Genomic DNA, 140,341 nt, shown 5'->3' with positions numbered 1-140,341 from the left:
AAAATGGATTGGTCTCTCAGGAACCGTCCTCTCGTGGTTCAGATCCTACCTCTCAGATAGGAAGCACTGTGTTAAATATGGTGAAATGACATCTGAGCCCTTTAATGTTACCTGCGGTGTTCCGCAGGGTTCAGTGCTTGGCCCCCTTCTTTTCAGCATTTACATGCTTCCATTAGGTGATATTATTTGCAAGTACAATATCAGCTTCCACTGCTACGCAGACGACACTCAACTATATCTTCCTTTGGAGGAATCTCCCACACTAAACTGTGGAAATTTGGAGGCCTGCCTCATTGAGATAAAAGAGTGGATGTCACTCAATTTCTTGCGTCTTAACTCTGAAAAGACCGAAATGTTAGTCATTGGTCCATCTAAATGCCGTGATATATTCTCAAAAACTGCTGTGAACATTGACAAATGTCACATCACACAGAGTGACTCAGTTAAAAATTTAGGTGTCATATATCAGCTTCCACTGCTACGCAGACGACACTCAACTATATATTCCGTTGGAGGAATCTCCCACACTAAACTGTGGAAATTTGGAGGCCTGCCTCATTGAGATAAAAGAGTGGATGTCACTCAATTTCTTGCGTCTTAACTCTGAAAAGACCGAAATGTTAGTCATTGGTCCATCTAAATGCCGTGATATATTCTCAAAAACTGCTGTGAACATTGACAAATGTCACATCACACAGAGTGACTCAGTTAAAAATTTAGGTGTCATATTTGACCCTGATCTATCCTTTGAAATGCATGTAAAGAAAATTACTAGAACCGCTTTCTTCCATCTTCGTAACATTGCTAAAATCCGTTCAATACTGTCTCAGTCGGATGCGGAAATTATAATTCATGCATTTGTTACCTCCCGTCTCGAGTACTGTAATGCACTACTCTCTGGTCTCCCGAAGTCTAGAATCAAGTCTCTTCAGCTGGTACAAAATGCCGCATCGAGGCTTTTAACTAGGACAAAAAAGTACGATCACATAACACCGATTTTGGCTAACCTGCATTGGCTCCCAGTTAGCCATGGATGTGATTTCAAGGTTCTCTTAGTATTGTACAAAATCATACATGGACTTGCTCCCTCTTATCTTTCAGATCTGATTTGCCCCTACGTCCCGGTCCGAAGCCTACGATCTGAGAGTGCCGGTCTTCTGGTGATCCCAAGAGCAAAGAAGTGTTCTGCTGGTTCGAGAGCGTTCTCCATCCGGGCACCGGTGCTGTGGAATGCTCTTCCCCCTGAGATCCGATCTGCAACCTCAGTGGAAATGTTTAAATCTAAACTTAAAACTCACTTCTACTCCATAGCATATGAATAACCTACTCTTCTCGTCGGCTGAAAAATAGTCTGTGTAATATAGTGTAATAATCTGTGAAGCCCTTTGAGACTCTTCGTGATTTAGGGCTATACAAATAAAAATGACTTGACTTGACTTGACTAGCTATGTAAGCATAGGGGATATTAAAAGAAAGCTTCAACCCTGAGCTTTCATTTATGTTTCTTGCTTTTACCATTGTTGAGTAAACAAGAGTTGAACATGGTTAAGTCTCTTGAAAATACTCGTTTCCAAGAAAACATTTGATAAAGACGGCTGATTGTGCAAGAATGCATTTTTAGCAGAACTTTCACATGCTTTTTTTGTATTTGTGACACCTCCAATATTTAAACACAAGGGGACTTTACTTGCAAAACAAAATTTTATTGCAAGAACACTGAACTTATGCATTAACAATGTGTAACCCACTTCAGGGTATATGCGCCTCTTTAGGTTCGTAGGCACTTTGAGAAACAAATAACCAATCGACACGGTTGGAAAATAAAAGTAGTAATAATAACCTTTGAACATTTACAACAACACAATATTTACAACATAGTGGACCCAAAATAAATAAAGACAAAATTGGATGATCATTTCGGTTGAATTTGTTTTAAAGAGGAAAAAAATCAGTCTGTCAGGGGGATCCAAAAAGCGAAAATACTACCACCAGACGGCTGATGGTGAAGGGTGTCAGGGTTCAATCCTTTAGAATAGGCGGCTCGCCTCCCTCAGGTCTCTTTAGTCTGTGCCTTGCCATATTAATATCTTGTCTCTATCACTATTTGTTTTGTTTTCATTTATTTTAACTATTGCGTATGTCTGTGTATGATGTGTAATGGTTTGTCGGGGTGAGGGGCCATTTTACTGTCTTCTTGTACGTTAAATGCTGTTATACAGGACTTTAAGGACCTGGTTAATGAGGACCAAAAAAGTGCTTTACAATAAATTTTATTTGAATTTGATCAAATCTAAGGATTTAAAGATGACTGGAGCTCCTAAGTCTACCTTGTAAACAACTTGGGCTGGTTATTTTCCAGGGCCTTCGAAAAACCTGACCTGCATAAAAAAACGGCTTGTAATGTAATAATAAAAAACAAGTTCAAGTGCCATCCAAATACAATTTTGTACAACGTATGTATATATATATATATATATATATATATATATATATATATATATATATATATATATATATATATATATATATATATATATATATATATATATATATATATATATATATATATATATATATATATATATATATATATATATATATATATATATATATATATATATATATATATATATATATATATATATATATAAATATATATATATATATATATATATATATATATATATATATATATATATATATATTTTCCAAAGTAGAATATAAAAATGTGTTACAGAAATGGAACAAGTTTTAATTGTCATTTACATACCTTTCAACCTCCACGGCTCCATGCCCTTACAAACTGTCGTATTTTTCCTTACAAAATACCAAATAATCTTACACCATATTTTTTTTCAAACGTGTTTATTTATGTAGTTTAACATGTACATGTCCTTCGTTATATCATCTCATCTCATCTCATCAGCTACACCGCTTATCCTGAGTAGGGTCACGGGGGTGCTGGAGCCCATCCCAGCAATCATCGGGCAGTGGGCAGGGGACACCCTGAACTGGTTGCCAACCAATCGCACACGGGGACAGACAACTCACTCGCTCATTCACACCTAGGGACAATTTGGACCAGCCAATTCACCTGAAATGCATGTTTTTGGAATGTGGGAGGAAACCGGAGTGCCCGCTGGAAACCCACGCAAGCACGGGGAGAACATACAAACTCCGCACAGAAAGTCTGGAGCTGGATTTGAACCCACGCAGGAGGTTCCCAAGACATGAACTGTGCCGCACATGCGCTAACCACTGCGCCGCCGTGCTCCCCCGTCATATCATATATATTGTTAATTTTGTAGGGAGATACTGAGTTGCTCGACATGAATGAGGTTTATTATAAAAAAGTTCCAAAAATTAAGTAGCTTGAACGTTCACAGTAGAAGGAAAAAATACATGCAAATATAATTAAGTAGAATAATACGTTTTCTTATTCAAATTATTAATTCATTTTCTGCATTAAATTATTGTTGGTAATATACTGTTTAAAGGGATAACCACAAACCTGTCTTTTTACATTTTCTCCTTTTATACTTCCTTTTTTTCTTAACTTCTTTACACAACATAATAATTTGTAATATAATGCATCAAAGCAAGTGAGCCATTTGAGAGCCAGCTCTCTTTAAGGAGTTGAGCCGAAAAAGCAGGTTCTCTAAAAAGAGACGGACTTCCTTTTACTACACAACTACCACATGTATCTCAAATTTATTCAATCAACCTTACCTGTTGTTTTCAGATCAGAATGACTTACGGCGTTTTAATTCAGATTTGGCCATTGTAGTTTCAACATGTTCCTCGCCGGAGACTTAGAACGAGTAGAGATGACAACACTCTTTTCATGAACATGATGTGCTGGGTCACTCATTTATATATCCTCTAAATAACATTACCTCTCCCAAATCTGAATCTATTTCCACGTGTAGATGGTCTGACTTCCTCATAGATTGCCAATATTTTGCATCCACCCTTAAAAGGTTATTAGCATCTTTGGACACCTAGATGCCATGATAATAACTCTGAATATAATGATTGAGACCGTTTTCGACTGTCTTTTTAGATAAGTTTGCATAATATGGAAGAAATGATACGCCTATGCTATCAGAAATAGCGACCAGAGAGTCGCTGGCTGTTTTTTCGGCCTCCCTATTTGTCATACATGAATACTGGTAACTTTGGTTGGCGTGGCACAGCACTCTGTCAGATCTTTTAATTGATCCTGCTATCTCTTTCTAGCAATATTAAGATCGAGTACGTTATCGCAAGCACAATTTCCGATATCCTTCAAAATAAAATGTGTTTCCAAAACAAAACTGGATTTCACTCAAAAGTAAAAATATATACAGTAATCCCTCGGTTATTATTATTTTCTAGACCTGGTTAATGGGGACCAAAACCACCCGCGAAAAGTGAAAATTCGCAAAGTAGCGACGCCCCTTCAAAAATGCTTTAAAAAAAAATATATTTTTTTAAATTATTTTATTTTATTATTATTATTTGTTAGACGCGCGAAGCTCTGAACCCGTGAACGTGGAACCGCGAAGTAGCGAGGTCCCACTGTATATATAATAATACAAAATAAATAGAAATCTTCTGTCAACCACCTTTTTCCAGGTGGGTTACAGATGCATGAACATTTCCGGTGTTCCAGGTGACATGATCACATGATATCAGTCACCATGGCGATCGAGTTCCTGAGGATGTGAATGAAACGTCATCCCTCTCTGCGCCTATAATGAAGAACTGACTTTGTCATCTTTTTTAGAAAGAAAAACAGGTCTGTCTGTACTCATCCATATATTTGCTTTTCTACCACACTGCATCCTACCTACTCACCATATGGGGCCGCCCACACACTTAAACCTTTATAAATGTTTTTTTAAATAAAACAAAAAAACAACAACAATTTTTTATGTTTTGTCACTCAAGCACAATACTTCTGAAATCATTTTTATATGTCATGGCTCTGTATGAGTTAATGTTCTTGAAGATATTTGGTATAATTTGTTCCTCAATTGAATTTATTGGCATTGATATGGAAACACTGTCGTATAGTTGCTTTAAGTTGTCACTTTGCAGGTATTGTAGTTGACATGTGTCAAAATTAAAGTCTAGTCATGTTTATTTGTATAGCCCTTAATCACAAGAAGTCTCAAACGGGTTGTACAGACTACAGACTACTATTACACCATCCCTTAATCTAAAATCTACATAAGAGCAAGGAAAAATTCAAAAACCCCAGCGCGAGGAGAATGAACAGACAGTACACAGGCATCATCAGTACCTTTTTCAAAATAAAATAGTCTCATTTAAATAAAATTCAATTCAACCAAAGCAATCCGAATGATGTTGGAAAGGTTTTGTTTTCTCTTGCTCGTTTCCATTTTGACGTAGAGGCAAATCCGTCGGACATCCTTGTTGTCTTGTAATCTTTATTTGCTCCAACCCGCAGAGAAGCTCTGATTACACCCTTTTTATTTTCCCCAGCGTTTCAATGTTCTCAGTGCCTGCAGGTACTGCCGATCGATACTCTTCTTCTCTGGCCTTAATATCCAGTTAGCGTCAAGTGTGATCACTACACGTGCATCCAAACCACGTCTGGGCCTGCGTGGAACTAGCGCCTGCATAGCAACTTGTTTCCTTCCAGTGACCCTCGCTCACCTTTCTTAATTGCTTTTCTTCACGCCCTCTGTCCCCTCTCAATTACCTCGCTTCTCATTCCGCCCGTCCCGCATGGCTCATTCTTCATCTTTCACAACAACAGTGGTACCTCTTTACACAAGCACCTCGAAACACGAATTTTCGATGTGCAAGTGTTATTTGGAACAAAGGTCTTGATCTATGCACGAGGCTAAATTGAGCTCTGAGCATTCCCAAAGGCTACCACTAGAGACAGCTCATTGTAAAGACAAGATGTTGAGCCGAGGTCCGAACCCGGTCCGAATTTCGCGACAGGTTCAGGCTTGAAATATAAATCATTAAGTCTCTCACCATTTTTTTTCCCTTTTGAGGAAGATCTGCACATCGTGCACTTCCTTTTACCAAGTGATTATTTAGATAGAGAAAATGCTGACCTTAATATCAGTTTAACTCCAAATCACAAAATCCAAATACATTTTCGTCATCGGTGTTGGGGTAAAAGACGCCCCGTTTCCTCCTTTCACTTCCTTAACGTCAGACATCATTTCCACTTCTTGCCAATAGCTTAGGAGCTTTACAAACTTCCTTTCCTCCTTTCGGCCAAATATTTCACTATTTACATCTTGTAATCTGCAGAATATGATTTTATTTTCAGTGCCGTTTCAATTAGATTCACTTCCACTTTTGTTTGTTGCACGCTACCGAGATGAGCACTTTGGCGCCAAACTGCTCATTTTGGCACACTTGATTTGAGGGACTCTGTCTCAAGTAAACCCCAAACGCACAGTTCAGCGCTGAAGTATGCACGGCTGAAGTATGCACGGCTGAAGTAAAGATTCGTGTATACTTTGGCGGCAAATTAAAGCTTTTGTTTTTCTTCAGGGTCGGTTATCAAATCAAGTTAATCTGTTGGGTTTGGGCAGGTTCGGGTTTATATACCTGTGACTCGGGTCGGGCGGAATTTTAGCCCCACTTGTTTTGTATTACGCAATAAGTTTGTTTTTATTGTATTGCATCTCCTTTTTGTGGTTTTTAGTGACCTTAGCCATGAATTCAGGGATAGGAAAACAAAAACAAAAACAAAATGAATGATGTAAATCAGGGGTCGCAATTTACCAGCCATCCATCCATTATCTGCACCGCTTCTCCTCACTAGGGTTGCGGGGGTGCTGGAGCCCATCCCAGCTATCTTTGGACTGTGGGCAGGGGACACCCTCAACTGGTTGCCATCCAGTCGCAGGGCACACAGAGACAGACAACTCACTCGCTCATTCACACCTAAGGACAATTTTGACCGGCTAATTAACCTGACATGCATGTATTTGCAATGTGGGAGGAAACTGCAGTGCCCGGAGGGAACCCATGCAAGCAGGGGGAGAGCATGCAAAATCTGCACAGAAAGGCTGGTAGCTGGATTTCATCCCATGCCCTTCAAACTGTGCAGCGGACCGCTTACCACTGAGCTCCCGTGACGCCCCATAATAAAAAAAACATTCATATATATTAACAAAATCAACCAAACAGTAATTAATCAATCAATAATCAGTTAGGGATGCACGTAAAGGCACAGTGTTTATAATCTCCTTAATTTGGAAAAAACAAACAAACAAAAAAAAAAACACTGATATAAACAATTAGCAAAAAATGTAAAAAACAGATGAGCATTTGTTTAATACTTATAGATCAAAATATGTCTTTAGTTTATATAACATGAGCCTCATCTATTCCATGACATAATTGTTCACCTTCTTGTTTCCTACCTCGTGTTATCTTATTTATGTTATTACTTTGTGTTTAATTTGTATTTGAATGTGTTTTAGTGATCAGGAAGAAGTGTTTTATTGTTATTTAGGGTTATTTTTGATGCTTTTATGATGTCAGGAATAGGCCAATTCGTTTTTAATAATTTCATATTGGAAAGAATGACTTACACGAGCAATTCGAACAACGAGCTCAATCCTGTAAAAATTAAGCCTGTATGAAGAGGTACCACTGTATCTTCCTCTTGGTACTCATCAGCCCTCGTTTTGGAATATCCCACTCCTTTGTTCCTATCTTGTGCAAGCCTCCATCCTATCGCTTTTTCGCCCTCGCATTGGCCTGTCCTTTACTTTCCAATCTTGGTGTCTTCTCCTCCCCCGCTGATGTAAGAAATACCAATAAGCGCCGCTGCTGTTTACGGCTGAGTGTGTGCGTGTACGTGATCCCAAAGCCCCGAGCTGCTGCAGACATGAAGGCTCATAGGCTCCTGCAACCTGCATAGCTGCAGCAACGATAGCCGTGTTGTACTGCAGGAAGATAGAGCCCTGGGCTTTGCATGTGTGTAAGCACACACGCAGGCACACAACCACGCACACATATTTGCAAACAGTCCCGCATAATATTTAGTAGTGTGGAGATTTTAATCATTTTGGAGAGATGTAAAAAAATGGGGCAAGAGATTATTGGAAACATACCTGTCAATTTATATGTTTTTGATCATTTCAAATTGTGTATGCCATGTAATAATCTTTGAGGGTTCCCCAACCACGAGGGTCATAGGGACAACATCTCCTGTGATGTGTCTTGGGCAAGTACAGCCTACTGGTGCCCATCTCTCTCCAGGCTAACAAACCAGGTACCTTTTGCGTGTTAGGTGAATGTACAAACCACTGCACTATGGAAATATGTACTAAAGTAAAACAATACAAAAACTTTCTTTTTTTTCTGTTATGACACCGCAAAGGCGCAGGGATTCCATTTTCAAAATTCCTCAAGGGTTGATAAAGTTATTTTTAACCCCAAGGGTTAAAACCAGAAGTGGCAAATTTACCAGAACGGAAATCTTATGTGATTGTTAGAGTAGTTCATTATGAAAGACTTCAAAATAAAGCGGATGTAGACGAAAATCAAGTTTTGTTCTGTGTAGTTTTGTTGTTGTCGTTTAAATTTTAAAAAGTAAAAAACTAAGAACAAAAAAGCAACAACAGTGTATTTTATTTTAAATTGATGTTTGAAAGAGGAGAAAAGCAGTCATGTAATGCATGAGATGGTAATATTGATGAGTTAAGGTAAAGCACTTTTCATGGCGGCGCGACTATACGCAGCGGCTTCACGTGTCTCTCCAGTAAATCTTTTTACTTCTCCCAATTTCGTTGTCACAATATGTTAACCCATTTTGTAACAATGACAATAAAGGTATAATATATTCTATTCTATTTTTATGTACCAAAGGGCAGAGAACCAATTAGTAAAAACAAAACAAGAAATAAAAATAAATGAAAACAATAAAAGACGATAAAAAAGACTAAATACAACAGTATCAAATAATATTGAATAAAACCAGTGTCCTCGTACTACTGAGTATTAAAAGCCATCCTGAAGAAGTGTATTTTTAGCCTGGATTTAAAGAAGCCCAGATGAGAAAACAGACAAAACTCAACCTGGGAGCTAATTCCAGAACCAGGGGGCAGCATCAGAAAAGGCTCGGTCTACATTCTGACCTAGGCAACTCCAACACAAGTTGGTCCTTGGACCTTAAAACTACCAGGATTGAGAAAAGTTCAAAGCTCAAACTAATATGGGGCAAAACCGTTAAGAGACTCGAAAACAAACATTAAACATTTAAAACTAATTCTAAAAAGCAAGGGATTTAAGAATATGAGACATATGCGCACGTCTGCTGGTGTTGTTTAAAAGACCTTCAGCAGCATTCTGGAGACGGGAGAACAAAGCGTGATGGTGGATCGGAACAAGTCGGGTAGCCGGGACAGGAGAACGAAGCGTGGTCGGGGATCGATACAAGAAACAGGGGGACGGAATCAGGCAGGATACAGGAGCAGGTCGGGATCAAAACGGGAGCCAGAGTCAAAAGTGCTTGCATGCGCTGAGCTTCGCTGACGTACTGACAAAGAGTGACTGAGAATGAAGTGCTTAAATAGGGAGAGGAGTAATTAGGGAACGAGTGGCAGCTGGGGCAGAAAGAGTGAGCGCAGGTGAGGGCAATTAGCGGGCAAGTGACAGAATCGTGACAATGTATGCTTTAAATCGCACAGTTAACTGTTCCAACTGAAGCAAGAAATAATTAATTGGAATCAAGTATAAATTTGAACTACCCCGTTTATTGAATGTAGCATTTTCTCGCACCTGACGTCCCAAAGTGAACAACGTCACGGCGCTTCAAATAGAAAAATTTTAAGTGCTGATTAATTCTGCCTGTAACAAGTATACGCACAAGGAGTCCGAAAAGGCTTTAAAAAAACGTAATTTTTTTCATCTCTAATGTTAAAAAAAAAAAAATGAAACATCGATTAATAAATCAAAGTCAATATATTGTTGAATCCCTCTTTCTAACTAATTCAGTTGAGGCACAATACGTTTTTTTATGGAAACCCCTTATTTACCTTTTTACCTGTTTTTATTTTCCCAGTGATACATTTTACCCAAATGAAATCCCCATCTCGAATCTTGAGTTTGGTTGTTCTTGTTATAATTTGAAAGAGCGGTAGATTTCTTTAAAAAAGCGGTAGTTTTTTAAGGGGTGAAAAGGGATACTTTTACACTTAAAGCAGATATGTTGGTGAGTACGACTTCCTTCTTTATCAAGAGTAACTGTTTTTCGAAAATGTACACTAGTACTGTAGAAGTTGCGCAAATTCAGATATTGGCCACGTTTAGGATTAATTGCAGAAAAAAGCAATTTGGACAAAATCGGAGCATTTGGCAAGCTGTGGCCTGCTACCATTAGCGACAACGGCAGCAAGAATAATTGCCTCTTTCACAACCTGTTTTACTTTTTAGCCGCAGGTTCCCACAGCCGTTGTCTCCTCCACACAAACCGACGAGAAACTTTTCCATTATGTCGCCACCCTAGTCCAACAGTTGCATCCTAATTGGCGTGAAGCGGGGTGGCATAACTGCGCTTGTAGTTTGTTTCTTTTCCTTCTCTTGCATGCTGTCGCCGCTCTCAGGTATATATAATTCCAAAGGGATTTGAGGAGTTCTTAAATACAAGACCTATATATTTCCAAGCAATTTATTTGTTTAACATGAATGTTACAGAGTAAGCATTTTTTCATACTTTGAAAACTATAACAGTGTGGGAAAAAAATAAAAGAAAAGCTTTTCCAGGAAATGTCTTCATTTCTTAGCTTAGCTCAGTGAACAAAGTGAAAACAACCCAAATTACCATATGTTTTGGACTAAAGGCGCACCTTAAAAAAACAAAAAATTTAATGTGCACATTGTAGCTTGGAAATACAGTAAATCAAATCTGAAATCTGCATATTTACAATAGAAATCTGCTTTAAACAGTTACTATTTATGAATGATGGAAGTTAATTTAGTTAATTTAGAAAGATTTATTATATATATATATATATATATATATATATATATATATATATATATATATATATATATATATATATATATATATAATGCTGTAATTGTATTTTTAGTTGCCTGTGCCTTATAGTCCAGTGCGCCTTATGTATAAAACAGATAGCTCACAAAGTTATATTTTGAGGGTGCGCCTTACAATCAGGTGTGCCTTATAGTCCAGAAAATGCATTAATTAGATGGTTGATAGCCAATCGCAGGGCTCCATATTCATTGGTTTATTATAATAAAAAGTTTACAATGATTAAGGGTATTTACAAAAATGCAATGGCATGTAGTCAGGGCAGCCTCACCTGCCTTCCCTGTCATCATGGAAAGATTAAATCGTTATATTTATCCAGTGTTAAAGTTATTTATCATTCAACTTCACAATATTTGGAGTTGAAAATGGTCAAAGTTCCACATTATTTTGTAAAAAGGGGCGATGGGTGGTTAACACGCAGAGGTTCATGGTTCAAGTCCAGCTACTGCAAGCTCCGGGTGTGGAGTTTGAATGTTCTCCTATGTATATATATACATATATATATATATATATATATATATATATATATATATATATATATATATATATATATATATATATATATATATATATATATATATATATATATATATATATATATATATATATATATATATATATATATATATATATATATATATATACATATATATACATATATATATACACACACACACACACACAGCAGTACAGTTCTGACGTCATGGGATCAAATCCAGCTACAAGCCTACCTATGCGGAGTTTGCATGTTCTCTCATACTTGTGTAGGTTTCCTCCAAGCACGCTATGTATGTATATGGGTGTTTACTTGTGAATATGTGTATATGTATAGTTAATATTTAATATATATATAAATGTGGCTATGTGTATATTTTAACATGTTTATGTGAATATGTATGCAGATATATATTCATCCATGTTTTGTTTTTGTAAAGGGGTGAGAGCTAATAAGCTATGCTTCTTCTCACTCCTTTCTGAATATGTCTTTTGTTTTCTATTACTTCGTTTTGTGGTTTAGGTAGCTTCCTAACTTTTTTTCTTCCATTTTTAAATGTTTTCATTTCCCGAAATGTTTTGACAGTGATTGGGAAGCCTTCCACTGCTTGTGATGCATATTCAGAAAAAATAAATGACAACAACAACAATTCTTTTGCTTCAAAACAGAGGGCGATAGTGAGGCCAAGGATTTTGATTCTGCGAACACCAAGGCCAAAAACAAGAGAATTAGTGAAAGTATTCACAATCTAACAGTAAGTTAAGACATCCAGTAATTTTGTTTTTGTTCCATTGACTTTTTTTTTTTTACTGTGGAGGATTACCCATTTATTAAGACATTTATTCAGAAAGAGCATTATGAACGTATCACTGAGTGTATGCGGATGCAGAGGGAAGCACGCAATTCCTTGCCTAAGGCAGAGCGCAATAGTGAGACCAAGTATTCTGACGCACAGCTCAGCCCCAAACAATAGATTTTGTGACCTTACTAGCAAACAGTAAGTTGAGCCATCCAGTAATTTTGTTTTAAAAAACTATCTATCGTTGCTATTTTTCACAAAGGGTGGTGAATCGTCTTCGTTTATAAGTTAGGGCAAGACAATAAAACTTGTTTTTCTATGCTAAAGTTCATATGGTGTTTTGTTGCTCCGACAATCGATTGATTAATAAGATTTAGATTTATTTTATCTATAAATCTGACTACCTTACCAGGAACGAAACTCACCGCGCGTCACCCAATTCAATAGCTAACCAGAGTTGGTTACTAACTTGACTATTTTAACACGAAAATATCGGTTACCCTAAAAACTTAGGCCTGATGAAGCAGAATCTACCGGCAAATCTGGACGCCTAAGAAGCAGCAACTCTCGAGCCGCAAGCACATTTGTGTCCACTTTGTTTTCTTTCCATTACTGAGCATTCAATAACAATTAGAGCTGATGTAATGTTTCTGTGTCCTTGCGGTAACGCAAAGGATTATTACAAAAGCCATCGCTTTGAAACACTGTGCACAAAATCACTTCATTTCATCATTGCAAAAACTGCCGCACACGCATCAACGCAGGTTCAGAATCACATAAATCACTTCTGTTAAACTTGGACAACAAGGCAGCAAACGCTGCCCCTAGAGGGGAAGGCAAGCATTGCCCTTGAGTTTGAAGTTTACAGTAACCCCCCGAATATCGGAAATGGGGACCAGAACAACCCGCGAAACGTGAAAATCTGCAAGATGACGTCCTTACCGACCCAGAGTATATGACTGTAACATAATTACAACTATGGATCTACAAATAAAAACACAGAACACAGAGTTACAGTTTGATGAATAGTACAATGAAATTTTATGGCTTCTACTTTTATTGTAAGAAGTCTATTAGAGAGTAACTGGCCAGCTTCATGCTAACTTAGGTATCTTCAGATTGAATCAGGTCTCCATACAAATTTAAATACAACCATCTCGAATGAAGTGGTTTCCCAAGAGTTGTTGCTCCAGGTCATGTTTCATGGGTAATGGCAGTGTCTGAAATAACGTCTGCCCGGACGCCCGGGGCGTACATCTTTTACGTCGGGTGTACAAATTACAAAACGTCTCCGCCCGGGTGGACGACAATTATTTTCAAGAAAAAAAAAAAACTGAGACATTTTTTGTCAAATCAAACGTTTGCTTTATTCAGATTTTGAAATCGTCGTTCGGTTTGTAAATTTAGGAATTTTGGTTTGTTTGGCAATTTGCATACCGATCAGAAGCCTGCATCGAATAACTTCGTGCTTCCGGACTTTCGCGAGCGTTGTAATGTTGCGCATTTGCATATAATTTTCCAAAGGAGACGCACAGAGAAGACAAGAAAAATGGATAAGTGGTTACGAATCAAGCCAAAACCTCAGGACTAGATACATATTCAAAAGAAGCTAACAAAATGTATGATGCTACAAAACATAAACGTACATTAAAAGCATCATAGAAGAGGAGTTCACATGGCTTGTAGCAGACGACGCAACGCAAACATTGCATGAATGAAGATAAGTAAATACAGGTACATACTGATGGCAGATGGAAAACAGCGATGTCATATACACGCAATGAATGTTATAAGTAGATTCATAATAAACTTTATTTTAAAGTGTTGTTCTGTTATATATTCTGATTATCAATCCTTAATACTTTGTAACAAGGGCTTTTTTTGCGATTAGTTGTCTTATTGTGTTTCAAGTTGTGAAAAATGGGGCAGGCAACTTTGTGGCTGGGCAGGCAACTTTTCAGAGTCGTCTGCCCTGGTGTCCGCTAACTTTTTGTCATGAGTTGCAGACACTGGTAATGGATCTAGAGTTTGTGAGATACTGGCTCAGCAGGGGTAACTTGTGAGAGGCTATTGCCTTCTCTCCCGACACGGCCTCAGTTGCTTCCCGAACCCAATAATAATCCACGGAGGACCTGCGAGTGATAACCTTTTCTTTGTTCACCTTAGACTTTCCTCGGAGTTCAATCTCAATGATGAATATCTTTTCAAATGCAACCAGTTGCTTAACGATAACTGTTGCTCTTTTATTTTGGGTGGATCCATTAACTTGTGCGGCCGCTCTGCTCTTTTGCTGACAGCATACGCCAGCCTATCAAAGTGGGTTTCCTCCGGGCACTCCGGTTTCCTCCCACATTCCAAAAACATGCATGTCAGGTTAATTGACCGATCCAAATTGTCCCTAGGTATGAATGAATGCGCGAATTGTCTGTCCCTGTGTGACCTGCGACTGGCTGGCAACCAGTTCAGGGTGTCCCCTGCCCACTGCCCGAAGATGGCTGGGATGGGCTCCAGCACCCCCGCGACCCTACTGAGGATAAGCGTTACAGATAATGGATGGATGGATGGATGACTAATAGTTGTCTTATTCTCAGATAGTCGCACCTCAGCTGTGTATGTCTGCAGGTCATCCAAAGTTATCCTGTGCCTTTTTTGTATTTCTCATTTATTATTTATTTTCAATCACGTTGCAACAAACCTTACATCACAAAATAAACAAATCGCCTGGAAAAAAAGGATGACAGGTTGAAGCCAAAGAGGCCGGTTCCCAAAGAACCTTGGACGCTTTTTCCATCAATAATGTCAACAAATTATCATATCTGACATTATAACAATTATTTGTTAATCCATTTAAATCTGATCATATTATATGGATCACAATAAACACACTATTTCACAATTTCTGAGAAAGTTTTCTTTTCCCATCCTCCTCTTCCTTACTCTCTAACAACGATATAATGTGTACAACCTGAGACAAATGGGCTTCTTGGTTGCTTCTCTGATCAGTTTTCCCCTTGTTTGGGCTGAAGGGTTAGAGGGCCGGACAGGTCTTGGCAGGTTGGCAGTAGTTCTATGCTCTCTCCGTTTTGATATTATTGCTCGCTCAGTGAATGATATGTGAAAATGTCTTCTTGTATCTCATTCCTGCTTTGAATTTCTTCACAACTCTATCTCGGACCTGTCTGGTGTGCTATTTGGTCTTCCTAATGCTATCTGTTCTCCAGCGCCCCAATCACATAGCAGGTGCATTTAAACTGGGATCTAATGACACACATGTCTACTCTGATTGTCAATGTTAGTCATTTAGGTCGACATTGGATCGTTCAGATGTCATCAGAAAATTCTGGAGTCAGTTGGCTGAGCTGAGAGAACATGGCGCTAATATTTTTGCACCACTTACTTTTCAGTTTTTGCTTTAGAATTATAATATGAAATGTTGAAAAAAGGTGATTCCACTTTCCGATTGTGTATCACACGTTGTTGATTCTTAAAAAATACTTTTTTGCTTTAAGTTTGAAGCCTGATATGTGGCAATATGACAAAAATGTATTGGGTGGCTTATCCCTTTACTAGGCACTGTAATTGGTAGCTGGGACTAGTTACTATTATTCAGTAATTTGTCTTACAACTAAATAAACCATATTATCAAAATAATAATGATTAGAACAATCAAATGAACATAGTGGAAAACTCATACAATTATGACTATATATGCAGTGACGTGAATTGAGTGCAGCAAGGTTAGATTGTGAAGCTAATACACCTCAAACTAGCTCTTGCTGTCACTTTACTTGAAAGGTCACCACTTCCCTTTCACTATTCTCCTTCCTGAGACATTTTAATAATCACCGGCCAGCTTTTGGTGAGACTCTAAATAGCAAACCTTTGCAACTAATTCTATGTTGATTAACCTATTTTTATATAAGGGTGCCATTGCTTTTCCCCTGTTGACGAGTCATTTTGGTGACAAGCGATTGGCGAATAGAAGCAAATGGATGTGAGCACCCAGCCACGTCATATGATAAGAGAGGAGGGAGGAAAATACTCTGAAAGTGTGGCTGGCTGGGCCAGCGAAGCAGGCAAATGGGCAAGAGAGCTCCCAGACAGGCCGCTTGCAGGTTGCCTGAAATTTAATTGGTCTTCTCATGACTTAAATAAGATCTCACGTCAGGAGGGTTAGCAGGAAATTGAGGCCCCTGCAGGAACACGTTTTGTTCCTGCCTTCAATATGCACATAAAATAAAGAGGAAGAGGGCTAGAAAATAAGTTTGTCGATTTCATATCATTTGAAAATGGACATTTAATGGCAATCATATCTTTCTTTCTCGTCTTCATTACTTTGGTAGGTCAAATCTTTTTTTGGAACCCAAACACATAAGCATACAGTGCCTAATAAAACTATTGGACCCCAAGATTCTTTTGTCATATTGCCACATTTCAGGCTTTAAACTGAACTGTTGGATGCATAAGTGTGTTCAAAGATGACATTATGGGTAATTATTCTTTGAAATTCTCAAAAACGAATGCTTGAATATTGTCCATTTCCAGGTATTAGTTATAAAACATGTTTATGACATAATTTTTGACCAGACTAATGGAAGCGTGTATGTACTGGTAGGTCATGCATCCAAGGATTATAGCAAAACAAATGAAAATATTTTATCCCAACATCATGTGAAACACAACCGTCAAGCAGAAACATTTCTTTCAACAATTGATATAAATATTTTTAATGAAAAAACTGAAAAGTAGATGTTGCAAAGATATCGCCCCCCTGTTCTCTAAATTCAAGCCCTTTCTGAAAGAATATCATAAAAAGGCCCATTTGGCGTTTGCAAGAAGGCACATGGGAGACACAAATAACATGTGGAACCGGGGTCTTGGATATGATAAGACCAAAATCAAACATTATTGGTTGAATGCAAAGGATTACTGATGGCATTAGAGTAACACTTTACATAACCCTGAAAACACCATCCACTCCGTCAAACATGGCAGAAAATTTGTTGGAGACTGCAAGAGACCTTTGAATGGGGGACAAAACTAACAATATAAATGTGTTAGAATGCCTAAGCCAAAGTCCAGAACTCAACCCTGTTAAGCATTTGTGGAAAGATCTGGAAAAATCCTGTGCACAAACAATCACCATCAAACCTTAAAGAAACTTATAGAGACATACCCAAAATGACTTGTGTCTATGGTTGCAGCAAAAAGAGGTTGTACAAAGTATTAACTCAAAGGGGCCAATATTTTTGCAATGTCTACTTTTCAATTTTGTATTTGTTAGCGCAACATAAAAAGTGAATACATTTTCTTTCTTTTCATGATTGTGTCTCGCTTGTTGTTGTTTTTATCAATAAGTTTGAAGTCTGAAATATGGAAAAATTGTCAAAAGCTCTTGGGGGCCCAATATTTTCGCAAGGCACTGTAAATACCAAGAGAAGTTCAGTCAGCCTTCCATATTCCTTTTGATTTTTTAAGTATTCCAAATATAATTAACTTAACTATATTTTTTCCAATTGCTTTTACCAATTTTTAAATTCTCTGCTTCAAAAAGGTTGTGGCCCCTGCCTTAATACGGAAGATAAAGGGACATTGTATACAATTTACCCACTCAATATCACTGTATTCTGTCATGCCACCGAATACGAGTGCTAAAAGGACTACGGAAGGAGACTAAATACCGAGACTTAAGGTGAGAAAAACACCCTTTAAAAAGATGAGAAACACGGTAAGAAAAGAAAAAGAAAAAAGAAAACAAAACAAAAAAGGACAAAAAAGGGAAAAAGAAATTAGATAAATAGTGAAACTCAAGAAAAAAGGAGAAAGAGATAAAAGAAATGAAAAAGAGAGGAAATTAGATTTTTTTCGATTTTGTTTTTTGATTTATTTTCTTTTCTTTTCTCGTACTTTGCTTTTTATTCCTGTTTTCCTTTTATGCATTTTTTTCTTATTTCCTGTTCCCTATTTTTTTTCTTTAACAAAAAAATATTTCCCCCTACTTTATGTCTTGCTTAGAGAAAGGCTATGTAAAACTTGGAAGAAAAGGGTGCTTTTTGCTCACTTTCAGTAGTTTGTAGTCTTCTTTGGACTCAATTTTGGTTTCACTATGCATTACAGCGACATCTAGTGTACAAATATAAACCACTGTCCCTTGAAGAACAGCAGAATGTATTTTTCAGCGCAGTTTTTGTGGAAAACAACATTTGCCCCCACCTCACCCAGATCGTAGCTTCAGCAGCCCCCGACTCAATTGATTTTGAGAGCCCTGCATTAAAGACTTTTAGGAGAATCTCAAATGCATTTCAGTTTTGATTCTTCTTCTGCACGAACGCACGCACAAAGGTGGCAGCCTCTCCTATCTTGCTCCTGAAGAGGTCACTGTGCACCTTGGCATCAAGTAAAAGCGACCAGCAGCTCTCTTTTCATGAAACTCTACTTTCTTCGTATCTTTTGTCGCGCACCACAAGTGCGCCCAATAAGTGTCGTGCATATGTGTAACGGCACGCACGCGCTCCTAGCCTTCATAGGTGAGCATCATTGGAAGTGTGGCTGCGCGCTGCATCACTGTCCAATCGTGTTTAGGAGGAAGCACCATAGAGAAAGGGAGAGAGGGAGAGAGAGAGAGAAGGAATAGGAGAGAGGGATGGGGAGGGGGGAGTCAGCCAGGAAGGGAGAGAAAGAAGGGGGAGATTGATCGTCCGTCCTGGGCCTCTCACATCCCATTGGAGAAGCTGCACTTCAATTATTTTGCATGGATTACAGTTGGCGAGGATTGCAGTGCTTTTTTGAGGGGGTCTTTTTCTTTTTGTTCTTTATCATTTTTTTGGTGTTAATGCGGAGCAGGTTTGCACTCATTGGGGACGACGAAGCGGCATCGGCAGCATCAGCACCAGGAGTCTCCAAATTGTACCGGACACGTCGCGCACGCACATTCACATTTCCAGAAGCACCCGACGCAGGTTAGTAGGTCTTTTTGAATTCAGTGCCATGATATTGTGGAGTCCAAGCGCTATATTTTGACTTCTATACTGTTATCAGTGTTATTGGGATGCGGTGTGCAAGGGTGGGGGGGTTTTATGCACGGTGGCAGGGCTGCAGGGGTTTGTCCTGATAAATGGAGCGTTATTCAGCAGCGTGCGTGCGTGTGATCACCACCGGAATGTTAACTAGCACCTTGGACAGCGCGCACAACCACGGGCGCGCGCGCCAGAGGGCTGGCTCCTCCTTCTCCGCCGTGATGGGAGGAGCCAGGCTGGATCGTCACCTCCACGCTGTCATCATAAGTGTGCACGCGCGTGCACGTTTGCGATTAGGCTGAGTTGATGTTGCGCTGTCGGCGCGTCAGTGTCTCTTGTATTTCTTGCCCCGGAGGCGGTGGTCCCCAAATAATGGCCCACGGGCCAGATACGGCCCGCCTCCGCATTAGTTTCGAGCGCTTTTTACAATAATGGGGAGCATTTTGTAAAATTGTTTTTTTGGACACCAGGGATACAAACGTGAAGCTATTGTACAATGATAATACAGAATCCAAATTGACAATAAAACATAAAGAAACAAACAAAACCAATACACGGACAACAACAAATAAAAATAAAAATGGAAACTGAGAAAACAAACAGAAAAGCAACAGTACCTCGAAAAACATAAAAGGGCAGATAGAGCAGGGGTCTTCAACCTTTTTCAAGCTTAGAGCTTCTTTTTCTCTCTAATAGGCACACACTTCGATGTACATTTATAAAAGAACAACTTATCATGTTATTATTATGTTTTTACCATGTTATTACTAGTTTAATTATTGGAAGTTGTTAAAGGTAGTGTCCCTAACTTGAAATTTTGCTGCTCTGCCGCCATATCCTGACTCAAAGTCAAGATCGTAGCCTTAGTCAGCTCATTCCCCAATTACAAATAAACTCTTTTTTTTATTCATATTTTGGGGTTTGGGTTGGCATCTGGACTGTATTTGGAGGAGGGCTTTTCCTTCTTTTCAGGCTAAACTAACAAAAAAACAACAACCAGGGAAAAAACATGAAATCACTCTCCACTCCTCTTCTTACCTTTCATGCTTCCTATTTGGTCGCGAGTCCCAGGAGAGCAGTGCTAAAAGTAAAATAAAACATACATTTTAGGAGAATCTGTTTACACAACTAAAATGAATCGATCATTTTATAAATGTTCACCGTATGCAGAAGAATTTTGTTGGAGTTATGCATTTCTGTATACCATATTTTCCGGACTATATAGGGCACCTACATAGCCCTATATAGTCCGGAAAATACGGTATTTTTTTTGTCTTGTTGACATTGTTGTACAGTATAGTATTTGTATTTTTAGCACATTGCTGCTTTTTGACTCTGTTGACCTTTGTTCTGAAACAGTTGATATTATTTTATTTTCTACACTGTTAAAAGTTTGTAAAGCTTGTGTTTATTGTTGCCATGTTGACTTTGTTTGCAAAATATTGTGAAATTCAAGGTACTGTAGTCATCATGTTGACCTTGTTTTATTTGTATTTTTGATACATTGCTGCTTGTTTGGAGTTTCACTCTCTTGACTTCTGTTTTGAAAATGGTTAAGCAAATATTTATACATTTTTTCTACTCTTAAAGTTTGCAGTGTGATTATTGAATTAAAAATAAACTCTTTTTAGGCTATTTTTTATTGTGATTTTAAAGTAACTCAAAAGCAGGAAATTAATTATTCATTGATTATGTGATTCCCAAGCAAAATGTATTAGTATTTGATCAATATCCTTCTACTCTCTCCTGAATTTTCTTGGATCATATCAATCCCAACAACACCAGTATCAGTGTAGTGCATGTAGATATAGATGACATTTGAAAAGGAATTTTTATCTCATTATCACACTATCCTTAGTCACGGTACCAGAGAGGAGTGTTAAATTTGTAATGTATTTCACATGTTACAATGACAATAAGTTCTATTCTATTCACAGTTACAGATACAACGGAATTAACATTCTTATCTGGTACCATGTGTGAAAAAAAGTGTGATAATGAGATACTATTTCTGCAAGTCATCTATACCAGTGGTAGTACAGGGACTCTGACATATAATTTGAATTGGGACCTGTTAACACTGTGCACAGCACACTGAAAAGTTTATGTTTCACTGACTTTTTTTTATCTGTGAAGTGGTATTTGGTTATTTTTTAATTTTATAAATAGGGTTATTATTTATTTTCCGACTTGTTCTGGGAAGAATCCGAAAGGGTTATTTGGTTGTGTCGCTTAGGTTTTTTTTTCACATTTAAGCACTCCTCTAATCGTCACAGTTTTTCGGTTACAAACTGACCCCCGCCTTTTATCAGAGAAGGTAAAATGTATGTGGACCCACAGGAAAAGGTTTGGGGACCCCATGCCCTAATGTCTGTGGGGGCTAACAGCAGCTGTACATGTGGGTGCAAGGACATGGAAGAGTTTGTTTTCGCCAACAGTTGAGGGGAAAACCTCCATGAGGCTTGTTAACAGCCATTGAATGAAAGAGAGATGGGCACCCAAGTGTATGTGTGTGTGTGTGTGTGTGTGTGTGTGTGTGTGTGTGTGTGCGTGTGCGTGTGTGTGTGTGTGCGCATGTCTTTCTGTCTTTCTTTCTTTCTTTCTTTCTTTCTTTCTTCTCATCTTTCTAGTTTCCTGTTTTCTTTCTTTTTTCTCCCTCTGTTTTTCTCTCTCACCCTCTGTTTCTCTCTCTCAGTTTCTTTTTTTCTATAAATTTCTCTCTCTTGCTATCTCTATCTTTCTCCATTTGTTTCTCTCTCTCTCTCTTTCTCTCACTTCATTTCTCTATTCATTACTCCCTCTTTCTTTCTTTCTCTTTTTCTCTCTCTCTCTCTCTCTCTCTCTCCCCTTTTCTACCTCTAACTTTTTTATTTCTCTTTAATCCACCAGTCTGGCCACTGTGAGAGTGTTTTTTTATACCCCCGAGCTCAAGTGAGTTTTCACACCCCAGCTTTAAGTGATACGAGCATGACTACAAATACTACAAGTATTAATCCTACCCCTACAATTGCAACAGAAATGACCATAAATCCTACTTCATATTAAAAATACTTAGAACACTACAGCAGTTACCGCCATTTTTACAAATTATAATACATAGATACATACATAAAATAACGTTGTATTTGTAAACTATGTTTTACAAATAGAAGGCAGCAAATTAGGTACACTGTCCCTTTAAGGTTTACAGAAATTGTAGCAACATAGCACCAAAAATATCTAGAAAATAAAATAAATATAAAGAAGATGTTTGAAAAAAAAATGAGTATTGGTTCTGGTTTTAACCACATTTAACTTCAGTTTCTGCCATGCATTTTTAAACAGGGTAAAGGTTGGCATATGGGCTCTACAGCAGAGAGATTGTGGTGTGATTCATGAATTTCTTTGTTAACCAGGAGAGATTTGTGGTGGCTTTTTGTGACCAATCCTACATCATAAACAACATTCATAATCACCTGTAGGTCTCATGAAAGCCAGGCAATGAATGCACCTCAGTTACTGAGGTGGAGGAACGGTGTGTACATGCATGCCTACATACAGGGCCGAGCAAAGGTATTGCTCCCCCAAGAACTTTTTGTCATATTGACACTTTTCAGGCTTTTAACTAAAAGCTAAAAAACTGCAAATATAATCTAAGAATCAACAATAAGTGAGACACAATCATGAAATGGACCCAAATTATTCCAACATTTTATTTTATTTTTACAACGAAAAAACTGAAAAGTCGGTGTTGCGAAAGTATTGGCCTCTGGACTCTCAGCTTAGCCAGCACACTCCAGAAGTTCCCTGATAAACTTAAATGCACTTACTCGGTGATAAGCTCAGAGGTTCGTAAAAGGAGACAATAAAGAAATGACAGCATTTTGAAGACCAAAGAACACACCAGGAAGGTCTGGGATTTAGTTGTGAACAGTTCAAAGCAAGAAGATTTTGCAACATTTACACATCTCCCGCAAAGATATCGAAATATAAAACTATTGCAAACTTACCAAGACCTGGTCGTCCAGCTTAACTTTTGGCCCAAACATGGAGAAAATTATCAAAGAAAACCAAGAGGCCCATGATCACATTGGATGAACTGCAGACATAGATAGCCGAGGTGAGACAATCTGTGCATAACACGACGATTATATTTACTCGGCATAATTCTGCTCTTTCAGGAGGAGTAGCAAGAAGAAAGCCTTTTCTGATAGAACACCATAAAAAAGGCTTTTTGGTGTTTACAAGCCACATGGAACACACCAATAACATGTGGAACGAGGTGCTCTGGTCTGATGAGACTAAAATTGAACTTTTTGGGCTGAATGCAGCGTTATATTTGCACTGCACCTACCCTGAAAACCCCATTCCCTCTGTCAAAGATGGAGGGTGCTGGATCATTCTCTGGGGCCACTTTTTTAAGAGAGAACTGAGAAGATTGTTAGAGTTCATGGGAAAATGGATGGAGCCAAATACAGGGTGATTCTGGCAGGAGATCTGTTGGAGTTTTGCAAGAGACCTGAGAATAGGGCGCAAGTTCACCTTCGAAAAGGACAACAACCATAAACATAAAGCAAAATCTACCACGGGATTGTTTAAAACTAACACTATAAATGTGTTAGAATGGCCAAGCCGAAGTCCAGGCCTCATTCTTTGTGGAAAATTCTGAAAAATGCTGTACTGTGCACAAAAGATCACAATCTAACCTTCAGGAACTTGAGATTTTTTGCAAGGAAGACTGGGCATATATTTCTGTCCATTTTATTTCAAAACGTAGAGAGTTATAGCAAAAAAGACTTGATGATGTGATTGTAACAAAACAAGATTGTTAAATCAAAGCATGCCAATAGTTTTGCAAGGATTATTCTCAATGTTTTTATTTGTTAGCACAGTATAAAATGTTCAATATGTTGAATTTCTTCTCAAAATTGTGTTTCTCATGTTATAGATTCTTAGAAATGATTTTGAATTTTTTATCTATGAGTTTAAAGCCTGGAATATGGAAAAATGTCAAAATGTTACTGGGGGGAGGCACCATTTTTGCAATGCACTTTAGCATTCTGCAGTAATTCTGCTGGGAATGATTCAAGGCTGAGCCTGGATTGGTCGTATGTAGCCATAAGGTGAAGTAAGCATCTCGTAAACATGCGCAGGAACAGAAGGTGGGTGTATATGCTAGCTGTTAGCAGTGACATGCGGTGAGGTTTGTGCCTAGAGAAGCACAGTACTATTGACAAACACATGAACCTGCATCTTATACGTGATGAAATTAGCAGAGCAAGACAACATTATGTAAACTCTAGCATAGAAAAAAAAACGTTTTATTGTCTTACCTTAACTAATAAATTAAGTGTTTGCACTACTGTATTCCTTTTGGATAAAAGCATCAGTAGATAGGCAATCCTCCATCAATAATTATCTTTTTTGGGGGCTAAATTGTAGGCCAAATCAGAATCCCTGGTGTTACTTATGAAATCAAAAATATTTGTAAAACACCTTTAAGGCAAGAAATTGCAATCCAAAGTGCTGTACAAAAGCACTCAGTGTACAGTAAGACAATAAAATCCCCTCTTTTATCTCTCCTAACAACCCCAAACATGTTATGCAGACACACACAATGGTTAAAATAAAATAGATACAATATCAACAATAATAAAAATCAATTGTGACTATGACATGACACATATTAACCATGTGAGGAAAGGGATGCAGGGTTATTCACACTGATAGGAGTGGCAGCAGATGGCCTCAGGAGTTAAGCAATTGAACCACACACTACCAGAATAGGCCTCCAAACTGAGGAAATATAAAAATATAAATAAAAAAAAACTGCAGAAAAAAACATAAAAATGTGAACTAAAGGTAAAGTATGATGTAGTAAAAGATGATGAGTTAAACAAGTTGAACATACTAAAAATAATCAGTTAAAAAGTCATGTTAAAAAGTCTTGAGCCTCAAAATAAGAATATCAAGCAGACCTGATGTCCTCCGGCAGAACGTTCCATAGGTGAGGCCTTAAGTCATTGAATGCTGCTTCACCATGGGTTTTGGTCCAGTCAACAAACAGAAGACCTCAGGGACCACAAAGGCTGATATAATAAAAGCAAATCAGACAGAAAGGATGGCCATTGCCCGTTAATACATTTAAATACTAGTAAAATTAGCTTAAAACTGATCCTGAAACGCACAGGGAGCCAATGCAGCAATTTTAAAATTTGTGTAATGTATCACCCCAACCCCCGTAGCCCCCGTAAGCATACGTGCTGCTGAATTTTGTAGACCTATCACTGTCTGTCATGAAGCAATAGAATTATGTGCTTCAATCGGCATGTCCGCATCACGGTAATACGTTACATTCATTCATTGATTCATTCATTCATTATCTGCACCGCTTATCCTTAGTAGGGTCGCGGGGGTGCTGGAGCCCATCTCAGCTGTCCTCGGGCAGTGGGCAGGGGACACCCCGAACTGGTTGACAGCCAGTCGCAGGGCACACGGAGACATACAACCCTTAATTTGCTCATTCACACCTAGGGACAATTCGGACAGGCCAATTAACCCGACATGCTATGTTTTTGGAATGTGGGAGGAAACCGGAGTGCCCGGAGGAAACCCACGCAAGCACGGGGAGAACATGCAAACTTCACAGAGGAGGTTTGATCTCATGACCTCAGAACTGTGCCACACACGCGCTAACCACTACGCCGCCGTGCTGCCCACGTTACATACTAAATGTAATTATAATATTCACAATATAATATGAAAATTCTTCAATTTTAAAATCGATATTACAAAAAAGAGTCAACTCAAACGAGAAAGAACTTTAACACTGAATAAATATTAATACTTGTTTTACTAACAAGGTTAATGACATGCTAATGACTTTTTGTTTTCAATTCCATGTGTTTATGTTTTTTTCAATGTAATGTACTACATTCATATGTTTTAATAAGTTATTTTAGGTGACAGTTCAATATATATATTTTAATACCATATGTAATAAATGCTAATAGCATTATTTTCTCAGCACTTTGGCAAAGCTATTTGATGGATTTTAATAGTGAATAGAGATATGTGAAGCCTGTCCACATTAAGTGAACTGCATAGTGAGTGGTCCACAGGTAATAGGAGGCAATGAAATCTACGAACCATCACTTAGAAGAAAAGTGTTCGGTGTTTTCTCCATCTCTTTTTGTTTTAGTGGTGGAAGTTTTGAAGACTTTAATGCCTCATTTGCTGAACTTATATTATGCAGGGCCAGCCCCTGCAGTGATTAAATCCTATTCAAAGAGGTGGAGTCTTTTCAACAAATCTTTCATTTTTCAGTAAGATGAAGGCTTTAATTTCTGTCCTTACTTTTTAAACCATCCCGAAGAAAACCTTGCAAGTAGGGTTTTGCCACCTTGTGTGTTATTAAAACATTGATTTATAAAGGTGATAATCGTGTAAAAAGGAGAGTGGTGTGCTCAGAACTAGAGATTATATAAAAATCAATTCAATTCACCTTTATTTGTATAGCCTTCATTCACAAAATGTCTTAAGGGACTGCAAAAAGCACATTATACCCCTGATTCGAAACCTGCATGCGAGCAAGGAAAAACTCAAAAACTTCAGCATGAGGAAAAAAAAATAACTTCGAAAAGGGGCCGCACAAGTTGTTGCATTAGGTAACCATTACACAAAACTTAGTCAAACAAAAATAAACATACGTAATATCTAAAATTGTTCAAGAAGTCCAAGACGAAGCCGTTTCCCATTTCAGTCAGCTCCTCAATACAGACACATGCTTCAGGTCCAGATGCTGGTTCACTGACTCATCCCGGTTCGTCCTTGACCCTCCCTCCACCAACAGCCTGACAGAAAAGTATAAGGTCGGCATCAATCAGAAGCTATAGAAGTGTGTTTTAAGCCTAGATTTAAACACTTCCACTGAAGTTGCTGGTCTATCACAGAGTGGCGGGCATTCCACAGCACTACGGCCTGAATGGAGAATGCTTTCGAGCCTGCAGATTTCTTTTTGGATCTTGGTGTCACAAGTAGACAAGCATTTTCCAGGTGTAGGTTCCAACTGGGAACATAGGGGGAAAACAGAAATCAGACACATAAAATGGGGAAAGTCCTTGCAAACTTTTGTATGTATTTAACAGAACCTTAAAGTCATATCTTAAACGGACAGGAATCGAGTACAAGTTCGAAAATTCGAGTGCTATGATAAAACTATTGTCCTAAGTGAAAGTCTTGCTGCAAAATGTTGATACTAGACATCAGGAGACCAAAGAGAAATCAACACATTGCTGTAATTCTAAAGAAATTATAATCTCATCTTCTGATTTCGACAGCATCGGGCGAATCTTCGCAATATTATGAAGGTGGATAAAATCTCATATAGTTATATTTTTCAGATGTATCTGAAACGACAGATTAGGATCAAGTATGGCGCCTAGATTTTTGACCGAGTAGTCTGTGTGATGATACATTTGTCAAGGTTCAGAGCAGCATTTGAGAACAGGTCACGGCAATGAGCTGGACCAACAATCAACATCTTATTTTTCTGGGTTAAGGCACAGACAATTAAGTGACTTGCACCTTTGTACCTTAGCGAAGCCTTCAAATTTCTTAGCGGTTGCCTCCGGTGGCAGTTACAGTTGAGTGTCATCTGCATAGCAATGGAAACAAATATAATACTTGTGGATAATATCGCCAAGTGGAAGCATATAAATACTAAAAAGAAGGGGCCTAAGTACCAAGCCCTGTAGAACATCACAGGTTGTTTAGAGATCAGATTGCCGTAATTAACACATTGCGTCCTATTTGAGAGGTCGGACCCAAACCACAGGAGTATGGGTCTTAATATTCCGGACAGTCAAGTTAGATGGTGTGTTCCACGGTATCAACCGCAGCACTGATATCCAGCAGCAGCAGCAGCACTGACAAGGTGCCACAATATACCACTAAGAGAAGACCATTGGTTATTGCACCCTGGTCATCCTAGAAGGGGGATTACCACTTGTGAGGCCCCTTCCCAAGGTTTCTTATTTTTTCTTGCCCACATGTTGGTTCAACATCAGGGGATGGTGTAACTGTAACCTGTGCAGTCCTTTGAGACATTTTGTGATTAAGGGCTTTACAAATAAATGTGACTTGAATCGACTGTAACCTAGCTGTTTTTCTGGCATGGTTAGCCTTGAATTCTGACTGAACAAATTCAAAGAGATTATTTTCAGACATAAAGTCGTTCAGGTGCTGTCCAACAACCTTTTCAAGTAATTTTGCAAAAGTGGAAGATTTGACACAGACCTACAATTACATAGGCTTTTCGGGCAAAGTTATATCACTTAAGCGTGGGCTTATTGACAGCGGACTTGAAGGCTATAAGAACAACGCCCAATAAAGCGATTAATTAATATTCAAAACCGAAGGTTCTACGATCCCGAACAGATATTTCACCAGTGAAACCGGAAACGGGTCAAGTAAGCAAGTAGACTGTTTGTGCCTACTGACCATCTGTGTGAGACTATCAAGGGACAGATCACAAGAACTGAAAAATTGTTAAACAGCTGCCGTCCCGAAAGTGTCCCATAACTTCAGAATCTCTTAAGTCATGCACAATTCCACAATGTTCATTCAATTTTTTTTTTTTTTAATGAAAAGACCATAATTTCTCGGGCAGAATATGTAGAATCATTAGAGTTAGGTTGCTGTCTATTAACAGCCACCACTAAAAGTGTAATTTTCAAATATTTTGTCTGACCTTGACAGAACTAAAACCATTGCCTTTTCTGGTCATTTAAATTATATTCTCTTACCAACATTGTGATGAGTAATTCAGTCCTTTAGTGCAGTGCTTCTCAAGCTCTTTTTAACCAAGGCACACTTTTTTTCATTCGGAAAATCTAGAGGCGCACTGTCTCTCGAACATGTTTAAGAATTTCAAGTTTTTACTTTATTATTTTTTAAGGCTTATTGTAACATGTTGCTTTAATTTTCATAGTATTACGTTTGTATTATCATTACTGGTCTGTAGAAACAATACACGTTTTTCATCTTTGTTACCAAATCATTTTGCTGTAATTTGAGATTCTACTATATTTTTAACCTGATTTTCTTTTTGCATTATGTATTTTTTTTATCTTGATTTTGAATGGAAAGAACAAAAAAATACTACAAATGAGCAAAAACGATCTGATAGTGGAACAAAACAAATTGCTACATAAAATAAATAAATAAAGGTATGTGATCATTCTCCCTAACTTGACAATTTAAAGATTTTTTTATCATTTGTGGTCACTGGGGCTCAGGTAATAAATTTGTGTTTTTCATTTTGCCATCATTTTGGATTTTATCTATACTTCATATACCTTTTTTTTCAAATTTTACTATATTTTGTATACTGCTTTTCTAGAAAAATGACAAAATTTATAAAATGTATTCAAAATTATCTGCCAGTGAAACAGAAATATTTTTGATACAATATTTTTCTCGTACAGAAAATGATATAAGAATACATGCTATAAAATATAAACATTTAGTAGTTGAAAACAGGGACCTAATATATTATTTTGCTTTAATACCATAGAAATACCAAAATACTACTACAGCAATGACAAAATACAAAAAATACTACTACAGAAAAAATACATCAGAAATATAACAAAAATACCACTTCAGAAATATTACAACAGAAAAAAACCCAACTTAATTAATAATACGAAAAACACTGAAGACATATCACAAAAATACTTCTATAGAATTACTACAAAAATCCTACTTTAGAAATATTTCAAGTGTATTTCTACAGAAATACGACAAAAATACCGCTAAAATTATGCTATAATCTGAAATAAATCTATAGATTTATTATGACAGAAATGCTACTAAAAATACTTTACCAGAAATATTTCGACAGGAATACTACAAAAACATAACTACAGTAATACTACAAAACACTGCATATATACTACAGAAAAAAATCTTTGGAAATACAATAAAAATACTACAGAAATACTACAAAAATACTACTATGTACTACTACAACATACTACTGCAGCCATACGACAAACATGTACAAGAATAAAACTAGAGCAATACGACAAGGATACTACAAAAATATTTAAAAAATATGACTGTACAAATACTACAAAATAAAAAATAAATACAACTACATTAACATTACAAAACTAAATATCAGATTTAGTGCGTAAAACAAGGCTCTAATATATCATTTTGCTTGAATTGTGATTTTTGTTCCAAACCAATTTGATTAAACTAATCAATTTAAAAATATAGTAAAAAAAAAACATGTTGACGTCTGCATGTATATTTATTCATAAATGAAAAAATTGGATCGCTTTCCAGGATCTGCCCCTTTACCAATTTTTCTAAGCCCAATGTGAACCCCGACTCTAAATAGTTGCCCACCCCTGTCACAGATAAAAATAAATCTACGAAAATATTCTTTCAAAACTAAATTAATTTCATCTGTTCATAGATGGTTACCATAAGTAGAAGCATTCCATTGTATTCATGCAATTCCGATCTTATTGACCGTATTTCTGGTCTGTAAGGCGCCCTGGACATTCCAATTTCTAGCAGATTTTTGGTCATTAGGTACGCCTTATATGTTTGGAAAATACTGTATATTACCCTTTTCAACCTCATGAACAGATAATAATAAATAGAAGATTACATTTTTTACTATCTGCTGCCACCTACCAATATGTTTAAATGTTACAGTTACTTGGCTGATCACTGTAAAAAAGCAAATACAGTAAAAACTTGCATACTTAATTGCACTAATTCTCAAAAGTTCTGAGTTCAGGACCCAGTATCCTACCCTAATTGCAAGCCGCGACCCAAATCAAGAAAAACATTTCCTCTTCTCAAATTTATCAAATGAAAATATTTTTTTAAAAACAAACAAAATGACCAGCAAAACCAAAATATTCCCTTCAATATTTCATCACCTGCATTTTTGGAGGGACTGTGTGTCATATTTGACCACTAAAAGCCGCTGTATCATGTAGTTCAATTGAAAACGAGCGCTAATAAGCACAAGGAAAAATACAAACTACGTACCCACAGAGTGACCTAACTGCACCATTTTGCTTTTCATTTGTAATTCAAGCCTTATAAATTTTTTGGGGTACCTGTAGTAGCAAGGTTGTTGAAAATGTATGTAAATTCCCTTTGGGTGAGGCTCATGTTTTGTCAAATACAATGCACATTTAAATGATGATTCATGTATTTTTGTTTTTTATTTAAATCACTGTTAAGAGTTTTTTTTCTACCACTATGAGGCTTTAAATGAAATGTTAAAGAAAACCTAGCCTTTTGGGTAATAAATTTGGTCCACATTAAAAGGGCTTAACATAGCCTAATTTTAGACGTCAGTATATAGCTTAAAATATTTTCTAAAATAGACCAGATTTACCCCAAAATTCAACATTCAAAACACATTGGGAAATCTTTTGGGGGGCTTAATTCTGACTACTTTAACAGCCAAAGACAATTATGTTGATGACTAAATTTGGTCCTTGTTGAATGGGTAAAACACAATTTAATTTTAAACATCTTTTTGAGAGCTAAATCATGTCTAAAACAGACCTTACCTAGCCCAAAATCCAGCGTCCAAGATACATAAGGAACTTGATGTATCACCAGGTTATAAATGTCTGAGCTCTATATAACATTGTCAATTACTAGACAATTCTTCAATAGGTGGAGCGGTCATCTTGGGACCAAATAGGTCGCAGGTACGATTCACGACTTCTCCGTTGTATATGTCAAAGTGTTGTTGGGCAAGACCCTAAATCCCTAATGCCCCTGATAAAAAGGGAGGCGCCTTACATGGCTGACTTTCGGTGTGTGAGTATGTATGTGCAAATGGGTAAATGTCACTGATTAATTTCACCTGTGCCCGCTCATTTGGCGCCAGCCGCTGCGGGCTATCTGATTGGCTCCCTGTCCCTTTTTAAGCCCGGTCCTGTCACTCTCCTGTTGTCAGTCCGTCTGCAAACCTCTGTTGATACAAGGCAAGCCTGTCCCGTTTTTGCTCCCGTTCTTCCACCTGTCCGTTCCCCCTGTTTGTCTCCGGCTACAACCCGTTTTTGATCCCGACCATGTCTGCTCTCCCGTCTCGGCTCACGACCCGTTTTTTATATATATATATATATATATATATATATATATATATATATATATAATAATAATAATAATAATAATTTCCTTGTATTGTCATTCTGTGTAACAATGTACACAGAACGAAATGTCGATTGCACCTGACCCGTTGTAGCGAGCCGATGCAGCCGCAGCATATATATATATATATATATATATATATATATATATATATATATATATATATATATATATATATATATATATATATATATATATATATATATATATATATATATATATATATACTGGACTGTCTCAGAAAATTAGAATATTGTGATAAAGTTCTTTATTTTCTGTAATGCAATTAAAAAAACAAAAATGTCATACATTCTGGATTCATTACACATCAACTGAACTATTTCAAGCCTTTTATTATTTGAATATTGCTGAATTTGGCTTACAGCTTAAGAAAACTAAAAAATCCTATCTCAAAATATTAGAATATCATGAAAAAGTATACAAGTAGGCTATTCAACTAATCACCTGAATCATCTATTTAACTCAAAACACCTTGCAAGGGTTTCCTGAGCCTTAAAAACACTCAGCTTGGTTCAGTAAACTAAATCACAAGTATGGGGAAGACTGCTGATCTGACTGCTGTCCAGAAGACCATCATTGATACCCTCCATCAGGAGGGTAAGACACAAAAAGAAATTTCTCAAAGAGCAGGCTGTTCACAGAGTGCAGTTTCAAAGCATATCCACACAAAGTCTGTTGGAAGGGAAAAATGTGGCCGGAAACGCTGCACAACCTAGAGAGATGACCGCAGCCTTAACAAAATTGTGAAGAAGAGCCACTTCCAGAATTTGGGGGAGCTTCAAAGACAGTGGGCTGAAGCTGGAGTCCAGGTATCAAAAGCCACAGTTCACAGACGTGTCCGGGAAATGGGCTACAATAGCCGTATTCCCATGGTCAAGCCACTTCTGAACTCAAGACAACGGAAGAAGCATCTGACTTGGGGCTATGGAGAAGAAGCACTGGACAGTTGCAGAGTGGTCCAAAGTCCTCTTTTCAGACGAAAGCAAGTTTTGCATTTCATTTGGAAGTCAACGCGCCAGAGTCTGGAGAAAGGCTGGAGAGGAGCAAAATCCAAGTTGCTTGAAATCCAGTGTGAAGTTCCCACAGTCAGCAATGGTTTGGGGAGCCATGTCAGCTGCTGGTGTTGGTCCACTGTGTTTCATCAAGTCCAGAGTAAATGCAACTGTGTACCAAGAGATTTTAGAGCACTACATGCTTCCATCTGCTGAAAAGCTCTATGGAGATGAGGATTTCATTTTCCAGCATGATCTGGCACCTGCCCACAGTGCCAAAACCACCAGTAACTGGTGCACTGACCATGGCATCACTGTCCTTGATTGGCCTGCTAATTCCCCTGACCTGAACCCCATCGAGAATTTGTGGGGTATAGTTAAGAAGAAGATGAAAGACACCAGACCTACAAATGCAAATGAGCTGAAGGCCGCTATCGAAGCATCCTGGGCATCAATAACACCTCAGCAATGCCACAGGCTGATTGCCTCCATGCCACGCCGGATTGATGCAGTAATCCGTGCAAAAGGATTCCCAACCAAGTACTGAGTGCATCAATGGACATTTTCAAATGTTTGATTTAGTTTTGCTGTTATAAAATTATTTTTTTACTTGGTCTGAGGAAGTATTCTAATATTTTGAGATAGGATTTTTGAGTTTTTTTCAGCTGTAAGCCAAAATCAGCAATATTCAAATAATAAAAGGCTTGAAATAGTTCAGTTGATGTGTAATGAATCCAGAATGTATGACATTTTTGTTTTTTTAATTGCATTACAGAAAATAAAGAACTTTATCACAATATTCTAATTTTCTGAGACAGTCCAGTATATATATATATTCTCTGCTGTATCTGCATCGGGCCATACTCAATATGTGTAAACAAACTTTACCTGTCATTTTCTTTGGTGACAAATGGGGGGTGTTGATATCCTTTTTTATAATTGCGGTTAAGGAGTTTAAATGATCCTCAGTAAAAAAAAAAAAAAAAAAAAAAAAAAAAAAAAATATATATATATATATATATATATATATATATATATATATATATATATATATATATATATATATATATATATATATATATATTGTCACGGTTGCCATGGCGCCCAATTGGTCCCAGCTGTGTGGCGCAGGTTCTGTCACGGTTGCCACAGCGCCCAATTGGCCCCGCCCATGGACACCGGCTGAAGTGTGTTGATAGATTGCTCCTTGGGAGTACTTAAACGCAGTCCTTTGAGCCGTTAGTTGTCTGTTAAACTCTGTGTGAAATGCCTAGTTCTGTGAATTTGCCTGTGTTTGATTCGGTTTTATTTTTGGCCCGATCTGTTTGATTTTGACAACTCTTTTGTTCGGATTTCAATCCACTTCCGCGACCATCGATCCCCGGATCGAATGTGCGCGCATTCCTCCTTTCCCTAATAAACTATGAGTATGTTACGCAATTGGGTTCTCCATTCCTGTTTCCTGTCCTGGTTCGTGACATATATATTTTGTTAGCAATATTTTGCCAAGTAAAGGCTTGCGACCCACTAAAAATGGGTCTGTGACACAATTTTGGGTCCCCATCCACCAGTTGAGAAACACCACGTCATCGATACAATTTGGCAATTTTCTGCGGCAAACCAGTGTGAAAAACACTCCTAGAGAGGAACGTTCGGACATTCCAACCTTCATTTGACCTTCAACTGTAACGTGTGTGTATATATAATAAAGTGAAGTCAGTGAATCTGTAATTACTATGCCAGGGATATAAACACGGTGCGAATATGTGGGCCGCAGATAGAGAAGTGTGTGTGTTTGTACTTGCAAACAGCACTGGGGTCCGGAACTCATGTGTGTTCATGGTTTAATTAAGCGTGTGACGCGATTCGCCGCCCTCTCCACACTAACACACCACTTTTCTATCCACAGGGTCTTGGGATGCATGCAGCGGTGTAGCAGGGGAGTGACATATGTCTGCAGCTCACGCTCACAAACATCAGCTCTGACGTGCTGACACACTACTTGGAGCTGAGCAGTCAATAGAACCGCTGCCTTTTGCTTTGGAAAATGTGAGTCCATTATAGTTGTATTTTCTCCTTTAAGAGCAACACCATATATTACAAAACAAATTCTATAATGTAGAAATAAATGTATTCATGAATAAACCCCTACAAATATATTCCATCGGAATAAATGAACAAATACATAAATAGATAGATAGATAGATAGATGATAGATAGATAGATAGATAGATAGATAGATAGATAGATAGATAGATAGATAGATAGATAGATAGATAGATAGATAGATAGATAGATAGATAGATAGATAGATAGATAGATAGATAGATAGATAGATAGATAGATAGATAGATAGATAGATAGATAGATAGATAGATAGATAGATAGATAGATAGATAGATAGATAGATAGATAGATAGATAGATAGATAGATAGATAGATAGATAGATAGATATTCATCCCCATTGGGAAATTCACACTTGCAGCAGTAAACAATTATAAAACAATAATAAGTAAAAGGAATATAATACATAAATACCCAATGTAACGTGTTGATATAAAGTATTTAAATAGTGCTACATGAAATACACACTGTAATAAAACAGGGTAATATGCAATGTGGGGGTGTGGTTTAATGTGGGCTTTTACTCCCCCAGTTGGAGATAAAGAGCCTCATGGCATGAGGAAGAAATGATCTCCTCAGTCTGTCCGTATATATACGTAAATAACGTATTACCGAATATATGACATGAATGCAATAAAGTATTATTTTATGTATTCATGCATTCATGCATTTTGTCAGTTCTTTTATTCTGTATTAGTTTTGTCATGTATTTTTTCAGTATTTATTTTGCCGTGTATTTTGTTGGTTATTTTGTTGAGTATTTTTGTGTTTTGTTACAACATACCACATGGGTTTTTCACCCGTTGGTTGATCAGTGTAGTAGCCAATTTGTTAATCACTAATATGTGAAAAGCTCAGGCAACTGGGCCACCTCCTTATTTGAATAGCATTTTGTTGTGACAAAATAAATGACAAAATACGTGATGGAAAACACAACAAAGTACATGACGAAATACACAACAAAATACGTGATGAAAAGCACAGCAAAGTACATAACAAATTACACAATGAAATGCATGACAAAATGAATACCGTAATAGATAAATGACACAATTGCTAAATATATCAATAAAACGCAATTATGACATATACTATGTCAATTTTCGCAGGGGTAGCCAGTCAAAATCAGCAAAGTAGAAACCTTTTTTTAAATTGTTTTTTTATTTAACACTCTAATATTCGTTAAAAAAAAAAACTCTGTTAGGCTTTTTTTGACGAATAAAGTTTTTTTTAAACAAATAGATTCTGTACTGTCAAATGATACCCTTTAAAAATAATCTTGCTACTGTACTGTATTGTACTCAGGGGCGTTACATTTTTACATCAAGGGATATTTTGTCGCTATCATGTAAATGGTAAAATAGTGAATGGACTGCATTTAGATAGCGCTTTTTTTTGAGTCACTGAAGACCTCCATAAGTGCTTCACAATGTACTTCACTTACCCAATCACAGACAGTCACACGCCGATAGATATGGACGTTAGAGAAAACTGCTTTTACCTACCTTTAGCTTCCTCTGCAATGTGGTGCTTTTGTCAGCTTTTTGTTGACATTTTATTGACAAGCAACACTTTTTAAATTAGTAGTGCCTTATATACAGTTTATATTATTTTAGTAGTATTTCTGTGGTTGTATTATCGTAATGGACACATAAAGGGACCAATAGGAAAAAAAAAACATGAACATTTTTTAAAATTACAATTCATTTACAATTATACTTATATTGCTGTTATATCCTTACCTTTTTTGTTTGGCGGGCAGGATCAAAGAACCTGAGAGGCTGTATGTGGCACACAGGCGGTAGTTTGCCCACCCCTGTTTTAATGTTTTAACCATTTATTGCATTACAGACTTTTTTTCTGTATTCGGATAGATAAGTAGCAATGAAGGACGTTGCATTTCACACCCAGGCCTTCAGTGGTGTGTCGTTCGCGAACAAACTGGATCTATGAGGTGGCTCTTGTAAGAGCTGGTTCCCCAGAAATCAAGAGCCAGTTCCATTTGAGATGCTTTTTTTTTCTTGTGAATGGTTAAAATGCATGTTTTTATCAGGGATTCAGTGTTGTTGACTTTAAATGTTTTGAGTGTAACAATTGTTTTGTATATTATATCGAAGGCTCTTCTGGCCTTGATGGCCCACCACTGATAAATATAAACTGATCATTTCAAAGTGGCCTCTTTTTCCGCCAATTAGTTTTGGGATGATTGTGTGTGAGTGACATTTTGTCTTGATTTACACGTCCTATGTATTGACGAAGACTAATGATGTCATTCTGTCCTTTCCTTTCCCCGTCATGGCTTCCTCCTCTTCCTCTTCTCTTCCAGGAGGCAGTTTGGGCTTGTCATGTGGCTGAGCGCAAGGAGAGAGTGACAGAGGAACAGTGATGCTACTGTTTACATAACAAGAACTTAACACACTCACAAATACACATGAACACATACTGGAGTCACCAGTACACACTTTCGTTTAAGCACACAAACAGGCGCAAAAGGAATGACGCCCAGTGACTCACCACACACTCAGAGGCACTGAACTCACACATAGAAGAGAAGAAAGTTACTCGCCAGGGTCACTGTGATACGTTCAGGGGCCAAGCTAAAAGAGAACGCAGGATACCACTGAAGAAGTGTAAACTTACACAAAAATCCACGCTGCACACTCTCCAGTCACCATTATTGAGTGCGTTACTGGAAAATAATTGTTACGGTTAATAATTACTTCCGTTAAAAAGTAATTGCATTACCCCTTAGAGTAGTGACAACAAAAGGTAGCCTGTTACTCTGATCTAGTAACAAATTACCGTATATACTCACATTAAAGCCGCCCCCCTTAAACTGCTTAAAAATACTGACATAATAAAATAAATTGCAGAAAACGTATCCACCGACCTATAGAAGCAGTAAACCTTCCAAATTCCTTGTGAAATCTTGAGAACTGGCAAGCTAAAACTCTGCGGAGACACTCCATGTCCATTTTGTGTTTTGTTTTCAAACCACTTTAAGATTTCCTGATCCATTCCTGGGTTTTCTTTGTTCTTGCAGGCATGGTGTACTGCAAAAACAATTTTACAAATAAAAAAAAACAAATTCAGCACTCAATTATTTATTGGTGACACACACATAAAAACGCACATATAAACCGATGAACTGATTTCAGAATTTAATTCAATAGTTGTAAATATGGCTTGGGTGTGAGAATATACAGTAGGGAGAATTTTGGAATATCAGTAGGGAGAAATTCAGCATCCTTGTACTCTGTGCTGCTGGTGGAATGAGGGTTGTACGTCAGTTCGTAAGTGAAGGAGCAGCTGCCGACTATTCAGAGTTAATATATTTTATGATCCGCTTTTAGAAAGTAGTGACGTAATACAGCGTGTTGTAACAACAGTTCAGTTACCAGATTGTATTAAAAACGAGTCCCTGAGAAAAGTAATCGCGTTCCAGGAACGCTTTATTCCCCGTCACAATGCCAGAGCCTAAGAGGAGAAGACAATTTTTCGGCTGCGTTTGGCCACTGCTTGGGTTGTTGGCCCACTCTTGCACAGCCCAACAGACGGTTCCGGTGGTGTCCACGGCTCAGGGGCGCATCCGCGGGGTCCTGACCCCGCTGCCTTCGGACCTTCTGGGCCCCGTCATCGAGTACCTTGGGGTACCCTACGCCAGGCCACCCACAGGGGACCGGCGCTTCCAAGCTCCCGAGCCGCCCCTGCCCTGGCCCGGGATCCGCAACGTGACCCAGTTTGCGCCCGTCTGCCCGCAGTCACTGGATGAGAGAAGCATGTTAGGAGACATGATGCCCTCCTGGCTCACGGCCAATCTGGATATAGCCGCCACCTACCTGACCCACCAGAGCGAGGACTGTCTCTACCTCAACATCTACGTGCCCACAGAAGAAGGTGAGTATGACAGAAGTCTCGCGATTCACATCGTACTCTCACATATGCACAACTATACTCTCATACAGACACAGTCATACCCATGCACAAACTACTAACTACTATACTATACACACTAGTTTACTTTCAACACATGTTACTATACTTTAATACACACACTACTATACTCTCACACACACATCCTACTATACTCTCAAAATATATATACACACACTACTACACTCTCAAACGGACATACTACTATACCGTCATACATGGGTCATTCTTACTAGTCGATGCTATATCAGCATTGTAACCTCCACTCCAAAAAAAACAAATGTTTTCAACATTTTATCTGAACGAGATATTTATTGGTCCAGCTCAGAATTAATTCTGTTATATCTTTTTTTTTACCAATTACTTCACACATGACATAGTCCCAATATGTTCTCTGTTACAGTGCATAGAAGTAACAGAAGGTGGACAGTTTATGCTTAATCCATCCATTACTACTAATGTAATGAAAGGAAGCTACTATACAATTATTACTGTGAAATATTTTCAACATGTTCATTAATCACATTATCAGTAAAGATATTGGTTCCCACTATAAATGAGCGTATCGGGGTGGACGTGTTATGCTTTACCTTGATCAAAATTGATCAAAGAATGGAACTTGCTCTTCTTCTCCTTAGATATTTCATTCCTAAAATACTATTAAGTAAGAGAGTCATGGGAACAAAAATGATCGCCAGCAGATGTTTTCTATAAAACTCTTATCAGAGTAACGGGTGGGGGGGAAGATAAAGATCCCACTGGGACACAACATTTTTAGAGATTTTAAATATGAAAAGATGCACCAATAACTGAAATTGACATTAGGTAAGGAATACAATCATTACGGCAATACAGAATTGAAAAAAATATATCACTGTACTCTCATTCACACACTACTATACTCTCACTCATACTACTACACTGTCATACACTCTACTATACTTGTCACACATACCACTATACTCTCATACACACTACTATACTCTCTCACACTGACCACTTTGCACTCTTACTTACTACTTTACATTCATGAACACTATTATACGTTCTCACATATAATATTACTATACTTCATACACCATACACCATCCATTACCATACACACAGTACTATTCTCTCTCTCATTCACACACTACTATAGTCTCTTACACTAACCTTTATCCTCCCATACAAACTACAATACACGCTCACACATACTACTATGCTGGGAGCAACTACAGTTTAACATATACACAGGTCAGTGTGCATTGACCAAATGCACACAAAGTAAAACAACACTGAGAGGTGAAGTGAGCATTACACTTGGTGTAAAAAAAAAATCCTAGAGAAATAGAATTGTTTTTTTAAAGAAAGAATAATATTGTGTAGAGCGTAATAGTGGTGGTTTGCGTGAGGGATCATGAAACCTTTGTGAGAGAGTATAAAAGATCGTGTGTGAGGGACTTTAGTAGTGTGTGTGTGGGAGTATAGAGTAGTAGTATGTGTGTAGTGTATGATACTAAAGTAATATGAGTTAGAGAGTATTGTAGTAGAGAGAGTATAGCGGTGTTTATACACGGATATGACTGTGTCTGAATGAGAATGTAGTTGTGCACGTGTAAGAGTCTGATGTAATATGAGACCAAGTCGGATTTAATTCTTAAATAGCCTCTCATTGGTGAGGATGCATGTAAACATCCCACTGTGCTTGTCATACAACCAAGGTGAAAAACAAAATTCAGATTTGAGCCAGGATGAATAATTACACATTTTGTACCAGCCAGTCAATCCTTCCCCATGGATTAGCTTGGCAGTAGCTGACTGCTACAACACGACATGGATGGAATAACATTTACCAAAATAGGAACATCATCCTTTGACAAGTATTCAGAAGCGATTCTATTTTGAAGACACACTGTCATATTTGAAATACTACAGTTTTTTAACATTTTGAATCCTGAAATGTGGAAATATGGCAAAGGTTCTTGGGGGGTAGTGGGACAATACTCATGCTAGGCCCTGCATGTCTTCCAGTTTTTTGAGTTTGAAGTGGATCGTTTTCATTTTTTTCTCGTCACTTTTTACTTCTTTTACGTTCTGCTTAATATTTGGGGATTGATGGCACTGCATGAGTTTATTGCGCCACTTTAGCTCTCCGCCTGTAATCCCCGTCCGCATACGCGTTCTGGAGCTTAAAATGCGGACACCTGCGCCCGTTGCTGCAAGCTTTACGCCTCCACTTGTGGAGGCAAGTGAGAAGGAAAAGACGCACTCATGCGTGCTTTGCCATTTCCACATGTCTAGCACACACATTTACGTATGCACTTGTTATCCATTTGTATACGCTTGCAGACGGCTGAAGGATGGAAGGCCCTCAGATTGATTAACACCAGTAGTTCACAGTCTTTTTCAAGACAAAATGAGTAAATCTCGAGGCACACTGTCCATTCAAAATATTTAAAAAAATCATTCATTTATGTTGTTTATAATATGCTTTCTAAATCAACAGCACAGAACAGTTTTTATAATTTGTGGTCATCGTGGTTCAGGAAGTAATTCAGGATATTTATTTTGGTTGACAATTTTGTTGTAATTTAGCTAGTTTAGGTACACGTTAACAGTTAGCTGAAGCAAAGAAAATAACAATATCCTTTGCCGATATCATAATTATTATAGACTGGATACAAACAATAATAAACGTTTCATTTCTCTTACCTGATATGAAGTGTGCTCTGCAAACCTGAGAATTTTAGTTGTGCGCCTCGGTCCAATCTTTTCACTTTAATGAATCTACAAGTCCATACTTTTTATTCGATCAGGATGTCCCCTGTTATCCTGTTAAACTTCAATTTATGATTACTAATGTTTTTTTCTTCGATTCTGGCACACAAACACACAACAGGACATTTCAACACTGAATTAGCAGAGGCGAAAGCTTGGTTTTGTTCAGTGCATTGACCAGCGCGGAGTATTCTTTTGCCTCCTTCTTCGACAAGTAAGCTATAAAAGGGTCTATATATGATTAAAAAAAGTTCTCATTTTTTTATATCTTTTGTTTTTTTTTAAGTAATGAAGTTTGTTTTACTACTAGGAGGCACTGATTAATACACAATGTCCCTTTAAACAGCTCCATTTAACTAAGGGGCCGGTCACACAGACATTTGCGGCTGAATCACGGCTAAAATTTTGCGTTTTTTTTTTGCCCGTGGTTGCCCGCGATGGAAAATGCGCAAAATTGGCCAACCCGCTGTTCATCGGTGGTATGCCCGCAAAACACGCCGGCGACTGTTCCGCTTCCTCATCGCGTCATTTCTGCGTCATTTTCTCGTGTGGACCACGGGTATAAAAGCTCCCGAGCCGGTGTGCCCAAATCCGACTCCTACGCAACACATCCACCCCCCCACCCCCTCGCGTGAATGCGCATTCTGCTGCGATCGCTTTTGTGGGAAGCGTGCATTGACGTTGGTGACTTTTTCATCCGCGTTAACAAACGCATTTTGTAGAATACGATCGCACTTTATTGTTTAAATAAACGCGTTATATAGACTAGGATCTCCCAATTGTTATAATTAGCTCGCTTTATTGTTTTAATAAGCGTTTTATATAGAATACGATCGCTTTTGTTGGAAGCGCAGCAGAATGCGCGTTCACGCGAGGGGGGGGGGGGATTTACCGTTCGATTACGTTCACAACAAAAACAAAGACGGAATGGTTTAAGTTGTATTACATTCCCAACAAATGCAAGACGAAGTGGTTTTGGTTATATGTTCGCCATTACATTCCCTAAAAGTGAGATAAAACGAGGTAAAAGTGGGGATGCGAATCTCGACAGGGATGCATTTCTCGGATAACACCGGGCTGTAGAAATCATAACCGCTTAAGACACAGTCCAGTGAAGATCAAGATTTCAAGCTATGGCATCATTTTTATTTTATTATCTTGAAAAGAAATGTCAAGAAATAAAAATGGATTAAGACGAGGTCACTACGCTGACGGGGATCCATGTTCACCCCCTTGACGTCTCGAGCACAACTGACGTGTGCTCGGCAAATCGCGCTGTATATACGCGGAGAAAGGCGTTTGACTGTCACACGCGTAACACGCTAATTCCACGTAACAACACCGCGATACAGGCGCAGAACATGCTATTACCATGCTCCACCCACGATTACCCGCTGAAATTTCCCGTCCTACCCATGTGTAACCACGCCCTGGCCGCGGCCAGAGCACATCGTTCCGCGTCATTGCCTCGTGTTGACCACGTGTGCGGCACGCGGTTTAACACGTGCTCAAACTTTTGAGCAGCTCAAAAGTTTTGCGCGCAGCCAACCACGTGTGAATTTCCGACCGCGAGTAAAGCACTGCTGTATCTCGTCTATATGGCGGTCTCAAAACGTCCAACAGCGCCCAACAGCATCTGCATCACGGCCAGAAATTTCTGGCCGTGGTTCAACCTTGATACGCTCGTGAAAGGCTGTGTACCCGCGCTCTGAAGAATTGAGCAGCGCAAAACTTTTTCACGCTGCCACCCGCGCGCGAATTTCCGACCTCGTGTTAAGCACTGCTGTATCTCGTCTGAATGGCGATCTCAATGCGTCCAATAGCGTCCGCCTCAAAGGCAGAAATTTCTGGCCGTGATTCAGCCGCAAATGTCTGTGTGACCGGCCCCTAAACAAGTAAATCTAATTTCATATACTATACTTTTATGAGCAGATATTATTTTTTTACGGTTCAAGAATTTCTCAACCGGCAGTGTTGTCAGAGGACCATTTCACGTGTTTGCAAGCTCTGTATTTGAGGATCTTTGTACCGTAAAGGACTTTATGTCTCATAATTTTTTTAGATTCAAAGGCTCTTTGTCCAGTTGAGGACCTTAATTATAGTATATTTTTATACAAAAAATATCTACGTATTTAACGTGAAATAGTGGCTTTAAAATATTAAAAAAATAATTATTTAAAATAAGTCATCATATCATAAAATGGTTCTATTAAAAATACATAATTGAATGCATACATATCCAAATAAATTGATGTGAAATGATACATACTTACCAAGTAACTGCAGGAATATTACAATGTTTGACTAATAGAAATATGTATGTGAAATAACTTGACGAACCCACACCACTTACACACAAATCGTAAGCAATTTTTGCAGCACAATAGAAAAGGGTCCTACGGCACACACGTTGAAAAACTCTGGATTACACGCACAATAACGTCACTCACTCTTATGCATAAACCCACATTTACCCTTTTCCTCTCCTGGTAGACATTCACGAGGAGGGCGGGCAGAGGCCCGTGATGGTCTACGTCCACGGCGGCTCATACACGGAAGGAACCGGCAACATGATGGACGGCAGCGTGCTAGCAAGCTACGGCAATGTCATCGTCATCACGCTCAACTACCGCTTGGGTGTGCTCGGTAAGATACCCTTGCACCTTCTGATTGCAAAACGGTAGCAAAATGGCATACTGATATAAAAAGAGCTGTACAAAGTTGGGATTACTTTCACCCGCTTTCGCCATCTCCTGGCTTGTGTTATCATCATGGCCTCTGCCGGCTCGTTTATGATGCATGTACAAGTAAAGACAAACCTCGCTATTTTTGTCATTATTGCTGGCTCACTGCTTCGTTGATTTTTATCGTGCATTGTGTTCTGCATACTGTATGTCTAAACAGAAGATGATGCTTTCTGTCACCAACAAAGTTGGACCTCTCCACCCGCTAAACTTGCTCATGAGCCACATATGGGTCTTTGGCGCTCCTTAGAGGCTCCCTAGTAGTTTTTAAAAAAACTTTGGCCCCTGTAGGATACCAAGGGCCAAAGGGTCAATGCAATTTTCACAACGGCCACATGATGGCAGCAAAGTATCATCTTTCAGGTCTGTAATTCATAAAGTTGGGCTATACTGTATACTCATCTCATCTCATCAGCTGCACCGCTTATCTTCAGTAGGGTCGCGGGGATGGTGAAGCCCATCCCAGCAATCATCGGACAATGGGCAGGGGACACCCTGGACTGGTTGCCAGCCAATCGCAGGGCACACAGGGACAGACAACTCACTCGCTCAGTCACACCTAGGGACAATTTGGACCGGCCAATTCACCTGAAATGCATGTTTTTGTGATGTGGGAAGAAACCGGAGTGCCCGGAGGAAACCCACGCAAGCACGGGGAGAACATACAAACTCCGCACAGGAAGGCCGGGAGCTGGATTTGAACCCACTCAGGAGGTACCACGACCTCAGAACTGTGCCGCACACGCGCTAACCACTGGGCCGCCGTGCTGCCCTATACTGTATACTGTAACTGTAAAATTATTGCATAAGTTGTTCATGAAAAAAGTTTTAAAGTACAGTACTTTAATTTTTTAGAAATTTCTAAATTCTTGAGCCTGTAAATTGGGTTTGTTCTTGAGTAACAAGACAAAATAAATAAATCGATATGTAATTGAATAAATGAAAAGTTTTGTACTTTGCGGATTTTCACATTTCGCAGGGGGCTACTGTCCCCCATCAACTGCATTAAGCAAGACTTACTTTACATGCATTTCTTAAACCATTTCATGCAACGCTAACAGATAGAAAAAACAAAAGCACTCCTGCACCCCCATTTCTTGTCATTTATGTGTTCTACCCCGAACGGCTTTGCTGAAAGTAACATAAAATGAGATCGACGCGGTGGGAAAAAAAGCATAACAGGTATTTAAACTCTGTTGGTCATTGTTAACACATTTTTAACTTATTCATTGCCATAACGCATACATATGTTATCAGAATTATTGTCCTTGAGTGCCAAAGTGTAAAAAATATGTTTTTGTTTCTTTTTAAAACACTATTATAAAGGCTTTGGTGCTGCTGATCAGTAAATATGAAGCCTCTGGGAATGATTTGAGTATGATAAGTCACCACGAGTTGGCAGGAATGACTTTGATAAGATCTTTGTCCACACATTGAAGAGCTCCTACTTCATCGTGTTGCTTTGCTTCCTATATCCAGCAATTGAGAGTGTGATGGTGGCCCCCTAACGACCAAAATTGTGTGATCATGTTACTGAATCATTCATGCATCAATTCTTGCAATAAGATGTTTTTTTGCAAGTAAAGTGCCCTAAATTTCATGGAAAGCAATGTTTAAAAATTGGCGGTATTACAAATGCAAAAAAAAAAAAGCACAGGAGTAAAAGTTGTTTGAAATGTATTCTTTACAAAAAGCCTTTTTTTCTCAGAAGTTTGCTTGGAAGCAAGTTTTTTCAAGAAACTTAGCAATTTTAAACTGTTGTTTACTAAACATCGGTAAACGCTAAAAACATTCTTTTTCCAATGAACGATGAAAATGAAAGATTTGTTTTGATATATTATAGTAAAGAAGAGAAATTAACTACCGTATTTTCCGCACTATAGGGCGCACCTGGTTATAGGGCACACCCCCCAAAAATAGTTTTTGGTCCGATATCTTCCATACATAAGGCGCACCAGATTATAAGGCTCTACAATGGGAACGTCGACAAAACAGTCAGACAGTTCAGTCAAACTTATTACCCCCTTAACATTCCCAAAGCTTGCAAAGAAGCAAATACGTGTCGTAGACACGTGCGGATGCGGTGTCCGTACGATGTCACTCAAATGCATCGTTCTAAATATCATTCGGAAGGTTAAAGTCTAGGGATTCAAGAAATGCCAACCATTCCTTAGTTTCTATTTTCTTTTTCGCTCGCAACTTTACTGTGCATATGACAACAAACATTTGGAATTGAGTTTAATTTAAAAAAAGACCCATCACAGAAACATCTAGATCACTCTGAAACCAGATACTGGGAAAACATATAGCCGGAGTAGCTCAACAAAGTCGTTGCGTTCAATAATAATGTGCAACCATGGTCCTCTTATATCCGTGAGTGTAGTAAATCCAGGAGAGTAAAATATTTCCAAATACAGAATGGTAAAACATGTTTCCTCTATGCCGTAGACAACCAATCTTTTTCGGCCAATTGCAGGCTTTGTTTTGCCCTTTTAGCCTATGCGAGCCTGTAAATGATAAAAAGGATCCGCCCCCTTTACCTCCGAATAACTTTAGCCAATAGTGATCGATTCAAATGATGATTGACACATCGGCTGGGAAATGAAACGCCGGCATATGTATGTATCCCAGCATACACCGCGGACCACATCGCCTACGAGTAAAAAATCTAGTCGGCGGCTGCTTGCCTTTGATGCGAGACTTTGCGACTTAATATTGATCCATATATAAGGCGCACTGTATTATAAGGCGCATGGTCACTTTTTGAAAAAAATAAAGGCTTTTAGATGCGCCTTATAGTGCGGAAAATACGGTACTCAAACGATGCACCCCACCTTTAAGGAGGGCATCCTTTATGCTGCGTATGATAAGTATTGGTGTCTGGTATCAGGAGCCCATAAAACATTTTGTACAGTCGAGACCACTGTACACTTGACCTGTGCACTTGCAATATCAGTTTTTTTCCTCTCTTCTAAATGTGCCTGCTGCATGCACGTAACACATTTTCTTGTATGCAAACAACGCACGGTGAACTTTACCATTTTTTCCCTTTATTTACCACCCTGCCCTTTGGAGAGGAGCAGCATAAGTGTAATTACCAATGATGCTATTTTCGGTCTGCTAATAACCTTGCACACTTTCTGAATGACAATTAAAGGGACCAGAGGAGCTCTTGGCAGGCACGCGTTGTTTGGACTAAAATGTATAATTCATAAAAACAATATCATGATATACCATAGTTATTTTACCACTTTTTTTCAACCGCTATCCCACGAACGAGTATTGAAACCTTTATCGGATACTGATACCACTATTCCCTCAAATCGTTACAAAAAAAATTGCTGATAACAGAAAGAAATGCCTACACATTTTCAACTTTGTTACTGTATCTTTTTATAAAATACTACAAATCTTTATTTTCGAGTTTCTGATTATAACACGGTCACTAGAGGTGAGCCAAAACTGATATGAGCCGAGAATATCTGCACCAATAAAAATAATCATTAAAACAATGAAAAATACAATATTTGATCTACACTGAATTTACTACGTGAAATTGCTATATTGTAATATATGTTTTTATTATTAAAAACATGTATATGCTCGCATATAAACCTACATTGCATACAAGCTGACCCAGTAAAACTGCTTTAAAAAGGCACATGCTAAAAAAAAATTTGCGCCCAAATTTTGATGAAATGTGTGGCTAAAAAAATATTTATTTCCATTTGTAGATTATATTCAGGAAATGAAAATGAAAATAAATCATATAAGCCGACCCCATAAAACCTCTTTAAAATAGGCACATACTTAAATAAATGTATCGCCAAAATATTGATGAAATGTTTATCTAAAAAATATAACTATTTAAATGTGTAGATAATATAGGTTAACGTACGGCTAAAAATAAAATAAATTAATTCTCAAGCATTTATTGTACCTTTAAGCTGCACTTCTATGGAAGACACACAATAAACCATTTTTGCATTTTGCAATCACATGCACTTGACTCGATCGTTTTCATCACTTTTTTCCACTTTTCCTAATCATTAACCTTCTTGTAATCCATTCTTCTGGGCAAAGGAAGGCAATACGACATACTCAATAAAAATGAAATGAGATGTGGTCCTTCTCAAACACAATTGTGATGGTGATGATTGTTTGAACAGTAAGAACAGATTGGGGGAGGGTAAAGCATGAAGACAGAGCCTGACAGAGCATGACCACTGGTGTTTATTTTGTTTTATGTGCATATAAGCCGACCCCCTTATTTCAGTATTGTTTTTTTTCATAGTTATGTATTCTGCTTTTTACGAGTGCATACAATACTATTCTATATTCCAAATACCCAGGTCAGGATTAAGGCAGACATTTAATGGATAAGAAGTAAGATTAAAGTTCTCGTTTTAATTTAACAGAGCAAATATTTTTAATCTTAAAAACTAATAACAGTATTATAATATATTATGAGACACTGGTGGTTGACTGGCTAGTATGTCTGCCTCACTGTTCAGAGGTTCTTCATTGAATTCCATGAACGTTGATAATGGAATGCATTAGGACATTACATTGCAAAATCACATTTTCTCTTAATCTAAAGTCACACTTTTATACACACGAGTAATTATTACATAACGTCCTCCCACAACATTAACGTTCGCGCAGTTAACATATGCCGACTCCACAGGTTTTACCCACAGTGATTTGTAATTATTTTTCCATGAATTGGTATTAATATATGCGGGTAGCATTTATGTGCTCAGTTTTGCTTAAATAATTAAAAGCATATTTTACATTCTAGCTTTGAGTGCAGTTCCCCATGCAAATCATCAAGTTAATTTCCTCCCTGTGCGAGACGCAGCAATCTCTGCTGAGATGCACAAGGCCAGTGCATAGGTCTGATCTCTGCACTAATTAAATATTTAACACCCCCCAAAAATGGAAAAATGATATGAAAAGCTGCTTTTCCGTTGATCACTGCGCACGCTCATTTTTGGGGTTTTTATAACCGGTGAGACACAAAGGAAAAGGAGTGAAGCGGGAGGGTTATCCACAGTCATATTTTCACACTATGTCATTTGTTAAAAAAAGGTGATTAATTTGTCTAAAGCAGTGTTTTTCAACTGGTCCACCCTCCTTACAACCCATGACCTGATTTTGCAGCTTAGATAGAGTTTTGACATTGGAATCTTTTTTTTACTGTCCTAGAATAAGGTGCAATTGGGGGTGCCACTACATTTGGGGACAGGGACACTCTCATCGGGAGAGTGTGCGTTCAGTGGTAGAGCATCTGTCTTTTACAAATGCATAGTCGAGAGAATGAGCTTGAAGTGTAGACACGAAGTGTTGCAAACTCTCCAGTGACCCCCATGAAAAAATATTTAACGGGAATGGGAAGACAAGCGGAGGGAGACGGCGGTAAAGAGGAAGAAAATTAAATCAGCTTCACTGCCACCACTGTGTTAGACGAGGGAATACTGGTGTGCTTGCTATGTTTAAAAATGTTGGCAGCGGACAGCATTAAACCAAATAAATTAAACTGTCAATTTAAGACGTTGCACCCAAATCCCGCCTGATAAGACGCTTACGTTTTGACAGAAAATAATTCATAACTGCTGTAAACCTAATTTGTGCCTTTTTTCCTGCACATCTTATTATTCAAACTCAGATGTCAAGCGACAGTTTGGATTTTAAGTTGAATTTTGTTTGTGACATGCATGTACATACTGTGTAGGTAAAATTAAGTCGGTAATAGAATAAAATAAACTTTTGCTTACCCCAAATAACCAAAATAGTCATCTCAATAAAGCAAAACATGTTTTAAGGTGCGGTAGTTTTTCATTGGATTTCGACCTACTCGAGTATTGTCGCACGGTGCACTAATGATTTCAGGACAGGCTCATGAGGTGTTTAAACAAATGACGCAAATCTGCTGCTTTTTCATGCGTGTAGCACAAAAAAAGGCTTGTTCATTAAGTGTGTTTAATGGCTTGAATTTTAATGACTATTCAGTGTTACCAGAGAAGTCGTGTGCTTGTGTTTTAATCATATCTGTCTTGTGTGTTTACATCGTCTCCATTAAGATTCCCTTCATCATGATCATCATCATCCATCATTATTGGGGTGCAGCAGTATCCTTACCTTTTCACCAATGTACTTGTTGAGGTGAGCTGGCGAATGCGAATCACGGTGCTCTTCCCGTTGTTTTTTTTTTTTTTTTTTTTTTGCCATTCTAGCATGTCTTTAGCGGTCTTACTAAATCCAGATGATGACCTAGATCTCACTGTGAACATAATCAGAGTATTTAAAGTGTCCTAAAACTGGAAGGGGCTTTAATGGCCATTAATATGCTTCTTGTTCGAAAGGACTACGGATGGGTTCTAATACGAAAATTTTAAGGTTTTATTTTGCATTTTCTCTTAAAATTCCACTTGCTTTGAAATTGATGAGCTTCTGCACTGGTGGAATGTTCAAAGTACAAGCATACTGTCAAAGCTTCTGGTTGGATTTGAGTGCAATGGTAGAATAGTTAGCCCAGGATAAGATAATAGTTATTCTGTTTGTAAATTATGCGTTTTATGGCACATTGAGGGTTTCTTGGTCAGTGTATTCAAACTCATATGTCAAGCGACCGTTTGGATTTTAAGTCAGAAAGTCTCTCAAAGACACAGTTTGGGATTTCGATTTTGTCTAACATTAGGGTTCCAAGTCCGAGTAAGAGTTTGTGTTGGATTTTTTTTATTATACAGTAAGCGTGTAGAGGGACGGTTCATAGTATTTAGCACCACCGAGTGGTAAAAAAATACTTGATTCATAAAAATACATGATATATAATTTAATCGTGCTTTTAAAAAATACTCGTAGGTTAAGGAATTAGCATTTATTTTACATAAAATGAGCCTCACTGGGGGGCGTGTGTGCAGAACAGTTCTGAGGTCATGAGATCGAACTTCCTGTGTTGAGTTTGCATGTTCTCCCCGTGCTTGCATGGGTTTCCTCCGGGCACTCCAAAGACAGTCCAAAAACATGCATGTTAGGTTAATTGGCCGGTCCAAATTGTCCCTAGGTGTGAATGAGCGAGCCAATTGTCTCTCCCTGTGTGCCCTGCGACTGGCTGGCAACCGGTTCAGGGTGTCCCCTGCACAGTGCCCAAGGATGGCTGGGATGGGCTCCAGCAACCCCGCGACCCTACTGAGGATAAGCAGTGCAAATAATGTATGTATGGATGAACCTCACAGTAGCTGATATAATTGTCCACCATACAGTACAGTAGTTACAGTGAGCATTGTTTTAAAGTCCAGTATGCCATTTAAATGTGTTATTTGATTTTTTTTCCCTTTTGAATAAGTATGAAATTAAGATTACAAGGTCCAGTTAGGGTTTCTACTTAAGCTTGGAACACTTGAATAGAGGTTCAAACTATTCTTTGATGACTGGGATAAAGCTTTTAGCAAAGAACAGAATAGCGATTGAAAACATGGTTGTGTGCATGGCATACGTTTTAAAAGAAGAGTATTGCTTCACCCCAGGTAAGAATTTCAAACTACCTTTTCAAAGAAATTCTGAGGTTTTAAGCAAAACTCAGGGTTTCACTTTAAAATTAAGGTTTCATACCAGGGTATAATTCCAAGTAGCTGCACACGGTCAGTGTGACAGATTTGTGGTTGACTGTCGGCATGAGTGAAAATGATTTTATCTCGCTCGGCAGGATTTCTGAGCACGGGGGACCAGGCTGCCAAGGGGAACTACGGACTATTGGACCAGATCCAAGCTCTGCGCTGGGTCAAGGAGAACATTGCAGCCTTCGGAGGGGACCCGAACAGGGTGACCGTGTTCGGGTCCGGAGCTGGAGCTTCTTGCGTCAGTCTGCTTACTTTATCTCATTATTCTGAGGGTAAGGACGCAATACAAGCTGAAGTCACTACTTGGGTTTTTTTGTATTTAAACACCCCGTCAATAATTGTTACGTTTTGCTAATACGGTAATCCCTTGCTGTATCGCAGATGACATATCACGGTTTCTGTACTTCACGGATTTTCATTGTGCTTTGTGTTCTGCATTCTTATTGGCTTAACAGTTGCCCCACCCTTTTCTGCCTGTTTGCCTCTGCTTCACATATATTGCAGTCTGAGTTGTACACATATGCAAAACAGTTTGACAAAACTATTTTTTGTATAAGCAAATATTTTTCAGTTTCAAATTTCTCTAAAAGCCATCATGTCAACAAATGGTCTGCACTGACAAAGCACCGGCGGTTGGGCCAAAAAGGCAGAGAGAGATACTGTCGCCAACACATTCAGACTTCCCAACCCGCTAAACTTGCTCTGGAGCCACATGCAGGTCTTTGGCACTCCCTAGTGGCTCCCTGGCACTTTTTCAAAAATGTTTGACATTGGAAAAACATATGTTCTCCGTAGGAAAAAAAAGGAAACATTCTTAACGTTTTACAATGAATATAGATATATACAGTATATGTTTCCTTTCTTATAAGGCTTGAGTGAGCCTATCATTTTTTCGCGGCTCCTGACATACCGTATTTTCCGCACTATAGGGCGCACCGGGTTATAGGGCGCACCCCCAAAAAATAGCTTTTGGTCCTATATCTTCCATACATAAGGCGCACCGGATTATAATGCGTTACAATGGGAAGGTGGACAAAACAGTCAGATAGTTCAGTCCAACTTATTACCCCCTTAACATTCCGAAAGCTTGCAAAGAAGCAAATACGTGTCGTAGGTAAGATGTCACTCAAATGCATCGTTCCAAATATCATTCGGAAGGTTAAAGTCTTTGGGGCGGCAGTAGCTCAGGAGGTAGAGCGATCGTTTTAGGATTAAGGGATCCCAGTTCGAATCCCGGCTTGTCCGTGTTACATGTCGAAGTGTCCTTGGGTAAGACATTGAACCCCCAATTACCCCCAATAAGCAGGTTAGCGCCTTACATGGCTGCACAGATCACGGCCGCTATTGGGAAATGTGAAGCACAATGTAAAGCGCTTTGGGAAGTCATTGACTTGAAAAGCGCTATATAAATGCAGATCATTTCCTTTCATTTCATTTCTTGGGATTCAAGAAATGCCAACCATTCCTTAGATTCTATTTTCTTTTTCGATCGCAACTTTACTGTGCATATGACAACAAACACTTGGAATTGAGTTTAATTTAAAAAAATACCCATCACAGAAACATCGATATCACTCTGAAACAAGTTACTGGGAAAATATATAGCCGGAGTAGCTCACCGAAGTCGTTGCGTTCAATAATAATATGCAACCATGGTCCTCTTATATCCGTGAGTGTAGTAAATCCAGGAGAGTAAAATATTTACAAATACAGAATAGTAAAACATGTTTTTTCTATGCCGTAGACAACCAAATTTGATATTCACATTCATCTTTTTCAGCCAATTGCAGGCTTTGTTTTGTCCCTTTAGCCCATGCAAGCCTGTAAATGATAAAAAGGATCTGCCCCCTTTACCTCCGACTAACTTTAGCCAATAGTGATCGATTCAACTGATGATTGACACATCTTTTTCGGCCAATTGCAGGGTTTGTTTTGCCCTTTTAGCCTATGCGAGCCTGTAAATGATAAAAAGGATCCGCCCCCTTTACCTCCGAATAACTTTAGCCAATAGTGATCGATTCAACTGATGATTGACACATCTTTTTCGGCCAATTGCAGGGTTTGTTTTGCCCCTTTAGCCTATGCGAGCCTGTAAATGATAAAAAGGATCCGCCCCCTTTACCTCCGAATAACTTTAGCCAATAGTGATCGATTCAAATGATGATTGACACATTGGTTAGCCAATGAAACGCCAGTATACTTGGCGTTCGGGGGAAAATCTAGTCGGCGGCTGCTTGCATTAGTTGCAAGACCTTGCGACTAAATATTGATCCATATATAAGGCGCACTGTATTATAAGGCGCATGGTCAGCTTTTGAAAAAAATTATGACTTTTAGGTGCGCCTTATAGTGCGGAAAATACGGTACTTTTTTTCCCGTTTTTCTTCTTCAAAATTGCTTCTTTTGCTCCAAAATGGCTTTTTGGGATGACGATTGGAGGGTAAATACTTTTTTCCATTATGTCTAGATTATTGCTCACAGTATCATATAATGTAGAGTAGTAAGTGTCCTTAATCAATACAGTTGTGCAATAAAATGGCTAGATTATTTCTAAGTAATAATTTTACAGTACAAAACATTTATAAAGCACGGTACTTGTTTTGTGTTAATTAATATTCGTGTTTGTAAATTGTGTTTGGGTGTATTTAATAAAATATAATTAAAATAAAGATAACAGTTTCAACTTCACGGGTTTTAATTATCACAGGTCATTTTCAGGACGCAACCCCTGCGAAAAACTATGGATTATTGTAAACTTACCGTATTTTCCGCACTATAGGGCGCACCGGGTTATAGGGCGCACCCCCCAAAAATAGTTTTTGGTCCTATATCTTCCATAGATAAGGCGCACCGGATTATAAGGCGCTACAACGGGAACGTCGACAAAACAGTCAGGTGATTCAATCCAACTGATTACCCCCTTAACATTCCCAAAGCTTGCAAAGAAGCAAATACGTGTCGTGGACACGTGCGGATGCGGTGTCCGTACGATGTCACTCAAATGCATCATTTCAAATATCATTCGGAAGGTTAAAGGTCTTGGGATTTAAGAAATGCCAAACATTTCTTAGTTTCTATTTTCTTTTTCGCTCGCAACTTTACTGTGCATATGACAATAAACACTTGGAATTGAGTTTAATTCACTCAACTCATCACAGCAACATCAAGATTGTTCTAAAACAAGATACCGGGAAAATATAAAGCCGCATAGCTCACCTAAGTTCTCACGTTCAATAATGATACGCAATCATGGTCTTCTTACAACCGTGAGTGAAGTAAATCCAGGAGAGTAAATTATTTGCAAATACAGACTAATAAAACATGTTTCTTTATGGTGTACTTTAGCAAGCTTGCTAACCTTGCTACGCCATTGCTAAACTCGGCCAATTGCAGGCTTTGTTTTGGCCATCTAGCCAGTCCGAGGCTCCGAATAACTTCAGCCAATAGCGATCAATTTAACGGATGATTGACACATCTTTTTCGGCCAATTGCAGGGTTTGTTTTCGCCCTCTAGCCAATCCGAGGCTCTTAATAACTTCAGCCAATAGCGATCGATTCAACGGATGATTGATACATCTTTTTCGGCCAATTGCAGTGTTTGTTTTGGCGCTCTAGCCAATCCGAGGCTCCGAATAACTTCAGCCAATAGTGATCGATTCAAATGATGATTGACACATTGGTTAGCCAATGAAACGCCGGTAAATAAATCCCAGCATACACCGCGGACTACCTAGCGTTCGGGGGAAAATCTAGTCGGCGGCGGCAAGTTAGTTGCAAGACTTTGCGAATTAATTTTGTTCCATAAATAAGGCGCACTGTATTATAAGGCGCACGGTCAGCTTTTGAATTTTTTTTTAGGTGCGCCTTATAGTGCGGAAAATACGGTAATCAAAACATTTGCCTTTGGAGCCTTTCGAATACTTGCTATTATCACTTCCCGTTGGCATAGCAATGACTCGCAGTACCTAGACTTTGATCCAATCAAAGCACATAAGAGACGTGAAGGCTTTTTATAGGTACAGTAGATGTATAAGGTGCCTTACACGGTATATAGCGATTGACAGGTGCTGGCGGTGAAATCTTTATGTAAGAAACGAAACACCGCATCCGGAGTTTGAATCACAAACCTTCTAGAGACTTGTAGTCCAAAGAGCTGCATTATTGGACCCCTTTAATTATTAACCCACTCCCCTAATGTAAAGCTGTATTGTCTGAAAGCCTTTTTATTATTTACTTACTATTGCAGGGCTCAAACCATTGTTTATGTGGGCCATTTATACAGTACATACCATACTGTAAAACTGTATGCTTCACTCTTCCAAGGCACGAAATCAACACTGCATGAGTTCTACCAACCTCAATGCAAAGAAATGCACCGTTCATCTCATCTCATCTCATTAGCTGCACCGCTTATCCTCAGTAGGGTCTTGGGGGTGCTGGAGCCCATCCCAGCAATCAACGGGCAGTGGGCAGGGGACACCCTGAACTGGTTGCCAGCCAGTCGCAGGGCTGTACCGTTCATAACATATTAAAATATGGGAATTCAAGGGGCTGGGTATTGACACTAATTTCCTGAAACAAATTTTTACACAAGAGTTGTTCAAAATGATTCTGTTCATATGAATTAATATGCATGTTCAGGGTGAAGGATTTGTTAAAAGCAGTTGTGGCTTTCAGGGCTTGCAAGGCCTTCTCTACTGGCCTAAAAATGTGTGATATTTTGTTTATGAATACTTTTTAAATAATTCCAAATTGTTAGCTACCTTTCATTGCTTTTTCCCTCATTGCACTGCTTTAAGGTTTAGGCTTTTATATTGAGGCATTTAGGGAGGGAGAGAGCCTTACTACACATTTTCAGACAAACCCACGTTTTAGACAAAATCCATTGTTAAGCGCATTTTATTGCCAAAGCCGAAGGCCAATATCAACAAATATACCACTTTAAACCTGTCACTCCCCCACAATTACTTGAGACCGTTGAGGCTCATTTTTACCTTCATTTTTCATAAATAATGGTTTCAAAACAAAGTGCAAGAAGAGTTATTTTCTAAAAATGTCACAAAATACTGCAGACTGGGATACTGACGTATTTACCTTTTGTGCAGACGGCGCTGGGCAGAGAAGTGCGTTGAGTGCTATAACCACTACTGCTCACCCAATCAAATTTCTCTTTGTGCTTTACTGAGTTTTCTGGGTGTTTACAGTTTCTTCTGTTGGTTTTGATCATAAAGTGCCTCAACAGTGAACTTAAATTGTTCAATGAGCTTCCATATAACTGATTTCTCAGCGACTTACAGCCAAAACAGGGTCCGTTGGTGTGACACCTTGACTGTAAAGTGTGGTGGGGAGTATGCTCTTTATATACTGGACAGCACTCATTAGAGTTAAAACGCTTTTTATGAATTTTGCGTGAGGATGATTTATCCCTGAGCCATATGTACCTATGAAGGAGCCATATCTGGTGCGTGGGCCATATGTCCCCGACACCAGCTATTGAGCAATTAAACGAAATGCAACAACATTTAGCAGCAACAAATTAAATAAAACCTAAAATAAGTCGCCAGATATGTTTTCAGTTTTGTGTGCTCGTTTAACTTTGTGATGACCCTCAAGAAGCTGTCTCTGACTTTGTTTGTCTCTCTTTTGAGGGACCTGTAGCGCCCAAGATATGAATACCCATCCATCCATCCATTATCTGCACCGCTTACCCTCAGTAGAGTTGCGGGGGGTGCTGGAGCCCATCCCAGTTATCTTCGGGCCGTGGGCAATAATTCTCTGGCCTGTGTTGATGACTCTCCCCCCAGGACAATTGTTATGAACACCCCTGGGACAATTGGAGCCGATTTTTAAACTCAGATCATTAAACCAGTTTTTCACACAAGGTCATTGCTAACTAAGACCATACACACGCATTTCAAATTAGTAACTCAAGTCTAATTTGTCTTCCTGTCCGCCTCAGATTTGTTCCACAGGGCCATTATCCAGAGCGGCAGCGCATTAGCCAGCTGGGCTGTCAATTACCAGCCCAGCAAGTACGCACGGCAGCTGGGGGAGCGGGTGGGCTGCGGTATCGACGACAGCACCCAACTGGTGGCCTGCCTCCAGGGCCGCAGCTACCGAGAACTGGTAGAGCAGCATGTCACACCGGCCAAGTATCACACAGCCTTCGCTCCGGTCATCGATGGCGACGTGATACCGGACGACCCGCAGATCCTCATGGAGCAGGGCGAGTTCCTCAACTATGACGTGATGTTGGGGGTCAACCAGGGCGAGGGTGTGAAGTTCGTGGAGGGCATCGTGGACTCAGAAGACGGTGTCACGGCCGAAGACTTTGACTTTGCCGTCTCTGACTTTGTGGATAGTCTGTACGGATACCCGGAGGGTCGAGATACGCTCAGAGAGAGCATAAGGTGAGAACATTTTAGTCTTTATAATTTACGGATTCCGATAACATCACACGCAGCAAAACATACATGGTTAAATGAGTCTTTGGCAAGGACTCACTGGAGTAGTGCTGAAGCACAGTCAGAAGTAAGACCTTAAGCCGAAGTCCAAGTCGGACTAGTGTTGGGCCAAAAATGCCTTTCATTATGTCCCTGGCTTTCTTTTTGAATATATAGAAGGTTATACAAGTGTATACCTAAACAATGTCTGGATGATACACAAAAAAAAAATAAAAAAATAAAAACTCAAAAATAAAACACTTTTTTATTGAAAAAGGAAAATACAGAAGTTGCCTTATCACATTAACGTACTGAACTCTTGCGATGTCGATTTAAAGAACTTCTTTTTGTCTCTGGTTATCATCCACCCGTCACTGTTCTTCTTTGTTTCTCTGCTTTCGCTCTCTTAAAGTGCTGGCTTCTTAAGGACGTACTGCTTCTGTGGTTTATGACCCAATTTTTAGCCAGTCAAAATGTCGAACGGTGTTGAATTTTTCCCGTCAGCTTTAAAAAAATCCTTTAATGATGGAAACATGTTGGTTAATTTGATCTTATGTAAATGCTTTTACAGTCTTGTTCTTATTTTATTAAGACAGGCTTTAATTTTTTTGTCATAAATCATCTTTCCTACTCCCATGTTTCCACAAATGAAATATGAAATTTTAGGTTTGCGTCAGGCTTGGTCCTGCAAATCAAGTTAATTGGTAGGGCTCGGGCTAGATTGGAGTTTAACATCCATGGGCCTCGGTCAGGCTGGATTTTTTAGGCCCGACCTTACCTCTAAGCATAGTGCAGTCATGGAATTCTTTATCAGGACAGGGTTCAGTACACGGGAAGTCAGGTAGTGAGGCAAAAATTGTGGTCCAAGATGCAGGAGTGGTTTTGGTGGTTCAGTTAACTCAATCAGCAAAGTAGACAGTCCAAGAGTCCGTCAGGTGGTGCTCATGATCTGCATGGGCAGGCAAGGGTTCGGTACACTGGAATAACGGGGCTGAGACAAACGTGCTTGGACGTTGCAAGGAAGGCAACAAACTAGCACAGAGCCAATGAGACAGAGTGTTTAAATAATGACAAGGGATGACCGCGATAGGAGGGAAAATAAGACAAGCGACCATAGCTGTGACCAGAAAATTGGACCTGGAAGTAATTCGTACTCATAGTAGGCTTTTTAAATTTAAAATTTAAGAAAAAAACCACTATTAAGAACAAACGTGCTTGAGGCCCGTTTTAGTTACAATAGCATTAGCTCACACAATACAGCTAGCTTGTAAAACTTTGATAGTTTGTGGAAATTAAATCACTTGAAATATGTCAAAATCAACATTGTATAGCTATTATCAACCAAAAAAAAACTTTACATTTACAATCAAAACAATTTCCGGGGCTACCATAGGAAGGAAAAGTGCAGTTAGCTGAATATAGTGCTGCTGGCTTTATGGCTGGGACTTTCTGATTAAATGTGTCATGTGACCCACCTTCAGCAATTAAAATATTAGTTACATGAAACAAATGTATGTGATGGTTCAAAACTTATAAATAATTCCTGAAAATAAAAAAGGCAACAATGGCAAAAATTTAACTATGAGTATGCCATAACTTGGGGGATGAAATGTCTTTATCCTTTTATACTAATTGCTGTCACTTCATTTTGTGATCCCACCGGTTGCCTGCCAATTACAAGGGGCAAGTTAAAATTGTGATCATTCTTTTCTCACTACTGATTTGAATGTATTTAGCATTAGCATTAGCATTATTTGGGTCTTTTGTATTTTCCACATGTATCTGTGTTCAATAGCCAAGGCTTAAAAATGAAGCGTATTTCTAATTCATTAGCATACCATGTTAATTTCTTATGAGTGTTAATGGACTTTTTTGAAAGGTATTTTGTCACAATCACGTTGCCAAGCAACTATTGGAAAATGACTGAGAACTGGAACTCACTCCCTTCTGTTTCCTGCAACTTGAAATGTGAAAGAGGACAAAAAAATCCTCCTCAATGACAAAGCATTGGTGTTAAACAGTTCCATTGAGGTTTTTTATTATATTAAAGCATATTAAAATAAAATAAAACTTTTATATACTAAAGAGGCAGAACACGGTGGGGTATAACATAAACGAAACAAAAGTAAATGGGAAATTACAGCTTCATGCAAGTCCTTTGTCCAGCCTAAATCCTGCAGGTAGTTTGATAACACTAAAGGCCTATTTCCCAACAGTGAATCAAAACACCATTTAGAACAATATAAGACTGTAAAATGACTAGATCAGGCATTTAAAACACAACATACATTTGTTAAAAAAAGAACTGAGTTACGAGGTCATTTCTGTCAAAAGTTATGATTTTTAAGATAAATGCAAAACAAATGCTCCATGGCCACTAGGCTGCAGTAAACAATATCCTCTCACCTTTAGTAGGCCCGGTTTTGTAATTTGATCTGATGTAGTCTAATCTAATTGCCCATGCACGGCTGAAACCTTTTCTTTGTATTCTTTAAAGTTCATTTCAAACCAGCACTTGAGTTTAGAATAGAATAGAATAGAATAGAATAGAATAGAATATACCTTTATTGTCATTGTTACAAATGGGCTAACATATTGTGACAACGAAATTGGGCATGACACTCCAGTTTTACACATTGAGTTTGTAAAGTGCGGTGAGTTGATTCAGGTGTAAAACTGCATTCACTCAGCTGTTACAATGAACCAGTTAAAACATTTAATGCTAAAAATGAACATACTTTTCACCATTTAAGGGGAAAACATGTGTCATTATGATTATGATATGTAAAGAAGGCTACCAGAGTAGGCTGAGTGATAAAGCATCATACTGAAAAACTATAGTAAGATAAACATTTTAAGTTGACATTCTTTTACAGATGGAGCTTGAAAACAGAAAGTCTGAATCCGGCCCTAAAGCCAAAATGAGTTTAACACCTCTTGTCTAGATGAATGCATACATTGAGACTGTGACATATTTAAGTATTACAATACATGCTACCTCGTCGACATTCAACAGATCATTTGAGCTGCTTTGAGGACTCCAAACTGTACAGCTGTCCATTAGCTGACACCAAAATCCATGTTGACTTGTACTCACTGGCAAAGATTTGATGGACAATGTTGCTTTTCCACACCAAAGGTTCATGTACACGGACTGGGCCGACCGTGACAACGCAGAGACCAGACGGAAGACCCTGGTAGCGCTATTCACAGACCACCAGTGGGTCGCTCCGGCCATCGCTACAGCGGACCTCCATGCTCAGTATGGCTCGCCCACATACTTCTACTCCTTTTATCACCACTGCCAGAGCGAAGCAACACCTCCCTGGGCAGACTCTTCACATGGGGACGAGGTATGTTTTCAGCTATTTGCCATCTTGAAATACTGTCGGAAAAACTTGGGCACATAATACAGTGGCTTCTCCTCATACGAGCTACTCTTTTTCCAGTGCCTTGCAAAAGTATTGCCTCGCAAGAACTTTTTGCCGTATTGCCATATTTGAGGATTCAAAGTCATAGATAAAAAAAATTCAAATTATTTTCTAATGAGAAATTTTTTTTGAAAATAAATCAAATTTATATAATTTGAATTGAAAAGAAAAGTAGGTGTGCATTCTCCTTTTGTTTATATTTGCCCATTCTTCCTTACAAACCAGTTTATGTTCCGTTAAGGTTTGATGGTGATCGTTTGTGCACAGGATTTTACACATCTTTCCACAAATGTGTTATAGGATTAAGGTCTGGACTTTGGCTTGGCCATTTGAAGAACTATAGAAAAGCAACCCCGGAGCATGATGCTGCCACCACGATGTTTGACGGTGGGGATGGTGCTTTCAGTGTGATGTGCAGTGTTACTCTTATGTCAAACGTAATGCTTTGCATTCGGTCCAAAAAGTTCCATTTTGGTCCCGTCTGACTAGGGCACCTAATTCCACATGTTATATGTGTCTTCCATGTGGCTTCTTGCAATCGCCAAACGGGCCTTTTTATGGTATTCTTTCAGGAAGAGCTTATGAACAGATTGTTCCACCACAGCAGTGTATTACTTGTAGCAATGTCGAGTGGTTAATAATTATTTGAACAAATAATCGATTAACCATTTAAACTAAAGAGTGAGTTTTTTATTTTTAAACTTGTCTTGCCTTGTTGGAGCACCACATCTTTTTTTCAAATAATTATAGCAGGGAAACAAATGAAAAACCTTTTCGGTCTCATAATTTAAAGGATTGGCAACACACAACTTTAAGTGGATTCTTTATACCGTTTTGTATAATTCGATATACTTTGATAATGACACACACTTGGATTTATGGAGTTTTATTTTATCTTACTCAAGAAACCTGAATCAAACACAGAACAAAATAAGAATAAGGAAAAAACACAAAGATCTTAATTGGCACCATGTAAATAGAAAAAAACATTAGCTTAATTATTGCCTTATTGTAACCTAATAGAATTCCCCCTTACGGTCACACCAATTCCTATACTCAGTACCACGAGATTACCTGTGGCTATGGTTCCATGAAGGCCGAGCCTGGATGTCCACAGCGGTCAAGCGGTAAGGGACCCTCAAGGCTGGAGACCCGGTCGGGATGAGGACCATGGAATACAGTGTTTTGAAGCCGTCGGTGGCTTTGGGTGGCTGGAGGTTTCTTTGAGGTTGTGTCCCACCAGGTTGGCCGCTGTTTTCGATCTGGCTTTAGTGCTGGCCTGCAAGGTTCTCTGGTTGCTTGTTAAGCTAGGACTGGGTCCGAACCTTTTTAGTTACATGCGGGCCAGGATTTGCATTTGTGCTGCTTGTTTAGCTGGCTCTATAGAACTCGTTTTTGGCTCTGGTCAGCTCGCTGGCCTTTTCAAACCGAATAGGAGTTTCTCCAGCAACCTTTGATGTGCGCCCTACCAACCTACATTCATCCAGTATCTGCCAGATAATTAAATCATTGTAATTGAATAAAACTAGTTTTCAATTCACATGTTTTGTCATTGTTTGATCATTTTCTGACATTGCAACGGGTAAAATTGTATAAGTTCTGCTTGTGTGTGGAGTCAGCTGAAGTAATCATCCTTGCATTGAAGATGGAGGTGGAAGGGGAGAGAAAGAGAGGGAGAGGAAGGTGGAAGCGCGAGCGAGTTGTGGAAGACACTCTTGTCTGCCTGTGATAACAATACTGTCCCAAAGTTCAGTCCTCTATAGCCTTTTGGTGTTCCAATGTGATTATGGGACTTTTGGTTGCTTCTCTGATTTGTTTTCTCCATGTTTGGAGTGAAGGTATGGAGGGATAGACAGGTTTTTGTAGATTTGCAGTGGTTTTATGCTCTCTCCATTTTATATTATTGCTTGTACAGTTCTCCAGGAGATGTGCAAATTATGCAAAATCTTCTTCCCATTTTTGTGTTGAACTTTTCCACAACTTTATTACTGTCCTGCCTGGTGTGTTTTTTGTTCTTCATAGTGCTGTCTGTTCGTCAGTGTCTGCTCTGACAGACCTCTCAGCCTGTCACAGGGCAAGTGCATTTGAACCGAGCCTTTTTGCACTCTGTCATTGTTAGTAGTTTTAAATGATATTGGATCATTCAGAAGTGAAGCTGCAATGTCGCAAAATGACGAGAGTTATTAAATGTTTTTCGCTAAGCACTATACAAGAACATTGAGATGCAAAATGTCTTCAGAGAAAAAATCTTGCCTGACATACGAGAGAAAATCAAAGTTACAGAAATTTCCAAACGCTACCACCAAAGGTCCGAGTGCCCGAGACCACTAACCGCCAGTTAACACATGCGCTTTCCGACATACAAACCTGACACCGTGCTCTTGTGTTATATTTTTCTATCGTGCTCTCTCGTGTTCCCTCAGTCCTCCACCACCATGCATACACTTCCATGAGCAACGGCAGATTTTCTCCAGGGCAAGTGCTCATAGTCAACTCACATTTTATTTCATTAAAATAATTTTATTCATCTTATTGCTGTATTTTTTCGCTTAAAATCTGACAGAAGTCACTAGCTAAGAAGGAGTACACAATAATAATCGGGCTGACAGATAGCGGACTGATTATAGCATAATATGACGACCGGATAAGAAACTGTAGTCTGAAACTTTTCAGCAATTTCTATGTGAATGTGTTTTTAGTTATCAGTAAGTGGGTTTTTATAGCTCTTTAGGGTTAACTTGATTTTGGGAGGTTGGAAACAGATGATTTGTTTTTTAGTTATTTTTTCATAAAGGACATTTATTTGAGGTATGAAAAAATATGGATGTATTAGCTAGATCTGTGGATGAAATAATATTGTATATAAAAGGCCCACTGTACTTGGCTCCATGGTGGGCAGTTGGATAAGAACATCAAACACATCATCAACGGGCGGATGTAGAACTCCACAATGGACTAGGATAGGATGATTGAATTTAATTAAAAACTAGGGATACGTTAAAACACCAATACCTTTCACAAAGCCTGGCATTGCATTGTCATTAGCCAAAGTCATTTAACAGTAGTCGCTCCTCAGGTTGCTTCACTGACAGCAGATTGACATGAGGGACTTTGAGTATTGCAATTTCTAGGAAAATTACTCCCACTTGCTTACCCACAATTTATTTATTGAATGATATTCAAAATCAAAATTGTATTTCTTGGGCACAATATTCCTTTTTCATAGCCAGATATTGACACGTAGACTGCCCTGATTATGTTGTTTTTTTAACTCACGGATTGGGGGACAAAATCAGGTTGGGGACCCGTTTTCAGTAGGTAACGTGCCTTTTCCATGGCATAATTATGCTAAGATGAACAATTGATGGTCCAATAACACTTTTTAACAGTAGATGTTGATAGTACCCTGCTTGATCTCTTCTTCCTGTTCAGTCAATTGGCGCGTTTGAGGGGGACCACAATTTAATGTGATTTTTTTGGTTTTATTCCGTCTTTCTCCACATAAAAATAGCTTTCAATAAAGTTAGTGATAATGGGAAGGACAAAGGAGAAACAGCTACAACAATGATCGAGTAAAGAGAAATGATTGTAAATAATTATTCATGTTTAGTTACACACTTTTATTATTTTGAATTACCTTTACCATGGCTATTTTAAAGCCGTTTTACAGGGTCACTTATGTGAGATAGGCTTACATAAGAGAATGTACGGTACTTGAAGTCGGGTTGGTTTTGCTGGTCATTTTGTTTTTGGAAAAAAAAGGTGAATGTATTTTACTATTTCTGCTTTATTCTGCACAATACTTTCATCAAGCAAATTTAAGGTGTGGGCATTTTTTGTTGTTTGGCTCGCAGCAGGTCATTATGGTGGAATGATGGGTAAGTCATTTTTTGTAACTGAAAAGCTTTTATCTATAAAAGTAAATTAGTTGGTTTGGATAATTTGCCAGAGTAATTGTCACTCTAGGTTTAATAGGCCAAGGAGCACTTAGTGGAGTTGAAAACTGCTACGTTGGTCTCACACTTGAAAGTGGTCAGCTTTTATGTGCTATAGGACGTGTATACAGCAATAAAAACACTGATTTGAACACGAAACCCTCACAACACATCGACCTGTTAGGCAATAGGCCATATTTACTTTTAGGTATATTTGCATTGTCCTCTGGCTAAATGTTTTTTTTTTGTACCTTATGGTATATAATCCAAAAGTGACCTTTGCGGATGAATATTGATTTATTGTTTTAGTTTTTTTTCCAATGCCCACCACCATCAAAAGTATTGTTGTACTATGAACAAACCTATATGTATAATTTCAAAACATCAAATCAAAGCATATTTTAAAGGTGGGGTGCGGGACTTGAACATTTGTTACTCTCTGCTGCCATCACCTGACGTAAAGGCATGACTGCAGCAATAGGCAACCTGTTCACGTACTTGCACTTCTTAAATGCGCTCGAAAAAACTTTTTCTTAAAATCTTTTTGGGGGTTTTAAGTTGCCGTTTGGACTTTACTAGAAGCAGGCCTTTTCTTACTTTTTCCCGTATTCAAGCTCCATTTTAAAATACACCTTTTCCATGATAAAGATCTGTAAATGCTAATTTTATAGTTACTTTAAACTGGCTTTTTCCTCAACACACATATTCCTCGTGTCCATCTTTTACTGCTCTGGCGCCCCTGCATAAATTGGCTGCATTGTTGCATAAGGCGCAGGGTTTAAGGCTTAGGAAAAAATAAAATATAGGACAATATAAAATAAAATATCCAGGTATTAAGTATTATAACGGGGGCAGCATGACGGCGCAGTGGTTAGAGCGTGTGCGGCACAGTTCTGAGGTCATGAGATCGAACCCTCTTGTGTGGAGTTTGCACGTTCTCCCGCGCTTGCGTGGGTTTCCTCCCACGTTCCAAAAACATGCATGTAAGGTTAATTAGTTGGTCCAAATTGTCCCGAATTGTCTTTCCCTGTGTGCCCTGCGACTGGCTGGCAACCAGTTCAGGGTGTCCCCTGCCCACTGCCAGAATATAGCTGGGATGGGCTCCAGCACCCCAGTGACCCTACTGAGGATAAGCGGTGCAGATAATGGATGGATGGATATTTAAAAAAAAAAAAAACCTCATAAAACCTCCAGCATACAACCCACCCCCCTTTCCTCAGATAAAAATACGATAACAGTAAATAAGTGCGGTGGAAAATGAAGCGTAAGGGTTCTTTGAATACAGTTCGGCATTGTTAAGACATACCTAATAAGAAAAAAATAACTTCAAACTTTTTAAGGACACCTATAACGACGCACCCCCTTTTGTGATGCCTTAACTTAACTAGCCATGCCTGAAACAGTTGCAAGTTATTGTGCTTGCGAAATAATAAAAACACGTTTGTCTTGAAAGGTGTTTTTTTTTTCAAGCATTTTTGAAGGGGCGTCGCTACTTCGTGGTTCCACGTTCGCGGGTTCAGAGCTTTGCGGGTCTAAATAATAATAAAATAAAAAAAATAAAAAAACATTCTTTTTTTTTTAAGCATTTTTGAAGGGGCGTCGCTACTTTTCGGATTTTCACTTTTCGCGGGTGGTTTTGGTCCCCATTAACCAAGATAACCGAGGGATTACTGTATACATATCAAATAGAGCAGGCAGCACGGGGGCACAATGGTTAGACGTGTGCAGTACAGTTCTGAGGTCGCGAGATCAATCTTCTGTGTAGTGTTTGGCATGTTCTCCCCATACTTGCGTGGGTTTCCTCCGGGGAACTCTGGTTCCCTCCCACATTCCAAAAACATGCTTGTCTGGTTAATTGGCCAATTGTCCCTAGGTATGAATGAGCAAGTGAGTTGTCTGTCCCTGTGTGCCCTGCGATTGGCTGCAAACTAGTTCAGGGTGTCCCCTGCCCACTGCCCGAAGATAGCTGGGATGGGCTCCAACAGCCCCGCGACCTTATTGAGGATACGCGGTGCAGATAATGGATGGATGGATATCAAATAGAAATATACATTTCGAGGTTGGTGTGTGTCTGGCAATGCGTTTTACAAATAAATGTACCCACAGCTCATTCATCATTTAAGAGGCGCAGAAAGAAAGCAAGAAATAAACCTGAGCATAGAAAAAACTTTTATTGTCTAAGTTTACCTTAGAAATGAAGTCTAAGTGCTTCTCCTTTTGAATAAAAGCACCAATAGATAGGTATTACTCCATTATGAAAAGAAAACTCCATGTGTTGAGAAAGAAAATATTTGATGGAATGACTTACTTTTAGCTTGCTAATAAATTCATTACTTGTATTGTTTGGGGCGGAGGTGTGCGTCAAATGTTAATCCTTGATCTCACAGTCGCCCTTTGCCAACAGGCAAGACAATTGCGACCCTCACTCAGCACATTTATACGTTATATACTAATTGTATTTATACTATTCATTTTGTGAAGATTTAGCCATTTATTACATTTTTAATTATATATTTACTTGATGACAGTTGAAGCAGTCTCCCTTGACTTCACATAACTGATCCATGGCCCATTAATGCATTTCCTTACAAATTATATTCAATTAGTCTTGGTTTCAGAAAAGCACCAATTAAATAGTGTCGATACAACATAATGAGTTTGCCGAAACAACTGCTAAGAGGAAATGAAAACATTTTTCTATGCAATAGTAGCCTTACGGTTTACACATTTCTCAATCAATAATGGCCTTACCAACATCTGAGCAAAAACAAAAAAAATACTGAATTTGAAAAGGATATCATATGTGATAATGGCTTTACAGTACGTTAATACGGCCATTATTACATTGTATGTAGTTATGGCCATAATCGCTAACCAATAGTTAAATTCTACCTTCAATAACTATTTCATGGCTATAAACAATAAACTGCAGCTACAGATGCAGCACATATAAAAAAAGCATTAATAATAACCTCATCAAATTTCAATAATATTTAGGAATCTTATTCACCAAAAATCCTTTCCATCTGTGTACAAACGTCATCCTTTTTTCATTTTTCAAGAAGCTTTCAGTTACTCTGTCATACAGATTATCCATACGTTTCAATTCCACCAAAAAGTTTTTTCCATTGCCAGCTAAGCTTATGCTAAAGAGTTGAGCCTGTCTTGTCGCAGTACTGGCATATGTTTTTATGTAATTTAGGGCTGAAAAGGTTTGTTTGCCAGAAGCAGTGGACAGAGATGTTTTTCTTCAATTTTTCATTGTGATTCTTCCATTACCACTTTTTGGCCAATTATAGTTTGTGAAACCTCTGACGTTTCCTTAGGGCTTCGGGAAGGCCCTCGCTCAACTTACTCGAAATCTGATTGGCTAAACCAACAGTTTTATCGTGATTTATTTTATGCTTCAGGGCCTGCATGATAAAGGCATCTGGGTAGATTTCTGACCCTGACAGCAAGTAATTGCTGAAATGTGATTGGTTGAATACTTAAATATGAAAGCAGACATTTAAGGGCAGCACAACCAAGGCAAAAACAATGAAAGAAAACTGACAGACAATTTGGAATGAGTTAATAAGTATTGATGGACAGAATTTAATTACTATCACATGATTCTGATCTTTTTAGGCCAGCAGAGAAGGCATTAATGGCCCACCACTGTTAAAATGCAATATTTATTCTACACATTTTACAGCATTGGAAAACGTTAACAGTGTATGTGTCAAGTTTTTCCCCCTACAGAAAGCATATTAAAACAAAAATACATTCCTCTCCCCCAAATTTCTAAATTTGTAAAAATCTTTTGGAAAACCCCCCAGGGAGCCACCCTGCAGCGCAAAGAGCTGCATGCGGCTCCTAACCCACAGGTTGCCGACTCCCGGATTAACAAAATGCTTTCACTCGATACTCTCACATAAACAAATTTGATACGAAACTAGATACACTTTGCCAAAAGATTGTTTTTAAAGACTTGAGTGGAAGGAAAGCTTTTTTTATCTACATTTTTAAGGTTACTTTCAAATTCAGAGTCAGGTCGTAAAAATACGTTTTCAGAATCATTGTCAAGGGCTGCCAACACATAAAAATACATTTTTTTCGTTTTATATTAAAAAAAAAACTATTTTAAAGGGTTTCGTGTAATTCATCAGTTAGTATCAAGCCCCTGGGAATTACTTCAATAAAAAAAATCACCAATAGATGGCAGGCATGGCTTTGATCAAATCTTTGTCTGCACATCTTCCCATTCAAGGGAAACGTCTGGCATTGAATCAGTTAATTTTACAACAATCATCAAGCTTGGTAATAATATTATGCCTTAAAAGACCGTCCTGCTGGGTCTGTCCAGTTAAAAAGCAAAATGTTAGCAGCTAATGGAGATTGACTGCGGCACCATCTGCTCCCCGCCCACCTGCACGCCGCAACCCTGAAAATCTCCCGACAAGGCCGATCCTTGTGCACACAGCTTCATAAAAATGTGGCTCTTTGTTTCGTCCCTCCTTTACGACTCTATTAAATACAACACGCTTGACGGGGCGGACATGCTAATGTTAGCATAGCTGCAGCTAACGCATCTGAGGTGCCTGACTGTTACTTGCGTTTAATCCGCATAAATCCAGCGACAGATGAGAGTAGCCGCGCTCACAGTAGCCTCCGGCAATAATCGTGCTAGTGTTTTTTTATGTATTACAGTGATAATAAAACTGGCAAACCGCAAATCTCTTGTGAGCAGTAGCACACTGTCATCTACGCTCAACCCACGATGCGGAGATTGGATTTTTTTATTGTCGACGGCAGACTGAGGTTGTGTAAAAGATTAACGGTTAAAGAGATTTGAAGATTCAGGGAACTATTGGGAACTTTTAGAAATGATGCTAAAGATATGCAACCTGCATAAAGACGTTTCATTTCACGTAGCTTTTAAGAGTCGCTTTTCCGGAATACATTTATCTTTGATTGTGTTATGAATTTACCAAAAGTGCCAATTTTTTATCAAATGAGCTGTTTCAAAAGATTCATTTGCTCAGCTGTTTTTCAACATCTTGCCTGCAGTCTTCTAGGTTCCCCATAATAGAGCAGTAGGATGTATTAAGTCTTATAAGTCTTACTTTTTTCAGAGGTTGTCCTTTCCTGTGACACAAACTCTGTTGCAACATGAAAGGAAAACAACCCTGACCCGCGCTTACGTGTGTCATATTATAGACGACCTTCAGACACCTTTTTCATGGCCAAATTTAAGCACCTTTTAAAGACGCTTTATATTTTGATGACAGGTAAGGCACATCATGGTGACTGTATGAAGAGGTGGGTTGAGCAGCCAAAAATTTTACTCAAGTAAAAGTACTGTTACTTCAAAATAAAGTCATCCAAATAATTACTCGAGTAAAGGTAAAAACATATTTGGTGAAAAAACTACTCAAGTACTGAGTAACTGTCCTCTATTTTTTTAAAACAACTCTTCATTCAAATCATAAAATCATTAAAACTCATCCAATCAACACTAAATTACTTTTAATTTAAAAATAAGTTAAAATACTTAAGGTAAATTCAAGTACTTTAATAAACAATAAACTCACAACAGTATAAATCAAAGGAAGAAATTAATTAGCACATTTAAAGCCTAGTACCATTTTTAACAGGCTCTGCAGCTACCGCTATCCCAGGGGTCGGCAACCAACATAATTAATAGAGCTATATTGGGCCCCTCCTCCCCCCATGAGTCGCAAAATATAAATAAAAGCCTTACATAAGCCTTAAAATGAACACAAATCATGTTGTAGGTATCAATACTAGCCTGTTGTCAAAATCACTAAGTTGGATGGAGCACATCCTGTAAAGAATGACAATACTATGTTATCTGATACTGCCTCAAGTTTGTTAATGAATTATTCATTCATTATCTGCACCGCTTATCCTCAGTAGGGTCGCAGGGGGGCTGGAGCCCATCCCAGCCATCCTCGGGCAGTGGGCAGGGGACACCCTGAACTGGTTGCCAGCCAGTTGCAGGGCACACAGAGACAGACAACTTACTCGCTCATTCATTCCTAGGGACAATGTGGACTGGCCAATTAACCTGAAATGCATGTTTTTGGAATGTGGGAGGAAACCGGAGTGCCCGGAGGAAACCCACAGAAGCACGGGGAGAACATGCAAACTCCACACAGGAAGGTTCAATCTCATGACCTCAGAACTGTGCCGCAATAATGAATTACGAAACGTTAAATTGTTTTGTACAAAATTAAAGAAATGCAATTAAGAAATCCCAATTTTGATGACATTTTTATTTTGAGGATTGATAGAAACAACAACAACAGGCCAACAAAGAGGGCAATAAAACATAGCATGTATTTATGAAAGTAAGGTTAAGTACATAAAATTATATTAAAACAGCTTAAGTTTGATTTCTGTGGAGTTATTTTTAAACTGCCACCTGCTTGGCATGTGACACTGCCCCTTTAAAAGGAGCGGGGCTTGGGCTGTCTTTCTTACGTGGAGGGGATTAAAGTTATTAACAAACGGCATAAATGTAACCTCATGTAGCGGAGTAACAGAACCGTTTCTTCTACACAAATTTACTCAAGTAAAGTAAATGGAAGGAGACCAAGAGGAAAGCAGCGATTGACGTGGATGGATGGTGTTATGAGTGCACTGGAGGAAAGATGTCTAAATGTAGTGGAAGCTAGAGCTCTTGTTGGTGATAGGAATGAGTGGAGAAATGTTGTGAAAGAATAGTGGTATGTTTGGACGCGTTCTTAGGGATGGGCAGGGCACCTGTACAATGCGGCAGGGGTAAACCAGTGAAAGCTGTCGGGCTCTGCTGTTGAACAGAAGAGTGTGTTGTGTCACCCTGACCTGAGTGACATGGCCGCTTTCTTGTGTCCTGTTTCTTCTGGAGAAACGAGGACATTACCGACTTGGGTGCTGAGGTGCTTAAACTTGTGCATTTAACCCAAACACCTCTGGGCATTTGGGTTGGCTCCGGACAAATTTCCATGCTTTTTGCGACTTTCTCCTCTTTTCTTTTTTATGGTTTATGTGTTTGTCTTGCTGTTGGTCACCCCTCTCAAGGGATATGAGCAGGGTAGATAGATAGATAGATAGATGGATGGATGGATAGATGGATAGATGGATAGATGGATAGATGGATAGATGGATCGATGGATAGATGGATAGATGGATAGATGGATAGATGGATAGACATAAATATTAACACGCCCACCGTACAAGTAATGTTCCCGGCAGATCAAGGGTTGTTTCTGATAGTGTGAGAAATGCATTGTTTATCACTTCGAGGAAATTGTAGTACGTTATTTGTATTTGATGAGTAGCGGAAGAATGGAGTAATGCACTATGTATTATCAAGAGTGGCTTTGCAAAATTTTATATATAACGTGTTACAGTACTCGTTACGGAGAAAAGTAGTTGCATTCCTTTGTAATGTGTTAATCTCGACAATGGTTATAACCCTGTTAAGGACCTGCATTCTTTTAATATAGCAACTCAGTGTGTGCGTGCGTGTGTGTGTGTGTCCTATGCCGTTGCGCCGTATCTCAGCCCCAAAATGATTGGGGGCGACCTGTCAAGCTGAAGATGAGTTTAGAGAAATGACTTTCGGCTCCTTCGAGCGTGAAGACGTCTGCCTCCGCTGACACCGTGACATCACATTTTGCCATGAGTCATTTAAGCTTCGGTTTCCTGTCAAGAGAACCCGTGTAACCTGTCCGGCTAAACTGTCTCCCGCTATGTTCTTGTGTGCGCAGGTGCCATACGTCTTTGGCGTACCCATGGTAGGTCCAACCGATCTGTTCAACTGCAACTTCTCCAAGAACGACGTGATGCTAAGCGCAGTGGTGATGACCTACTGGACCAACTTTGCCAAGACAGGGTGAGTGGTAAGGGTGGGCGGGTCGATATCATCGATACTGAACGAGTTTTGGGATCGGATCAATACTGTTGTCCCTGGGATCGATACCGTCTTCGAATTTTTACTTGCACTAAAACATACTGGTCAACTTGCATGTTTTGCCGTATTTTATATGTATTTGATCATTTCAAAGTGTGTATGCTGTATAACAATGTTTGTGCGGGGAAAAAAAAGTTGTTTAGCTCAGTTTGGATCCGAAACATTTGGATTACAAGGAATATTTTCCAACCATAACACATTGATTTGCAAATAATTGAAAAAAAATGTTTTCATGTTTGGTAATGAATCCGTTAACTAAAATATTTTAACAGTTGAGTGAATGCAGTTTTACATCTGAAGCCACTCTCCTTGCCAAACAAATCAAAGTGGGGGATAAGAAAATATATATGATTTTGGCCTTCATTGTCGCACTGGTTTGAAATGAACAAAAAATAAATACATAATAAAAGTATTTGACTGTATTAGATATATCGGCCAAAGGGAGTATTTGGTTTTCATAAAAAAAATCATACCTTTGGATCGCTCGCTTCTTTTTTGAAATACTCAAAAATGTATGGCCGGCCAGAGTCAGTCATCCGGCTGGCCGGATTTGGCTGGCGGGCGAAATTTTTTAAAATACTGTGATCTCATCTCTAATCTGGATCGTCTTGGTCACTGGTAGCAGACGACGTCAACGTAGATAGCTTTTACTGTTGCGGTATTCTACATAGTCTGTCTTGCTGTGAGTAACTAGGTGCTGCATTGTGTTTGTAAGGTTTATTATCATTTAATAAGGGTAATTAAAGTCATTAATAAGGGGAGCAATTGGCTTAGGTTGACAGGTATGGCATAATAATGTTAGTGGATTGCAAGATTATACATACATTATAACTTTCAAATCTGATCAATTGTGTTTACATTTCATTCGCACTTCTGACTTTATTTTCTAAGTATTGGTCAATGGAAGGTATTTAAGTTGTCTTGTTGACATCGTCATACAGTATTTGTACTCTAGATTTTTGTGTGGGGGGAATCTTTGTTTAGAGACCGTTTTAGTAGACATTGTTTAATGTTTAAGCTGTGCACTTTCTGACTATATTTTCTCAAAATACTGAGCAGTGTAAGGTGTAGTAGGAAGTAAAGCCCTCTCTTTCTTTCTCGTCCTCTGCAACTGTCTAAATTTACACCGGAGTAGGTGACTGACGGGCAAACTTTTATCACTACAGGCCCCTCTCCCTACCTGGCCACCAGCTGGCCTGCTGTACTCCAGCCTGCAAGGCAAAAGAGTGGGTGACGGTGAGATTTGGACATCCACCCCTACTAGAAGCTAAAAATGACAGAAGTAAACAGGAAGCTCAGTGTTGACTTTATCCACTTAAGGAAAGGACAAGGCCAGGTGTCACTTGTGTGGTAAAGTTGTCTGCTACTGTGGCAAAATCACAAATGTACATGAACACATAAAAAAAGCTCAACCTGTCGAGAGCAATGAGCTGGAACCAAAACTGTAAACATTTTACTGTTCCTGGACAAAAATCTGTTAATCTATTGTCACTATGGCAACAGAAGGAAAATGGCTTATGACTGACTTTGTCTTCACAATACTGCGCAGTGAAATATATTTACTTGTCTTGTTGACATTGTTATACAGTATTTGTATTTACATAACATGGTTGCGTTTTTGATTTGACTCTCTTCGCATTTGTTCTGAAACAGTTGTAATATGAATATTAACATTATTAGTTAGTGCCTACATTTTTGTGCAGTTTATCGAAATTATAACTAACTTTAGAGGAGAGAGGTTCTACTATTCAATTAAAGAGACGTTTCCAAGCAAAATGTATCAGTATCAGTTCAGTATCGTTTAATACTACCCTGTATTTACTTGGATCCCAAAATTTCTGTATTGCCAACTCCTAGTAAGTGGTTACAAACGGGGAGTGGGGAGGGATTGCATTGATCTTCCCTCAGAGGGGACGTTTTGGTCTTTTAACTGACTACAGCAAGAAGCCAAAAGACAAAAGAACGGCTTCAGCGCTATTCACATCTATTTATATCAGCCCTCCAAGACTCACACGTCCATTTGTAATTTCTTTCTTTTTTTATTTTTAAAGCTGCAGTGCGGAACTTTGTGAGCCTCCTACGAAGCGAGACCATTGTTACTTCCGTGCATGGGGTTGTTTACTCAGAAGGGTTTCCTATTTTAGCATAGCAGCTACTTATTAGGGGGATATATCATTCATTTTAATGGTTGGGAATTATGAATGAATAGCAGGTTCCAGTGACGTGCGGCGAGGTACGGGTCTGCTGAGGCTCAGTCAGATTCAAAGATGAATAAACCTACATCATATTCAAGAAAGCAATGTATAAACCGGAGCAGAGAAGAACACATTTTATTGTCTTACATTATCTTATTGAAAAAGTCTATGTGCTGCTCCTTTAACAGAAAAACATTAATTGTTAGGTAATCCAACATTTTGAAAAAAAGTCCACGCAACAAGAGAAAAAATACTGGATGATTTAAATTGATGTTGGCTTGCAAATGCTATCACAAATTCGATGCTGAGGTGAGCGCTAAATCAGAATCCTTGGTCTCACTATCGCCCTCTCCTGTGAGGCAAGATAATTGCGTGCCCCACTCTGTTATATGTTGGGTAATAATTGTATTCATAACAAGTATCATATAAAGTGAAATTTCAGCTATTTTGAAAAAGAAAATCCCAAAATTGTGTTGTGAAATGTGAAAAAAACACTGAATAAATACAGTCATCTAATATATTTATTATTATCATTTCGTTCTGTGTACATTGTTACACAGAATGACAATACAAGGAAATTATTATTATTATTATTATTATTATTATTGCCGTATATTATATACGTGCATGATGACATGTGAGGCACAGCCTGCTTGTCACTGATAAGTACTAAAACTACAAAGAAATACATGTAATTTTCAAAATAAGATTTTTTAACTAAAATTCCATAATATTAATGACAATACAGAATTCTACAAATTTTATGTCCTGATTGCAAAACAGCCACTAAATGGCCTCGGCCAATCTCGCGAGTACAATATCTTAAAATAGGCCTAGAATCTGCACCGATACCTGGCCTATCCCTAATGAATATAAATATTAATTATGCTTTTAAATGTTAACTCTGGAATCAAAGTTTTATTTGACTACTAGATGTCGCTGTATGGTGTAGTGTAACCAAAAACTAGTGCTTAAAAATAAAAGAAAGAAGGCAAACTACTGAGACTCAACGTGTCCAAAATGCATCATTCTATTAATGATTTTTTTGCCCAGCTTTTAGTTACCCGTCACATTAAAATGCTTATATTTAAATTATCATTCTTTTTTATTGGATGTAGTTGTTTTTACCATAGGAGGGACTAAATAATACACACTGAACCTTCAAAACTGAAGCGTAAAGAAGCTTTCAACCTTTTACTTGGAGTACTACTCTTTCAGAACGCTAAATAAACACTAAAAAACGCCAAACTCAGATTTAATTTCCCCCCTACATTCCGTTGCGGAGCCTTCGCTCTGAAAATGCTGGTCTACCGTGAACCAAGAGCCAAGAAGAGAACCACAGGTTCAAGAGCGTTCTCCATTCGGCCCACAATGCTGTGGAATGCGCTTCCACCTGAAATTCGATCTGCAACCTCAGTGGGACTCTTTAAATCTAGGCGTAAAACACACTTCTTTTCTGTAGCATATGAATAACCTATATTTTATGTTGAGAATATCTGTTTATTATTAATTATTGCAACATCCATTGTAGCCTAGTCATCCTGGAAGGGGGATTACCTCACGTGCGTCCCTTCTCAAGGTTTTTTTCATTTTGTTCATGTTGAGGTTTTTGAGTTTTTCCTTGCCCTCGTATAGGTTTTAGATCAGGGGATGGTGTAAAAATAGTTTGTGGTTTGCAATAATCCGTGCAGCCCTTTGAGACTCTTTGTGATTAAGGGCTATACAAATAAACTTGACTTGACTTGACTCGTCTTATGCTAAAGACATATTATGACTGGGTTATTTCAATATTATTCTGCAAAACAAAATTAAGTAGCCCGTAAGTGTATCAAAACTTTAAATGTTTGAAATGGATATCATTGTTGTCGTCAGTTTATAAGCAAAACAAAGAAAACTATCATTTTTAAATCTTATTAATTTATCAGTATTTCAGCAAAAAAACAGCTACATATTTTAGTAAACTGAATATCCTCACAATGTGACATTGACTAAAATGTTATTAAAAATACAATGAAGAAAATACATTAATTCAATGCCAATTAGCTTTGAAAATACACATACACTGAAACATCAGTGATAAAATGTATGCCTGATAATTGCAATGTCCTTGTATGACATTCCGATTGCAATCTGAGCATCTTTCAAAGTCCCACAATGAAAGAGAAAATATAGCAGATTATTGAAGATAAGAGAGAAATGCACAATTCTGCTTTGTGAAAAGTGCACACGCTGGTTGTGTGGGCAGGGTACAAAAAAAATTCCTCATTAGATGAAGAGAAAAAGAAAAAAATCTGAAATCCGTGTTGCCTTTGCTCATAAAACCTAACACCTCCTCACATAAAATCACATTTTCCTTCATTCTCTTGTATGTTATTGTGCACATACGCTACACTCACAATATAATACTTGTGTGTCTCATGTTGATGTACGTTATGTTATGTTGCTGTTGCACGCTTTGGAGAAATTGTTTTACATTGATAGTATCTGTTTTTCAACTGGCATAAGGAATCATTAATACAATCAATGCTTTTACATTCTCAATCAATTCTTAGTTTAAACTCTGAATACGTAGCCTATCAATTACATTTGTAATTGCCTCGTGACATTTTCGAGGACATTAGCATTACTACTCTTTCTATGTTGGCACCACCCATTCATAACCATGTAGCAACAAGATTACACAGTGAAACTTAGTAAGAACATATTAGCAGTTGTAATTTACCTAGCAAACCAGATGCCTTTTGTATTAACAGTAAAAAAGTAATAATAGTTCTGAGTAGGTCTGCAACTAACGACAATTTTATTAGTTGAAACAATCAATCAAATATGCATTTTTTTTTTCATAAAGTTAGCGGGAAGTTGATTTAACTATGAGTCAAATTAAAATAAACAAAAGAAAAGTGGGTAAAATGAAAAATACATCTTTTATTGAACATACTGTAGATTTGTACAAAAATTGAAAACAATACTCAGGATAGCTTGCATTTTATCCAGGACCTCTAAACCAGGGGTAGGGAACCTATGGCTCGGGAGCCATATATGGTTCTTTTCTTGAGTACGTATTGCTCCGAAATAAAATGTAACTATTGCACATCTCTCTGTGGCGTTCCAAAGTCAAGTGATTTCATCCCGATTTTGGTCCATATAAAGCCGAAGCAACTTAATGCAGAAGTTCGATAAGAAACCATTTAAACTGATAAATAAAAACGCTGGCAAACGACTATGATTGGGTGAGCGGTAGACAGTGTTCATTTGACCTCTGATAAGTGATGGGTCCCGGCGACTCGGATGCTCAAAAATCTATGGGTCCCAACAGAGATCTATGGGTCCCCAAAATTTAGTGTCATTGAGATTGAAATTGTAAATCGGCGACAAATATTTAATACAAATCTATATATTCATTAAGTTTTAATCATCACAGTTTATTGGTAATACAAATCAGTTAACACTTCAAGATTTTTCAGTTCACAACAATATTGTACTTTATACAAAATAATATTGCTGAAATATTTGTCTATATATCCATGCAGTTTTAATCATCACAGTTAATTGGTAATACAAAGCAGTTATCACTTCAGATTTTTCACTTCACAAAAATATTGTACATTATACAGAATAATATTGCTGAAATATTTGTCTATATATTCAAGCAGTTTTAATTATCACAGTTAATTGGTAATACAAAGCAGTTATCAGTTCAGATTTTTTACTTTGCATATTTTTCGTGGTTTGCTCTCCCGCCACAGTTGTAATGCCTTCTCAGGGTCCAATCCATTATCATCCTCCTCATAGCGTAACCAGGAATATAATTTAGTCCATTTTGGCTGAAAAGTCCTTTTCTTGCTAGGAGTATTCTTTTGTTTTTCTTTCGTCGAATCGTTCACTTCAACACACGTGTTTTCCTTCCCTCCGCGATCTTCCGAAGAATTTCTCCGCCGTTTTTTCATGCCGGAATTATTGCTGTTGTTATCACTTTCTGCATTACGTTTCGACTTATTATTGACACTGAAGAAATTACCAATTTTGTGTTGATTTTCACCTAATACTAACTGTTTTTTTGGGGGCATACTTCTCTTTCACTTGACAACAACCACCACAACAATGACGTAATCTCGGAGAAATGAGATCTCTTTTGCCGAGATCGGCGTGCAGACGAAATCTCAAACCGCGAGACCAAAACAACGATGGCGTATCTGCCTGACGAAAAGTTGAGTGCGGTAAATCTTTGTTAAAAAAATTATCGGGTAGTAATGACAATTTTGTGTCAAAAAAGTTGCCTCCCGGGGATGCACGTTGACTTGACACTATGCATCCCCAGCAAAAATGATGCGTCTAGGACGCAGGGACGCGGGGACAAACGAGAACACTGGGTAGAGGTGGGCAGATCCCTGCACACAGCGCAAGGCACTTCCTTCTCTCTCTCTCGCTCAGTGCAGTCTACACCGAAAGCGAATATAACGATATGCTTATCGTTTGCAGTCATTTGTGACATTTTTTACAAAAGAACTTTGCATGCACATTGTTTTAAAACCGTTATTAAGGACAAAATTCATGGAAAAAAATTGCCTCAACACTTAACTGAAGGTGGAAGCCAAATTGTAAATGGCATATTTACAGTGATTTGGGACACAGGATTTGCCATTATTATCATTTAATGCATTTGATTAAATCATCAAATGACACACAGTGAAATAAAATGTGCTTAAAAATTAGCTTTGGTCTAGAGAGCGTGTTTGGCAGTTTTTTCAATTTTGTCTGAAAATATATGATGTGGCTCTCTCAATTTCTTTTTAAAACATTTTTTTGCTTTTATGGCTCTTTGGGTCAAAAAGGTTCCTGACACCTGCTCTAAACTGTAAAGACATGGTAAACAGTCAACCACTGCGCCGCCTGATTGGTCTATGTCTTACTGAAATTACATGAAGAACTTCAGTCATTGTTAGGTTCCTCATAAAGCCATCTCACGTTCAGCTCTTTGCTTGACGCAATTGCAAGCATGTGTTTCTTAAAATCAGAGCGTGTTGCCTAGCTAATTTACATTTCAATAATTGTGCTCTTTCAAACAGAAAAGCATGCTCAAGCCTTTGCCTAAACAACATGAGAAGTAAGTGACTGCTGCAGTCATTTTGCACATTGTCATTCAATTGGTAACTCAATCAGTTACTCAACTTGTTGCTGATCTTTTGTAGACTGATTGACTGCCCAAAATACAGATCCCATCGGTTTTCTAAATGTATTTCATTAAAATGTACAATAAATCAGATACGTTGTTTACACACAAGCCATATTTTTAGGGCTATAGAGTCCTTCTTTTTTGAATGGTTGGCTGTTCCTGTTTTAATCATGCTGGAAAACACCATTTCTTGGTTTGCAAAGAATTTGCGTTGTTTACTTCTATGATAAACACAAACTCTATTGACGGAAAAGTATTCCTTTTTTATTTTTTAACAAAAGCTCACTTAAACATGTGTACCTGAAGGGTTTTCATTACTCATGGCATATCATTCTCTTGATTTTTTTTATAAGTCTTGCTTTAATTTACATTTTTTTCTCTGCTACAAGCGGGTAGTATTGTAATAGCAAGCTCCACTTACTTCTTTTACATTAAAAGTTAGTGTTGTCTTTTCTGTGCTGAAAGTTAGCTAACCATATTTTTACAACCAGCCGTTCTCGTGGTGTGTTCTACTACATCCTCCCTTCAACAACAATCACAAGACACACCAAAGTAAACAAGTGTGCGTGTTCTAAAATAGAGTAGGAGCAAAGCAGAGTTTGGTTGTGGTTTATATAGGTGTTAATATCAAGGTACAAACATATTTTTAATAATCAGCAATGACAGGCTACAACACAAGGATAAAACCAGCCCAAAAAGCCTTATAGTAATTAAAATATAGTAGTCTTTTTCAATGATTTAGCCAGATCGTTACAAAAGCCACACAGAATGTGACTTCAACATGATTGTATTGTGTTTTTCTACATACTAACACTCCTTTAAGTCTTTTACTGCTATATGATGCTATAGGATCAATTTTAGCTGGCCATCCCGTAAGTAGCACGTAATTTGGAAGTGAATGATATATCTTTTTTCAGTTTCCTTTTCTACCCAATCATTCATGTATGAGTACCGCTTATTATCTGCTAAGACTTATACTCAGGAAAATATATTTAATAAATACATAACATAAATAGAAAAAAAAATCTAACTTTGGTAGTTGATAAAAATAAGGTACATATTCAAAATATCACCTCATCTATTTATCAGATGGGGGATTTGCTGTTTTTCACGGTTCAAGGTTCGCAGATTCCTCAACCACATAGGTCATCAGGCATCAATGAGGATGCAACTCTGGACAGTTTTCTCCACTGTTGACAGTTCCTAGCCCTTTTTTGGGTGGTAGCATAGTTGGCACCAGTCCCTTCCTTAATTTTGTCGGCCTAGTTCTTTTTCTGTCTTCTTCTCTTCTTGCCCTCTTGCACCGTGCCCTGGGGAATGATCTTGGCCAGTCCTGAGTATCTTGTGACGTAACCATACCACTGATGTTTTCATCTGTGCACAGTGGGTCCAATGTGCCACCTGATGGTGTTTTACACTGTTTTTTTTACCACATGGGCTATGTAGCTGATGCATAGAAGTGTCCTATAGCATTACATTTCCATGGCTTGGATTTTCTTTTCCAGTTTTGCTGTGGGAGTCCAAGGTCCGCAAGCGTTGAGGAAGATGGTAGTATCCAGCGATTGCATGAGTTTAATCTTTGAATTCACTGCTATGTTCTTGTCCCTCCTGATGGGTTTAAGTCTGAAAAGTGTGGCTGTAGTTTAAGCTAGTATGCCCATGATTTCTGGTTCTCGCCCCTCTTCTGGTATGACAGCTCCAAAATATTTAAATTTGTATCTATTTATTCATCTTTCAATTTATTACATTATTTACTTATTTATTTATTTAAACTTGGTAATCTCCAATCGAGACTGTTGTAAATGCGAAAGACAAAATAACTGCCACAACAGGTGAAAAAAGGGTCAATTTTGCTGTTGAAGCCATATTTTACAACCTATAATACATATTAACATTAGTCAAAATGTGTGTTGGAACTAGTGGGGGCCGAAAGCATATACATTTTCTTCCTTACAATTTAAAAACCTTTTTTTATTCCAATTGAGTTTTTTGAAGTCGAGTTTTCTTTTTCAGCATATTCATCCTGGAAAGTTTATTTTGAAGTCCAAATTGTAGCACCGTAATGCGAGTGCAAGTAAAACATGTTATCCTTGTCTACTCTCTCTTGCAAGGCTCGTAAACTTGAACTTAACATTATCGGCAAGGAAATAAACGACTCCTGAAAACTGCGTCCTGATTTAGATCCGCCGTTGAAGGCAGCCTCTGTGTGTGCGTTGAAATCCGAGACGCCTTTTCAAGTCACTTAAAAAATTCACTGATGAAAGCCCAAGTGATGCAATAAAAGAAGAAAAAGACGTCGTTATTCCTGCCCCCTCTGGAAAATCATATGTGAAAAACTTCACTTGCATATGCAGAACCAGTTGAATCAACTCAGAGTATGAGTATATTAGCGGAAGAAGAAAATAACTAAAAACTTGGCACAGAAACGTTGAAATCGTGACAACCGGGCCCGATAAGAGGAACTTTTATCTCTTTGCTCTGACACCACCTTCCAGATAAAAGCATTTGCTGAGAACGGACACGTTTTTTTACATTGCTGCAACGGAGTCGTTGGCAGTAATTAATCCATTCGGGGCCCGCTCCACTGAGACCCTCACGGCAGGGGGACCTTCAGTTAAATCACAACGCCACATTGCAGAATTACAACACTTCTGACAGAAAAAAAACAGGTTTAGCTTGTGTATTAAAACTTCTTACGTCTGTCTGAATTGACAAAAATGTGAAGTATCTTTCCAGATTTTGTACGGGTGCTTAAAATCCTTGATAATGTTTTAAATATAATGTAGTGTTTTCAAGGATTCGGAAGTGCTTGAATTTCGGTTGAAGTACTTGTAAATACTTTAAATTGTTGCCATGTTTCTCAACAAGTCTGCTCAAAAATTAGGCTGACACTTCTCCCTGGTGGCTTCGCTTGGCCATTTCATTTCCTCTTCGCTCATGATTAACGGGAGCTGGCATATGTTTGTGTGCATTGTCCTATTAGGCCTCATCGCCACCTATGGGCCGCGCCCAAGAGAACAGGTGCATGCTACAGCTAAACAGAGCACTATGAAATGTGTACTAGTGCAAGGATTATGTGTCGATTATGGCCATTTATTATGGGCTGTGCAAAAAAATGAAGGTTGTGTTTTCCAGTGGTAAATTTTCATGGGAAAAACTTCCTGCAAATGAAAAGGTATGCTACATATTATTTTATTCATTTTAAATAAATAAATAAATTTGTCTCAAAAACAAATATTCTTACGTTTTACTCAATATCTAAAAAACATGTCTTGACAAATGCACAAGCAAGATTAAAAATAACAAATGTAAATCGCAAATATATTTTTGGGATCTTCAAAATTCATTATTCACACTGAATTTCTTTTTTTTGTCCTGGACTGGAAGAGGGGGATGTCTTTTTGGGAAAGTTGCTAAGTCACTAAATCCCCAAAAATGCCAAGTCAACATTTTTTTGTCAGTTTTCACATTTCTGGTAACCTACCCGAATGCTTGTAACCTATGGTGTTGGTATTTAATGTGATCAACAAAGTCAAAAGTGCTGAGTCAACTTTTTGGGGGCATTTTTCACATCCAGGGTAACCTGCCTGACTGCCTGGAAAAGATGGTGGTCATATCTAAACTCCCACCCCCTTTTCTTGGGTGGACAGACAAACAAACTGACAAACGGGTATACATACTTAGATCCCAAACGAAAACATTATCACCTCCCTGAATTTGTTTGCGAGTGATAAACAAGCAAAAAATCAATTGCATGTTGGCAGACTCACACGGATGCATTCCCCTCAAGAATACAATCGTTCTCATGTATTGCGTTCCTTGAATATTGATTGAAAGGATGTGTAGCTGTTGTATTGATTGAATATGATGAGATGAAATCTTGGCAGGGTACTGAGGCAGGCTCCAGTGGAAATAGTTTGGGGCGGCTCCCCTGACATTTCCTAATCTGGTAAGAGTTGATAAATTGTTTTTATGCTAAGTTTTGTTTGAATTTAATTGAGGGAGGAAACTCGGACTCAACATGCAGGTTTTGCACGTGAAAGTCTTTAGTTAATACATTTTTGTTTTAGCATGCATTCAGTATTCATGATTGCAAGACACGTCTGGTATAACAAAAGCTGAAGTGAGCAGCTCCGTTGAGGTTTTTATTACAAACTCATTATTAACTGAATATTCTGGCCTTGTGAGTCCAGAACAGGACTATATGAATTCACAAATGTGCCGTCAAACTGGCTGACACTCATTTATATACCAGACGGGTGGATCCCTGCGGCCTACAACAAAAACACTACAAAAGTCAGTGGAAAATTCCCCAAATCCCAGCTTTTATACCAGCCGTTTTTCCAGACTGAATTATACAGGTTAATTGATAAGACTTAAGGCAAGAGTCAAGGCTTCCATCCCAACGGTAAACCAGAACACCACTTATAAAACTGTATAAACCGTGTGTCTCCAACGTGGTGCATTAAACATTGAAAAGTAGAAAAAATTAAATTACCTCCCTTTGAGTTCATATTTTGTACAACCTTCTTTTGCTGCAATCACAGCCCTAATTCTTCTAGGGATCGTCTGTATAAGTTTGCAACATCTTGAAACAGAAATATTTGCCTATTCTTCCTTCGAAATAACTCAGAATCAGCTCAAACAGTTTAAGTATGATGGCGATCGTTTTAGAAATGGCTTTCGTCTTGCGAAGAGCAGTTTTATGCAGAGAACAACTAATGTTTGTCCTATGCACAGATTGTCAATGTGTGTGTGGCTCTTTTGGTTGTTTCTATTATTAGTTTTCTCCTTGTTTTCTCTCTCTATTTTGATTAAATTGCTCGCACAGTGCTCTGAGAGACTCAAAAATGTTGCAAAATTAGTCATTTAGACACATTGTATCATTCAGAAGTCATCGGGGAACTTCTGAAGATGGCTGAGCTAAGAGCAATATTTGTTTTTTAGTCGTTTTGTTGAAATAATTTGGTTCCACTTTACGATTTTGTTTCACAAGTTGTTGATTGTTACAAAATATTTTTAGTTTTAAGCTTTGAGTTTGAAGCCTGAACTATGGCAATATCACAAGACGTTTTTGGGGGCCAATACTTGGCACTGTATGTTTAAATCTTGAGTCTGCTTGAGCTTGGGGTAGACTCCAGTTGTGTTGAATAGAAGCAGCAGAGAATTTATGGGCCATGAAAGATAAAGCCACGGACTTCTAAATAAGTTAAAAGAATGGCAAATGCGAACAGGGACTTATAAATTCTTGCTTGGGTATCCTTTTCTGCGCCTCAAGATTTACTGTTGCTTATGCTCAGTGGAGTACAACGTAGATTCTTCACATACAGTTTCTTTCAAAGCTGACCTCAATAATTTTATTATCATTATTCAATTCTGAAAAGATGCAATGTTGGGGGACAAGACGGAGCGGACTCATTGTAGTTAGCAGCTATTTATATCATTTACTAATTGTGGTTTAGTCAGCAGTGTAGCGAAAGGTCAATTAATTGTGTGAATAAATTATCAAATTATTCTGAAGAGACAAGTTTATAATTATCATTAAGATCGTCTCTCCTTCGGAGCACCATATCATTTTTTAGATAGTTGTATCCGTAAAATGACACTTCATAAACAATTTCGTACGCAGAAGTTTGCTACAAGACAATTTACAGTAAATTAATTATTGGTATACTTTTAGAAGAAAAATGACAATTTCATTAAAACATGAAACTTGGGACGACCATGTTTTTATGATCATAAGGCGCACATAAAAGTCTCAGATTTTCTCCAGATTTTGCAGTGCGCCCTGTGTGTGATAAGAGCGACGGACCACTTTGGTCACTAGTTCGAGCCTTGGCCAAGTCAAAACTTACAACATTTTTGGGTCAAATCTGATGTTTTTGTGAGATAGTTCACATTTCGAACTAAATGCCGCTTGTATGTGATCTCCTGTGACTTCTACGCGTCTCTGAACACCACCAAGTCCCGCTTGCGCAGAAAAGGACACGCAACGTCACACGCAATGTAATGTTTGAGGAAGTACTCATGGATGCTGATTCCCTAGCGTATCTAGCAATAGTAGTTGTGCTTTTGTTTCATTTAAAGGTGTCATTTTTACAACCAGACCAGGATTACGGTGCAGATTATAATGAAAAGAGTGGATTGTTGACGCCTGGGCTAAAGTGTCTGCTGTTCGAGCTCTAAGAAAGTAACTCCAAAGGGGAAAAAGTGAACCTTTTAATGGAGATTTAGTGAAGCTGTTCTGGTTAGGAACAGTGGACAATGATTTTGACCATTTTGTTAGATATGGATTCCCAGGTAAAAAAATGTGAGCACACAACCTCTGTTTTGCACCAGCTGGTTATTTTTACAATTTTGTTTTATCCGTGTTTTTTACTTTGTAATCAACACTTAAATAAACTAAACTTAATTTTGCTTCTATTGTATTTTTTAATAGGCACACTTGCATGTTTGTCTGTGTTGTTGTAACGCGGTTGCAAGCAGAGGGCTACCGCGCTCTATCGAACAGTGCGCTCTGTGTACTGGTAAATACAGAAATAGAACCAGCTACGGAAACTGTGCCTTTTAACACGTTGCGCCATATCGTCGGGAAAATGCGGTAATTAAAATTATTGACCCTTTTATTACAGAATACATTGTTGGCATTAATGAACTAACAGATGATGTGCGTACTTAATCGTTGTTGTCACTGTTTTCCAATTTTCCTTCCCCTAATTACCAACTTTCTTGGGACACATTATTATGGTCAGGAAAAAAAATAAATCACAATACAATGAGATGTGGTCCTTCTCAAACTGCCGATTGACTGAATAGGAAGGAATCAAGCACGGTATTATGGCCATCTACTGTTAGGGAGTGTAATCGACTCCGTTGTTTTTTTGTACTTAGCATTATTTTGACAAGGCAAAGGCCTGTGACCCACTACTAACAGTTTTGCGACCTTCTTTTTGGTCTCAACCCACCAGATGAGAAACATTCCTGTTGAATATATCTTTACCTTGAATGTCTCCTTTTCCAGGGATCCCAACCAGCCTGTCCCCCAAGACACCAAGTTCATCCACACCAAACCCAATCGGTTCGAGGAGGTGGCCTGGTCCAAGTACACCCCAAAGGAGCAGCTCTATCTCCACATCGGTCTGAAGCCCCGCGTCCGAGATCACTACCGAGCCACCAAGATCTCCTTCTGGCTCCAACTGGTTCCTCACCTTCACCACGTCAATGAACTTCTCCAGTCAGTGTCCTCTTTTACGCACAGTCCCTCCCCCCAGGACGACACCCCGTACTCCTACACCAAGCGCCTCTCCAAGGGATGGCCTCCGAGTAGCACCCGTCACCCGGGATCCCAGGGAGGTACCCAGCAGCCCCCAGAGTCCGCCCTAGGGCAGGGAGGCGAAGATGGAGTCCACGTCGCCAGCGAAGACTACTCCACAGAGCTGTCGGTCACCATCGCGGTAGGGGCATCGCTTCTGTTTCTCAACATCCTGGCATTTGCCGCTCTGCTATACAAGAAGGACAAGAGGCGACTGGAGCATCGTCGGCCACGTCCCCTCCCTCCTCCAAGGCGAGACATCACGGCTGCTGATGTCGCCGCTCACCTTCAGGGTGAAGGACTCATGTCGTTGCAGGTGAGTCAGCGCTTTGGATGCCGCGTGATAACTTCCTCTGTCTTCAGTAAAATGGTTAACCTTGATCTTGGCTCGCACTTCCGTTTGCATTCTTCTTGGCTGTTGGCTTTTTATTGCCAGGAGACAATTTGAATGCGTACCCCCGGGTCACTATGCGTAATTATCAGTCTAGACCAGAGATGGGCAAACTTTTTCAGTCAGTGGCCACATAAGGTAGAAAGATTTAGCATTAGGAGCTAGTTTAGAGGGGAAAAAGTCTCAGATCCGGTACACCAGCAATCAGAGGTATCGGGCCTAAAAATCCGACTCGAACAAGGGCCGCAGGAATTATAGCCTTACCCAGTCCGAGCCCTATCAATTACCTGATTTGCAGGATTGATCCCGAAGCAAAACCCGAAATTTCATGACTTATTTGTGAGAACTCAAGAGGCGAGTTTATTTATAACTGATTAAAAACTGTCAGTTGCAACGAAATCTAAGTGAAACAAAACCGTATAAACATTTACGTCTAATATTTATTTGTCTGCAGAGTTTATATTAACTGACAATGTTCCATCACCAATGGATTTTTTTTTTAAGTGTTGACCGTTATATTTTAATTAAGGACATCTGTCATTTTAACGGGACGAGTACTTCCTTAAGAATGTAGTGCGGCACTTTAAGAGAAGGAGAGGCAGAGAGACAAGGAAAAACAATGACTGGTGGATCACAGGAAGGAGTTTTTTGAGTCAACATTGCAAGAGTTAAGTACAAAGCGTGTTGTGATGAGGCGACTCCAATAAAGTGTTTTTTTTATAGGTTTAGAATCCGCACATTCTTTTAGTGTACAATTTATAAACATACATACCGTATTTTCCGCACTACAAGGCACACCTAAAAGCCTTTATTTTTTTTTCAAAAGCTGACCATGCGCCTTTTAATACAGTGCGCCTTATATATGGATCAATATTAAGTCGCAAAGTCTTGCAACTAAGGCAAGCAGCCGCCGACTAGATTTTTCCCCGAAGTAGTCTGCGGTGTATGCTGGGATTTATATACCGGCGTTTCATTTCCTAACCAATGTGTCAATCATCATTTGAATCAGTCACTATTGGCTAAAGTTATTCGGAGGTAAACGGGGCGGATCCTTTTTATCATTTACAGGCTCGCATAGGTTAAAGGGGCGAAACAAAGCCTGCAATTGGCCGAAAAAGATGAATGTGAATCACAGTTGGGTTGCTCTACGGCATAGAGAAAACATTTTTTACTTGCAAGTTGTCCCCATGCTTGTGTGGGTTTCCACCGGGCACTGCGGTTTCCTCCCACATTCCAGAAACATGCATGACAGGTTAATTGGCGGGTTCAAATTGTCCCTAGGCGCAAATGAGCGAGTGAATTGTCTGTCTCTCTGTGTCTTACGAATTGCTGACAACCGGTTCAGGGTGTCCCCTGCCCACTATCCGCAACCCTACTGAGGATAAACTGTGCAGATATTGGATGGATGGATATCTACTGTACATGTACACGTTATATTTCAATTACCAGTATTGTGTTTCTATAAATAATGCAATTAGTTTTGAAACACTCATAATTAAAGCAAAGAAATACATTACTAGAATTTGAATCGTCTTTATTGTCATTTATATCGCCGTGAACATTGTTTACAACGTTTTATTATTATTATGCCCCTTTTTAGGCACACAATATGATAATATGCATTTTAAATCTCAAAATGCATTGGGGCTAGCTCAGTATTCTTTATTGCAGTCAGGTGAGGCTGTCACTGCTATGGATTCGTTTTGAAAATGTAAATCCCTCTCCTTTCAACAATCTATTTATGCAAACACGTGTCTCAATGCACCGTGAAAGGTGATGTCAATCTCTGAGACATAAACAATCATTTATTAGTTCCACTGTGCGTTTACTATATTCAATCGTGTTTCCATCTCGCAAGCTCTACAATGGGTTTATTTGCTTAGTGAGTTTGGTGAGTGCTACAGCGCCAGGAATCAGGTGTCAATTTTGTTGATATTGAACGAGGTTTTATTTTTCATAAAAATGTTTGTGCAGGAGAAGCGCCGCTGCAAAGATGTTTATGTAAATCGTGTAAATGATTGCGCGCTGCCGTAATTTCTTGTTGCATAAAATGATAATCCCTCTAAAATTTGGTAGGTTTTATGTAGACGCATACAAATCTTGTAGAGCAAATACCAAGAATACTAATATATATATATATATATATATATATATATATATATATATATATATATATATATATATATATATATATATATATATATATATATATATATATATATATATATATATATATATATATTGGACTTCAGAAGGAATGGCAGGAATCCAGCACCACTCATCATAAAAGGAGACTGTGTAGAGAGAGTCCACTCCTTCAAATTTCTCCGACGACCTCTCCTGGTCTGCAAACACCAGAGCGGTGGTAGGGAAGGCCCAGCAGCGACTGCATTTCCTGAGAGTGCTCAGGAAAAATCATCTAAAACAGCAGCTGCAGGTGTCATTTTACAAAGCCACAGTGGAGAGCATTCTAACGTACTGCATTATGGTGCGGTATGCTGGGTGCACAGCAGCAGACAGGAAAACGCTCCAGAGGGTCATCAAAACAGCCCAGAAATTCGTCGGTTGCTCTCTGCCCAGTCTGGAGGACATTGCCTGCTCTCGCTACCTCAGCAGAGTAGAAAACATCATCAAGGACTTTTCTCACCCCGGCCAACCACTTCTACGACCTGCTGCCTTCCGGCACGAAACAAAAACAAACAGACTCAGAGACAGTTTCTTCCCCAGAGCCATTACCACCCTAAACAGACACCGCACAAAAAACTGAAAAACTCTTGCAAAACCACTGCCTCATACGAACGTAAAATGGTACTCATGTCTATGTTTCTTGCACATGTTGACTGCACTATGTTTACTGCTTACTTTGCACAATGTTGACTATTTTTTGCACTATGATGACTATTTCTGCACCAAATGCATAATTGCACAAACCCTTACGATACCAAACTGTATTACGATACCAAACTGTATGCAACATCCTACATGCCGACATTTCTTGTGTAAATATTGTGTAAATTATAACTATAACCTTATCCTCCTTGTTTTATAACCTTATCTTCTTTGTTCCTTTATCTTCTTGGCTTTTCTACCTCACTGTGAATGTGTAAAACTGGAGTGTCATGCCCAATTACGTTGTCACAATATGTTAACCCATTTTGTAACAATGACAATAAAGGTATATTCTATTCTATTATCTATCTATCTATCTATCTATCTATCTATCTATCTATCTATCTATCTATCTATCTATCTATCTATCTATCTATCTATCTATCTATATATATATATATATATATATATATATATATATATATATATATATATATATATATATATATATATATATATATATATATATATATATATATATATATATATACAGTATATATAAATATATATATAAATATATATATATATATATATATACTGGACTGTCTCAGAAAATTAGAATATTGTGATAAAGTTCTTTATTTTCTATAATGCAATTAAAAAAACAAAAATGTCATACATTCTGGATCCATTACACATCAACTGAACTATTTCAAGCCTTTTATTATTTTAATATTGCTGAATTTGGCTTACAGCTTAAGAAAACTCAAAAATCCTATCTCAAAATATTAGAATATCATGAAAAAGTATACAAGTAGGCTATTCAACTAATCACCTGAATCATCTAATTAACTCGAAACACCTTGCGAGGGTTTCCTGAGCCTTAAAAACACTCAGCTTGGTTCAGTACACTAAATCACTGCTGATCTGACTGCTGTCCAGAGGACCATCATTGATACCCTCCATCAGGAGGGTAAGACACAAAAAGAAATTTCTCAAAGAGCAGGCTGTTCACAGAGTGCAGTTTCAAAGCATATCCACAAAAAGTCTGTTGGAAGGGAAAAATGTGGCCGGAAACGCTGCACAACCAAGAGAGATGACCGCAGCCTTAACAAAATTGTGAAGAAGAGCCGCTTCCAGAATTTGAGGGAGCTTCAAAGACAGTGGGCTGAAGCTGGAGTCCAGGTATCAAAAGCCACAGTTCACAGACGTGTCCGGGAAATGGGCTACAATAGCCGTATTCCCATGGTCAAGCCACTTCTGAACTCAAGACAACGGAAGAAGCGTCTGACTTGGGCTATAGAGAAGAAGCACTGGACAGTTGCAGATTGGTCCAAAGTCCCCTTTCAGACGAAAGCAAGTTTTGCATTTCATTTGGAAGTCAAGGCGCCAGAGTCTGGAGAAAGGCTGGAGAAGAGCAAAATCCAAGTTGCTTGAAATCCAGTGTGAAGTTCCCACAGTCAGCAATGGTTTGGGGAGCCATGTCAGCTGCTGGTGTTGGTCCACTGTGTTTCATCAAGTCCAGAGTAAATGCAACTGTGTACCAAGAGATTTTAGAGCACTACATGCTTCCATCTGCTGAAAAGCTCTATGGAGATGAGTATTTCATTTTCCAGCATGATCTGGCACCTGCCCACAGTGCCAAAACCACCAGTAACTGGTGCACTGACCATGGCATCACTGTCCTTGATTGGCCTGCTAATTCCCCTGACCTGAACCCCATCGAGAATTTGTGGGGTATAGTTAAGAAGAAGATGAAAGACACCAGACCTACAAATGCAAATGAGCTGAAGGCCGCTATCGAAGCATCCTGGGCATCAATAACACCTCAGCAATGCCACAGGCTGATTGCCTCCATGCCACGCCGGATTGATGCAGTAATCCGTGCAAAATGATTCCCAACCAAGTACTGAGTGCATCAATGGACATTTTCAAATGTTTGATTTAGTTTTGCTGTTATAAAATTATTTTTTTTACTTGGTCTGAGGAAGTATTCTAATATTTTAAGATAGGATTTTTGAGTTTTTTTCAGCTGTAAGCCAAAATCAGCAATATTCAAATAATAAAAGGCTTGAAATAGTTCAGTTGATGTGTAATGAATCCAGAATGTATGACATTTTTGTTTTTTTAATTGTATTACAGAAAATAAAGAACTTTATCACAATATTCTAATTTTCTGAGACAGTCCAGTATATATATATATATATATATATATACATATAAAATTAAGAAGTTGCTGTCAGAACCCACACAGACGGAGGACCCAGACGCGTAACCTTTTCACACAAGCTTTATTTTACGGGTATTGAAGTCATGCGCGTGAACACAAACGCCAGGGATTCGGCGATCGCTGAACAGAAGAAGTGAGACAGAGAAGTCAGAGGCAGATGAGATCAAGGCCGAACAGAACAGATGGGATCGACACACGGGTAGATACCGGACGGGACAGACGGGATCGATACCAGAAACTGCGGCAAGATACCGGACAGGATGAGACAAACGGGATCGATACCGGATACCGAAGACTGGAGCAAGATACTGGACAGGACGAGACAGGCGTGATCGATATCAGATACTGGAGACTGGAGCAAGATACTGGACAGGACGAGACAGGCGGGATCAATACCGGATACTGGATACACGAGCAGGATACCGGAACCTAGTCAAAACACAAGACTTGCGAGTGCAGAGGTTCGTTGACGGACAGACAAGGAGTGAACGAGAGTTTAAATAGGAGGGAAGCCAATCAGGCAATGAGCCGCAGCTGAGGGCAATGGGCAACCATGACAGTGGCATCCTATGCAATCTTCTTTTTAGCTGCCCATTAATAAAAACGGTAACAAACAGAATAAATGTATCAGTAGGCAAAGAAATGGTTATATTAGAACTAATCCAAAGCCACAAAGTGTTTGTTATTTTTGGGTCCTGTTTTGCAAGCGGATCAGCTGCCGTTGGATCACATCTGCAATGCTCAGTTTGCCATCGAAGCGAGAATTTGCGTGCGTGAGTTTGGATACATGCACACGTGTGAATCGTTTCCCATTTAAAGTCATCTGTGGACTATTTGGCCTGTTGTTTGCTCTGTTTGTCAGCTCACATGTGGCGTTAGCGAACGCTAAAATGCTAGATGTTATTCTCTACGCTGATTGCCGCTCAACTGCTCATGCGCCAGTCTTTATTTAGAATATCCGCTCTTATCCCGTGTCTATTATTTTCCCCACGGGTACATCTGCTGTGACAATTCAAGATCTCCTCTTTTTTTACTCGGAGCACAATATCAATGGGATTTTTGAGTGATTTGCACTTAATAGGGATATAAAGAAGTGTGATTTATTCCATACCATGCTTGTAATGAAATGTAATTTTAAAGAATTGCCAGAATACCGATAATCGACTGGCAAAGGATGTTGTTGGCGAAGACCAATGGTGGGCAAACTACGGCCCGTCAGGCTTTTTTATCCAGCCCTCAAATAGAAAAGGCTAAAATATAATAATAATATATATAAAATGTCAAAAATAAAAGTAAAGGAGACCTCGCGCTTTAGCTGTTTCATGGATTTTTAATTGTATTGATTTTATTGACATTGACATTGATATTAATATATATATATATATATATATATATATATATATATATATATATATATATATATATATATATATATATATATATATATATATATATATATATATATATATATATATATATATATATATATATATATATATATACATACAGTGGAACCTCGGTTCTCGACCATAATCCGTTCCAGAACCTTGTTCGAAAACCGATTTGGTCGATCACGGAAAATTGTTTTTCCCATTAAAAGTAATGTAAAATCATTTTAATCCGTTCCAACACCCTGAATTTTTAGCAAGAACATAAACATGAAGCTAACCCAGGCTAATTGTACGTTCGCGTTGGCGTAATCTTCCGTACAAAAGATTACGCTAACATGAACGTGTAAAAATAAAAAAAAAGGATTATGAATAGGATTTCTTATCTTTTTGGTGGACGGTGGGGAGAGAAAAATCATCAAAGTTTTTCAACCTCTTCCAAAACTTGCGGCAGTTGCTTGCTTATAGCGCTAAGTTCCTTAGCCGCATCACTCGATTTCACAGCCTCCTTATTCTTTACTATCGTACTGATAGTAGATTTAGCCATGTTGTATTCACTAGCAAGATCGGAAATTCGTACACCTCTTTCATATTTAGCTATTATGTCTTTCTTAAAGGCAATAGTTGGACGAACAACTTTTTTTTTTTTCCACCTGTCCTGTGTGCACCGACATTCTTCGGAGGCATAATTAGGGGCTAAAACACCCGTACGCCGCTCAGCATCGCACCCTAGCGTACCGGCGTTCGAACTCCGATTTTTTTGACCGAACAGCGAAGCAAGAATTCCTCAAAATTTTGGGTCGAACACCGATCCGTCCGAAATGAGAGGCGTTCGAAAACCGAGGTTCCACTGCGTATATATATATATATATATATATATATATATATATATATATATATATATATATATATATATATATAAAACATTGTTATAATAATAATATGTAAAATTTTGTCCAGAAAGTCCATGACAGCAACAATGCCTCTAGCCTGCCATAATCTAGTATTGCGTGAATGATATGAAATGAAATGATCTGCATTCATATAGCGCTTTTCAAGCCAATGACTTCCCAAAGCGCTTTACAATGTGCTTCACATTTCCCAATAGAGGCCGTGATCTGTGCAGCCATTTAAGGCGCTAACCTGCTTATTGGGGGTATTTGGGGTTCAGTGTCTTACCCAAGGACACTTCGACATGTAACACGGACAAGCCGGGATTCGAACTGGGATCCCTTAATCCTAAAACGATCGCTCTACCTCCTGAGCTACTGCCGCCCCAATATATATATATATATATATAGATATAAGACAATTCAACACCCATTCCTTATTCGATTGTCCGCAGGTGAAGCAGTTGGAATCTGACGCGGCGTCGGCGGACGAGCGAAACAACGCTCACCACCACCACACCCTGGACACACTGGACGCCCTGGACGGCCTTGACACGCAGGACATCTACAGCACGCTGGACACGGTGCGCCTCACCTGCCCACCCGACTATACCCTCACCCTGCGCCGCTCGCCTGATGACGTACCCCTCATGACCTTGCTTAGCCCCGGCTCGCTGCCAGTTACGCCGGGCTCGCACACAGTCACCCCCGCCACGCCCATGACCCCCATGACGCCCGGATCGGTGGTGGGCTTGAGGATGGGCCACCCGCACCAGGGATACGCGCACCACAGCCCGTACAGTAACACGCACTTGCCGCACACGCACATCTCCACCCACACTCACTCGACTACGCGTGTATAACCGGATCTAGCTATGAGAGAACGTTTGAGAAACAAATTATATTCACTCTCACATGTCACATCATATTCTCACGCATGCACAACTATACTCTCATACAGAAACAGTCATGTGAATGCTCAAACACTAATACAATCCCTCGTACACACCGCCATACTCGTTCGCACGTACTATTATGATCTCATACGCATACGACTATACTCTCTTGCGCATACTACTACAAACGCATACACACTCTGATATGCTTTCACAAACATGCTACTATACTATCACACACATATAACTTACAACTATACTCACTCGCACACATTATTATACTCTCTTCCACACACGAATATATTCCGGCACACATAGTACTATAGTCTTCCTCACACACTACTATACTCTCTCACACCCTGCTATTCATTCTATCACACCATTAAAATTGCTGTTGCATTGGTCTGAGTGAGTATAATAGTGTGCATGAGAGAGTATAGTGGTTTGTGTGATAGGGTTAAGTAATAGGATAGTGTAATGCTTGCTTCACCCTACAGTGTTCTATCACAGTGTTGTTTTACTTTGAGGGTTGCTGCCAGAATAGTAGTTTGTGTGATTGAGTATTGTAGTATATGTGAGAGGGACCAGTAGTATGTGTTTGACAACATAGTGGTTACCATGAGAGTATAGTAGTGTGTGTGAGAGAGTATAGTAGTGTGTTTATGGCAGTATAGGAGAATGTTTGAGAGAGTAGCGTTTGTGCATGGGTATGACTGTCTGAATGAGAGTATAGTTGTGCATGTGTGAGAGTAGGATGTTATATGTGAGAGCAAGTATGACTTACTTCTCAAATGGCCTCTCATATCTAGCCCACGGAGGGACTTCATGCTTACACACACATGCTCACACAAAGACACATAAACAAAGACAAATGAAACGATAGGACGCAAATACCTCTACTAATAACCCTGCAGGATTGTTCCAGATGGAAAGTACGTGAGTTACTTTTTTGCGGGATGTGACGCTCATAGTAGGCGGAGCTTGAGCTAGCGGTCGACGGAGCTTCAGACACATCGAAGAGGCTAATATTGCCACGGCGACCTGTCTTGTTTTTTCCGCCGATCGACTCTCCAATTCGCCAGCGAATGAGACGAAAGAGATTGTAGCTGAACAACCTGTGAAATGTGAATGTAGCATTCTTTTTCTGTTTTTCTCCTGACAAAAAAAGAGCAAGCTGAGGTGAAGAGAACAAAACAGGAAAGCGGGAGGAGAGACGTTTAAAAAAAAAAAGGAAGAAAAAAAACCTTAGCTGAAAGAAAAGTACAGGATTTGGACTATATATGGTACCAGCCCTCCAAGATTTTCCACTGGAGCGTCAACCTAACAACCAGCTATGTGTTCAAACTCTTGTAAATAGAATGGGAAGATGATATATGATGATTTATAGCATTTACTTGATCTTGCATTGACTTATTTAACCGCTTTCATTTCTGATATTACTCCAATATTGTATAGATGTCCGGGGAACAAGGCCGGTTGTATGTCTCTCTCTCTCTCTCTCGCTCTCTCTCTCTCTCTCTCTCTCTCTCTCTCTCTCTCTCTCTCTTCCTCTCTCTCTCTCTCTCTCTCTCTCTTCTCTCTCTCTCTCTCTCTCTCTCTCTCTCTCTCTCTCTCTCTCTCTCTCTCTCTAGCTCTCTAGCTCCCTAGTGTTCTACATCTCTACCTATTTACAGTATATCACTCTCTATTGATTGCTTTCTCTCTTTCTCTCTCTCGCTCACTCTCTTGCTCTCTCTATCTATCTATCTCTCTATTTCTCTATTTCTCTCTCTCAGTCTCTATCTTGCTATTCCTCTTTTCTATCTTTCTTGTTCTCTACCTAGCTATTCCTCTTTTTCTATCTCTCCCCTCTATCTAACTTCTCCTCTTTTAATATATCTCTATTACTCTTTTTCTTTCTTTCTCTCTCTCTCTCTCTCTCTCTCTCTCTCTCTCTCTCTCTCTCTCTCTTTCTCTCTTTTGCTCTCTCTCTCTCTTTCTACCCCCCCTAAATTTTGTATTTACAAGGCTTTTTTTGCTGATTGCCATCATTTCTGCGAGTCTTTGTAATCGTCTCGCTATACTACGTTCCTACTGAACTACTTATGACGGATCGTCTGGTGACAAGTATCGTGTAAAGAGAACGCGGCACGACGATGACGGTCGAGAATCGTCCGGTTGCCGTTGGCAACCATCGCTTGTTTTCCGAAATGTCCACCTGCCCGATTTAACTCAAAGGCACTGAATTAAGACTTTACTTCCATCACTCACGTCGTTAAAAAAATCAACCCCCAAAAATAAATAAGAACAATTATTTAAAGGGACAGTGTGTATTATTCAACCCATGTTAGTGGATAAAAAATAATTCATTAAAAAATATATATTGTTTTGAATAATCATCAAAATTTCAATAACTAACATAAAAAGGCATTTATAGAAAATAATCGTAGGTCGATAGTGTTGCATGTACTGTACATAACATGAGCCTCATCTAGAGGGAGCTGACATAAATGTCTGCTATCTTTCTCCTAAGGGTACACCAAAGAGTACAAAAAGATGAGAAGGAAAAGGTACAGTCTGGTCACTTTGAGATTCTCTAGTTTGTATTCTTCTTTGTGCTTTTTAACACTCATTTTCTGTTGCATGACCTTATGCAACCAAATCTAGTCGGCGATAATACACACTGTGCCTTTAAAGAACATAAAACAAATGTGATGTTTTCCTTTAATGTAATATTTTCAATTCCACACAGTTGTAGTTTGTAAGATTGATTTCAATATTAACAATGAGTAATTTCATAAATTTAACATGATTATATTCTCATAAAAGTATAAAATAACTAAATTCATTTGCCAAAACAGTCACTTTTTTCCCATTTTCTTTAACTTTTGCTAAAAGTTGTGTTGCACAAAAAAAGACAAACTTTAAACTTTAAGCGTATTATTCCTCCTGGTCATCGGATTGAGACTATTAAATGTATATTAAGGTATGTAATTATTTTCAACCTAATGAAAACAAGGGATTTGTAACGTGTTGCAATAATATACTGGGATTTGAACTTTGAATTTCTATCTTGTTCACTGATTATTACTACAAAAAAAATATATACTTTCTAGTGCCTAGTGAAAGTAGTGCCCCCAAAGAACATTTTGTCATATTCCCACATTTTCTTGTTTCAAGCTAAATAAACTGAAAATAATTTCCAAGAAACAACAACTGAGACATAAACATGGTTTTTACTCGATTTTTTTTCAACATTTATGCTATGTTGACGACTTCTGACTAATCCATTGTCTATCTAATTATGTAACAATGACAATCAGAGTGGACCTGTATGCCAGTTAGTCTTAGTTTAAATGCACCTGCTCTGTGATGTGCTCAGATATCTGTGAAATCTGACACTTACATTATAAAGACCAAAGAACACACCAGGCAGGCCCGGGATACAGTTGGGGAAAAGTTCAAAGAAGGAGTAGGATACAAGAAGATTTTGCAACATTTACACATCTCCCGGGCAAGCAATATTATCAAATGGAGAAAGCATAAAACCACTGCAAACTTATCAAGACCTGGCCGTTGCGCTAAACTTTTGACCCAAACAAGGAGAGAACTAATCAGAGAAGCAACCAAGAGGCTAAAATGTCATATTGGATGACCTACAACGCAGAGGAGGCACAATCTGTGCATGAAACAACTCTTTGTCGTACTATGTATAAATGTGCCCTTTATGGAAGAGTTGAAAGAAGAAAGCCCTTTTTGAACGAATGCCATTAAATAATGCATTTAGTTTTTTTTTATTCATTTAAAATGAATTTAACTTAAGAGAATTTCAATTATTTTAGCACAATATAAAATGTTAAATACATTTGTTTCTTTTCATGGTTGTGTTTCACACGTGGTTGATTCTTATTATTTATTTTCATTTTTTGAACTTTAAGTTTGAAGCCTGAAATGTGGCAATATGTCAACAAATTCTTGGGGAGCCAATAGTTTTGCAAGGCACTGTAAACGGACCTCACGTCGTCTATTTAATGTCGACAAGAAGCGCCAATCAAATCTTCATTCTTGTCCCCAGGCGTCGTCGTCTTGCGTAAATCATGACGTGGTCTAATTTGGACTGATTTTGGACATTCGCCAGCTGTCTTTGCTCAGATTGCTTAAGGGCTCTTTTGTCACTCTGTGTCAACCGTGTTACATTTTAAAGCGTTTGGTGCATAACCGCCAGTCTCTTTTTATTAACTAGTGACGTTGACCTAGTGATGCCTCTCTTTTTAGCCCCCACTGAGAGAGACAAAGGGCCGCATTCGGTTGTGAATTGCGAGGCTTGCTTCCCTACAGTGCCTGTCCCCGACAAGAACTTTTAGACATATTGCCATTTTCAGGTTTCAAATTACTAAATTAAACAAACTAAAAATATTTTCTAAGAAACAATAACATGTGAGACACATGTGAAAATATTGTATCGCGCTAACAAATAAAAAACTGAAAAGTAGGTGTTGCAAAAATATTGCCCCCCTTTAAGTTGATACAAGTATTTCCTTTTGCTAACATCACAGTTACAAGTCTTTTTGGGTACGTTTCTATAGCTTTGCACATCTTGAAACACAAATATTTGCCCATTCTTCCTTGCAAAACAGCTCAAATTTCTTAATGTATGATGTGATTGTTTGTGCACAGCATTTTTAGATATTTATACACATTTCCTAGTGGATTGTGGTCTGGAGTTGGCCTGGCCATTCCAACACCTTTGTTTTGTTAGTTTAAAACCATTCCATTGGAAATTTTGCTTTCTGTTGAGGGTCGTTGTCCTGCTGTTAGGCAAACCTGGCCCCATTCTCTGGTCTCATGCATACTCCAACAGATTTTCTGACAGAATCACACTGATTTTGTCTCCATCGATCTTACTCTCAGCTCTAAAGATCTTTCCAGCCCTTTGCTGAAGAAAAACAACCTCAGAGTATGATGCTGCCACCACCATGTTTGACAGTGGGGGGATGGTGTTTTCAGGGTAATGTATAGTGTCACTATTATGCCAAACGTAAGATTGCATTCAGCCAAAAAAGATTAATTTTGGTCTACTTTGACCAGAGCACCTTGTTCCACGTGTTTTTTCTTGACACTCTATCATAAAGGGAAGATTTTTGCAGAGTATGTCTAATATTTGATTTATGCACAGATTGCCCCACCTCAGCTCTGTATGACTGTATTTCATTTTCTGATTAGTTTTCTCCAAGTTTTGGTTGGTTTGCAATGGCTATTCATTACCTCCATTTTGATATTATTGCTTGCACAGTGCTCCCACAGATGTATACATTTTGATACTTTAGTCATTTAGGTCTAAATTGGATTGTTCAAAAGTCAGCAGGGAACTTCTGGAGTCAGGTAGCTAAGCTGAGAGAACAGAGGGGCAACCTTTTTGCAAAACCTACTTTTCAGTTTTTTTCTGTTGTAATCACAATATAGAATGTTGAAATAATTTGGTTCCACTCCACGATTGTGTCTATATTTTCAGTTTTTTAGCTGTAAGTTTAATGCCTGAAATGGTACTGTCAGGACCAGAACAGGAAACAGGACCCACTCGCCTAACGTTACTCAGTTTTATTGGAGAAAGGAGAAAGGAGGGCACACTCGGTCCGGAGATCGTTGGTTGCGGGGAGTAGGTTGCTCAGCCGCGTAAGTGGGACTTCCGTGGCTAGCGATGACGGTGTCGGGAACGGAAAAAGTCAAAATCAAACAGATCGTGGCGGGAGCAAAACAGAAGCAAAAACTGAGATTCTCAGACGCACCGACAAAAGGCTAATAACAGGACAGCGTTTAAATATCGCCAGGGAGCCATTCTGTCAACGAGCTTCAGCTGGTGTCCATGGGAGGTCCAATTGGGCGCCTTGGCAACTGTGACAGAAGCTGGCGCCACACGGCTGGGTGCCAACTGGGCGCCATGGCAACCGTGACAGGTACAATATGAAAAAAAGTTCTAGAGGGGCCAGTATTTTCATTAGGCACTGTATGTTTACCCTTCAGTAATTCATTGTGTTCTCTCGCACATATTACAAAAAGTTTTTTAGTTAACAGTGAGCCGAATAACACCCTCAACTTGTGTATGGCAAAACCAGAGATTTTGCGAACCGAAAGCAAAGAAGAAAAAAAAAGAACAAGATTGAAACGGGCGTTATAGGAATATTCTTCTTTTTTTGTATGGAATTGGTGGATGGCTAGATTGTGTCAAAGCATAAAACATCTTTGCTGCATTTTTGAAAAATAAAAAGATCCATATTTTACAATTTGTGAGCAATTCATATGCCTCTTATGTATTTATTCAAAAAGAGATGTTTTGATTAACAGAAAATGTCACTCAACAAAAGTTTTCTGTAAAATGAAATGCTCGTCTTCAAAATATCATGAAAACGCTGATACGCTAGTGGCTGCGCTACTTCCCACAATGCCTATCTCTTCATTCAGTCTAGAATCTTGGACTCTTCATAAAGACTTTTCGAGTTGGCAATATGAAACTGTATTTTTTTATATGTATTTAGGATTGCAGTGATGCTAAAGGGGAAGCAAAAGCATGATTCCAATTTAAACGATGCTTGCACTTTATAAATTATTTATATATAAAGAAGGACCACATATATTTATTTGTGTTATTTAATCATATACACATATAACATAAGTAGTGCTGTATACTATTTTGTCTTTTTCATGTTTTTATCTGGGGTACCAGGGTTTCAGAACGCATTAGCTACGCATTACCAAAAGTGATCCCCACAGCAGAATGGATTAACGTGGTCACTCTGGGGGTCTTCCCTAATATATTATTTGACGTTTATGAATGAATTAAAACCAATTAAATTAAGCAAGTACTTCTGAGTGTGAGACAGTAAGTTAGACGCAGGTTTAATCCGTCACTCCACTCACCTTTTCCGCAAACTGGTTACACACCGAAGTGTTGCGGGTGAAGAGGTATGACTTTTCTTCCTTTGTGTGTTAGTTTTACTACTGGGTCGTGAGATGGGTAAAACAAGTGAGTTGAGCCATTTCGTTTATGTTTAATTTTTTAAATCCAGAGTATTCTGGGCACACCTGAGGTACAGAACAAAGCAGTTTGATTCACAAGTGGGCATTTAAGATGGCTGACAATTAAGTTTATACTAGAAGTTATGACAAAAATGAAACTCAAAAAGTAATGGAAAAATCCCTACTTCACACTAGTTGTCTGGATCAGTTCTGGCAAGTACTGTAAAACTCAAGGCCTATTGCTAACCACAAACCTAAAACACCACTTGAAATAACGAAGAGTCGAAATGACAATTGAATGAATGGATATATCAAGAATCCGAATAATGATATCCAAAAGCAAATACAGGAGTAAATAACCCTTTAAATAACCGTGAAGGGCAGTCATTATGACAAAATAAGTGAGTTATAAATAACTGAAATAATAAAAAGGTTATAAATGAAGAAATCATAAAATCATGCAGTTACAGATTTAAGTATTACAACTAGCAGTTTTTCATAAGCCCTGACTAAGCATGTCTGCGTGCCACTGTTTTTCTTTAACTGTCTTAAAAAAAAACACAGTAAATGAAACTTTGTTGCCTGATATTAAACACTTTATTTCACACAATTTAATATATTTATGCACGTATGCTTCTTGCTCTGTAAGAGTTGCAGTGGTTGTCAACATTATTAATGGAATAAGAAATGAAAAAGAAATGCTGACTTGGTTCCCCCCAAAAGAGTGAATCATTCAACCTATCATCAACTATAAATCGTAGTAATTAAATAAAAAGGCCCCGTAGCCTTTGCATAACTTCCTCTGGTATTAAAAAAACACAAATAAAACCTACTGAATAAGGTAGCGAGCACGGCAGCAAATGCCAGCTGGCTTAGGAGAGATCAGGCGCCATGTCGAAAGAACCGAATCCATGGCTGACTTCCAAACCGGTCAGGCGTCTCCGGCATTGTGTCTCGCTAATCCCATTAATTTCCTCAAACCACTCTTAATTCAATTTCACATCAAGCGAAAGTTCAAGTGAGGCGCAGGTGATATATTTACACATCAACACTCGCACAACGGGGTCCCCCAGCACGTTGTTTCGAGGGAAGCAACGGATTCCGAAACACTCAGGGTTAAGCTGTGACGCTTCCTGATTGAGTGGGCAACTATAGGTCGGACCTGCAGAGTGTGACGGCTTCTTTTTCGAGAAATGTTTTCTGATGACGATGGTTTTGTAGTAAATAAGCTTTGTGCGGTTGCATGCTTAATGGGGATCAGAGTCACGTTTATTATCATTGTGTGCCTACAATGAAGTTATTGTTGCACTCCAGTTGGCAAACTATGGAGTCCTTAAGCACTTGGGTTGTAGGGGGCACCATTTATACAAATATAAAATGTAACAAATAGATAAATATTAAGTATTTACTTCTAATATCTAGTCATCTAGTATCTAAAATAAAAACTATACACAACCGGGATATTGTACTTAAAACTGTCCCGATGGTAACGGTTCGATTAAGCCAGTGGTTCTCAAGTACTGAGGCGGGCCCCCTCTGGGCGGCACGGGGCTCCTAGAATAAATTGAAATTGCACCTCCACTACATTAGTTGGCAGCAGCGTTCTCATTGGCAGAGAGCGCGTTTGGTGGTAAAGCATCAGCTCTTTGCACATACATAGCGGAGAGGATAAGTATGAATTGTAGACACAAAGTGTAGCAAACCCTTCAGTGACCCTATAAAAGGATATTTAACAAGAACGAGAAGACAGGCGGTGGGCGGCACTGTAGCTGGGTGGTTAATTATTTTTCTTGAATTATTTTTTTTACGAGAAGCGTTTGGGGACTTTTCCTATTACATATTTACAAAGATGACATCCAAATTATGAGCAACAAGAGTATGAGTATGGATGTTAAGAGGGGATTGTGTGATTGTGCCGACTGTGTTGTATGGTCCAGAGACTTGAAGCCTGAACGCAGATTTGAGAAGGAAATTAAATGTCTTTGAGATTAAGTGTTTGAGGAGTATGTTAGGAATGACAAGATTTGATGGATTGAGAAATGAAATTGTGAGAGACAGAACTGGAGTAGTAGTGGAACTGAGCAAGCATGTGGATATGAGAGTACTCGGTTAGTTTGAACTAATGGAGAGGATGGATGAGGAGCAAGTGTTGAAGAAGATCTACAAAGCAGAAGTAAATGGAAGGAGACCAAGAGGAAGGCCGCGATTGACGTGGATGGATGGTGTTATGAGTGCACTGCAAGAAAGAGGTCTAAATATAGTGGAAGTTAGAGCTCTTGTTGGTGATAGGAATGAGTGGAGAGGTGTTGTGAAAGCATAGTGGGATGTTTGGACGCGTTCTAAGGGATGGAGAGGGCACCTGTATGATGCGGCAGGGTTAAACCAGTGAAAGCTGTCGGGCCTTGCTGTTGAACAGAAGAGTGTGTTGTGTCACCCTGACCCGAGTGACACCACCACTTTCTTGTGTCCCGTTTCATCTGGAGGGACGAAAACATGTGACCAACTTGGGTGCCGAGGTGCTTAACTTGTTTGGGTATTTGGGTTGTCCTTGGTGAATTATTTTGTGTTTTTTGCTACTTTTTCCCTTTTTATTTCTTTTGTTTATTGTGTATATGTTTGTCTTGCTGTCGGTCACCCCTCTTGAGGGATATGACCACGGTAGATAGTAAATAGACAGATATCCAAAATAATCGAGCAAGAAATATGAGGAGACTTAGGGGGCAGCACACGATCGGTCCCCATCCCACGCTTTGAATAGGACACCTACGCAACTGTGCAAAAAACACTCGAAAATGACTATAACCAGTGTTCCACATAACAAAGTGTGACATAATGTGTCCTGCTCACTGGGGGAGGCAAAGAAAGCTGCAAATAAATGTGGTGGGATTTCAAAGTGACCCAAAAAAAAAGCAACTGAGGCTGAAGAATATTGAAAGGGGAGGAGAGGTTCTCGTTGAATGATAAATGGGGCATCGGCGGGAGAGCGAATGAGATTTTGTAGAGGACGGTAAATAAAAGGATGCATGTAAGGTAGGGAAGTCTTGTTTATCGGCCGGACGCCTTCTTTGTAATTAATCACTCTACACCCACACACAAATGTATGGAGGACCCATCCTGCCACTTGTAGAAATACATTTATGAATAAATACTTACAACTATATGCCATATACTACATGAAGACATACATTGCATAATACCTAAATATATTACAAAAATGCAATGCCTTTATTTTGAGATTTATTTTTATCATGTATTTTCTCATAGATTTAGTCATGTGTTATATCATATATTTTGTCATGTATTTTTTTGTGTAATTTCTTGTGTATTTTGTCACACCATATGGTTTGTCAAATGAGGGGGCTTATCAAACTGCTTTTCACTAATTACAAATAGATACGGTTTATTTTGGCGGCAGGGCAAAATAAAAGAACCAGAAAACATGAAATAATTTGGAAGGTTGCATCCTTAACCACTAAGATCATAGGGGTACTATTTCCTGTGGTGTGTTTCTGGCAAGTACATCCTGGTGGCGCCCATCCCTCTCCAGGCCAACATATGTTTCCACCAAACCGAGAACCTTTTGCGTGTTAGGCGAATGTGCTAACCACTGCACTAAAAAAAACACTGTATGAGGTCATACACGACAAAATAAACTACAAAATAAAGGACAAAATGCATGACAAAAAACAGGACAAAATACACGAGAAAATGCACAACATTCAAAACAAAATACATGACAAAAAACATGACTATTTGAATACCAGAATAAAAAAAATGAGAAAAGAAATTGTCACGGTTGCCATGGCGCCCAATTGGCCCCGCCCGTTTGGTGCCAGCTGCGGCTCATTAACAGATTGGCTTTCCGTCTTTTTAAGCTCAGTGCACTCTCTCTCACTTTGTCAGTCCGTCAACGAACCTGTGCCCCGCAAGACGTGGGTTCTGACTCGGTCCTGTTTTCCTGTTGGTATTTCCAGTCCGGTATTGTTCCTGTATATTTTTTTCCCGTTTAATTTCGGTTTCCTGTTTCATTCCCATCTATTTTTGTCCTCTTTTTTATTCTGTCCAGTTTTCGTTCCCGTCTTGTTGGTCCTGTTTATTTTCGATACCCTGTTTCATTATCTATCCTGCCCGTCCCGTCCTGTCCGGTATCAAGCCCAGCTGTCCGATATCAACTCGGGCAATTGGAATCGATCTCGTCAGTCTCTGGCTTCCTGTCTTTCCACGCCAGACCGGCTGCCCAACGTGCATGACTCCCCATTTCCCATAAAATAAAAGGCTTGTGTGAGAACGTCACGCGATTAGGTCCTAATCCTGTTCTGGTTCTTGACATAAATGAGAAAATACATGACGAAAAACAGGACAAAAAAGACTGAAATAAATAAACGACCCCCAAAAAATGATAAAATACACAACAAAATACATAATGAAATACTCGACAAAGAAAATGAATAAATATATGAAAAAATAAATGATAAAGTACATGACAGAATACAGGAGAAAATACACGACGAATTACATGAGAAAAAAATCGACAAAAAATACAGATATAAATACATGACAAAACAAATGACAAAATACATGAGAAAATACATGATAAAATACATACCATAGTGCACGATGAAATACATGACAAAATCTCTCATCTCTTCTCATTAGCTGCACCGCTTATCCTCAGTAGTGTCGCGGGGGTGCTGGAGCCCATCCCAGCAATCATCGTGCAGTGGGCAGGAGACACCCTGAACTGGTTGCCAGCCAATCGCAGGGCACACGGGGACAGACAACTCACTCGCTCAGTCACACCTAGGGACAATTTGGACCGGCCAATCCACCTGAAATGCATGTCTTTGGAATGTGGGAGGAAACCGTAGTGCTCGGAGGAAACCCACGCAAGCACAGGGAGAACATACAAACTCCGCACAGTAAGGCTGGGAGCTGGATTTGAACCCACACAGGAGGTTCCCAAGACCTTAGAACTGTGCCGCACACGCGCTAACCACTGCGCCGCCGTGCTGCCCACATGACAAAATATGAAAGAAAATACTCAAAAAGTACACCACAAAATACATGACATAATACACAACAAAATACACAACAAAGTATACGACATAATACAGTACAAAATACACAACAAAATACAAAACAAAATAGTTGACAAAATACATAAGAAACTACTTGACAAAATAGATGAAGAAATATATGACAAAATACATGACAATATACATGATAAATGACACACCAAAGTACACAACAAAATACATCCTGAAATAGACAAATGAAAAAAAGTATATATTAAAATAGATACTTTATGGCGTAAAGTTGTAGGTATTTATCTATCTCCACATTTATTTCTACATATAGCAGGATCGGCCCTCCATACAATTTGCCTTCATTGGCCTGTGAGATTTTCGTCTTGCCCCCTCCCCCAGTCCATCCCTCCGCCCCCCCCTTTAACCAACGACCTTGAGATGATCTTCATGGCAGGGTCGCTGCTCCCCTCAGTTCCTATCAAGGCCTCTTTGCTCTACTCCACGCTCAATATTCGCTCTTCGTCGCTCGACAGCCTTTTCTGACCTTTCCTTTTATTTTTTTCTTTGTACTCCTCAAGGCTTTCTTATTCTCTCTGCGCTGTCTTAGACACTCGGCCCCCAAACGTCCCCCCCCACACACACACACACCACCTTCCTTTACCCCCAGAATCGCATTTATCCCATTTTCCACACTATAAGGTGCACCGTATCACAAGGCGCAACCCCTCAAAAATAGTCTTTTGCCATATATCTTTGATGTATAAAGTCTAGCAACTATTGTTTCCCAAAATATTTTTGTCATTTTGCTTCAGTTGAGGCTTCAAACCTAAAGCTAAAAAAGAAAACACAATTATTTCATACATTAATGAATTTGAACAAAACTTGAAAACAAAAACTGAAACTATTGCCCCCCTGTTCTCTTGTAGATGCCTTCAAAATTATCCAATGTCAACCTTGATAGCTAACAATGACAAGCATATTGCGCCTTTGTGTCATTAAGTTTCAATTTAAATGCACTTTGCTCTTTGATGGGCCCAGTGGTCTGGGAAAGGAGACACTAACAATATGAAGACCAGAGAACTCTTCAGGCAGGTCCTGGATAAAGTTGTGGAAATGTTCAAAGCAGAATGGGATACAAAACGTTTTTGCCACATTCGCACATCTACCATAGCACTAATTGTGCAGGCTAAAATCTCAAAAAGGTAATAGCATAAAACCACAAAAATCAAACATACCAAGACTAGCTGTCGCTCTAAACCAGGCATGTCCAGAGTCCGGCTTGGGGGCCAGTTACGGCCTGTAATCTAATTTCTACTGGCCCGCGGAATCTGCCATAAAATTGGTAATATGTGTTTCATGGAGGGTGAATTACTAAAGACTGTTCAAAGAATGCCAGGCTGTATAGTCGGCCCTGACATATCTTCAGCTTACCCAAATCTGGCCCGCTTTCTGAGAAGTTGGGACACCCTTGCTCTAAACTTTCCGACCAAACAAGAAGAAAATTAATCAGAGAAGCAACCAAGTGGCCCATGATCGCAAAATATGCTCTGAAGGGACACATAGCTAAGGTGGGACAATCTGTGCACAGAAATGTTAGTCGTACATAAATCTGCACTTTATGAAAGAGTGGCAAAGAGAAAGACGTTTCTAAATGAATACCATAAAAGGCCAGTTTGGTGATTGCAAGAAGCCATATGGGAGGCACAAATAGATAGATAGATAGATAGATAGATAGATAGATAGATAGATAGATAGATAGATAGATAGATAGATAGATAGATAGATAGATAGATAGATAGATAGATAGATAGATAGATAGATAGATAGATAGATAGATAGATAGATAGATAGATAGATAGATAGATAGATAGATAGATAGATAGATAGATAGATAGATAGATAGAATGATAGATAGATAGAATGATAGATAGATAGATAGATAGATAGATAGATAGATAGATAGATAGATAGATAGATAGATAGATAGATAGATAGATAGATGGATAGATAGATAGATAGATAGATAGATAGATTGCTAGATTGCTAGATATATAGATACTTTATTCATTCCCGGCAGGGAAATTTACAAATAGCATGTGGTACAAGGTGCATTGGTCAGATGAGACCATAATCAATAGAGCCTACAGCACTATTTTTTAGACAACCAGAACGTGAGGCAGAAAACAGCCCAGCCTCTTTGGTATCACAGACAAGCATGGCATGCTAGCAGCTTCACGATTAACTCAAAGTGCATAAGGATCGATGGGAACCAAAACAGAGTTATTTGTTCTAAAGTAAGTGTTTTAGTTTTATTACGCTGCTGTTGGGTCAGCTAGTTGTCAGTTGTCAGCCTCAGCCGCTGGCCCAAACAGCAAGTACAAGTACTGCCCGTGCCTCCTGAAAATCCTGTGGAAACTCCTGCAGGTGGCATGGAAGAAGAACATCATCCCTTCAGAGTGGCAGAGAGCGGTTACGATCCTCATCCCAAAAGAACAGAATTCCAACGCAATCGGCCAATTCAGGAGCATTGTACTTTTGAACGTAGAAGGAAAGATCTTTTTTTCCATCATGGCCAAGAGGTTGACCAGCTACCTCACAAGTAACAGCTATATAGACACCAGCTGCCAGAAGGCTGGTGTCCCAGGATTTTCAGGGTGTGTGGAGCACTCGGCAATAATTTGGGAGCAAATACAAAGGGCGTGGAAAGAGAAGTGTGACCTCCATGTTGTGTGGCTGGATCTTGCCAATGCATACGGTTCTGTCCCGCACTAGCTGATCAGCTTCGCCTTGGACTTCTTCCACACGTCAGACTGCATTAAAGGCATGGTGGCCAAGTACTTTGCAGACTTGCAGATGTGCTGTGCTCACCAGGACTTTACTACAGGATGGCAGCAGCTTGAAGTGGGGATAACAATAGGATGTTCGATCTCTCCCATACTGTTCATCGCGGCCTTCGAAATCATCCTCATCGGGGCTAGGAGGATGGTTGGCGGAGTGAAACTGCCATCTGGCCAAAGGCTACCACCGTTGCGAGGCTTCATGGATGATGTCACCACCATTCTCCGGACAGCAGCATGCACATCAAGACTGCTGAAGAGGATTGGTGAGCTTGTAGGCTGGGCAAAAATGAAGATCAGGCCATCAAGTCCCGAAGCCTGTCCCTAAGCAAAGGTATCAGGGACGACCATACCAACTTCACTACAGGAGGAGAGCAGATCCCGCTACTATTAAAGCAACCCATCTGTAGCCTAGGGACTGCACAATACACAAAGAGGTAAGTATTAGTTTCAGGAGCGAGCAGCAGCAAGTCAACTGCAGGAGAGAGAGTGGGAAAGGTGAGAGGAGAGAGAGTGGGAAAGGTGAGATGGCACAACATTCATTTGGACAGGTAACTTAAAATTAGTTTTACCTGGTTATATCAGTATTATTTTCCCCCCATTTTATTAACACTCCACTTATTGAAACATGAATATTTGGTTTGTTTGTTTGTTTGTACATGATTCAATTGTTTGTTTGTTTGTACATGATTCAAATTGAATCTTTTCTTCCGGCGCCGTCACGAATGGCAGCCACTCCAGCAGCTCCCGTGTTATTTTCGATTGTTCTCGATTGTTCTCAGCTCAGGGATGCTGCTGGAAATGTGAATTTCCCTTCGGGGATGAACAAAGTATCTATCTATCTATCTATCTATCTATCTATCTATCTAGGTCGCTCCTACACAGCAGACCTCTCAGACAAGCAGGCGGCAGAGGCTGTGAAGAAACAGCTTGCAGAAGGCAAGATTGATTCAATCAGAGCCATCTCCCAGGCAATTATAAAGTATAGTATGACCAGCACATACTCTACCATCAGGTGATGTGGCCTTTGAATGTGAGCGAGGTCCCTTCCTCACTGGCAAGCAAGCTGGATAGGCCGGCAAACTCTTATATTAGGAAGTGGCTGGGGCAAGATGCCTCTCAGACGTGCGCCTCTTTGGTCGGAACATACTCCAACTGCCGCTGCATTCCATCAGCCTAGGATATAAGAAGGAGGAGGCCCGGATGGTTTTGGAGTTGAGAGAGTCCTCCTATCTTCTTGTTAGATCAGCAGGCACCGAAGTTCAAACAGGAAGAAGGTGGAAGGCAGAAGAAGAGGTTGACCAGGCAATCGGCAGGTTAAAACATCTTGAAGTGGTCGGCAGGGTCCAACTAGGGCGAGCAGGCTTTGGTTGGAGCGACGTGCCTCTCTTTTGCTCAAAGGCTTCCAGGCGGGACAGGAAAGAGATGGTGGTGACGGAAGTGATAAGGACTGAGCAGGAACGCCATACCATCAAAGCGGTTTCCCAGAGCAGACAGGGCATCTGGACAACTTGGGAAGGGGTCATGGACAGGCCTTTGTCGTGGTGCGACCTGTGGAAGATCCCTCAAGCTAGGCTTAGCTTCCTGATCCGGGCAACGTACAACACACTACCCTGCCCCCAAAATCTACATCTGTGGTTTGGCACTGACGCGATCTGCCCCCTCTGTAGTACCATCAATGCGAGCCTTCAGCATATCCTCTCAAGCTGCAAGATGGCACCTTCCCAAGGCCGCTACAGGTGGCAGCACAATGCCGTCCTAAAAAAGCTGGCAGAGGTAGTCGAAGGTTGCAGACAGAAAGCAAACAGTCAGCCAGCTCCTCCATCAAATCACCTCATTCAGTTTGCAAGGGCTGGTGACAACGTTCGCAAAAACACCAATGCCCCTCGCCCGCTACACTCTGGAAGGCTCCTCTCGCCCGCCAGCGAATGGAGAATGAAAGTTGACCTCAAAAGGCAGTTGCAGTTCCCCAGGGAGATCACAGAAACATCATTGCGGCCAGACATTGTCCTGTGGTCTGTAGCCAGAAAAGCGGTCCTCCTGGTTGAGTTCAATGTCCCTTGGGAGGAGGGAATAGAGGCAGTATGCAAGAGAAAACGGGCGAAGTATGAAGACCTGGCAGCCAAGTGCAGGGAGGCGTCTGGAAAACAACAGTATGCCCAGTGAAGGTAGGGTACAGGGGTTTTGTGGGCTCCTCAACCTCCCGCTTGCTCAGAGACCTTGGATGCACAGGAGCGGGCAACCGGTGAGCAACTAAAGAGCTGTCAGAAGAGGCAGAAAAGGGCAGCTTCTGGCTATGGCTGCGGAGGAATGTCAGGAACTGGGGACCTTCAAGTAACACCTAGGGCAGGGGTCGGGAACCTATGGCTCGCGAGCCATATATGGCTCTTTCTATGAATATCTATGGCTCAGAGACAAATTTGATTGCATGCAAAATTTCTCCATCTTGTTCGAAACTTGAGTTGTTCATCCTATTCAGGTACACGCAAATCCAATCCAAAGCTAAGTATCCGATGTTACTTCGCAGTACATATAGGGCACGTTTTTCACTACAATTTACAGTCAAGGTGTCACACAAAAAAGGGGGGAAAAAACTCGTTTTGGCTGTACAACGCTAAAGAATCCTTTATATAAAAGTTCACTATATGATCCGTGTTCAGTGTTCAGATACCTTATGATGAATCCACAGAACACACTGTAAATACGCCAAAACACCGGAAGAGAACTTAGTCTTTTGATTGGGTGAGTGGGAGGGATGGGTGGAGCCATGCAAAAAGCGCAAGCACTCCTCCCATCTCTCGCCCTACGCCATCTGCGCCAAAAGTGAGCTCATCGGGCTCCCTATTTGCAGAATGTTGTGACGTTTTTACACAATAACTGCTTGCATCTGGTTTTGAAACCAATATGTATGAAAAAAAAGGGTCAAAAGGAGTTTAACCGATCTTGAGTCATTGCAAGAAAGAGACAAGTTTAAAGTGGTATGTTTGTTGATTTTGGGACAGGGGCTCTGGCATTATTCTCTTTTCATATTTTTTATCAAATCATCAAAAATAAATGTGCTGAAGACTAAGCTTTTGTCTGGGGTGCGGGTTTAGCAATTTTGTAAATTTGTCTCATAATATATGGTGTGGCTCTTTCAAAAAATAAAATTAATATTTTTTGCTTTTATGGCTCTTTGAGTCAAAAAGGTTCCCGACCCCTGACCTAGGGCATCAGTGGGGTCGGCAGGTAGATTTCCCAGCGATCGCTCCGCAACCGGGAAATGTCCTAGGGTTAAAGGAGCGAAACATCAATGACCGGTGGTCCCCAGCTGATGACCCATTCAGGCTCGAGTGTTCAGTGCACACAAGCATTCCAAAGGCGCTGGAGGTGGCGCGTCAGGCAGAAATGCCTAGCAGGAAGACTACCATCCTGTATTTCCATTTGTTAGTGAGCGCGGTTTGTTACTGTGGCCGCTTTACTAGCACTTTCTTTGAGTATATCACTGCACCCTGGATAGTATATGACAAAAACAAATACAAGCGGAGATGACGTTTTGTAATTAAAATTAAACTTGTAAATTATTATATGCTCCATATACCATTATCGCAGATCTCAATCTATTTCTATGTGTAGTTGATACGTTGGTTCTGACTTCCTCATACGTCGCCAACATTTTGCATCCGCCCTTGCAAGGTCATAAGCGTCTTTGGACACCTTGATGCCATGAATAGAACACTGTGTATAATAATTGCGACCCTTTCCTTCTTTCTTTTGGAATAGGCTCGCATAATAAGGAAGATATAATTTTGCTATGCTATCAAAAGAGTCCCTCGCTGTTGTTTCTGCCACTCTGTTTGCCCCGCGTCTGATACGTGGATACCATAACTATGGTCTGCGTGGCTTAACACTCTGTCAGATCTCTGATTTGAATTTTTTGGGCTAAATGGAATGCACTATGTTTGGTGTAAGACTTACACTGCACATCACCATGAAAACACCATCCCCACTGTCAAACATGGTAGTGCAAGCATCATGCTCTAGGTTTGCTTTTCTTCGGCTGGGACTGAGTTAACGGGAAGCTGGATTGAGCCAAATACAGGGAGACTGTGGCAGTATTTTTGTTGAAGTCTGGAAGAGACCTGAGAATTAGGTGCAGCTTTACTTTCCAAGAGGACAATTACCTTAACCATGAAGCAAAATCTATTATGGAATGGTAAAAAACTAACAATATGAAGGTGTTAGAATGGCCAAACCAAAGTCTGAAACGTGCTGTGCACAAATGATGACCATCAAACCTCAAGGAACTTGAGCTGTTTTGTAAGGAACAATTAAAAAGTGTTTCTCTTTCAAGATGTCCAAAACTTCTGGACATAACGTGCTCGCTAAAAGGAGGTTGTACAAAGTATGTACTAAAAGAGGACCAAAAATTTGGAAACGATTACTTTTTAATTTTTTATTTGTTCATCTCATCTCATCTCATCAGCCGTACCGCTTATCCTCATTAGGGTCGCGGGGGGGCTGGAGCCCATCCCAGCCATCTCCGGGCAGTGGGCAGGGGACACCCTGAACTGGTTGCCAGCCAATCGCAGGGCACACAGGGACAGACAACTCATTCGCTCATTCACACCTAGGGACAATTTGGACCGGCCAATTCACCTGAAACGCATGTTTTTGGAACGTGGGAGGAAACCGGAGTGCCCGGAGGAAACCCACGCAAGCACGGGGAGAACATACAAACTCCGCACAGGAAGTCTGGAGCTGGATTTGAACCCACGACAGGTTCCCATGACATGAACTGTGCTGCACAAGCGCTAACCACTGCGCCGCCGTGCTGCCTTTTTTATTTGTTAAACACTGTAAAAAAATAATGTGGTTGCTTTTCACAATTGTTTATCACATTTTGTTGATTCTTAGAAAATAGTTTGAGTTTTTTATCCATATGTTTGAAGCCTTAAATAATGCAAAATGTCAAAAAGATTCTTGGTGGTGATCACCAGGTGGTGCTCCGTGGATTGTTATTGTATCTATAGTTGCTTTTTTGTTACAGTCATATACTCTCAGTCAGGAAAGACGTCATCTATAGGTAAGTTTCCCCCTATGGGGCTTTTACGACAGGGTCACTTCTGAGTTTCCTCAGTGTGAGATTTAATTCATGATATTTTTTATTGTACGAATCGCTAATAATGAGGTGTTGCTGGGCTTTGCAGTTTGTTTGGAGGGACAAATTGACTTGTGCGCTCGACCCCCCCGACTGTTTGACTGAAAGCATACAACAGCCTCTCACAGTCGCACACACAGTCACGCTCACCCAGCACACAAAGCCCTCCCTAAACAACCCCCACGATAGCGTTCGCTGTGCGCTGTCTGCTGCAGAACACAATGCACGATGCGTTGACATCAATAACGACAATTCAACTCAAAATCCGTGCAGTGAACCAGCGATATCCAAGCGCTAAGAAGCGAGGCGTTTCTGTATTTCTTATCAAGAAAAATGATTAATTACGCGAGCAATTCATGTAACCAGTGAGGTATCACTGTATAAAGTGCACCTTACAAGGCGCACTTTCACATTTCTCCCTAATTTGTGCCCTATAGTCCAAAAAATACGGTATTTTCTATCAGTCTTTTCCCTGGGCGAGCTTCCGCAAGGTCGTCTTTCCGTTATGCTTGTTTTGCGCTCTCGGGCCAGTGCAGACGCGACGTTTCGCATAGCATCTGCCTCATTAGTCGTCCTCGCCGCTTGGTTGCCTTCTCGCTTTGCTTTGTGTGGGCGTCCACCTGTTCATTTGGACAAGCAACAAATGGGCTAACATCTCCTCTGGGGCGTGCATCCTCAGGCTCCTCATTAAAGCAGTAACTCTACTGGTCCAGCTGAGGTCAGCATTGTTTCTAATAATCCTAAAAGGGCAAGATTCCCCCAAGTGGAAAGTTCACACATGTTTGTCTTTCTATAGTTGCTGTACTCGCCAAAGAAGGAGACTATGTGTGCTGTTGCTTTAATGCTTAATAATCCATAGTAGACACGTTCATGCCTTGGGTCATGTTTTAAAGGAATTATTGTGTGTAGATAATCAAAAAAGGGTTCGAATATTGGAAGATCTGGGGGTTGCCAACTTTTTAAGCTGAGAGCTACTTTGTACTTTTTTTTTTACTGATTAGTTCAAATGGCTACCGATTTTATACCTCGTTTCATGGATTCCTTAACCACCTGGGTCATTGGGGTACCGCTTCCTGTGTTGTATCTTGCGCAAATACACCCTGGGGTGCCAATCCCTCACCAGGCTGTTTTTTGGGGTAGGTCTTTGCTCTCCCACATGAAACCGCACCTTTCATGAAATGACTACATGAAAAGCACCTTCATCATCTGGTCGCCGTTGTTTCCAGTGTAAAGTGTCATCCCGCTCTTCAGAGATACTTGATCGTAAATCACTGGGGAAAAACTCTTTTGTTTTGAAATTTTGAGTAAGCCTATTTTGTTCACCTTTACATCAAACAATACATATTTTGGCTCTCAAATAGCTGAAAAACCTTGTGGGGATGACGTTATGTCCTTTGCTTTGTGACACATCAAAGGCTCTTAGTAAAGTAAAGGACTTTGTTGTTTATATTCACATATCTGTCAACCTGTATGTTTTTGCCGTACAAAGTACGTTTATTATGCATTTTAAGATGTGTACAACGCACAAGAAAATCTGTACCGAAAAACGCAAATTTGTCTATTATGAGTACCATCCGGTAAACACGACTATCATGAAACGGCAAATCAATCAAGTCTAACGAGTTTGCCGCGATAGCCTCTATCACTGTATGTTTTTTTCGTTGCAAACGAAGCGAGCGGTTTGATGCTACTGTGCGCATGCGTCTGCCGCTTGGGCATTTCCCATCATGCATCATTCCGGAAAAAAAAAAAATATATGATGTAAGATTATTTTGTATTTTGTGAGGTAAAATACGACAGTTTGTACGGGCATAGAGCCCTAGAGGTTGACAGGTATGTATTCATGTCGCTTTAAATTGTTCCTGTATTTATTTAGATTTTTTTTTAACCTTATTTTTTATCTTTATCTATGTGTTTGTTTGTTGGCAAACACATCAAATAATGAAATAATTAAGTTAATAGCTTTAATCAAGTTAATACAACTGTCTTTGGCACTATTTCTACACACTATGTCCTCTGTAAATCTACTGTTGAGGAATACAGTTTTTACTTAAGTACAGTACTCAGTTCACAGATCCCTTAAGCACCAGGGTTGTCAGGTTTTATATATTTCTAAAAAAAAACCCTGTATCATGTTACAGTGGAACCTCGGTTCTCGACCATAATCCGTTCCAGAACCCTGTCCGAAAACCGATTTGTTCGATCACCGAAATCATTTTTCCCATTAAATATAATGTAAATCGTTTCAATCCGTTCCAACACCCTGAATGTTTACCTTGAATGTTTAACGTAAACTTGAAGCTAACCCAGGCTAATTGTACGTTCGCGTTATCGTAATCTTCTGTACGAAACATTACGCTAACATGAACGTGTAAAAATAAAAAATCAGGTCGTTTACAAGTCATTTAGCACCCGGGTCTCCACAACAAGTGGTGAGCGGTTCATTGGAAAGCATCGCATCCTGGCGTACGCACTCACGCATTACCGGCGTTCGAACTCCGATTTTTTGACCGAAGAGGGAAGCAAGAATTTCACAAAATTTTGGTCGGACTCCGATTTGTTCGAACTTCGAGGCGTCCGAAAACCGAGGTTCCACTGTATTTCTATGTTGTTACAATGTTATCATTATGTTATTAGTAGGTTGTCGTTAATATAGGCTCAGTCAACCACTTAAACATCAGTCAAGACGTTTTCTTTTTTCTTCCCCTGGGATGGCGTAACGGAAGAATAACTAACAAATGAAATGACCAAAATGCAGCACATTTTTTACCGTATATTACATGTTCACGTTTGCCCCATTGATTTCATGTTGGTCTGTTGTTCCTCTATAAGCCCCTCTATTCCCGCACCGCCCACCATTCACTACTGGACACGGAAGTAATAGGCGCATACTGACCTCCTGAATTCAATGTTTTATTTTATAGCCGTTAATCCAGCTTGGATGGGAGTATACAGGGCAAACATGCCAACCTTTCGCTCGAAGCAGTTAATCGTTTGGGCTCGGGCTGATTCGGGCTTTTATACCCACGGGATCTGGGTAAGGTCGGGCTTACGTCTCCTTAGCACTGTACCATTGATGTCTACTTGTAAAAGACAAATTAAGGTACCGTGTATGAAATTTTGAGAGGACTAGTACAAAAATGATGGAATGGGGTGGGAAAAAGCAAAATGTTTTACAACTGTACCCGGTCACCCCTAGTGGGTGAGTGATATCTTGGACCATTATGTTTGCCAGTCAGATGATGGCCCTGTTATTTAAGTCTGAGAGGTTGTGTGTGGGTAGGCTGATGATTTTAGCTGTTGTGTTCGTAACAGACAGCAGATTGAAAAAACATGTGGAGCAGTAAAGGGTTGAACAATGCTTTGGTACGATAGCAACAGGAGTTGAGGTGCAACATATTGTCCTTTAAGTTTACGCATTTGTAGACTGACGGTCTTTGTGGACTCCTTTGTTGAATGTCTGTGGTTTACAAAAATGGAGATCTAATGTAACCGTTGGAGCGGTTTGTTCGGGTACAAAAACTTGCCTCAGGCCTCACGATAGAGCAGCTGTAGACTAAAATACTAGTCTGCAGTTCATATTTTTATTTTGTTGTTCAAATTTGAAAAACACATTGGCTTTTTTGTTTTGTTTTTTACAGAGAGCCGTTTTTAAGAATCATAAAGCTTAGTCTAACATGTAAAGCGGTAGTGTGTTGGTAATAATGTATAGGGTAGGAATAATATCTCCATGAGGAGAAAAGCAGCCTCTCATACTCTGTGCTTTAGAGGGTGTTACCACAACTGTATTCAGTTGTGACTTGTAGGTAAATATAAACATGCCCACCTTTATGAGAATGTTGCTGGAGTTCTGAGGGTTACTGTGGAACTACACGGTTACGCACTGTGTAGTGACAACAGTAGAATTACAATGGATTATTAATTACGATACAGTTCTTGTCACCCAAGGAAAGTAATTACCTTCCCGGAACGTGTTCCCTTGTAACCCGTCCGTCTCAACACAGATAGTCAATGCCTTTTAGCAAGAACAAGAAAGCTGCAAAAGCCAAGATGTGTTTAACACACACCACAGCGTACTCGAGTGCGAAGTGAGCCCATTACTTGGGTGTGAACAGGCTGTGATTGTGTGAAGATAAAATCAGATCATGTCACACCCTGAAGCCTGTTTGTATTTACATCCAAGTCAGTCCAATTACTCACGCAGGTCGGGTTCTCACTTTGCTCATTTGCGGCCCCCATGTCCCTAAACAGCCTTACCATCAGTCTAGCAGGTGCCAAGCTGTCGTCAAGTGCGCTAGTGGCGCCACTACACTGCATTTATTCTGTCTTCCGGTGTTTAGCTAGGAATGCAGCACTTCTGTTTGCCCAGTGGACCTCCTATATATATTTGTTCTTACTCCAGCTAATTTAAGATTAGGAGGACATGTTGATTGGAGCTCATTCTAAATCAATATCTTGCAGATTTTTTGTTTGGATGGTATTGCCATTAGATACAATTAGTGCAGTTAATGCTGAAACCAACAATTGGGCTTTTATGAAGGGGCATCGCTACTTTGCAGATTTTCACGTTTTGCGAGGGGTTCTGGTCCCCATTAACAGTGCTAACCAAGGGATTACTGCACTTTAATATTTGGTGCCACTCTCTTTCCCTGTGTCCCCAATACTTTGAGTTGCCGGCTAAAATTTTACTTGCTATATTTAACATGTATTTATTCTATTTTTCTAGATATTTATCAAATTAATTAAAAAAATACAAACTCCTGGTTAGGGTGGTCCTTATTTTTCGACTTTTAAAATTTCATGCTCTGACCCCTTGAATATGTTCCAATATATACAAAACGTAATTAGGCAAAGTTTCATCAAAATCAAAGGATATTTAGAGGTCGCTCAAGGCCTCTGAAATTTTGGCATGAAAAATAAGGATTTTTCGCACATTATATCAGACCTAGTGTACAAAGTTACTTTTAATTTTTCTTGTGTTACAATTATAAGCAATGGACTGAATAATATAATAATAATAATAATAATTTCCTTGTATTGTCATTCTGTGTAACAATGTACACAGAACGAAATGTCGATTGCACCTGACCCGTTGTAGCGAGCCGATGCAGCCGCAGCCAACAGAGGGCGCCGCCGACCACTTTTTAAGTCTTAGGAATGACTCGGCCGGGGCGCGAACCCGAACCTCCCAGTCTCAAAGCGGGCGCCTTACCATCTAGGCTACTGAGCTGGTAAATTGGATGTTCTAAAACGCCGTACACATAGGGTTAAGATTTCCGTTTCTTCTCGAAAATTGCCAAAATGTTACCATTTTGGGAAATTTCAAAGTCGTTGAGCTACCTCTAAATATTATCCAAATTGTTCAAAATTGCACACAGTGTGTTTTTATCGATATAAGAACATATGCGGGGGGTCAGAGCCCCATATTTCAAAATAAAATTTTTTGACCCCCATTAAGGACCACCCTACTCCTGGTGTAGCCATATAGCATTTGGAGTTTCAATGTATTACATAACTATCCATCCATCCATTATCTGCTACGCTTTTCCTCACTAGGGTTGCAGGGGTGCTGGATCCCATCCCAGCTATCTTCGTGCAGTGGGCGGGGACACCCTGAACTGGTTGCCAGCCAGTCGCAGGGCACACAGAGACGGATAACTCACCCGCTCATTTACACCTAGGGACAATTTGGACCGGCCAATTAACCTGACATCTATGTTTTTGGGACTGTGGGAGCAAACCAGAGTGCACGGAGGAAACCCACGCGACCACGGGGAGAACATGCAAACTCCACACAGGAAGGTTCGATCTCATCACCTCAGAACTGTGCCACAGACGCGCCAACCACTGCGCCGCCCTGCTGCCTACTTTAAAACCAATTTGATTAATTTGATTGTTTATTTATAGACCAAAAATAAGGAATATACAATTGCTGGTGTTCTAAAACGACTCATCCAATTTTTGGCATTTTTATTTTTACTTGAATGGAAAGTGCAAAAAAACACAAATAAAAAGAAAGAGAAAAATATATCATTCAGAAGTCTTCAGGAAAGAGAACCAGGGGGGGAATATTTTTAGCTTTTTTGTAAATACGATATAAAATGTCTCTCTTGTTGTTAATTCTTAGAACACATTTCCAGTTCTTTAGCTTTAAATGTGGCAAAATGTATTATTATTATTATGTATGTATATTTTCACTAGGCACAGTATCTCAAAACTACGAAACCTTAAATTTAGTTAAACTGGTAAAGGTCGGACTGAAAACGTTTTTGTGACCGAGTGAAGGCTTTCGACTGGCCAATATCGAGACAAAGAGCTGAAACCTTTTTGAGCGTGGAAGCGCCAAGACGAGACAAACAGAAGCACTTATTCCGTTACAAGGAGAGTTACAAGGCCGCCTTCCGCTGAGACCGAACTCGTCCTAGTTTCATGTGCACACCTGCAGAGCACATCTGCAATTTTTTGTTTTTGCCTTTCCTTTGGGTCCGGTGTTGCTCTACAAACAACAGCCCTCGTTTTTACGAGAGGATCTGCGAAACCCGTTCTGTAAAATATGCCCAGGTGTCCTTTACGGCAGAGGTTCTCAACTGGTCTGACTTTAGGACCCACTATTCTACTCTAAAGACAAGCTGCGACACAAATCAAGAAAAAAATCCACTTCTCGAATGTATTGAAAGAAAAAATTGTGCAGTTTAAAGCAGAGAAAGTAGAATACAATCATATGTTTAAAGCAAAACTAAAATGGCATCAATAACTATCTATACTCCCATATAAGCCTACATAACACTTAAGCAACACACTACAACTGCTTTGAACTAGCCACATACTAAAGCAAACCTTCAAAATATTAATAACATGTTTCCAGTTTTTTATTCTGAAGTTACTGAATGAATGGCCTGTACTGTCATTACACAAGTATATGTCATGATTACTGATATGACTCACCTGTGCCCGTTCATTAGGCGCCAACCGCTGCAGGTTCTGATTGGCTCCCTGTCACTATTTGAACCCAGTCCTGTCAGTCCCCTGTTGTCAGTCTGTCTGCAAACCTCTGTGTATACTAGGCAAGCCTTTTTCGACTCTGACTTCCACCTGTCCCGTTTTTGCTCCCGTCTGTCACCGGCTACAACCTCTTTTGATCCTGACTTCATCTACTCTCCCGTTCTGGCTTGCGACTCATTTCCGACCCCGACCACGCTTTGCTCTCACAGTCCCGGGTACCGACCAGTTTTTTTCCGTCTCTGACACCGCCATCGCTCGCTACGGAAGATCCACTTCTGTATTCGGATCACAGTCCGAATCCGAGAGCGACTTGCTTCCTGCGTCCAGAGAACATCGGATTGTGGGCGCAGACCTTCTTCTTTCTTTCAATAAAACTTGTGGTAAACGTCACACAATTGGGTGTTGTTTCTGTTCTGGTCCTGACAGTCTAACAGACTTGGTGGTCTTTTCCTTTCAGTACAAGTACAACAAATTAAAAAGTTCGAACTGGGCAAAAGGACACAAACATTAAAAAAATAATACCTTCATTATATATAATAAATTACTCTGGTAAAAAGCTGAAAATATAATATGTGTAAACAATTTATTTTTCCTTCAATCAGTGCTTTAATGACAGACACTCAAACACCATTTCCTTATTTCGCAATCCTTTTCTTCTTCGGCTGGATGATTGTTGTTACTGTTTTACACGTTTCCTCCCATTTATCAGCAACCTTCTTGGCTCACATTATTATGGTCAGAAAAAGGAAATAAAACCAACAAAATCACAATGATATGACATCTGGTCCTTCTTAAACATGCTAATCCACTGAACAAGAAGAAGAGATCGAGCAACGCCCAATCACCATCTACTGTTAGGGAGTGTAATTGACCATCCGCTCTTTTTTTCCATATCGAGTTCTCGAGAAGGTTTTCTTTGTCCCCTGAGATGATTTTGATTCATTATTGTATCATGCACTAGGATTCGTTGTGTTTGTTTTCAACATACATTTCTTCTCCTTGCACGTTGTTTTATTGTAGTAGAATGTTTTCGTTATTTTTTAAAAAGTGTTTTTAGCCCACTTTTGTGTTTTATTCAGAGCCTCCTATGGTAAAAAAAAACAGAAAAATACTTCATTCATTAAAAAACAAACAGTGATTTAAATAATAATAAAATATACATGAACTATCATGTTAACGTGCATTTAAAAAAATAAATATTGTTTGTTCAGAAATTTGGATTTATTTTACATAACATGAGCCACATCTAAAATAAGTATAAAAATGGTGCGGTTTTGGGCTTTGTATGTTCCGTAGTTTGTAGATTGATGTATTCCTTTTAAATATATCTTTATTTTATTTTAGGATAATATTATTGTAATCCTAATTCTCTGCGAGAAAAAACATGTTCCAAAATAACCCTTAATAGGCAAAATCCGTGAAATAGAAACAATTATTTGCTTGTTGTTTTATAATTGTTATACAATTTTCCATTATTGATTGAAACCTAAGAACAAAATCTTATTCTAGTTTTGGGCATTTGTTTAAAAATAAAGCACAGTATATATATTTTTTTAATTTAAAAATAACTACTGTCCTGCATACCTGTCAAACTGCCAATTCTTTCTTTATTAATGATTGCATTTCCACTTATTATTCAATAATAGACCTTAAGAAACACAATGCGGCACCTGTTTACTCGCAGCAAGACTGACTGTGTAGAAATTCTGTAAACAATTGACATGAAAAATAAAAGCTACATCAATTATAACATTTTCTAGTGTACCACAACAATATTAGCAATCTACAATTTTGTTGTCTTCGCTACAAGTGACAAAACTGGGCAAGACAAAATTGGTCATACAAAAACAAAAATATCCTGTTTAAAAAATATTGTGCCTCGTACACGATACAAAATGATCAAAAACGTTTAACATACTGAGAAATAATAAAAGCTGACAGGTATGATCTGGTCAAATAATCAATTTAATTCCTCACGTGAATTGTTTAGCCAATCAGAATGCAGCACACAATGCACAATACAAACCAGTGAACTGCAAAACTGTGAAAAGTGAACTGTGTTACAGTGAGGGTTCACTGTTTCTGGGACAATGCATTTACAGTAATCCCTTGTTTATCATATTGGTTGTATTACAAAATAAGTCCCCCACCAGTCAAATCCCGCTATGTAAAAATCATTTTATGAAATATCTTATTACTGTTGGGGTCTGTTGCGGCATTTTCTGTGACCACACACCAGTCCCTTATCATCCTGAGCCTTTATAAGGACACTTTGGACAGCACCATTATTCTCTGCCATCAATATCATCACCAATACCACCATGACCTATTCACAGTTCCATTCCGGTTTGTGAGGTTTTTGTTTTGTTTTCTGGTTTAAAAAGTTTAATTGTTGTTTTTTTGACAATTTGTTTGTAAATTTGTTGAAGTTTTTGTGATAAAAAAGTAATACATTTTCAGAATTTTGCCACACATCCTGCTTTCTGCATTTTGGTCAACAACAATGAAAGGACCCAGTGGGAAGCACGCCCTGTCCAACTGCTAAGGAGAACCCCCGGCCGCTCTGGCTCCCTGCCCCAGCTGGGAGGACAGCTCCTGGCCACTCCATGTCCATGCGCCGGCTCCGATGAGTGCCCCCGGCTGCTTGGGCTCCCCGCCCCAGCATATCCTGATGAATTGCTTCCAATTTCTGCCCATCACATTACTATGCGCCACATTACATCTCAAGTTAAAACCAAGAAGGTATGAGATGACATTATGCAGACCGCATCTTCTAACTGCCCCTCAGACCATATGGGACATCCTCGGATATATGCAAATAATAAAAAGGCATTAAAACTGTTTTGACACGATTAAGTAGTCACCCTGCAGCATTCCAACCGTGTGCCAGCAGCCCGGGTGCATGCATCTGCATACATTTGTGTCAGTGGGCCATGAGAGAAAAAAAGAACAAACAGAGATCACCCAGTCTTAGGACTTCTTAGACTAAGACCCTAACAGGTTTAAAATGACTGAATGGAAATTATTGATTTAAGTGAGGCCCTTGAGAGTTCTCCATGTATGAGGTAATGAGCCTTGATAATTGAACGGTAAAACTGGGACTCACGCACCCATTTTTTTTTCTTTACGGTGCGACCTTGAGATGATCATTGCACTTCGATTTCATGCACCGAGCACATTTGATGGCGTTCCAAGGAATTTTTCTCAGGGTGCTTGATGCAAATGTGTTTTATAACGACACCTGCATGCTACAAATAAACAAAATCTTACCATATTCGCAACTAAATTTGTTTTCTTTAGGAGATTTTCCTTGAAGGATTTTACAAATTAACTGAAGGTTTTGCTTATCCATCCATTCACTTTCTAACTAGGGTTGCGGTAGTTGCTAGAGCCCATCCCAGCAATCTTCGGGCAGTGGGGAGGGGACACACTGAGCTGGTTGAAAGCCAGTCGAAGGGTACACAGTGACAGCCAATTCACTCGCTCATTTACACCTATGGACAATTTGGAGCTGCCAATTAAGCTGAAAAACAGTCGTTTAGAATTTTGGAGGAAACTGGAGTACCTAAAGGAAACCCACACACAGGGTGAACATGCACACTCCACACAGGGAGTAGACCATGACAGTTGGAATCAAACCCTGGACCACCGCACCATGGGACTGCGCGCCAACCACCCATCCACTGTGCTGCTTTTTTCAAGAGAAATTTTCAGATATAAATGTATTGTAACGTTTATACTTTAAACGTTCTTATCCAGCAGATGGTGTATTGTTTTGCTCCTTTTAAGTATTTCTTTCGAATACAAGTAACAAATATTTATTAAATTAAGCAGAACTATTTCATTTTCCGGACAATTATCCTCATGTTATTGAAAAAACATGCAAAAAAAAAAATCAATAGACTGCCACGGTGATTAGAGCTTTTATTTTTGCAGTGTAAGAGCGCTCATGTTTCGTGAGCATTATGTTAGAAATTTTGGGGCGAAAACATATCACTTTGAGATATACTTGCACTATTTCATTCCATTTTAAAACTGTTTTTATTTTTAAATATAATAGACAAGTCTGAAAATCAGCAATATCATCTCATACTCCCTGATGATGGGTCATTTTTTTCATTTGAAAATATTCTTACTAAGATCAGAGTAATAACACTTAAATTGATCCAAACTTTTAGACATTCACCACATGAGACAATTTGGTTCTTCTCGGGGAAATATTTGAAAAGGAAAGAACAGGTAAAAGAAAAAGAAAAATAAATTAAATGAACAAATGATTCTTACAATGTGGCAGGAATTTAGTTTTTGGTGTGTAGGAATATAAGAGCAAAACCTTCTTTTTTTTAAAAAAGAAATTTTAAACAGGTATTATTTATAAGTACAATAAACTACGAAAATCAGGAATGTCAACCCATTTCCGGATGATTTATTATTTTTTCTCATTTTGAGAATATTTTTTTGATATTATCAGAAGAGTAACACTTAAAATGAGCCAAACTTTTAGATATTCACCATATGAAACAATTTTGCGCTTTTCTAGGGACATTTATTTTATTTATTAAAAAACAAAAAGAAAATGAATAAATAAAACAAACAAAATGTTCTTACAGTATGATAGGAATTAAGTTGTTGATTTTTGTTTGATATTTTGAGTAGTTATTATTTACCGTACAGTATATTCTTTAAAGTTAAGACAGACGACTTAAAGAGGCATTTAACATCTAGCAATATTCCAATGTATAAATCCTGAAATGAGTGGAGAAGTGTTGTAAAAGGATAGTGGGATGTTTAGACATGTTCTAAGGGATAGATGCAGCAGGGGTAAACCAGTCAAAGCTGTCGGGCCCTGCTGTTGCTCAGAGGAGTGTGTTGTGTCACCCTGACCCGAGTGACATGGCTGCTTTCTTGTGTCCCATTTCATCTGGAGGGACGAAAGCATGACCAACTTGGGTGCCTAGGTGCTTAACTTGTTTGGATGTTTGGGTATTTGGGTTGGCCTTGGTGAATTTTTGTGTGTTTTTTTGCTACTTTTTCCTTTTTTATTTTCGGTGTTTTTTATACGTCTTTGTCTTGCTGTCGGTCACCCCTCTCGAGGGATATGACCAAGGTAGGTAGATAGATAGACAGATAGATAAATCCTGAAATATTCCTAAAATAAAACAAGCAAACAAACAAACAAGCAAAAAACAAACAAAAAGCAAAAATAAAAAACAAACATACAAACAAACAGACAAACACACAAACAAGGGCTGATTTGGTTACTATTGTTCGAAGTATTTTATTAACTCATGTAATAACATAACATAACATTTAAATGTGTTTTCAGAATTATTGTCTGAGTGCCCCGACCTAGAAATATGTTATTGTTGTTTATTTAAAAAGCAAACATCAGGGGTTTGGCTCTGCTAATCAGTAAGTATCAAGCTTCTGGTAATGAATTCAATATGATTAATCACTATTAGATGGCAGGAGTGGCTTTGATCAAATCTTTGTCCAGGTCAACTTCCTTCTGAGTGTGCCCATACGGCAAATAGGCGCAGTTGATCAGTACGGTGAGAGTCACAGGATATGGACAAATAGTCATAGGCAACAGAGCTTATTCTTTTTAAAAAAATATGAAAAAGTCTCATCGTTATCGTCTGGTCGGAGAAGGATGACGATACACACATGTCTGCAGGGACGCGGTCGTCCAAAGAAACGCGATTGCCATGGTAATCGAGATCCTGTGAAAGTTCTGGCAAAGTTTATGAATCGTTCATGCAAAAGTTCAGTGTTCTTGCAATAAAATGTTATTTTGAAAGCCATGTCTCCTTGTGTTTATGGAAAGCAATGTTTAGATATTTGAGGTATCACAAATCCCCAAAAAGCACCAAAGTAAAAGGTTTGCTTGAAATGCTTTTCACAAAGAGCAGCTTGCCTCAGAAGTTTTCTTAGAAATGGGTAGTTCCATAAGACTTTGCAAACTTCAACTGCTGTTCAATGGCAAAAGCTAGAAACATATTAATCTAATCAAGCATGAGGGTTGAAGCTTTCTTTTGATATGTGCTATGTCTTTTGTAGCTTAATTTTTTTGTAGGCCTTCAAAAATGAACTCAAATTGCGAAACAATGGCTGCCACCAGCTCTCCCAATTTGGGAAAAACGTCTTGTATTGAATGAGTTAATAGAGCAAGAATACAACATTAAGTTAAAAAAAAACATTTACAGTCTTAGATCCTTGCCGATATTAAATAAAACACGCAACAAATGTATACGTTGTGGATATTCTGTTTATGACATTACATGTGTGTGCACTCAGAGAATTAGTATAGTTATCAAGGTCAGGTGTCAAACCCATCTGGCTTCTTGAGCAAAGGTTAAACCTATATCTTCTCCTCTTTGATGCTAAGATATTTTAGGTGTCCTCCCCTTACCCACATCCTGCTGCAAATGAGGCAATTGCCTCATTTTCCCATCTCTTGGCCTGCCCTGACCTCATGGCCCCTCATGACTGAGACTCTTCTGCGCTTTTATTTCCTCCATCTTGCATGGCTCAAAGCCGAGGCTTGCTCAAAATGAAATTTGGGGGGATGTAAATAGAGTGGAGGGGTGGGGGGGGGCTCATACCAGGGGAGGATGGGATCAGTTTTGTAAAAGGGGACCGAATACAGAACGGATAATATAATGCAATGCTGAGTTTTGTATGTGGTTTTTCATGTGTGAATTAAATAGTCTGTATTGTCTTTGATATCAATGTGGTGAAACATTGGATGCCACGAGATTAGACATGACACTCCAGGGTGGACATGTAATAGACTTTAAAAGAGAAAATTAAGATAAAAGACTGTCAGGATAAATTGGCAAAAATATTTACATAGTGTGGGGCAGCACGGCGGCGCAGTGGTTAGGGCGTGTGCGGCACAGTTCTGAGGTCGTGGGAACCTCCTGCGTGGGTTTAAATCCAGCTACCGGCCTTACTGTGTGGAGTTTGTATGTTCTGCCCGTGCTTGCGTGGGTTTCCTCCGGGCACTCCGGTTTCCTCCCACATTCCAAAGACATGCATTTTAGCTGAATTGGCCGGTCCAAATTGTCCCTGTGACTGAGCGAGTGAGCTGTCTGTGCCTGTGTGCCCTGCGATTGGCTGGCAACCAGTTCAGGGTGTCCCCTGCCCGAGGCCGGGAGATGGTTGGGATGGGCTCCAGCCCCCCCGCGACCCTAATAAGGATAAGCGGTACAGCTGATGAGATGAGATTTACATAGTGCCTGGAGACTGGCCTTGTTCATAGTCAAATTCAAGCATTTTTTACGCATTGTTAAACCCAATTTTCCAATTTCTCCAGTACCATTCAAAAAATAAATTTGGTGTGAATCCTGTATTTTGCAGAGCCACAAATATATCTGCGTTTTACATATGCAAGTTTTAATTTTGCGTGTGACATATGGTTTTTAGAGCTTGATTAAATCGCAATTATATCGGTTTTTGAGACAAATCATTCCCCATTTTGTGTGAAAATGTAGCTTCCATTTGCAATTGTATGAAGTTCTCCCTTTTACAATTTACTACTGGGAAACACTACCTTCATTTTTTTTTTTGCATGGCCTATAATAAATGCTCATAATTGATACGTAATCCTTGCTCTAATACACATTTCATAGGGGGCTGTTTAGGTGTAGGAGACGATGATGCTTCAGAGGACCCTAGATTTCCCCTAACCTGCATTGGCTCCCTGTTATCTTAAGATATGATTTTAAGGTTCTGTTGGTAGTATATAAAATAATGCATGGACTTGCTCCCTCATATCTTCTAGATTTAATTTCCCCTAAATTATCCGGTCCGGGGCCTTCGCGCGGAAAATGTTCGTTGACCAGTGATTCCAAGAGCCAAAAATAGATCCGCAGGTTCGAGAGCGTTCTCCATTCGGGCCTTGGTGTTGTAGAATGCTCTGCCCAATGAGATTCGATCTGAAACCTCAGTGGAACTGTTTAAATCTTGGCTTAAAATTTGCAACATCCATTGCAGCCTGGTCAATCCTGGAAGAGGGATCACCCCGAGTGCGGCCCCTTCTCAAGGTTTCTTCATTTTCCTCATGCTGAGGTTTTGGGTTTTTCCTTGCCCTCATGTAGGTCTTAGACCAGGGGATGGTCTATAGTTTGCAATAATCTGTGGTCTGTGCAGCCCTTTGAGACTCCTTGCAATAAAGGGCTATACAAATAAACATGACTTGACTTGACTTAATGCTAGCTGCAGAAGAGATGCAATGGCAAAGAGAAGCCACCAAAGAGCATTGTCTGTGTATTTTTTCAGCAGACTTGACACCATCCCCTGATCTAAAACCTACATGAGGGCAATTAATACACTGATATTGTCAACATTAAATATAGGTTATTCATATGCTATGGAATAGTAGTTTGTTTTAAGCTAAGATTTAAACATTTCCACTGAGGTTGCAGTTTGAATCTCAGGGAGCATTCCACAGCACGGAGGCCGGAATGGAGAACGCTCTTGAACCTGCGGATCTCTTCTTGGCTCTTGGGATAACTAGTAGACCAGCAATTTCCGGACCGGAACATAGGGGGAAATTGAATTTGAAAGATATGAAGGAGCAAGTCCATGCATAATTTTGTATACTACCAACATAACCCTCAGATCACATCTTAATCTAATAGGGAGACAATGCAGAGACACTTTCTAAATATTGTAGACAAGACATATATTTTCACAATTTTGCACGCTTTTAGGCTGTTGGTGGCTTTTTTTCCCTTATATTTTGAAGAAAAATATTAGGTATTTTTCATATCGAGTACAAGTCCATTTCAAATGGGGGGAGTCTAGTGGAGTGCACTCTAATTTAAAGGAGGGAAAACACAGGCCTCGTAAAGGGGACACAACGTTGGAGCTGATATTGACGGATTGTCAGGAGACGAACAAGAACTCAGAGATCTGGTCAGTCGCCTGGACAAAGCATCAACCCAGTATGAATTGGGAATCAACTATCCATCCATCCATCCATTATCTGCACCGCTTATCCTCAGTAGGGTCGCGGGGGCGCTGGAGCCCGTCCAAGTTATCTTTAGGCAGTGGGCAGGGGACACCCTAAACTGGTAGCCAGCCAGTCGCAGGGCACACAGAGACAGACAATTCACGCTCTCATTTACACCTAGGGACAATTTGGGTCGGCCAATTATGCTGACATGCATGTTTGTCAAGAAACGGACCCGGAAGCAGGAAGTCGGAACTCATGTGCGTAGATGATCCGTCACTTTAATTAGGAAAGAAAAGTTGTCCAACACACAAACGGACCAAAAACAAAACAAAACAGGTTCAAAGGCAATCAAAATTACAAACTAGGCATTACTTAGATTAAACAGGCATGAACAGGGTTTCAACAAGGGTTAAACAAAGATCTGGCAGCGGGCAGTTCCAAAAGGAGCGCTTAAGTACTCCACGAGCAATCAGTCCAATGCGTCTCAGCCGGTGTCAAGAAGCGGGGCCAGCAGGGCGCCATGAAAACCGTGCAGGACATGACACATGTTATTGGAAAGTGGGAGGAAACCGGAGTGCCCGGAGGAAACCCACGCAAGCACGGGGAGAACATGCAAACCCTGCACAGAAAGGCTGGTTCCTGGATTTAATTCCATGACCTCAGAACTGTGCAGCAAACGCGCTAATCACTCATCCGTCGTGCTGTGGGAAAGAAATCAGCATATTTAATAACAAAAGTAATTACCAACAATTGCAAAGGTATTTCCACAAACATTACCAAGAACCACCAAGAGTTCGAACCTGTCACTAAATTTAAATATCCTGGAGCTGTCATTTCAGAAGAGGGGTCAGAACCAGAAATCAAGGCCAGGATAGCTCAGACAATACCCGCACATGGCAGACTTAAACCCATATGGAGGGACAAGAACATAGCAGTGAAATCCAAGATCGTACTAATGAAAGTGCTGGTTACTTCCATCTTCCTCTACAATTTCGAGATATTGATACTTAGAGCAAAACTGGGGAAAAAAATCCAGACCATGGAGATGCTATGCTACAGGAAACTTCAGGTATCAGCTACTTGTGACAAACGAAACGGTGCACAACACCATTAGAGGGCACATTGGACCTTATGAAGAACTGTTGTCAACTGTGCGCAGGCAAAACTTCTGTGGTATGGTCACGTCACAAGATCATCAGGAGTGGACAAGATAATTCTCCAGGTCACAGCTCAAGGGGGCAGGAGGAGAGGAAGACTGGACTGACAACATAAGGAATGCTTTGGTGCCAACTTTACCATGACCCAAAAACAGGTAAGGAACCGTCAACAGTGGAGAAAGCTGTCCAGAGTTAAGTCCTCAGGGGTACCTTGACGACCCAGGTGGTTAGGGATCCGCGAACCTTAATCCATGAAGTAAAACAAAGCCAGATGTTGTATTTCTTGATCTTTCTAATCTGTATCTTTTTTGTTTGTTTTTTAGATGTTTTCAGTGCAGCAACAAAAAAGCTAGTTAAACCTAATTCAAATTGCATAGCTAGAAGACTTTCATCTTGTTAACAAGGCCTTTCCTCTCAGAGTGCTGGCAAATGTCCTGATGGATTTAAAAGGATGACGCCTGCAGCAGCGTGCTGTGCACAGGCGTCTCCTACAGGTGCGTTTTTGTGTGAGCATGAGAAAATGGGAAACTGTTGGTGTGTCCCCTTCATCTTTTGGCTTAAAGTTTTGCTTGAGTTCCGGATCTGACAATAGCAATGTTTGAAGTGCCTCATCAAAGTAATTAATATAGCCTTTCCTTCTAACAAGTATCTTGCACATTTAGATGTTCCTCATTTACTTCACATGCCACTTTCTGCATCTACAGACAACCAATAAGTGACGTGCCTCACCCATCGTCATAGAAATATAAGATTAAAATTATATTAAATGCGGGGTTTATACACCTTTTTCTTGGCCAAATGTAAGCACGTTTTAAAGACTTACAAAGCCAAATCCCCAGTTTATCCAACACCATTAAGATAAGAAATGTACCAATAGTAAACACTAGATTAAAGGTACAGTGTGTAATATTGGCCCAATATATTTGTATGGGGTCTTGCAACCCAAAACAAGGGCTAAAAAGCACATGGAAGAATACAAATTACAGAGACCGTCAGGACCAGAACGGAGACAGGACCTACTTGTGTTGCGTTTCTCACAAGTTTTATTGGAAGAAAGAGAAAGGGTTTCGCCCACAATCCGGTGATTGCTGGACGCGGGAAGCAGGTCGCTCTGAACGCGGAATTGGATATTTCGTGGCAAGCGATGGCGGTGTCGGGAACGGAAAACGGGTCAGTAGCCAGGACAGGAGAGCAAAAACGTGGTCGGGGTCATAAGCGAGTCGTAAGCCAGGAACAAAGGGGGACAAAAAGAGGTCAAAAGCCGGGAAGGGAGAGTAGATGTGGTCAGGATCAGAAACAGGTCGAAACCGGGGGACAAACTGGTGCAAAATCGTGTCACCTTCCTCAAGGCAGGGATCATTTTGTGTCAAAAGCTAATTTCTATACCGCCAAGTATCTAAAAGTTCATATGTTTTGCTCATTATTTAAATTAATAATGTTTTTTCAAATTAAGTTTTTATTTTTTACCTCCTGGACACGCTAATTATTACACAATGTTAAAGTTTTTTGATACGTTTATTCTGTTTTTAATATCGTTGCAAAGGAGACTGTCAAGGATGTCAGTTATTTATCTTGACTATTATACCTCACTGCTTTTAATTATTTTGACTACAGTATTTACATCAGAGGTGTCAAACTCATTTTAGTAGAAAAAAAATATTATTACAGGAGGCCACACTGTAAATGAATAACTGGTAAGGTTGGGGGTCTTTTCAGAGGCTCAAAAAAAAAAAATTCTAATTACATTAGATTTGTGTGTGATTCAAGGATTAAAGATTTGATTATAAAATGATTATTGAGGATTGTATTTTCACAATATTTGTTCCATCAACTGTGCATTTGTGAAAAAAACACACAACTACTGTACAATAGAATTTTATTTAACTCAAGGTGTCACGGTCGCCATGACGACCAGTATGCCACGCCCCCGAACTCAAGCTGTAGCAGATCAGCTGATTGCTGTTCTGCAATTTAAGGCTGGATTTTGGGTTTGGCGGGTGCTGGTTCACTACTCATTATTCACAATCCCGTTCTGTTATGCCTTGTCCTGTTTTAGTCTGTTATGCCTTGTCCTGTTGAGTTCGTGCCGGAGGAACTCTGTATTGTTCTGTTTTGCCCCGGAGTATTGGGCGACTTTTATTTTATTAAATAAAACCTATGGATCGTCAACGCATTTGAGTTCTCCCTTCATGCCTCCTGCCTCCGTTCTGGTCCGGTCACCTTCCACGCCACCACGTCACGTGACAGAATGAACCAGCCAACAAATAGAACTCAGCGAACGATCCCAGCGCGACTTGGGAGAGCTGGAGAGCGCAGTTCGGCAGGCGCCTACTGAGTTGGCCTTCCCTGCCCGTTCGAACCACGGCCCCGCCCGTCGTGGCCCTTGCTGTGCCTCGAATGGGGTCCCGGGAAGAATTGACGCCTGCCTGTTCGACTCTCATGCCTGCCTGCCCGACTCCCGTGCCGATTGCCTGCTATTCCGTCTCCCCTGCGTGCAAGTCCGACTCCGACTCCGCTGCCCGTCGGGCCAACTCCGACTCCGCTGCCCGTCGGGCCGACTCCGACTCCGCTGCCCGTCGGGCCGACTCCGACTCCCAAGCCTGCCTGTTCGACTCCCAAGCCTGCCTGTTCGACTCCCAAGCCTGCCTGTTCGACTCCCAAGCCTGCCTGTTCGACTCCCAAGCCTGCCTGTTCGACTCCCAAGCCTGCCTGTTCGACTCCCAAGCCTGCCTGTTCGACTCCCAAGCCTGCCTGTTCGACTCCCAAGCCTGCCTGTTCGACTCCCAAGCCTGCCTGTTCGACTCCCAAGCCTGCCTGTTCGACTCCCAAGCCTGCCTGTTCGACTCCCAAGCCTGCCTGTTCGACTCCCAAGCCTGCCTGTTCGACTCCCAAGCCTGCCTGTTCGACTCCCATGCCTGCCTGCTCGACTCCCATGCCTGCCTGCTCGACTCCCATGCCTGCCTGCTCGACTCCCATGCCTGCCTGCTCGACTCCCATGCCTGCCTTGAGTCTGCCTGTACTGATTTTGTCCCGTCTTTCCTCTCCTGTCTTGTCTGTTCCCTTTCCGCTCCCCGGAGTCTGACTCTTCTGAATCTGATCCCCCCCTGAGTCTGACTCTTCTGAATCTGATCCCCCCCTGAGTCTGACTCTTCTGAATCTGATCCCCCCCTGAGTCTGACTCTTCTGAATCTGATCCCCCCTGAGTCTGACTCTTCTGAATCTGATCCCCCCTGAGTCTGACTCTTCTGAATCTGATCCCCCCTGAGTCTGACTCTTCTGAATCTGCCTGTCCTGTCTGATTCTTCCTGTCCTGAGTGCGACTCTTCTGCATCGGCCTGACCTGAGTGCGACTCTTCTGCATCGGCCTGACCTGAGTGCGACTCTTCTGCATCGGCCTGACCTGAGTGCGACTCTTCTGCATCGGCCTGACCTGAGTGCGACTCTTCTGCATCGGCCTGACCTGAGTGCGACTCTTCTGCATCGGCCTGACCTGAGTGCGACTCTTCTGCATCGGCCTGTCCTGAGTGCGACTCTTCTGCATCGGTCTGTCCTGAGTGCGACTCTTCTGCATCGGTCTGTCCTGTTTATCTGTCCTGTTCTTGCCTGTCCTGTTTATCTGTCCTGTTCTCGTCGGTTCTGCCTGTCTGTCATCCCCTGTCCAGTTGGCCACCAGACCCCCCCTGCCGAGCGCCGATTCCGATCCGCCCGACGCAGATGGCGCCTGCCTCTCCCCGTTCCTGCGTGTTCGGAGGAGGGAGCAGGGTTGCCCCAATCGCGATCGTCAACATTCCGGGGCGCGAGGTAGTAATTTTTTCTTTTTTGGGACCTCGGGAGCTGTCCCTTAAGAGGGGGGCTCTGTCACGGTCGCCATGACGACCAGTATGCCACGCCCCCGAACTCAAGCTGTAGCAGATCAGCTGATTGCTGTTCTGCAATTTAAGGCTGGATTTTGGGTTTGGCGGGTGCTGGTTCACTACTCATTATTCACAATCCCGTTCTGTTATGCCTTGTCCTGTTTTAGTCTGTTATGCCTTGTCCTGTTGAGTTCGTGCCGGAGGAACTCTGTATTGTTCTGTTTTGCCCCGGAGTATTGGGCGACTTTTATTTTATTAAATAAAACCTATGGATCGTCAACGCATTTGAGTTCTCCCTTCATGCCTCCTGCCTCCGTTCTGGTCCGGTCACCTTCCACGCCACCACGTCACGTGACACAAGGAAACTCATGCAGACTGAAAGATAGGATACAGACACTGCTGTTAGGTTTCATATCTATTACAGAAAGAAGCTAAATCTTCTTTAAACTTTAGCACAGGCACCACGCGCTATTTTTAAATTTATATTCTTTATATTGCCCTAAATAGTGTGTTTGTGACAAATAAACAAATAAGACTACTGTAGGAGTTTTGCAAGTGGCGCCTGGCTTTGGTGATATCCAGTGGACATATTTAAAACGACAAGTCATTGTCTGATGTGATGCAGCTCATTTTTCTCTTGTGCTTCCCTCAGAATTGTCTCCCAGGCCGCAGAAAATAATGTGGAAGTCACATTTGGCCTGCGGGCTGTGAGTATGAAATATATGATTTACATCATTGTTGCTATTTGCAAATCAAATTGCTGTTCTTTGATTTTCCACACCCATTAGGGCTGATCTGCTTTTGTAACCTAGAAGCTCAGGGGAGGGCTTTTAGAATAGGTTGCAAATTCTTATCATCTTATGTTCTCCATTGGTGTCTTCATATTCTGAGTGTCTACTAAACTGTAAACGTATCATTTTTTTAAAGTAACTTTACAACTTGTCTAGTCATGTCATGCTTATTACAGGAAATATAAATGTAAATGCTATGCCTTTATTTAGCGCTTTTCAAGTCAATGAAGACCTCTACAATGTGCTTCACACTTACCCTTTTCACACACACTCACACACCGATAGCGGCGACAGCCATGCAAGGCAAACTACCTGCTTATCGGGGTCATTAAGGATTTAGTGTCTTGCCCAAGGACACTTCGACATATAACACGGTTGCGCTGGGAATAGAACCTGTGACATCTTGATCACCTTGCTTTTTTTTAACATATCTTGAGCCTCACCTAGAAGGAGCTGAGATGATTATCTGCCATCTTGCTGCTACTGGTGCCCCCAACCCCCAACGCTCTTTTTTCTTTTCTTTTAATGCTTATTTTCTCCTTTTTTACTCTCTATTCCTTTTCTAATTCCCCTTTTCTTTTATTTTTCTCTTTTCTTCTTTTAATTTTTTTTTAAATCTCCTTTTTCTTGTTTTCCCCTTTTCCTTTTGTTCCCCTTTTCTCTTGAATTATCACATTATGGATATTATTAATACAATCAATGTGGAAGGTATTACCGTGCTGAGTGTCTGCAGATGCAAAGTGAGGCACGCAATTCTCTTGCCTTATGGTAGAGGGC

The 140,341-nt window shown here is 39.5% G+C and overlaps 1 protein-coding gene across 1 annotated transcript; it reads left to right on the top strand.

Annotated features, from left to right (window-relative positions):
• The first annotated feature begins 19,030 nt into the window (after positions 1 to 19,030).
• LOC148353209 (neuroligin-4, X-linked-like) lies at positions 19,031 to 104,072 on the top strand. The gene is made up of 10 exons (XM_088352200.1): positions 19,031 to 19,298; positions 35,454 to 35,593; positions 37,996 to 39,566; positions 44,856 to 45,008; positions 52,815 to 53,000; positions 58,688 to 59,138; positions 62,311 to 62,524; positions 74,295 to 74,419; positions 88,887 to 89,493; positions 97,361 to 104,072. The coding sequence occupies exons 3-10, from the start codon at positions 39,137 to 39,139 to the stop codon at positions 97,766 to 97,768; spliced, it is 2,574 nt and encodes an 857-aa protein (XP_088208326.1). The 5' UTR covers positions 19,031 to 19,298; positions 35,454 to 35,593; positions 37,996 to 39,136; the 3' UTR covers positions 97,769 to 104,072.
• The last annotated feature ends 36,269 nt before the right edge of the window (positions 104,073 to 140,341 follow it).

The sequence above is a fragment of the Urocampus carinirostris genome, chromosome 14, assembly GCF_059441175.1.
Source record: "Urocampus carinirostris isolate Australia breed hairy pipefish chromosome 14, RoL_Ucar_1.0, whole genome shotgun sequence".
In the NCBI taxonomy this organism is placed as follows: domain Eukaryota; kingdom Metazoa; phylum Chordata; class Actinopteri; order Syngnathiformes; family Syngnathidae; genus Urocampus; species Urocampus carinirostris.
This window is presented reverse-complemented; position numbering and strand designations above follow the sequence as displayed.

What these genes read in the sequence shown, in the direction of transcription:
- LOC148353209 (XM_088352200.1), top strand. Translation starts at nt 39,137, where the DNA reads ATGCCAGAGCCTAAGAGGAGAAGACAATTTTTCGGCTGCGTTTGGCCA. An exon ending in ACGCTCAGAGAGAGCATAAG is followed by an intron (nt 59,139 to 62,310) that starts GTGAGAACATTT and finishes TCCACACCAAAG; the next exon opens with GTTCATGTACACGGACTGGG. An exon ending in ACCAACTTTGCCAAGACAGG is followed by an intron (nt 74,420 to 88,886) that starts GTGAGTGGTAAG and finishes CTCCTTTTCCAG; the next exon opens with GGATCCCAACCAGCCTGTCC.